A 143,137-nucleotide genomic window follows, 5' to 3' on the forward strand; every position below is an offset into this window, starting at 1 on the left:
CCTACACCCGTATATATGCGATACACATACTGTGCAACCAGTTACTGCAATTTCCATTACCTGCGGCCATTATTACCGTTTTTGTTCTTCATGTTACACCGCTTCCGCGGCCAGGAAAGTCTGCAATATATTTCCATATTTAACTGGGACCAGGAAGAAGGGTATAACAGGGCCGCAGAATAATTTTGATGACGTAAAATTGGCCAAAGAAAAGTGGTTGTAGCCTGATTAGGAAAATATTTTTTTTTCATTTTTTTTTCATCATGCTTACGTCTCTCTTTCTTAACACGAAAACGGTTCACACTGCATTATCCTGGCACCGAAAAAGAGGCTTCCCCAGATACTAGTGTGAGATAGCTGTGTGTAGGACAAAGCGAGGTTGGGCATTTTTGTTGCACTGCCTCGCACAAGAAATGCAACTTCCTCGTTGTCTTTTAATGGCCACTTGAGAAACATTTCAAGCGATACTCGTCGCGTGTCACAAGTGCGTTCTGAGGACCCGCGTCCTGCATCTTATCAATCGAAATTCTGCGAAGCAGGGTTTTCCATTGTCAGCTGTCTGTCTCACTCCTCTTCTTCCACTGGACTTCCCATAATTTTGCAGCAAAGGTAGACATGTGCACACGAAGTCAGAGTCAGACCTCATGCTGGCTTTTCCAACCGATAACTAATCTGTGGTAGATAACGCACATCCGGAGGAAACAATGAGTGTATTCCAAGGCATCGCTTTGTACTTCATTGACCTTCGTAATGCAGCTGCTATCATGTTACTGCATTGTGATAAAGGTCAAGTTGTCTTGGTATGGCTGTTGCGACCGGACCTTCGTCCCTCGCTAGACTGCCATGCCGGGAATACTTTTGTCGTTTCTAATTTTGAGCACCTATGGAAAATGTGATCCTTTACTTATTTGAGTTTGGCCGATTTTTTAGACTTTTTCTCACAGAAATGTATTGCTGTTTCCCGTTTTTGATGTTGTTTCCCCTAATTCTTGTAGAAAGGCGCAATAAAATTTCCTTGCTTGCATTTTTGACAAGGATACAAATTGGTCATTGTGGTATCGTTTCATTTCAGAGCTTTGAAAGCCATTTTGTATTCTCAAGCATAAGTAAACTATGTCGGTCATTGTACGAAAAAACATGTTTCGTTGCCTATATGTCCGACTGTTCTCGTCGGATATATAGATAACGAAACTAGTTTAGATATTGTGCACTTTGAAGCATGAAAACGCGTAGAGAATGGGAAAATTTATCTTCATTACTTGACGACTTCAGTTATGTGTGCAGGCCACTGTTCACTGAAAAAAAGCTAAAGGCAGCTGAGAAGATAAAAAAAAACAGCGCATACAAGTTATGACGCCTTATTGGTGACATATACACCACGTCATAAGGACAATGCTCAGGCATAGTCTTATGCAACAGCTGCACGTGATCCTTGCTTTATCGGCTAATAATAATAATTATTATTACCGTAGAATAATGCACATAACGAAAACATAGAAAAGCGAGGTTGTCTAGCTAGATATCATTGCATTTTCATTTCCTTGGTAAGACCTCCAACTTACTTTAATCACATTTCTTTCTACCACCAGCATGACTCCTAGCTGCATCCACACGGACCATACCGCTTTTCACCGTCAGCTCAGCCTCGACATATAGCATGCATCCTCCCGTTTACGCCCTTGCACAAGCAATGAGTGCGTGGCGTCCAGTCAAGGCCAACTTCTCGAAAACAGCGGACGAACCTGTTACCAAGCCATTTTTTGTTGTTGTTATGTTCACACGTAAAATAATTGGCACATTTTCTTTGGTTCTTCGTTTTCCTTGCACTCAAACCATATTTGCAGTCAGGGGAGTTCACTATCGTAGTATTTGGAAGTCACTCTACCATTTGGTCTACCGAAAGTGCCAATTCAGATCTACGCCATTCAATAGCGCAGGAGTAAGCAAAAAGCGAAAAATACATTACTTGGCGGAAATCGCCGTTCCATAAAAGACACTACGAAGTCTCCTTCGGCGATCACAGTGGCTGCTGCCTGCGCTCAATGGAGGCTGTCTGGCCGTGCAATTTATTAAAAGTGGCACCTAATGCCGATAAACGGCTGATATAGACAGTAATGATTTTAAAAAGCTTTATTCGAAAGAGGCGAGCGCCCGCTCGCTGTTAGATGGTGTTGAACGCAAGTCTCCCATGCGATCCCACGTCCCGCAGTATTTATAGCGACAGAATCTGGCTTGTAAAAAGCAGGTTCAAGCGCGATGACAATTAATTTCAACAAATGATGGTGTAGGCATCACGGTGCCAGGTTTCTTTTTCTCGTTGAGGTCGTGGAGCGTTCTTCTTTGGCGCAGAATGAATCTAAAACTGTCACAGGTTCACACGAGAGTCGATAATATGATTGTAGTATTTACACTATATAAGAGGACTGAAGCCCCATCAGCTTAAAAAGCAAATCGCTGGTTATATTTTATTACCAATAACGCTCTCCTTTACTTTTCGGTGCTTGCGAAGGACATTTATGTCGGTCGTATGTCGATGTTTATTGGAGACGTCCAGGGTCGTTTCCCTGATATGCTCGTGCGGGGACAATATTTGTTGCTAAATGAAATCAACCCTTTTAACCCATCCCGATGGCTCACTGGTTAGGGCAGTCGACTGCTGAGTCCAAGAATGCGGGATCGAATCTCGCTTTTCGATGTAGGCAAAATGCAAGTTGCCCGGATACCGTGCAATGTCAGTGCACGTTACAGAACCCCTGGAATATTTGGAGCCCTACACAGCGGCGTCTCTCATAGCATGAGTCGTTTGAGACGTCAAAAGCCGCCAACTAAACCAAACTGAAATAGTCCTTTGTGCTCTCTTACTTTCAAGGGGCCTTAGTGCTTCCTGGAAAAAAGCCGAAAATATTTAGTCGCGATGTCTACAAAAGTAGCAGCAGAATAGTCTTCTAGTTATATGACTTTCCTTGGAGGTTTATGCGACTTGTAATCTGCCTGCTATATTTCATAGTTAAAAAAAGGAACGTGACCTTTCTACTCTGCAGAAAATAAAGTTTAGGGATGCCCGGCATCATTTTATTTTATGTGAATTAATGAAGAGGGAGCAATTTACCCATAAATGTACGGTGGAAGGATACAGCTGCAGTATCTGCACTCACACGCAAATATTGTCTGGAGAAAAAAGACCAAGTAAAAAACCATTTAGAAACTTAGTACGTATTTAGCTTTAATGCGGGATGTTGCACACCGAAGGACACCAGTTTTCGTTCTTTCAACGCCCGCCTGCGAAGGATATAACGAAACTTGCACGCTAGACAATTCAAGGCGCGGCGGAGAGGCAGAGATTCGCGCGAGTGGTCCCACCGGGCAATCTGCCGTTGCAGGAGGCGCTGCAACTGGCGCCGGAGTCACATCTGCGGGGTGCCTATACTACCTACTTGCTGAAGCGGAGCTTGCTAAGCACGAAGTAGATGGGAGGGGAGCTACCGCAAAGCTTTAATTAGTTTTTTCTCGGCCAAAGTAGGATAATAAATATACGAGAGATGACATTCGAGAGTGCGGGGCTCTTCACATCGCCTTCAGTGCTTAAGCGGGCACTTCCATATCTGCAATATATACCGCACACAATACCATACGCTATCTGCCTCGTATCCGGTTGACTCAACTTACGCCGCAGCAATGGGACTGAGCAAACAAATCCGCCAAAGCCGCCTCTTACAGCATGCACAGACGCACACTTGCTGTTTTTTTATTTTTTGAAACTATAGAAGCTTTTAGCATCGTTTGGGTGCTTTTTCGCGCTCCAAATATTTTCATTCGACGTAAGGCAACATTATAGATTTCGCGAACAATTTCGAAATCCGAAATAGCGAGCGCTTATGGGAGGAAAAGAGTGGAATATGAATGAAAAAAGAGAAGGGCCTTACGCATTAGGGAAATGCTCAGCTATGACGTTGAAGCTGGCCATCACTATTTGAACTAAATCCAAGTTTCTAGAAAAAAGGGAGGTACTGTCTTGTTGGTTATTATCTGTTCAAGTCAACATTGCAAAGCATCACTGCATGTCGCGGGTGTCAACTCGGATTTCCTTCTGCAATAAGTTTGCTAGGGATGCAGCAATTCAAGAAGAACAAGTATATGTAAGATATCACTCGATATTGGCTTGTTTGTGTGTCACATAAGTGTTAAAGTCTCATGCTGCCTTTCAGTTGGTATTAGTCTGGTTAGAGAAACCGTCTATGAAGCATGCTGTGCTCACAGAAATAATATTTATTGTTGGTTGAGGTTTCTTGTCCTGACCAACGTACACTTAGCCTACGCTCGTTCTTTATTGATGATTCTGCAAATGGTCGGGGCACAGCCCACATGAAGCAGGCTCCTTGTACCGTAAACCATGCCTAAATTTAGCGGAGGCGCTTTGGTTCAACGTTTAGTGTGGACGATAAAAGGAGCTGCGAAAACAAGAATTGCGGTTGCATAAGGCGCTGGAAGCGAGAGGAGTGAGTCATGAAACAAATATGACTTGAAAGCACGGTAATGAAGAGGTTGGAACATGGTATGCGATGTCATGACTGTTTGTGGTTACTAATGTCAGAGGACTGAAATCCAAGCGAAGGAAAGAATACCACGGGGCGACAAAAATGATGCAGGCGGATTATTACAGTGTGAAGTTTGCTTCGATACGTTGGACGCTGTTGATATAGGGCAGGGTTAATTTGGAGTGATTTGGGAAGTCTTTGCCCAGCGTTTGGCACAGGTACAGTCCGGCTGCTAGTTACGCCAATCGGTAATGGTAACCGAAACGTCCTGAACACCAAAACATACTTATTTTATGCGGGGCCCAATTGCAGCATGGATATAACACGATGTTGCTTAACAACTATAGTTAGTTGACAGATCGTAAACACAAGTTTCAAACGCAGTTAAAACTGTGACGTCTATAGAAAAGCAAACTGTTGAATGTTGGTGTCAGGAAGAAAACGTCAAACAAGGGTTTGCAGATTGACACAGAAAGCAGCTGGCTAAAATGCATTTCCTCTTATGTACTTTATACGCAGCTTTATATAGCGATTTTTGGCCCATTTTCCTCGCCCAGCTCCGACGTAACACCATGGTGTGAAGAGTGCTCAGACAAATTCGGATTTTGCTCTCTGAGACGCTCTTTGGGACGCTTATAAAGAATGGCTGGGACGGGGAAACTGTGGTTTATCGCGAGCTTTTCAATGCGAGTAGGTAAATCATAACTTTGCGCAAGCATTTCGGACACCTTTTGAAGCGATTGAAATTTCCCTGCTGACACTTTATTTATTATACAGAAATTTTAAAACTTCATAAATCTGTCTTCATAATTAGCTTCTCAGAACAAATAATGGCAAACAAGGCTCAGCAAACCTTCACAGCATTGAATTTGAGGACACATGGTAGTTGAAAAAATATTCGTAGCCCTGCCGGGGTGGCGCAGTGGTTAGGGCGCCCGACTAGTGTACCCAAGGACGCGGGATCGAATCCCGGCCTCGGTGGCCGCTTTTCGCGGGAGGCGAAAAGCTAGGCGCCCATGTGCTGTGCGATGTCAGTGCACGTTAAAGAACCCCAGGTGGTCGACATTTCCGGAGTCTTCCACTACGGCGTCTCTCAAAGTCTGAGTCGCTTTGAGACGTTAAACCCCAAAACCAAACCAAAAAATATTCGTTACCTCCAGCCGCGAAACTGCTGCTGTTTGCCCAAGTTAAGAAGGAAAGAATTGGGTTGTAGCAATGCCATGGCAACTTCCCATCCGGTACCTTTTACTTCAGATATGTCGCGGTTACCCTATCATCGGCTGGTGTGGGTGCGGCGTCATCCTTGACCGCCTGCCAGGCAATGCGCAGTTGTTGACTTGGAACTTGCTCTTGTAACGTCCTTCTGCACGTACAATGCTATCGCCAGGAGCAAATACGACAACATAGCTGTCAACTTTGGGTAGGTATAAAACTTAGTCCCAGTCGGTGTACATGAGTGACTGACCCCCTCAATCAACTCATCGCCTCTCCGGCTAGCTTCGGCGATTGGTAAGCACGCATAACTACATGAAAGATGCAGGCTTGGTGGAGGCACTTTTTATGTAAAAATTGCAAGTCGAAGGAACATTATATGCATGCATGTGTCGCGCATCATGGCAATGCCACACGTATTCTGTAATCATTAAACGGGAGGAACAAGAGAAAGTGTTGACGTTACCCGCAGTGCTTTTATTAATGTATATTACAGTTGTCGAGCGTCTCCAACGCTGACTAGCCCATATAATGAAACAGCAGATTTTAGTGGCTAGTACCGGTAAAAAATGAGGTTTAGAATTCTGGAACTGTATTTTTTCGTGAACTAGCCTAGCACTAACGCTGACTTCTTTATTAGGGTGCCAACCAAGTGCAAAAAAAAAGAAAAAATAAAGCAGGCGGACGCCTGAAAGGCAACTGCTTAGTTTTTTCATTTCTCGAAAATGAAAGCGCCCCCCCCCCCCCCCCCCCCTCCTAGTTAAACTTTCCTTTATAAAAGACTGAACAAAACTAGAAAAATTCACGAGAGTTTCGATTTCAGTAGCTATAAACGACGAGAATAATCGTGCCACATATATGCTTCAGATATTTCCGATCAGTGACCTATCGAACCAGTATAACATAGCAACGGAAGACCTATCCGCTTGTGATTCCGTAAAATTAATTTGTCTTTCTTTCGGCGTTTTGAGATAATTTCGAAACACTTCAAATACACTCGCAGCCTGGTGTTTTCAGCATTTTCAGTCTCACCTGGAAATCGCTATGGTTGGCTCTGGCTCCAGTATTAAATGAGTTAAGAATTATCAGTTGATACCACTCTGCAGCGTTCTGTAGAAAAAATTACAAAGAGCAGGGCTGCGTTAATGATACGTAGCATTTTAATGCTGCAGTTGAGGTCAAAGTTCAGGATTGTACTACTTGATGGCGACCCTTTAGTTATGAACTATTAGTATTTATCCCTCTTAGTTGCTAATCTGGCAAAGGAATTATTTCAAGCGCGGTATGTGCGCACACATTTCCTCCTTGGGCCAGTAATGTTATACAACAGTTAACTAGAAATAATACTTTGATAGAGAAGAAAATACTGAAAACAAACAAATAGCACTAAGCTGGAGAATCATTTTATACTGAATGGACAGAATAATCTCAACCATAATGGCCGACTTGCCTGAAATATTACATAAAAAAGTCAAGCTCGATCTTGTTCAGTGCAAGAAAAAAAACATTTTTTGTATCGTTTAATAAAGTCGAGTTAATATCAAGTCCATTAAGGTAATGCGAAATTTCGCTCAACCAGTACCGTTACGCAAGCAGATAGGCTAGACTGGAACAATTTTTATCAGCCTGTACTTTTGCGGCCGTTTCTTTTGTCCAGTGCGAGTGTCTAAACAGTTTCCGAATTATTCCAATACGTACCGAGACAGACGAATGCTGGCATAACTGAAACAAGTATTGACAACACAAGTCGATGCCTTATCATCCGTTTTGAAGAGCTACAAATGCTTCCGATGTTAGTAACATAACCTTTTTTACTGTTCCTCCCTTCTGGTTTCGAAGAGTGTTACTTACAGCTTGGAAACATATACACACGTGAATGAAAGCGCGTAGCCATCTGCCCCTGAAAACGAATGGATAAGATTCTAGAAAGAATTCTTCAAATAGAAGTCTAGCATTTAGCAACAGATTTAAATTTTGAAGCAAAATTGGGATATTTGGAGATGCTCTTACGCATATGTTGATGAATATATAAGCTTATGACGCGTAGGGTAAATGCGGTTGTAAAAGTTTCGCTGTTCGCTTCCTGACTAGTTAAATCTTCAATACTAACACAATAGGTTTAGTGCATGAAAGGAATTTCGAGGCAGCATTGTGCGATGGTCTAAGCGTCCGGTGAGTATAAAAAGTTTGCTTTTAAAGTTTATCATGCGCTGGCACCGAGCAGTTTAGACTGCCATGCAAACCTACTAGGTAGCGAGTTTGAAAATGCATAGGCAAATAATAAAGAAATTCGGAGGGAGGACCACTATGTTTATTGATTGTTATACCTGCAATTTCCGAAGAAATTGCACTGAAAAATTTCACCCCATTTCGTCCAAACTTTCTCGGTTTATTCCTTCGAATATGCTCACATACAACGGTAAAACAGAATTTCAAGTTAAAAACCATGGGTTTACGTCGTTTGGGAAAATTACCATTTTTAGGATAATTACATTGGTTTGTTGCAGTTTGAGGAAATGGATTACAAATGGTGGGGAGTGAATAAGAGAAATTTAAAGGCCATGATTACCCTGGCGTCATAAAATTCTTGATCCTGGCATTATTCTGTATATCTAGGAAAGTATTCGTAAGAAAGGGTTGCAATTCTTTCTATGCAGTCAGAATGAAGCCCATTCTCGTCACTGTCTGTGCTTTGGCCTTCGTCGCCTGCAGCGGTAAGTTCAGTAAGCCGAATCGCTTATAACAAATAGAAAACTGTATATAATAAATTTCGTAAAATAAGACAGCCGGTTGTAAGCGCATGTGTAACCGAAATACAACGCTAAAAAGAAAGCGAAAATGTTTTTCTACAGATACGCTTCAGTAATGCTTTTTTTCTAAGAGATTCAGAAAGTAGCTTTTCACATTGCAGTCAAATAAGCTCGAGAAGCATTTCACAGAGCGTTAAATTTAAAATGCGCATCATTTCGCCGTGTCACTAAAGAGCCTTGGGAAGATTAGCATAGTCGACTCGATAGGATAGACAATAGTTTTACTCAAAAATTGTGCATTCTTGTAAGTTTTCGTGCACGATAAAAAAAAAGCCAGCTTCAGAAGTTGCATTGCTTTTTGAAAAAAATTGTCTCGGTCTCATAAGAGATGGCTAATTACCAAATATTTTCGGCATCAGTAACCTCACTAAAGTGTAGGCCACATTGCTGAAAGGTCGACACCTTAGTTAAGATTATGTAAACAACTTATTGAATAAACAATCCATTTTGTTCGCTGTCTATAAGAGGGCAGGCAAGCTTCATTGCTATTAGAGCTCATTTTTAGGCATTCGGTTCTCCAGCTGGCTGGCACAGCATTGAGCATGCCGCTTAAGTTGGAACAACAATTTTGTTTCTACAGCCTTGGCCTACACCGTTCCCAATGAAGAGGCGACGGCGTTGAACGCGGTCTTCGACAGCCACATGAAGGCGGCGGCTGCAGAAGCTGCCCTAGTGGGCGAGATCCTGCGCGAAGTGGCACGACAGCTGGAGGACGATGATATTGAAGCCGAGGTGAGAAAAGATGCAACGCAGCTCTGCAGCCGGATTTCATGGTGTCATGAACTTGGTGAATTGTATATGATGTCTATTCAATTAAATTATTTATAAGACGCCGAAGGTGGAGGGCATTTTAGCGTGATCGCTTTATTCACCGAAAACACCGGCGTCGCAAAAACTAAACTCTCTAAATCGTCCACGCAGAGAAGACATCGGAGATCGTGACGTCAAACAACCACATTTGAGAAGTTTTTATAGCGAAGGAAAAACATACTTACGGTAAGGAAAAAAGTCTTCAAGCCTCCTGAGTGGACAGCGACTGTTACATAAATTTTACAATGTATTCAAGGCATTGTTGCTCTAGAAAGCGGTGACCGGCAGGTTGCGGTTGACGTCTAGTGTGCAGCATATCGTCTAACGAAATGTTTGTGATTTCCTGAGCTACTCCAGTGTACAAACTATGAAGTTCCTGAACATCACGAACAGGTTTTGACATACAACTGTGTAATATTTGGAATTGTGCCCTAATTGGTGGCGGAACCGAAACTGAAACTGGCAGCAAAGTAAAAACAATCTCTTTGTACGGTTTCTTTCCCCTAAAAAGATTTGAACAATATTTGGTCCTGCTTAAAATAACAGTGATTATGCGATAGTCAAGCATCCTTCTTAGGTTAGAGAGCAAGAAATAATTTCGCTATAATTAGGCTAAAATAAGCATCTTAGGCTCTGCTAAGTGTGATGAAGCCCAATTAGGCATTGTGAAGTTTTTGTATTGCGGACAGGCATTCAAATTCTAATACACTGGTGTGTAATCTTAGAAGCATTTAGATTTAGCCAGGCTTTTTAGGCAAGCCTTAGCTAAGCCTTACACTTCAATTTAGCATGAAAGGCGTTTTGCACTCGTGTATGTTCAGGCGCGTTCAGACATCATTGCTTAAATTGTGCTTCGGCCGAATATATTAAGCATTTATTAGGCCTAATTAGTTTTGAGCTTGACGTTTGTCTGGTCATGGTGATAATGATCCGTCACAGCAAGTTGTAATAGTACAACCGTATATAACATAACGATGCGCTTGGCTGTTGCAAAAGCAGCATTCGATTAGGTGGACTTAAAGCTGGCGTAATTCATAGTGTTAGGCTAGAAGAGTTTTTGCACTAAAAGCTAGTTTTAGTTGAATTAGTCGTCAAGCTTCGAAAGCATAAAAATGCTGCTGTCTGTCGTGCTCTCATATATGGATGTGCTATAAAAAACGCAATATGAACGCGCTTCCATCCGCTAAGCCATCACAATATCCAAAGGGAAGTCCATGTTTCAACCGCACACCTGTACCACAAAAAAAAAAAAAAACCTAGTAAAATATGATTATCAAAATACCAGTGTACCGTGACAGGAATACTGCGGTTTCTACACGGCGCTCTTCTCTGGCCAAAATGACAAACATGTCTATCCAATGACAGCAATATTGGAGTGTTATTGATTTACCTTATTTCTTTAGCTTTCGCAGAACTTAGCAGGCATTTTATTGCACTTTGATTGACCTGGCGTCTAAAGCTAATGGCGGAGCATAAATATGACGTACATTGAATATCAAATCATAGTACATAACTGGCATGCAAGATATTAAAGAATAAGTGACACTAGCTGTAGCTTGTACATTGCGGTAAATAATGCGGTAAATACACTGAAATCAGTAAGCACTAACACCTCTTAAATCTTTTTATATCGCCCAGTGACGATACGATTAAGTAGTGAAAACAAAAGAAATATTTTCAAAAGAGCTAGCAGTCTCTTGCAACTGAAGCTAGAACTAAGCACTTGGGGAAAACAAGGATACAAATAGTATGAAAGAAAAGCTTGTTCTAAACAGTCTAGGAAGAGAACTTCAAGTTTGTGTAGCTGCGGTGCACAGCAGAATTAAAATGAATACACATAATTATGTAGGTAGTAATCTTTTGTTTCGTTTGTGTGATTGAATGTCCCAAAGCGACTCAGGCTATGAGAGACGCCGTAGTGGAGGACGCCGGAAATTTAGACCACCTGGGGTTCTTTAACGTGTACACACATCGCACAACACACGGGTGCCTTGCTTTTCGCCGGCATGGAAAAGCGGCCGCCGAGGCCGGGATTCGATCTCGCATCCTTGGGAACAGTAGCCGAGCGCCTTAACCACTGCGCCACCCCGGCGGGGTGGTAGTAATCTTTGATTCCGAAGAACGAAAGGGGAAAAATGAAATAGAATGAAGTGAAGAGGATTTGTCGGATAATCTCAGGTGATCATTACAGGGCTACCAATTCCCATCAAGAAACAAACGCAACCCTTTTACATTACCAATTACCAAAGTGAAATATGGAGGCTAGCTGAAATGGTTGAATTTTGATCAAAGTTGTGCGTAATTAATTACTACAAATCGATCACTTGCAACTCTACATTTTTGAGTAATTTTGTAATCAACTGACTACTTTTCAAAAAGAATCGCTATGTGTAATTCAGTTACTTTTCTCGGTAATCAAATAACAGTTATAATGTCTTCTAGCAGATAAACTACAGTGGCGAAGTGTCTGTCATCATGTGATTAAGTCAAGTTTCTCACGAGCGCGACGGTAAGCATGGCTGCCTCGAATGTTGCGCTCTCCGCTCTCTTTGTTCTTATGTAGGTTCTGCTGGAATCCGTGGCAATTTCCTGATTTGAAGCTAAATGGGTGGGCAGCGACGCCAAAGGCGGGTGGAGACACCTTGGAGACAAGGTGGAGACAAAACCAAACACACCTTGAGAGTGTTTGGTTTTGACATGTAGGGTTTCATTTGCCAAAGCAACTGAGGCCATGAGGAGTGCAGTAATGAAGAGCTTCGAAAATTTCCGCTCCCTCAAATTATTTAATGTGTCCTGAACAGGCACAATACATTGGCGCCTTGATTTTGCCTTTTTCGAAAAGCGGCTGCCACTGCCGAGATTCGATCTCTCTTCCCTAGGTTCAGCCGTCTAGCGCCCGTATCACTGAGCCACTGCGTCAGCTCATATAGGATTTAAAATGAGCCACCGAAGAATTACGTAACTACGAGTGGTTGAGCAAGGCCTTCGTACAGTTAACATTGCCCTTCGGGCCTTCTAGCGCTGAAATTTAGAAATTGCTTTGTCTAGCGGCTGATGTCTTCACGGTGAGACGTTGCCAAATCAGAGATGAGACGTTTGAAAAACAGTCTGAAAAATAACTTGGAGTAAAAAGAGTTGAAGCAGGCTGCACTAGGTTATAACTGTTTGATCGAGTTTGTGAAATGACACCAAAATTAAAAAAAAGTAACGCATTCGTAATAACTGCTAGTTTTTCGGGTGTAATTTACCGCGGCAATCACATACATTTCAAATGAATTAAATGTAGTTGTAAGGCGTTATTTTTGTAACGTTTGCAACACTGATTTTTAAGGGAGGATAACGGAGCGAGGTATAGAGAGGAAAATGGTGAGTATAACGTCAACAGAGTGGAGGCGAACAGATGAGGTAAAGTAAAAAAAAGAGGTTAACAAAAATTTTGTTTAAATTAAGAATAGCATATGCATGAGGAGGAACCACTGGAAGGCAAGAAGGCAAGTTGTCTCTTAGGATATAGAGTAACTTCCGAGAGAGGGAGAGTAACAGGAACCGAAAGAGAGCAAAATTGGTGGAATAGATTTGGAAGCTTGCTGGGTGACTTTGGCGAGAGCTGGTGCACTCTTGTCAGAGGACGCAGGTTGGAGAGGTGAATGATCGATGCATGAAAACGGAATATAATATAAAGTGTACCATTTCGGTAACCTATGCAAAGTCAAGTATCCGAGTATATTTTACAATGAAATTGCAAACCGTTTGGTGGCAGGGCCTGCTTTAGATCGTCCACGCTCCACGCCCCTGAAGGTATATATATATATATATATATATATATATATATATATATATATATATATATATATATATTTGGAGGTAGTGAGTTCGGTTCCCACCATCGGCACATTCCTTTCTTCTACTTTGTGTTTATTATCTTTTCCGTATACAGATTACATTACTATTTATGTGATTACCGAAGTAAAAATTAACAAAAAAAAGACAAAATATAATTCCCAGTGCTTTCCTTGGCCTCGCCGACTGTTGGCTTCTTTCCTTCATATATATGTATATATGTACACATGTACAAATAAACAAGCATTGTTCTCTTCTGAATTGAACATGATAATTTAAGGATGCCTAGAAGAGTCCTGCTATGGCAACCAATAATAGTTTGCTTTGTGTATGCATTTTTGGTAAAGGTCTATTTAGACAGGAAATACCTATATTTTAAAGGCACTATGAGCGTCCACATAGTGTGAAAAAGCTGCAAATCGTTCCGGAATCTTTGTCCGTGGTGTATCGACCATCGTTGGAACTTGGTTTAGCTAAAGAGTGAAAACATTAATTTCCGATAAAAACAAATTCTGTATTTCGTTTCACTTGCTTTAGTGGTGTGGCCCGCAGGTTAGGCTTTGTTGAGAGGAGTTCTCCTTCTAGAAATGTTACGAAATAGTCTCGCATCTGTACACGTGCAATTATTTCCTAGCCTGGCACAGCGTTAGGCAGCGTAAAATAAGAGCCCTCAAGTTTTTTTCTCGGTGAGGGTGGGGAGACCTATCTTATGCCCAAGACCTTAAATGAAATATCTCTCGATTTGTGGCTATGTGACTACAACCCTTACCGGAAAAAATAATTGCGGTGAAGTGCTTGCTTCGAGATGCTCTCTTCCTCTATTTTATTTTGAAACAAAAATATGTTATTACAGTTCCAAATTCTTTGGCAGTTTTCTTGGTAACATTTCCAATTTAGAGGGGCCAGTTTAAATGCTGATATTAAATACGTCGCCTCAAGTGCTGTTGCAAGTATTAGAGCCTATTATTCAGGCGAAATCATTCTTTGGCCTCTGTGTAGCGTGTACAGAGCCCGTGGACATACTGCGTCGGCAAAGCAGTCCGCTTGAAGAGTCAATCATTCGTTGTATGTAGTAGTACTAAATTTGGAATCCACATTCAAGTATGGCGGATTCGATTGTAACCTCCGAATCTAGGACGGGTCGACCCCACTATTTGGCCCCCTGAACCCCAAAAATTTCACCTCTTCAGAGTGGGACCCAAATTAATGTCTAACCTAAACCGAGTATTTCCATTGAGCAACGGAAAATAGAACTCATAGGAAAACTAGGCATCGAACTCGCGATTCTTTCACATTGTTGCTCGTAAGCACACTTAAGTGCTTCCCTGTAATTGTTTTATATTCGGCTGAAGCCAAAATATCTGCTTACTTCATCTAACACAAACAATGCTGTTTGTAAAAAGCTTCAGGTAAACACTTCGGTATGAAGGCAAGTCACGCTTTGCATCCGGGTAGATTTTAATATGTGCTTTAATATACTTTACACCAACAATTCGCTTCCGAATGAAATATTTAACTTGGTAAAGAGAGCATTTAAAGTAGCATATTAATAGAGCAGGGTATTTTAATACAATCATTTCTACATTTGACAGTTGCTTATACGAGTTTTTACAGAATTGGAAGTATACAAATCAGTACTATATCATGGGTGATATCTAATTAAAAGAGCGCAATTGATTGCTTGCAGTGCACCCAAGGCGTTGACGCAATATTTGCAATTACCGGTTTTAAAGCAACAAGATGCTGCAGAGACGGCTTCCAAATACAGAAAGTTGCATTTGCATCAGGCATTGCAGCAACACTTGTCTTATGCTGGCCAGTGGCGCGCAAAAGGCTCCGGGTTGCGTCTCCTCATAAAGAAACGATATATTTGAATACATAAACCTCACTTGTCTATCTAGGTGTCCGTAATCATACATATTTTTGTCTTTCTACAAATGTGCAATATTTTTCAGGGGGATGCGTACTTCTTCAAAGCGCTGTGGGAAAAGACAAAATCGGCCCTGACCAACGCAACGGTGAAAATTCAGGTAGCGGCGAAAGGTGCTTACAAAGAGGCCGCGCACCATATCAACTCTGCTGCGAAGGACGCTATCAAAATAGCCACCGAGAAGGCGCAGGAGATTCTCGCAGGGATACTCAGCAAACTTGGGGAAAATTACGCGCTAGATGATTCCGCAAACACCGTGGACGTCGTGAAGAACGCCTGCGCCTACATTGCACGAGTAGGACATAGGTTGGCGGAGCAGGGAGAATCTTTGCTGGAAACTGCAAAGCCACTGGAATAAAGTATGTTGTAAAAGAAAAGCAGAATGACAGAATTGGAGCTTCGCTAACTATTCATTTCACACTGGTACACAAATCAAGAGAGAAAACTCAGGGTAATGGCCCTGCCGTGGTGATGAAGTGGTTAGGACTCTCGATTACTGTGGCCAAGGATGCAATATGAAATCCTGGCCGCGGCGGCTGCTTTTCGGTGGAGGCGAAATGCAAAGCGCCCATGTGCTGTGCGATGTCAGTGCCGGCTTAAGAGCAAGAGTTGGTCGAAAGTCCCAGAGCCCTCCACTACTGCATCTCTCACGGCCTGAGTCGTTTTGAGGAGGTAAACCTTCTTAAACCAAAGCAAATCCGGTTAGTAATGGCTACCCTGACCTAGAACACATTCTGCTGGCGGGAACTGGGTAATGTTTTTCGACAGGCAGTTACCATTTTTCAATGAATTGCAATGTGAGCGGTTATGGCATCCATGTTGAAAGCTGACGTTTAAAGCATGCAGTAAGCGAGAACGAATTGTCTGCATCCTTAAAAACTTATATTACCAACATACTTACTGACTTCGACAAAGTAAGCTAGGAGCGATGTTCACTATGCCGGAGTGCTTTCAGATAAATAAGGGCTACGGTCCATAAAAAGGCCATCCGTTCGTCGTGGGAAATACAATCGCCGCAGACATCATGTTTTTCGCCACCTATAAAAAATCGCCCGTGGACCGCGGCGCCTTGTGGGCTCGGCGGCTGTGCCACTGCGCGGACAAGTAACCCTCTTGTCTTCGCCATGCAGGTTAGAAAATCATACTCTCTTTTTGCAAACAAATCGAGCAACTACTTCTTGATTCAGCTGCCGAGCCCGCAGTGTTGTACTTGTATTGTCGTTGAATGCTTTGCTGTTGTCCATTCATTGCTTATGCAATCCGGTGACATAGAAACTAACCCTGGTCCTGACACTGCCGCCATACTTGCAGAACTACAGAAACTAACATCGGGCCAAAGCACGTTAATCAGCGAAGTAAAAGACCTCAGCAGCAGGTTAGTAGCGACGGACAAATCGATCACCGAATTAAGTAAGCGCATTACCGAATTAGAAACCCACTATCAGGACCTCGCATCACTTAAAACAGAAGTTGAATCCATTAAGACTGATGCCGCCACGTCGGCGAGCCAAATCAGTAACCTCGAATCCGGAGTAGACGATGCCGAAAACCGGTCGCGCCGTAACAACCTGCTATTTTATGGCTTACCTGATACTAGCTCAAAGGAAGCGTCCTCTGAGTCTTAAGAACTGGTCACCCGTCTTTGCAGTGAAAATTTGGACATCACCATAGACCCAAAAGAAATAGAAAGAGCACATCGTCTTGGCCGTCACTCAAGAGAACGATGTCAACCCATTATCGTTAAATTCACTTTCCATAAGACAAAAGAATCCATCCTAAAAAACGCCCGAAACTAAAAGACACCGACTACAGCATAGGAGAAGACTTTTCACATTCTGTCCGTAAGGCACGCAAACATTTACTACGTTTCGCGAAAGAAACATCTGATAAGTACGCACTGCGCTTTAAAACACTGTACATAGGCCCCAAGCAGTATATATTCGACGACTTGACGGAAACGGTAAAAGAAGTGCCATAGCAATCACACTCTGCTCGCTCTAAAGCAACTCCCCGACAGCACACCCCCCGAACTAATCTTACCTTATCTGCAGTATTTACTAACATACGAAGGTTTTTACCGAAACGGGAAATCGTATCTAGTCTTGTCTTATCAACCAACAGCACCCTTCTCATTCTTACAGAAACATTGTTAACAGACAATATCAGTGATACCGAAATTTTAGCTGCGCTGCCCAACTTTAAAGTTTACCGTAAAGACCGGGAAATAGCCCGTGGCGGTGGCGTGCTCATAGCCGTACATCAGCAGTTTTCAGCATCCTTAATCAATGCAGATTCTAGGTTAGAGCTGCTATGGCTGCTCTCCCTATTGCAAAAACCAGCGCCACTGGGTGCCAGCGTCCCAGCGCCATACCTGATTATGGTCCCAGTATGACGCTGGAAACTGGGCGCACTGGGACGCGGCATACTGGGACGCTCCGCACTGGCGGCACTGTTCGCCCGGAGAAAAAAAGGCGTGGGATAAAAATTAAAAAAGTAAAAAGTAACGAAGCAAGTTAGGTACATAAAAAAACGAAAAGTAAAAAAAAAGAAAAAAATTGTGCTGGTACCAAGCGCGTCTCGAACCAAGTCCCTAGGCACATATCAATCACAAGCTAAGTACGCTAAGCACTCAGCCACGCCGAGAACTGGGTTTTCTTGAAACATTTTTGCATTATATGTCATGACCCGCATTTATAAGGTTGGGACTTCGTGTTTTGCAGTGTACAGGCCATTGCTATCGCTCTAACAATTGCAACTTCTTGATTATTTTAGCTTGCTGTCTGCTATCACGACTTGCAACTAATGTTCTGGGTGCCTATGCGCGCTATTTTGTGCACTGGAATCATTTTAACATGTGGAGTTTGACATCGCTGGCAAATTTACCAACGCCGGCTCTTGGGTGGTGCTTTGCTACCATGGGCGTAATTTTCGCTGAACACGGAGCTTTAGTAGAAGCCTTCAAGGAAAAAAGTGCGACTAAGCTTCAATACCGGCAAGCGCCGCAGCGATGACCCTAATTGCGTGTAACTAAACCTTATTTGTATGTAAACATTGCGGGAAGCGTTCCTATGACCGAGGGCTCGGCTGCTTGATACGCAGAGTAAGAAGGAGCGCAAAAGCTTGAGAAACACGTCAAATATTATGTATTATAAGCACTGTATGTTGTTGCTTTTTTTCTCATGGGCCCATCGCTCGGTTAAGTACTCTCTTCCTGGTTTTAGTTTTTTCTTTCTGCTGTTTATACTGGGCCGTGGTGCAGGCTACGCTCGCTTGCGATTGAGCCCGCATTGAACATTTTGGCAGTAATCATTGTGTTAGAGTGCCCTTAAGATCAGCTGTGAAGTTGGTTATGCATAGTAGCCCACATTATTCAATTCCAGCTTTAGTTGTGCGTTAATCGTCAGTGTGTCATGAGATCGAGGCGCGGCGGTCGTTGTCTCTCTCGAAACGCTCGAAACGACCTATCGAAACATGGAAACTCTGGAAAAAAGATACTGTCTTTGTTTTCTTACAAATGCGCAACGACTTCACAGCAAAAAGCGCTTGCTTGAACCATATTTTTCATATGCCCCCCGATGGTCGATTGAAAGTACGCTGTTGCCCTGTTGGCCCCTAAGGGATGCTACTCCGGCTGACGCCGCAGGCCGCACCGGCTATACTGGGGCACTGGAAACAGTGCGGCCCAGCGCACATACAGCGCTTCTCCCAGTGCATCGCGGATGTCAGCGACACACCCAGCGTCAAAAGTCTAATCCCAGCGTTTTTCTCCCATCGCACCAGTGCAGCCAGTGTCTTCCCGTTACTGCTCCAGTGAATATCGCAGAACTCAAGCGTGCCCAGAAGATCCAGTGCAAAACCAGCGCGAAAATCTTACTGGTTTCGCACTGGAGACGATGGTTTTTGCAATAGGGCTGCCACGCTGCCCCCCGAACTGTGCTGGTAGGAGTCTGTTACAGGCCACCGCAAAATGATCCGGACTTTTCCTACAAACTAAACAATGTGCTGAGTGAACTGACATCATCGTATCCTAACGCAGATATTGCTCGTTTTGGTGATTTCAATTTTCCCACTATTGACCGGCGTAACTACACCTCCATGACATATTCTTCAGAAGCAAAAAATTTTGTCGAGGTCTGTCTTAACTTCAACCTTACCCAGCTAATATTAGAGCCAACGCGCATTGCGCAGAATTCCGCCAACACTCTAGATCTGATATTAACCAACAGCCCTGACAGCGCAACAAGTATTACATACCTAAGGGAAATAAGTGATCATAAAGTCATTCATGCTACCTTCAGTTTTACACCCATGCTTCGTCAAGTTTCCAGGAAAACAATTCGTCTTTATGAAAGAGGTGATTTTCAAGCAATAAATTAAGAACTAACTGCTTTTTTTACAACTTATGGAACGGATTTCCACACAAAGACTCTTAACAAAAATTGGACGATTTTCAGGGACAAAGTTCACGAACTAACAAACAAGTACATTCCGGCAGCTAGTTTCCGTGCTAACCAGCAAAAACCGTGGTTTACTACGGCCCTGAAACGCCTGGAAAACAAGAAAAAGCGTCACTATCGGGCAGCAAAGCGGAACCCAAGCCAAGCATCATGGGAAAAGTACTACACTGCCGAATCTGATTACCTTGCTGCTATCCGCAACGCAAAACACGCCTTTTTCCACTCTGACTTGCCAAAAATGCTAATACACAACCCTAAAAAATTCTGGCACGTAGTAAACCCGAAGGATACACGTACAATTATTCTTACTAACGATATGGGTCAAACCACCAGCGATTGTGAATGTGCTGACATTTTCAATAGAGCCTTTTCAACTGATTTTGCGAAAGAGTGTGATTTACCTGCTAACACCCTTCATAAATTCCTTCACAGCGTCAACCATGGATCCAGTTTCTTTCTTCGCAGATGGTATATCATCTCGTATCGAAAACATCAAGCTAACGTCATCAGCCGGGATCGATGAAATTAACTCGAAATTTCTGAAAAATACTAAGCACATTTCCGCGGCCTACTTATCACTATTGTACTCTCAGTCTCACTCTTCAGGTAACATACCGCATGACTGGAAAGTGGGAAAGGTCGTCCCAATCTTCGAGTCCGGTAACAAAAACTCGCCCTTAAATTATCGACCCATTTCCCTAACAAGCATTCCTTGTAAAATCATGGAGCATGTAATTTATTCTCAAGTCATGAACTTTCTCGATTCCAACAATTTCTTTCATTCATCACAACATGGCTTCCGTAAAAACCTTTCCTGTGAGACACAACTGGCTACATTTGTTCATGACTTACATGCCAACCTTGACTGCAACCAACAGATTGATGCTATTTTTTTAGATTACGCAAAAGCCTTTGACAAAGTACCCCACCAGAGATTACTACTTAAGCTCTCTTACCTAAAAATTCACCCTAGCATTCTAAACTGGATTAAGGAATTTTTAACAAATCGAACCCAATTAGTCATAGTTAATAACGAATTTTCTGATTACATTCCAGTAACCTCAGGCGTCCCCCAAGGATCAGTGCTCGGACCGTTATTATTCTTAATATACATTAATGACTTGCCCCTTCACGTATCATGTCACATTCGTATGTTCGCAGATGATTGCGTCATTTATCGTACTATTAATAACTCTTCCCACCAAGAAGCCCTCCAGACTGACCTAACTAACGTTCAGAAATGGAGCGACCTGTGGATGATGACACTTAACCCTCAGAAATGCAAGATTGTATCCTTCACCCGTCGCACTAAACCATTTATTTTTTCGTACAATATAGCTCAAATCTCAATAGAAGCAGTTAACTCATTTAAGTACTTAGGAGTCACGCTATCTCATGATTTATCTTGGCGCACACATATTTCTAATGTAATATCATCCGCGAATAAAACACTAGGCTTTTTGAAACGCCACTTACGTCACGCTCCCCAACAAGTTAAACTCCTGGCTTACCAATCGCGAATCAGACCGAAACTAGAATATGCATCCCCCATATGGAATCCACATCAAATATACCTCATAAATGCCCTCGAATCCGTCCAGAACCATGCCACTAGATTCATCCACAATACCTATTCATAGCAAGTCAGCGTGTCGTCTTTAAAAGCAGAATCCGCCTTATCAACCCTTGTTATTCGTCGCCGCATTGCCAGCCTAAACCTGTTTCATAAGTTCTTTTACAGCACCCACGGTTACGCAGGCTATATCACAACACCAGCTCGCATATCGCATCGCACTGGTCACATTCTTCAAGTTGCCCGGCCTCGGACCCATACGACCACGTTCGCTGCCTCCTTCTTCCCCCGAGCAGCATTAGATTGGAACGGCCTTTCCCACAGCATCGCCGCTATCACCTGCCCATCCAACTTTTCCAAAGCACTAACAGATCATATTGTATGTTGAACCCACATGGCAACCATTGTACTTATTTTTTTTTGTATAATCTACCCCTTATGTAATACCCCCACGGGGGTCCTTAAGGTAATAAACTGAACTGAACTGAACTGAACTGAAGGGCAACTATATTAGATCACTGCGAAGGGCTGTCATTTACCACAAAGCCCGAGTTTGGCCCACAATAGCTAAGAATGAGTGGAGTGCAACGTTTTTCTCCCGCTTTTGGTGCGACAATTATCAGTGGCGGGCTCGTGGCATTCTGAGAATTGCGCAATTACGAACATAGGCAATGTTGAGGCTACCACACTAAAATGTTGCGTGTATCGACTTGATTTTAAGGGGGATGTTCGGGGCAATTAAGCACCGTTGAGATCTGCCATGAAAATTGAGATTCGTTGAAAAAGTCATGATGTCGCCGCCACGTGACCTCGCGCGGATAATATATACCCTGCAACGATCAAACCCCTCACTCAAAACCTTAACTCGCGGCAAAAAGCTTTGCTTGAAGGGGTAGATCAATGCAGAATGGCTTTCAGCATTAGCCTTTGCAATTGTCGCGTTTCAGAGCATATAGCTGATTGAGAATATTGCATAAGCGTGTGTTCATTTGATTCTTTTAAGCACTCCGCATATATATTGTTACGGGGGCAGTTCAGCTTGAGGTTGCAGAGAGCGGAGACGGGAGACACGGCTTTTGCACAACAGGCTTCTCCGGCAGACACCAGCCTACACTGCTAGAACGTCGTCGTCGTCTTCGCCAAAACTCCCGAGATTGTTCGTTCTCCTTCTTATGCGCATATTAGTGCATGCACCGCCTAACGTAACACTACCCCGCCGGCTGCAAAGCACCGTCCCGGTACTCACTACCGTCCAAATCAGGGTCCGTGTAGTGCGGTTTTAGGCGTGCAACATGGATCTTCTTAGTGCGTGGTGTAGAGGTATGGCGTGCGGGATGCAAGGGTGCAATTTCGTGTGTCACTAGAGTCACTTGTCGTAAAATACGGCAGATCCTGTATAACGGGGCAAAATGTTTTCCGAGATGCCAACGCGGCGAGCTTGGGTCCAAAGGAGCACGAGAGACCCGCAAGAATACTGGGTGTTGCAATGAAAGGAATCATAGCGACGTTTCTGGGAGTGCAGGGAGGCTACAAGTGTGTTGCGAGCAACAACGCGGGCAGCATCAGCTCGGGCTACGGCGTCATGAGCATATGAGCTGGCAGTGGCGACAGAAGGAAGCTGGCTGTCAAAAGAAAGCAGAGGTTCACGGCCGTATAGAATATAGAAGGGGGAGTAGCCGGTAGTGTCATGACGCGACGAATTGTATGCAAACGTCACAAACGGCAGCGTTATGTCCCAGTCGCGGTGGTCATCAGAAACGTACATAGACAGCATGCCAGTCAGTGTCCGGTTAAGGCGTTCGGTAAGCCAGTTCGTCTGTGGATGGTAGGCAGTCATGCAAAGATGACAAAAGTTGCACAACCGTAGGATTTCGTCCACTATACGCACAAGAAAGCAACGGCCACGGTCGGAGAGCAGTTGGCGGGGAGCTCCATGACGAGTACAACGTCTTTGAGGAGAAAAGCAGACATCAGTTGCACAACTGGTTGGTACCGCTCGTGTGACCGCGTAGCGTGTGGTGTAATTAGTGGCCACCGCAATCCATTCGTCCCCCTATGCGGACAGTGGAAAAGGCCCTAAAAGATCCAGACCCACTCGAGAAAATGGGTCTATGGGGATGTCGATCGGCTGCAGAAGTCCAGCTGGTAAACCTCATGGCTATTTCCGGCGTTGGCAGCGGTCACAAGCAGCCACGTAGCGGCGGACTGCGAGATATAGGCCTGGCCAAAAGAATCGACGGCGCACACTGTCGCATTTGCAAGAGACGCCTAGTTGACCTCCTATGGGCACGTCGTGAAGCTGTTCAAAGACGGCTGTGCATAGGGGCTGGGGGACTGGCGTGGAAATACAAGGAGCTGTGGTGAGAGGATTGAAAGCACCTCCACCAAGATGTTACGGGGGTTGTTCAGCTTGAGGTTGCAGAGAGCGGAGACGGGAGACGAGGCTTTCACACAACATGCCTTTCCTGCAGGCACCAGCCGACACTGCTGGAACGTCGTCGTCACCTTCGCCAAAACTTCCGAGATTCTTCTTTTTCCATCTTATGCGCATATTAGTACTTGCACCGCCTAACGTAACCATATTCTTTATTTACTTTACCATAAGGGCGGAAGCCTTAAGAGATAAGGTTGGGTTTGGGGGGTTAACGTCCTAAAGCGACCGAGGCTATCAGAGACGCCGTAGTGAAGAGCTCCGGAAACTTTGACTCCCTGGGGTTCGTTAACGTACACTGACATAACACTGCACACGGACTCTTTGATCTTCGCCTCCACCGAAAAGTGGCCGCAGAGGTAAGGATTAGACCTTATAGAGAAACCTGAGAAACCTGAGAAGCTGTGACAGATTTTCTGTTCTTGGGCTCCAAGATTATCTCGGAAGGAGACTGCAGCCATGAAATTAGGAGACGCCTCCTTCTGGGAAAGAGAGCAATGGTTAGCCTTGACCGCTTAGTAAAGAGCAGAGACATTAGTCTGCCAACCAAGATCCGTATAACTCGTGCTATGGTCTTTCCAGTTGTGATGTATGGATGCGAGAGTTGGACTGTGAAAAAGGCTGACCGCCGAAGAATTGACGCGTTTGAATTGTGGTGCTGGCGAAGACTCTTGAGAGTTCCTTGGACTGCCAGAAGATCAAATCAGGCAATATTGTCGACCATAAACCCTGACTGCTCATTGGAGGGTCAAATTCTGAAGTTAAAGCTCAGCTACTTTGGTCATCTGATGAGAAGAGAGGAGTCGCTGGAGAAAGATTTGATGTTGGGAAAGGTTGAGGGTCGCCGGAGAAGGGGTAGGCAGCGAACGCGTTGGTTAGATGGCATCCTCGAGGCACTGCAGATGAAGTTATGTGATGTTAGGAAGATAGTGAGCGACCGGAAAGCGTGGCGTGACATGGTCCATAGGGTCACGAAGAGTCGGACACGACTGAACGACTAAACTGAAACTGAACTGAACTATAAGCAATATAGCAAAATTTAACATAACAAACCAACCTCGACAAAGTATCGCAATTAATAATTATACCACATTAGATGAAGTAGGATTTTCATAACTGCAGGATTCTGGGATGTAATTGTTTTACTTTTAAGAAGCTACGGGTATTACAAGGTATTATTATGAACATGATAACAGCGATAGCCTAGGCTTACTATGCGTTGCCCAAAATTTGGCATTAAAGGTATATGAACACGTTGACGGGAATAATCGAGGCTACCGAAGCGGAGCAAAAACTTTTCTTCAGAGGCTTGTACTGAGCGATAAAACGATATTTTAAAAATCATCCAAAAGTAATTGTCTAATGCAGCTGTGATCAAAGTAGATTGCAGATACAAAAGCTACATCTTTCAACAATTTGTGTTTCTTGATTAACGTAAACGGTTAGGCTCTCATCGTCATAAACAATCGTTCCAAGGCACGCAGAATCTAACTTAAACGGAGGGCTTTTTCAACTTCACACTTCACATAGTTTTCAAAGGTTGCGTCCAGGACTGACTGTTCCTCAGATAGCACACTCGTAAAATCTAGGTAATAAGAGTTCACAGGTCACTCCAAACGGTGGAAGAATCAGGAGTATTCTGGAAATTTATCCGGACGCCTACTAATACTACCTCATTTTAGTAAGGCAGTTGCACTATCGATTTCGTGAAACGCGTCACTCTTGCAGTAGCAATTCAACACAATTATTTTAGAGAAACGCAATTATAACTATGCACCCGCTACCTCAATTTCTTCTTGTGCATTTTTTTTTCTGTGCGCTGTATTGTTTGGGATACTTTTTGACTGCGAAATTTCATTTTCTGAGATATAATTGTTTTTTGTATGTGATTTAATATTAATAGAACAGAGAGAAACGTTTCCTCTGAATTATACATTCAATCGATGAAAGCGGGTAACTAAGGTTAAGTAAAGTATCAATGGTAGTAAAAATTCCTAGAGCCCTCTACTATGGCGTCCTTGATAAACTGAGTCGACTTGGAACGGCAAACTCTATAAACCAAGTTAACCCAGACAACATCATCATCAACATCCCCAGCCCCACTATACCCACTGCAGGACAAAGACCTCTCCCAAATTCCTCCATTTAACCCGGTCTTGTGCGAACTGCATCCACTTGACCCCTGCACATTTCTTAATCTCATCCGCCCGCCTAATTTTCTGCCTTCCCCTGCTATGCTTTCTTCCCTTGGAATCCAGTTCGTTGCCCTAAGCGACCATTTTTTATCCTTTCTTCGCGCTACATGTCCTGCCCATACCCATTTCTTCTTATTGATTTCCATTAGAATGTCAGTGACTTGATTTATTTCTCTTACCCACTCTGTACGTTTCCTATCTCTTAACGTTATCCCTACCATTTTTCTTTCCATAGCCCTCTGCGCTGTTTTCAACTTTATTAGAACCCTCTTTTTGTTAGCTTCCACGTTTCAGCCCCATAGGTAAGTACAGGTAAGATACAACTTTTGTATACTTTCCTCTTGAGCGATACCGGTAAGCTGGTAGTCATAATCTGGGAGTTTTTGCCAAATGCGCTCCATCCTAGTCTTATTCTCCTTGTTATATCCCTTTCATGGTCCGGATCTGCGGTTACTACCTGTCCTAAATTTATATATTCGCTTACAACTTCCAGTGCTTCGCTACCTAACCTATACTGCGGTACGGTGTACGGGGATCGATACCCAGCACCTCCACCAGAACGTGTAACGAGTACAAGGCAGCGAACACTGAACCGATCAGTTCCACACACTGCACTGTTTCGTTCTCTTCTTTCTCGGTTCCGCGAGGCACGCGGCAATATATGGATATATATATATATATATATATATATATATATATATATATATATATATATATATATATATATATATATATATATATATACAAGTTATTGACAATACTCTTACAACAATAATGAGACGACTATAATTTGAAATGTCTCAAAGATCTCTGCGTTCTGAGGGAGGCTATGCAAATATATATATATATATCTTTTTCTTAATATATGTATATATATATATTTGCATAGCCTCCCTCAGAACGCGGAGATCTTGAGACACTATAATTTGAAATGTCTCAAAGACCTCAAAGATATATGTATATATATATATATATATATATATATATATATATATATATATATATATATATATTTGCATAGCCTCCCTCAGAACGCAGAGATCTTTGAGACATTTCAAATTATAGTCGTCTCATTATTGTTGTAAGAGTATTGTCAAAAACTTGTCAGGCGCTCGTTGTTGCAGTCTTAGGCACTCATATAAGCGTAGGACAAATTAAAAGCGAACCGGAATGCTAGGCTGGTATCGTCTATATGATCGTAACAGCAGCGGGCAATATTGCAGAGCTGCCTTGAAATGAGCTGTTATGTCATAGAAACCTGTACATTACCTATAAGGAGAACAATCGATGGCTTTTCCTGCAGCGTAATCGAACTGAGAGCAGCCCATTGAGAAGTGATGTAACACAGATATGCTATTAGAGAGGAAAAAGTGGACATCACGACGTCAGACCATGTATGATGACGCCACTTCAGAATCGGCCAATTTTTATCATGGCATTGAGAATAAGCAGTCATTTCGTTTCGGTATCACTTTTGCGACTGCTTTCTGTAATATCACCTTATCATCGGCAACACAGGAATGTAGATATCTAAACCTGCTGTATATAAATGGTGCATTCATTGCGGAGAGCAGGCAAGAATAATTCTAGCAAGCTCTTTACAATCCTTGGAATCTTCTGTAACTGGTAAGTACACATTGTGGATAGCTGGCGTGTTCGTGGTGCGTACAACTGTGCCAGATGTAACTACCCACCACCACAGGTTAATTGTAAGGGCACTTGTGGATTAAGCTTGAGATCATAAGCCGGACGCAGACAATGGCAGCGACGGCTATACAGGCGAAACGTAGTGCATTTCTCGGAGATGGAATGTCAACATTCATTAAAGAACCCTATGGTATATAATTCAATCCGGACGTCTATGGCGACCCTCAAAACTCATGTCCCTCCCTTACGGCGTTAAACCCCATATACGACATTCATTAGTTGAGGCTTAGAACTGTATAAAAGAAAATCAATAAAGTATACCCACATTGCGTTACGGGAAGTCAAGACTTCGGTTATCTTAAACGGGGTCGAAACGTAAGCGAAAATATTTTACGCGCCTTTATATTTCAATCTGAACAGGTTTTTCAACAAAATTTGGTTTGAATTTTCTCAAAACAGCAGGTACTATTGCTATTGTGATTGTGGTTGTGCAAACGAATACCACGATATTTTAAAAAATAATAGTTAACGCGCAATTTTTTATAATATACATGAATATACGTGACAATATGCGTGAATGCTGATTTGAGTGTTTATCGTGTAAATTTGGATTTCGTTTTCTCTCAGTAGCCATAAATGTGAGAAATTGATGAGGTGCGCCTGGTATGTATAACGTTGCTGTGTGTACCGCAATGTGAAAGAGATCGTAGCTAGTTGTCTATCACAGAAGCAGTGCAATGACATCGGACGGTGCTTGGGTTCTGAAACGCGGTGAAGAACGTATGCAAGCTCTTTTGCACTTTTTAGTCCACGGCGAGTTCAGCAGAGCGACTTTCAGGGGACGAAATCCTTTTGTAATTTTTTAAGACGAAAACTATTCTTCCTATAAAGCAGTTTAAAAAAAAAAACACAAAATGAAAGGGAGATATGCCTCGTTACTATAGCAAAGCTAAACATAAGTGTCATTGCCAACTGGTCCAGAGTGGTCCAGTCCCTGCGATGACACTTTACTCTCTGGAAGCCGCGGCGCATGATAAATATTTAATATGCCGACCATTCCTTTATGGAAAAATTGCAATGACCAGCGCCGATGCTATAATTATTTTCATGAACTGCAGCCCGCTTGTTTAGTTAATCCTCCTTGCAGGTCGTTTCTAAATTATGCCAATCTTTCCTGCAGGGGTAGATATTATAAAATTAGCTCAGCCAGATATGCAATCTCGGCATTCTACAGTACAATGTACTGCGTTGGCCTCAATAGTTTTATTAGCCTGTGGAAATATTTCAGTTTTATTTATTTGGAACCTTTCAACCGTTCAGGTGGGTGGGTAGGTTTCAGAGCAGAGGAAGGGAAATTCTCATTTTCTCATTTGGGGTAGATGCAGTAGAGGGAAGTGTGAGAGGGAAAAGAGGATGGGATGGGACGGGAGTGTCAGTGGCTGGGATCCAATGCCTAGAGCACAGGGAAGTGAGGCCAAAGGGTGGCCCGAAGCGGAAGAATCCACGTGTTGGCTGCTGTGGAAAAAATATACGACGAGAACAAAGAAAACTGCCATTTGAGGGTGGTTTACCAGCAGAGTGCAGGGCTAAGTAAAACCCCGAGGCAATAACGTCTTTAGGATGCATGTTTGAAGCCAGTAAATTCAGTTCTATCATTTTCCTACAGTTCATAGTATACTTAAAATTTCTTCGTGCCAATTTCATTCATATATCACAATCGGTCACTAACACGAATTCAACTTTCTTTTCCCGCAGTCAGCATGAAGCAATATCTTGCGACCATTTGTATTTTTGGCTTCTTGGCGGTTGCAGGTGAGTGTAATGCAAGAGCTTTTGATTCCCTTCGCAATGAATTTTATGATGGCTGAAAAACGCCAGGGAAGGCATCATATATGCAATTTTAGTACGAATACTTGTGTATCGAATATGGGGCTAAATGGTGATAGAGACGTTTGGTGCATGTCCCAAGTTTTTACTACCCGCTCAAACAATTCAAGATATAAATCAGGGGATCGAATTTTAAATGAAATAGATATCTGATACGATATACTGAGCAATGACAGCAAAATAATACACCTTTCTTCTATTGTTAAGTAGTAGACGAGGCAACATATGCGCCGAAAAATAAAGCACATAAAAAATGGTGATGGTTGGCGCTGAGTTAGAAAACTGTTGATAAATGACCTTGTGGAACTGCCACAGATGAATAAGACATCTTTTGAAAAACCGATATCCAAAGCGTTTTTTTCGAAACGCGTGCTTGTGCTGAGTCTCATCACGTTAGAATTCTCTCTCACTTGCGGTTGGTGCGCTATCAGGGTCCAGTTGAACATATTTTCTTGCAGCCACCGCTCCAGCCGTCGAGGAGGAGGCGACATCCGTGAACGCTGTTTTTGAAGACCAAGTCAAGCAGGCTGCTGAAGAGGCTCTACTTGTAGGCGAGATTCTACGTCTCCTTCCAGAAGGACTGCTCGATCACGATGTGGGCCTCTCTGAGGTAAGCTACAAGGACCATGTATTAACAAGGTTATATCTTTAGCTTAGTACAGACAATCAGGTGAGTATCATCTTAATGCCCTGAATAAAATTTTGTAGTGCATTTCGCTACAGAGATAAATATGAAAGACGTTACCATTGAGTAAAAAGAGTTTCAGTCACTGACCAAGTCAATATGAAAAAAGAAGACGTTCTTCTTTTTCATATTGACAATATGAAAAAGAAGACGTCTTCTTTTTCATATTGACTTGGTCAGTGACTGAAACTCTTTTTACTCAACTGCCATGCCTGACCAGACGAACTTTCGTCGAACCCTTGACTACGTTACCATTACTTGTCTACTACATCTTTTACAGGGTAGAACAAGGATCCGGTTTAACAGAAAACTAGGCATCGCCGTTGCTTTGTCGTCTGGCAGTGAAAAGTCCTGATAGGTTGGGAGGGTCATGACTTCAAGCAGGGATATCAAACAGCCGACATAGCCCGAAAACCTTCTTGAGTACCCGACATCATTCATGTTAAAGGGCTCGGTACGCGTGGAAGGGGGGTAATTAAAGCCACACATGTAGCAAGATTGAGGGCCGCAGGCCGGTATCTATATATATATATATCGACCTCCGACCCCCCCCCCCCGCACAAACATATATATATATATACCTCCGACCCCCCTCGCCTCCCCCATACACAGACATATATATATATATATATATATATATATATATATATATATATATATATATATATATATATATATATATATATATATATATATATGTCATGCGAGAAGTGGTCAAAGTGAGAGGAGGGCTGAGGGGGCGCACGGAGAGGGGACGGCGGCTGCGCGTAGTTGACCGGGCTCTGATCGAAAGCGTACGATGCCGAGCGGCGGCGGCACAGGCGTGCAACATGGCCAGGGAGGCCACATGCAAAGCAAATCGGCCGATTGTCAGCTGTGCGCCAAGGGCGTAGAATAGGTGGCGCACGACGCTGAGTGAAAAATGCCTGCTGAGGCGAACCGTACGATGGAAAAGGCGCAGGAGGGGGTGGTCTTGCGGCAACCTCGGCATAAGACAGTGGACTGGTTCCGGGCGTCGGGACAGCGTCGGCATGAATGAGCGGAGCTGTCAGTGGAGCGGCATGAAGAGGTGGTTGTCGAGGGGGCGGAAGTGCTTCGGCAACTTGTTCCTGAATAACCTGGCGTATGTTCGAAGCGAGGTGTGAGCTGGATTGCGGAACGTTTGAAATTAATGATAATTGTCGGGCAACTTCTTCCCGTACGAAGCCTTTGATTTCCTGGATAAGTGCAGAGCTGACAGTGCCATCAGACATAGCCGCGATCGTGCCTTCAGGTTGTCGAGGGACGATGCGTTGGCGACGAAGTTCGTCGTAGCTTTGACACATCGTGACAACATCACTTACAGTGCGGGGCTCTTTGGCCATGAGGATGTTGAATACGCCTTCATGGATGCCCAACATGATGTGGCGAATCTTCTGAGCTTCAGTCATCGATGCATTTACACGATGGCACAAATCTAAAACGTCTTCGATGTAACTTGTGAAGGTTTCGCCTGTCTGCTGCACCCGCTCGCGCAAACGGTGTTCAGCGCGAAGCTTGCGGACCGCAGGGCGACCGAAAACATCCACAAAGCGAGATTTGAACGAGGCCCAAGTTGGAATGTCAGCCTCGTGATTTGTGAACCACAGCTTTGCGACTTGCGTGAGGTAGAATATCACGTTGTTAAGCTTCAAGATGTCATCCCACTTATTGTGGGTGCTTACGCTTTCATACGACGAAAGCCAGCCCTCGACGTCCTGGTAGTCGGTACCGCTGAAGACCGGCGGGTCCCCCTGGCGAAGCACCCCGGAGCATGGAATAGAAGGGGCCGAGGTAGCGGGGCCGGTGGTGTTAGTGCTGGAGTCTGTCACTGAGGTAGGAATTCGGCGGCTGCGGAGCTCCAGGGCGAGGAAATGGAAGAAAAATCTCGCGACCTCCACCAAGTGTTAAGCGGGGATCCAGGCACTGGTAGCGGGCACTGGTAGCGAACAGGACCGGAGCGGCCTAGCTTGCAGTCAGCTGGTACTCAAAATCACTTCCTCTTCCTCTTTCTCGGCGATATGTCCACCTAATCTGAACTTCTTCTTTACAATATATATATATATATATATATATATATATATATATATATATATATATATATATATATATATATATATATATATATATATATATATATATATATATACTGCAATGAAACGGTTTAAGTTGGTTGGTTGGTTGGTTTGTTGGGTTTAACATCCCAAAGTGGATGACGCCGCACCCACACCAGCCGATGATAGGGTAACCGCGACATATCTGAAGTAAAAGGTACCGGATGGGAAGTTGCCATGGAATTGCTACAACACAATTCTTTCCTTCTTAACTTGGGCAAACAGCAGCAGTTTCGCGGCTGCAGGTAACGAATATTTTTTGGTTTGGTTTTGGGGTTTAACGTCTCAAAGCGACTCAGACTTTGAGAGACGCCGTAGTGTAGGACTCCGGAAATTTCGACCACCTGGGGTTCTTTAACATGCACTGACATCGCACAGCACACGGGCACCTTACTTTTCGCCTCCATCGAAAAGCGGCCGCCGAGGGCGGGATTAAGTAGTTTGCACAGCAATAATGTATCTTATAGTAGCAGCTGCGAAGGCCAGCGTTCACAGCGACAGCTCAAGCTTCGTCCTCTTTGTCATCTTCCCAGCTTCATCGTCTGCGGCACGCGACGTGTCTCTGTTCCTCTTCTTTCTGCTTTTTCACAGGCCAAGCATCTTTCTTAAAATACTCCCGCTGTGAAAAGACGCCATCCAGGTGGATTAAGCGGAGGCCACGATGGCAGATAGTACGGTTTGAGGCTGTCAATGTGGAGAATTTCATGTCCTCGTCAGCGGTGGTCTGTTGACGGCATGAAGAGCTCGATAAAGTAGTTAAGCGCGGAAGTTTGCTTTAGCACACGATAGGGTCCCTGGTATCGACTCAGAAACTTGGGCGACCAGCCTGAAGTACAAAAGGGCACCCATAGCCACACCAACGAGTCTGGACGAGAAGCAGGCGGCAGGCATAAGAAACTAGAACGGTTGTTTTTCTGGTGGTACTGGTTTCGAGCTCTGATTTGACGTACGTTCTGACGGCACTCTTCTGCATAGGCAGTGGCTTGAAAAATGAGCGTCACTTCGGAGACGTCGGGACGGCAGGGTAGGATCATGCCCATTGTGCAAGAATGTTCCCAGCCATATAGAAGACAATAAGACGAGAAACCGGTAGTTGCTTGCGTAGCAGAATTTTAGGCGTATATTATAAGGGGTAAGTACCATACATGAAAATGAAGACCCTGATTATTCTGTTGTTAAGCTTCTAATAGAAGTATGTTTGTTCCTTCATAGCAATCTTGATTGATTCTTTTGATCCTATAATGCTGGGCTTTATACGGTTTAGTGTAATAAGGCTTTGGTGTTATTAAAGGATATTGAGTATCGTAGCAAACTTCGTTCGTTTCTCGCGACCAAAGTTGCCAGTTATGAAAACATTTATTCAATAATTGAATGCCCAGTGAGTGTTTATTTTCTTTTTTTTTTCAGACCGACCAGTACTTCGTCCGCTCTCTTGTTGAAAAAGTGAAGTCAGCAGCAAAGAACGCCACCTCGAAGATCAAGGAAGCGGCGAAGGATGCCTTCGCTGAGGCCAAAGAGCATGTCAAAGCTGCTGCGAAAGAAGCGAAGGAAAAGGCTACCGCAAAGGTCCTTGAGATTATCAGCAAGATCTTCAGCAAATTTATGGATAAAAATGAGTCTGATGGCTCGGACATCAGCGAATACATTGTGATGGATACGGGCATTGAGTACAGGCGATATTTAGAAAGGCTAATCAGAGAGAGGATGTCTCAGCCGAAAAAGTGAGATGAAACGTTAATAAACTTTTACGTTGACGAAAGAAAACGTTTTCTCTCATAAAGTATTATTGAAAACTTTAAAACAAGAACCTGACGTTCTCTAACTTAGGAAAATATTTTAAAAAGTGATTACATTCAGTTGATTCTGGTTTCGCAAAATATAGTCGTGGTTATAGTCAAAAAAAGAACGGCCCTTTCTGTAGCGGACATCCTAATTCAGTTACCAGCAATAACTCCTCACGACAGTTGTCTCTGAAAAAATAACTTTGAAGACGCTTATACTACTCCTGAGAGGGGAAGGAATAGCGAAGGCTTTTTTTATTTTATAGCTACTTTTAATTTTTCGAATATTTTGTGTTGGTAATTTTCAATTTTCTTTTTTCTAATTGTACCCATCGGAACACTTTCACGAGATACGTTCAGATTCCAAGTACCAACAACCGCTTGAGGTCTAGGAATCCGTTGCCTGCCGACATTTTTCCACTTTACGACATTATTTGGGTGCACTCAACTTCGTTAACTTTATCTGAATGGGGCGCATGTGAAATTATTGAATGAAGCCATGTGGCTATGACGTCATGATGCTGTCGACCAATCACGAATTTTTCTGATACATTTGGCAGCTGTTGGCGTGTTGTCGGGGTACAGAGATGACGTTTCGGCACGGCAGACATAACACACCGTCGCGGCGAATGTATTTTCCATGAATCAAATCGCTCCATACGTCGAAAGCTGTCCATAAGGCGTAATTTTTTTGCTTTTTAAACATGTGTATAAAATTAGCGTCTAGTATAAGACCCTTAGTCTAACAGCTGTGAATGGCTTTTCTTGTAGGGATGGGCGGGTCAGACAGAAACGTTATTCGGGCAGGGGCAACGTAGGGCTGCGCGGTAGGGCAGAATGGTGTGGTATAAGACCAACGCAGTACTGTCTGTGAGTGGTTGCATAAACATGAGAGTGGGGCAAATGGGCTGTGCAGCTAGAGTGTGCGCTAGCGGTGGAAATGTGGTGGGCGCAAGCTCCTGGAAATGGAGGACACCCCACGATTTCGAAACCCTTTCATGGCACGTCGCTGCCCTTCTCCGGGTAGGAGCATTGACCGAAAATACAAATGCCCCCACCCCCCCCCACCGCCCCTCCCTCAACTCGGGGGAGAAGGCTTTGCATGGGACGCCGGATGGATGTTGATAGGTTCCTAGGTTACGTGTAAGCTTGGGGCGCGGCAATTTCGGGTACCTTGTATGTTTCCTATACTGCAACGGCAAGTATAGCGCCTGTCTGTGGACAGCGGTATGTGGACTCCACGGTGGTTAGCGCCTAAGGAAAAGCGGTGAAATGGGAATTATATGCGGTTTTAGTGTTACAAGAAGAGCACAATGAAGCAATGTCGGCCGTAATGAAACTATGAGCCTCCCAGCTTTTATAAACGTGGCTAAGACTCTGGCCCATTTAAGCAATTTTATAAAATGACCTAAAGCATCTATATATATGCATTCTTTTGACTGAGGTCTCTAGGGTGCCCTGGAGCGGGTCTCCATTGCTTCCATTCAGCTGCATCGAAAAAAGGCCGCCGCGAACGGGATTCCATGCCGCATCCATGGGCAAAGTAGCCGAGCGCCTAGACCACTGCACCACCGCGGCTGGGTTGTTATATGTCTTGTTCTTTTTGAAAACTTTAGGAATAGACTAAGTGCATGGTGATAGAAACTACACCGAATATCCGCAAAGCGCAAAAGGGGCCTCTATCTTTTTCAGTGCCACAACCTGCAGCTAACAATATATCTAATCTTCATTAAAAATTCCCTGGCTCTCTCACATGAGTACCACAACCGTTGCTGAAGATTGGGCAGCGGTGAAGCAAAAAATTCCGAGAGCACTGCAGAGTCTGCTATTAGAGGAATGCGAAAGCATTAACGCCGCCTCGACACTTGTTGCCCCTCTTTGCGTCTCTTCCGCCTCTTTGCCTAACTATGCCTCTCTTTTATTTTCTCTCCTTAACTCGGTTCATTTTATTTCGCCCTCCTTTTCCGGCGCTCTGTGCTACGTTCTCCACACCCCAAAACATCCCCACAGCATACAATGTAGCATCGCGTCATCCGGCACCGTTGCCGAGAGAGTGACCGGCGTAGGAGAAAGGCGCCACCGGAAATCATGCCGTCACGCGTTCCGACATGACGTTACGGGGTCAGTCAACGTCCTTCTCCTGGCGTAGGAAGGGACGCTGCAGGGCATCGATGAAGTCACGTGTGATACGCTGAGCCATGGCGTCACCAGTGGCGGTCACAATGAAAAACACATTACTGGGGCGTCACTGCATATTTGTAGCCATTTTGCGTATTTGTGTAGTTTTTTTCTTCTCTTTTACGCCCTAACTACATTTTTATTCGATTAACTGATACCCCATTGCACTTTTGCAATCACTATAAAATATTTATTTGGCACACTATGTCAGACACATCCGCTGCCGGTTGGCGTGAGGTCACATCCATTAGACGTCGACACTAGTCGTAAGCCTATTTCGACATCTGATTGATTGTATTATTATATTTCGCTCTAATTAATTATCTAATCCTTTCAGTTCAGTTCAGTCGTTCAATCGTGTCCGACTCTTCGTGACCCTATGGACCATATCACGCCAAGCTTTCCGGTCTCTCACTATCATCCTAAGATCACATAACTTCATCTGCAGCGCCTCGAGGATGCCATCTAACTATCGCGTTCGCTGCCTTCCCCTTCTCCGGTGACTCTCAACCTTTCCCAACATCAAATCTTTCTCCAGCGACTCCTTTCTTCTCATCAGATGACCAAAGTATCTGAGCTTTAACTTTACAATTTGTCCCTCCAATGAGCAGGCAGGGTTTATGGTTGACAATATCAACTGATTTGATCTTCTGGCAGTCCAAGGAATTCTCATAAGTCTGCGGCAACACCACAATTGAAGCGCGTCAATTCTTCGAAGGTCGGCCTTCTTCAGTCCAACTATCGCATCCATACATCACAACTGGAAATACCATAGCACGACTTATACGGATCTTGGTTTGCAGTCTAATGTCTCTGCTCTTTACTAGGCGGTCAAGGCTAGCCATGGCTCTCTTTCCCAGAAGCTGGCGTCTCCTAATTTCATGGCTACAGTCTCCTTCCGGGGTAATCTTGGATCCCAAGAAGAGAAAATCTGTCACAGCTTCCACTTCTTGTCACTTGATGCCCCAGGACTTGATAGTGCAAGACGCCATGATCTTTGTCTTTTTAATGTTCAGTTTAAGCCCAAAATTCTCACTCTCTTCCTGTACTCGTATCAGAAGTCTCTTGAACTCCACTTCACTTTCTGCCATTGAGTGGTGTCATCCGCATATCTAACGTTGCCAATACGTTTTCCAGCAATCTTCACTCCAGCTGAAGACTCTTCCAGGCCGGCCTTCCTCGTGATGCACTCAGCATGTAGGTTAAATAGGCAGGGCGACAGTATGCAGCCTTGTCTCAGTCCTTTCTCAATCGGAACCCAATCAGTAAGACAATGCCTAGTTCTAACTGTGGCCTCTTGCCTTTGATACAGGTTCCTGAGGAGGCAGATGAGGTAAATTGGAGCTCCCATCGCTCGGAGAGCTTGTCACAATCTGCTGTGATATACGCAGTCAGACGCATTCGCATAGTAAATAAAGCAGAAGTAGATGGGGTTTCTGGAACTCTCTTGCTTTTTCCATAATCCAGTGAAGGTTGGCAATCTAGTCTCTAGTTCCTCGGCCCTTGCGAGACCAGGTTGCACATCCTGAAGCTCCCGATCCACATACTGCTGCAGCCTACCTTTTAGGATTTTCAACATCACCTCGCTAGCATGCGAAATAAACACGATCGTGCGGTAGTTGGTACAATCTTAGGCACTGTTTTTCTTTGGAATGGGGATGTAAACTGACCTTCTCCAATCTTGTGGTCAGTGCAGGGTTGTCCAAATGTGCTTACATAATGCATACAGAACGTTAACAGCGTCATGGTTGAGGTTTTGAAGCAACTCTGCTGGAATGCCATCAATTCCGCTAGCTTTGTTCTTAGCAAGGTTGGCTAAGGCCCAATCAACTTCACTCTTCAGGATGCCCGGCTTGAGATCAGTAATCACAACTGTCTTATGTTAGGTTTGCACTCCGGGGTCTTGTACAGTTCTTCTGTGTATTACTGCCACCTCTTCTTTATGACTGAGGCTTTAGTAAGGTGCCTGCCTCGTAATCCTTTTATTGAAATACGTTTTGGTTTAGTATCGTCAGTCTATCTTCTTTCGAGAGCAGCCACTCGTTTCATCCTAACTATTATGGGAACAACGCAAGACAGCACAGAAGTTTTGTGCACACTACTTTGCCGACATAGCCTAGTAATGCTTTCGCATAGACATTACTTGGGAAAATCAGACAAAAGTATGCGCTCCAAGAATCTCATTACCATGTTGTCGTCGCAAACCCGTCCATAATTCAATAGTGACACGCTAGCACTGAGCTTTCACCAGGGTTACGCTCAAAGATAACAAATGTTATGCACTCCGCAAGTAGCATGCAAAAAGGAAAGCTGCATTTCATGAAATAGGCAAAGAGCTAGAACAAGAGAAATTTTGTGCTCATTCCACAGTGTCGCGGGTCATTTGCCTATATCCTACCAATTCGACGAGGGCGGTCAGTTTGCGTTGCACTCACAAGTAAGGTTTTATAATAATCCTACCCATATATTGTTTGATCAGCTGGAGGGGGATAAAGTAAAGTAGGGAAGGAGTAAGAGGGCAGATGGGAGGGAGAGAGTAATGAGCTATCTCCAGCATACATAGAGGACGTATTCAAAAAGATGGAATGGGTGTAGATAGGCATCAGGGTTGGTGGTGAACATCTCAGTAATATCCGATTCGCTAATGGCATTGCCTTGTTCAGTAACTGAGGAAACCAACTGCAACTACTCCATACTGATCTAGACAGAATAAGCAGAAAAAAATAATATGCAGAAGGGTAAGGTAATGTTGAACAGCCTGGGAAAGGAACAGCATTTTAAAAAAGGTAGCGAAGCGCTAAAATTTGTAGGCAAATATGTCTACTTTGGACAGGTAGTTACCGCACATCAGGACCCCGAAAGAGAAATAACTAGGAGAATAAGATCGGGATGGAGCGCATTTGCCAAGAACTCGCAGATTATGACTAGCAGCTTACCGGTATCACTCAAGAGGAAAGTCAACATCAGTCACATCATACCGGTACTAAATTATGGGGCTGAAACGTGGGGGTTAATCAAATGGGATATACTTAAGTTGAGTACAATGCAGAGGGTTATGTAACGTTTAGAGATTGGAAGCATGCTGAGTAGGTCAAAGAAATAACTCGTTGCTGACGTTCTAGTCGAAATCAAGACGAAGACGACATGTGCACGGGCAGGATTGTATTGCGAAGAGAGGATAACCGATGGTCTCTAAGAGTAACCAACTAGATTACAAGTATAATAGTGAGAGACGGCTAGTTGGTGGCTAGTATTAGAAATCAAGGGAAGGAAAGCCTAGCAAGGGGCGTAGAAAATTAGGTTGGTGGATCAGGTTAAGAAGTTCGCACGGGTAAAGTGAATGCAGGTATGATCGGGTTAGGTATTATCCAGCTGCTGCTGCTGCTGCTGCTGCTGCTGCTGCTGATGATGATGATGATGATGAAAATGATGAATGAGCATTTATTGCTCTTACTCAGTTTTGGGGCATACTTGTGCCTGGTTGTCTAGGCAGAGTTGGTTTCCACTCAATCTGCGGCAACCTGCCGGGAAGTACGCAGTCGGTACTACATTTACCCTCCCTAATTGTCGAGTCATGTACGCTGCTTCCAAGCTGCCTCGATTCATTCTAAAGTACTCCAGGTCAGAGCACGGACCTTGTACCTCCGTGGGCTTGACACTAAGTTTGTCTGTCTCACTCATGTAAGACACGCGTACGCTATTGAAAAGGCGATATGTCATGTTCAGGCCCAAGTATCACGCCTGTGAGCACCGTGCAACGAAAAAGCATGCAAAGCGATGCCAGTAAATTTAAAAGACGGGTGTTTGCATGCCTTGTTTTCCTAAAATCCGCTCTTCTCCGTTTTTTTGACGCATTGGCGAAATCCACGGATTGTATTCAGCAATATTGGAGCCCTGTAAACAATATATTGCTAATGCATTGCATAAGGCACGCTTTCATCACCAACAAACCCGCCCTAAACTCGGAAGCAGATATACGCCGTGGGCGTTTCTGTGGGGCTGCCGATCCCCACTATTGGAGCGACGGTGGCGCCATCTCTAGGTCGATCTTGCGGCGAATAATATGAGTATATCTTCAGATCAAGGATATATGTATAGGTGGAGATTATTAAGGGCTAACAGCCTTGGAAACGTGTGTTTGCAGTTGCCTCGACACAACCAACTGCCCACCATTAGTTTGGCAGCGGGACTACAAAATGACTGAGGTTTAACACTGCTTAACCAAGATGAAGTAGAAGCTTCGTCAGACGTGGTTATATTTCTTGTTACTCATCCTGATCATCCCTTTTGCTACTTTCATCATTATCAACAAAATGCACAATAATTGACATCCCTACTACCATCACTATCATTACTACTAACTGCAGCGTTATTTCATCGTTACTGTTATAGTCAAGCCAGTGAAGGATTTTTGCCATCTGTTTCACACGAGCCAGAAGTGGAGTAATGGTGTGCCCAACGCTATCGCATGGAAGTAGGATGGCGGTGCGTCACGCAGATCTTAACGCACGGTCAGTGAAAGAACATTTTAGGGAAGCCACTGTGAAATATTGCGAAATTATAAAATTTTTGAATTCACGCCCTGACTGGCTCCCGCATAATGAAACGTAAAATTTATTGAAATAATTTAGGTCATTTTCCTCAGTAAATAGCGGCTGCGGGTGCTTGTGTAAATAATGTATATTTTGAGTGAAAAAAAAGTGAAGCATGGTTTGCGCTCTCGACTTGGGATCGGAGGGATACCGGTTCGATTTCCTTTGAAGACAGTTTTTATTCCGTAACTGCCAGTGTGGTCTTTCCTTATAACAATACTTTCCCCCCTGGCTAGGTCAAGTTACGACACATATGGGTGGGGCGTGACCTTTTCTTATTATCGTACTTTGTCCTCCGGCTAACTGAATGTCAAATGTGAGCCTTAGCTTGCCTCGGCTCGAGGTGGGGCTTTCAATCTTTCACTTCAAAATTATTCCTGGCGCCCCTGATGTGTTTAAGTTTGTTGTTATACGTTTGCGTCACCAGAGTGGTTTCCATATGGTTCATCGCTGAACGATTAGTAAATTCGCGAAGGTACCATTGGAGAAAATGTTTCAGGCTAGTTTGGCGTAGCCTGAAGCCCATTAATTGCGTATTTTGGTGCCGGTGTCTCATGCAGCAATATGTTGGAAGGTCGCCTGCTCAGGCGAAACCTTGTATCATACTACAAGCTGTCTGAAAGTCTATTAGTAGTCTGAAGTGCCTGTGCTGTCTGTGCTCGTCTGAAGTTTCGGAACCCTGTTCTACGGTGTCCGCCATAGCCTGAGCGGATTTGCGATGTCAAACTTTGTATACTAAACGAACTCATGAGAAAGTGAAATTCAAATTTATTTTTTGCATTCGATGTCTACCGACCAGAAGTGATTTTGCGTGGGAAGCAAAAAGAAAAACAAGAGCCGGATAAGGTCTGCACCTCACAGAGATGGTACAGTTATGCGGAGCCGAGTGAAACATTTGAATTTAAATCGGAAAACAAGTGATGCAGCCAACCAAAGCAACCAACGTAACGCAACCAACAACAAACCAACCAACCGACCGACCGACCGACCGACCGACCGACCGACCGACCAGCCAGCCAACCGGCCTACCGGCCAACCAGCCAACCAGCCAACCAGCCAGCCAGCCGACTGACCGACCGACTGACCGACCAGAACTTAGCTTAGCTTAGTGAAGATACATATAGAACGTTGAAACCACTCAAAAATGTTAAAAAAATAAAATGTCTCTACGTGTGCCACAAAATATATTAGGCTGTGTATAGATAATTAAAAAGATATTAATAAACCAACTGCAGTAAATGCAAGTGGTCATGGAAGCTTTGATGATAATAAATCATAGACTTCTTTCCCATTGCAAGGGGTTTTCTGACTGCTGCTAGATGAGAGGAGGGAGAGCAGAGCCATAAGTCGATATAAGGCTTAAGTTAACGAGGATACAGTCCGTTCAGTACTCTTTGCGGCAGCCTTGTCACTCCATGTGAGTTGCGGCTCATATTGTCAAGAAAGCCAGCTTGCCACGAATACAGATATTACATAGTAAAAGTTTCGTTTTACTCACCCCTGCTCATTATCATGCATCGTAATATTCAAAGGCTAAATGTAACAGGCAATTAGTGCAGCAATTATTGCAGATATATCATCCGCATTTTTTATAAACAAATTTATACAGCAATGCCTGCTACGGTGCAAAAACCTTTCTTAGATTTTGCCGAGGTGGCTATGAGGTCCATCTCGGACAACCACTCGAGGAACATAAAGAAAAAAAAGGCTGCAATTTGGTATTGATCCCAGCCCAGTCAGATAGGTTCGTTTGGCTTGCCTCTTCAGCGCCGCCTCCCTTATCTTACAGACCAGAGGGAATTGCGAAATTATGTGGCAATAATATGGGCGACAGGCGTGTAATTGCGTCACGCAGGAGTGAGGCTTTCGCAGAAATAAAGTTATAGAGAAGGATGACATTTAAAAAAAAATCAACATGCGCAAACGACTACCCCCATTTCGTGTTATCCCATGTGCATGTCTCAGCAGGAAAAATAAATTGGTGCTATAGTGCAGTGCACGAATTAACGAGACAAATTAGTACCTTTCGCGGTTTTTAAGTGATATTTCTCTCTAGGAAGTTTTTTATGTATAAAGGAAAAGTTAAAGAATGGAAAATTTTTGTCAAGAAGAAACCGAGTGTGAAGACCATGATTGTTGGCGGTCCCTCAGCGCAGACCTAATATGCATCTTCTTGAAAGCACGTACCCGTTTGACAGTGAAGCCGTGGCACCGCCGGTGCAGTTGACGCCGTAATCGACCGAGTCTTGAGCAAAGAACCACATAGTGTCACGAGCTAATGACAATTTCTGATAAGAAAAAAAAAAAAAGAAGAGTCACGAACTCTGCGCCGCTCCCTCATCGTACACTCGACACAGCTTGCGAGGCAGAGTGCAGGCCTCACCCAGACCGGCATTAACGAGCGCCTCGGATTCTATCTCTCTCTCTGACTTCCTGCCGCCGCGCCCACCCTTTGCATTCACTTTCGCTGTGTGAAAAAAACTTTCGTATTAGAGATTAAAGCAATCGCCCGCAGTATTTTTTCTGCGTAGCAAGAAGGGTGCAGTCGTTGCTAGCAGTTGCGCAATACTCGCGATGAATGCCGCTTCCCATTAAGGAAAAACCCAATTTCCTACCTTTCCTAATTATATTACTTCTAATACCGGGCTGTTATCTTTTATTACACTTGCTCTAGTTATTCCGCGTCTTCAGTGTCAATCAAACACATCAATTGAGCAAATTTGCTTCGGCACATCTGCTTTGGGCAGTTCTCGCCTGCAGGAAAAAACCTTGAGGGAAAACGTTTCCGCCTGGAAAACGTAACCCTTTTGCAATGTTGGGATGCCGTTGCTAGCTACACTTGTACGACGCGGTGAAAAGCCAGCTCTGATGACCTCAGCGATTATAAGTATGAATCTATGAAGTGACCTATTACATATATGAGCAAGGCAATTGGGGCACGAAGGAGGGATTATACAAAGATCAAGTAGTAAATGATATGCTCCAATCAGGATACGCTAGAGAAGCAGCACAAGTGCGCAAATATGAAACGGCGTCGTATTTTTAAATGGTGAAAATTAAGGTCTCCCATCCATGTTTTCGACAAGAATAGATAAAAACATAGACGATTTAGTTAGTCCCCGAATCTTTATTCTAGCCTCTTTAACCTCGTGGAGGCACTGATCACCCCTCGTGTCCAACAAATTCTCTAAAGGGGTAGCACAGTAACCATCCAATCTTTCACATCAACTTCTTGCTTACCGCCCTCCTTGGCGCAAAGGTTATTGAACAGCTTTAGTTGCCGGCATGGGCCTAAACTTGGGGTTTATGAATTAAGTAGAGATTTTTTGAAAGTTTTCATTTTTTTTAAGAAATAAAGTTGTTCTGCCCAACTAACCGATTACGTCTGCAAAGCATGGCTTTTGAAGTGGCCTAATATAAGGAGAGAAGCGAGAAATGTCGAATGACGACTTTTGGAGCTTAATAGTAAAGTAAGCAGGCAGGTGAAAAACACTTTACAGTCAACAGTAAAAAAAAGAACAAATTTCTAGCATTTTTGTATTTAGCAGGAATCCACGCGGAATGCAGTCATGCGCTACCTCCATCAATACACCGTATCTGAGGGCTGCGAGGGTACCCCAGGAATGCTTATCAGTGGCCTGACGATACGCTACCACTGGCTTTTTGTGATTTTCTTTTGAGCGCGCATCAATTGTTTCCTTATCATACGCTGGATAAAAGAAGCCTCGGCTTAGAACCTAATTGCATATAAAAGTCCCACTGAAGTCAGAGTGAGTGCGTGACGGTCTCCAGAAAGGTCCTCATACTGTTGGTGGAAAGATTTCATGCTCAGTAAGTAGACTCATGCTACGTTCAGTCTTGCCGGCTGTTTATCTACCGTTTTGTAATGCAGAACTTATAACAAATAGAAATGGAATACTAAGTTAAAAATTCAGATTGTTTGAACTGCTGTGAGCGAAAGGGTGAAAAGCTTTTTTAAATTACATTCGGGCTAAAAAGGGGAACTTCACTATAAGGAACGAACAAATTCTACATCAGATATATGCATAGTTTTACTCTAAACGCTCATTGATGACTATGGGTAAAATGCTACAATCGTGCAACATAGTTCGTAAAAAAAATGTGCAAAGGTATATGGATATTACAACGTTCACGCACAGTGGTTAGCATATAACCTTATCAGGCTGATATACCCCGTAAGGTTAAAGAAATACTTTTCTTTGCTGGCTAATGATACTCGATATTAGCAGGACGGTGTGCATAGTGGCCATTAACCCCGCAAGAAAACGTATTATGTCTGTTCTTTTCTTGCCGCAACCAGTTACAAAAACATTTGAATTTTTTTTCTCTACAGCAACCATGAAGCAAATCATTCTAGGTGCTTGCATTTTCGGCTTCTTGGCGTTCACTGGTGAGTTTTGTATCTCTACGTTCTATTGAACCAAAAACAAGTTACATATGCTGAACAAGGAATCTATGTGCAAAACAAAAAGGAAGGACAAGTTAGAAGCGCATATGGGGCCCTGCTATACAAACGTTCCTGTTTACTATTTTGTGGTTTGGTGTCATTTTTTTTTTGCCAAGGCTCTTCTGAAACTGAGAGCAGGAATCGAATTTATGCCAATGCTAAGGGGGGATTCATTGTTGTTGAAATTATTTCGCCGCAAAGGTTCATGTATAAAAAAAATATTCCGAAAATTAAATTGCATCGATGTTTCGTTCCCTAACACATGGCGTTGAGGTGCCTAGTACAAAGGCGGAGAGAGCATTTCGTTCTAGAACTCATGCAAGTATGCTGAGAATGCTGCTTCCTATCTCAAAAACACATTAGTACTGCACAATTAGGCGCAAAGGGCAGGCCTTTGCCGTAGTTAAAAATTTTGTTTGGCAACCAGATGAAAACCATTGCCTGTAGAGGTCATTACTACTAGATACAAAATGCGCATTTGGGACTTGGCGACAAAGCCTAACGTCTCGCCACCATTTCCGCGCCATGTCTGAGCCATTACACAGCTTGCAATAGCAATTTTGCGACCACTAAGTAACTCTAGCATTCAAATGCTAGGATGCTGCCGCATTACGGAATCGATGCCTAGTAACGTGGCTGGGCCAAATGCGAATTAGGCACACTGGAGCTGCGGTTGCGATACGAGGTGACGTAAACTCATTCGGTCAGAGGCGTTATCAACATTTCGTGAAAAAGCGCCTCACATAGGTTTATATCCCATATTGACCAGGCGCACAAATGTGTCTATAGAAATGGTGTGTCTAAATCAGGACCCAAGGTCCCGGTAACTCCTTTTAATGTGTTTGGAGAACATGCCAATTTATATTGATCATCTGGTCTCACGATCTCATACACATTGCCCACCAGTCAGCGGCCGCCTATGTCACCTTCCCGCTTTCACCTGCCAGACACTTGCTCTTGAAAACCGATCATATATTTATGAAATGTGGAAGCTGGAGATTAGTGCAAGCTCAGAGAATATTCATACGATAACGAAGTACCTTTCGTTATCTCTGAACATTTCGGATTGGGACGTCATCACAGTTCAATATAAAATCTTACCTTTACAGCATCGGCTTCAGTGCTCCCAAAGCAAGAGTCAGCCATTGACGCAGCCTTCGACGACCAACTGAAATCTGTGGCCCAAGATGCAATTCGTGTGGGTGAGATCCTGCGTGACGTGGCCGGGCAGCTTGAAGATGAAGACTTAAGTGCTGAGGTAAGATAGAGGAAAAGAGGGTGTAGGTAAAACCGCCACAGGAAGATAGGGCCTCTTAGAAAGCGGTGGCTTGGAAAATATGTCAAGGTAAAAAATTTCATCAGAAAAAAATCTTTCCATAACTCACTTTCACAAAAACCACGCCTTTTATTGACTATATTTCTTGGCTTTGAAAAATCAAGTAGCTGTTGCTTGGGATAAGGGTTCTCTGGATGCCTCCTATATTAGAGGCATCAGAAAAAGCGTGAGCGTGCGAGAATGCATGGCTAAGAATTCAATAAAACATGCTATCAGGCAAGTTATCTACTGGGAGATGCTGCTCATATACTGCGTCAGGCGCATGTGGCAGCGCCTTCGTGCTGTATTCTGTGTTTTTAACAAAATTGTGAGAACGTCATTAGCCCGGAGGTGCTGCGCTTGCGAAGACTGAGAAGGGAAGACATTGCTGGAGCGAAAGGTAGCCCACCATTCCTACCGCTGAAGGCAAAATCACCTAGCAGACTGTTAGTGCAAATGGGAAGGAACCCCTCCCTTTTATCGTCTACTATACAGCAGAGCCTCAATGTGCTCCTACTAACTGCTTTATTGAAGTATGGTGCGTTTGATACCGAAGCTAGTGTGCATCTGGGACGAAGATGCTGACACGACCAAGAAATGAGTTGCCGTAGATAATTGCGTCAAACGAATTTTACAGATCTCCTGGTATCAGCGCTGCACATTTTATAAAAAAGAATGACTACTCTTTGAAATGCAGAAGGATGCAAAAGCGTGCGCGCCATGACGGGACGCAGGTCTGAGAGGAATGCAAGAGAAGCAGCTCTTCCGAGCGCTCCCCGAATGTGTATACATCCACCCGCAAAGGGGGGAAGCGCCTCAAGCTAACGCCGTAGAAGAGAGCTATAGCATAGCTGTAGACGGCTTTCAAAATAGCTGAACGCGCTTCGAACAGCAGATGTCTGGACCGTTGGCGTCGGGCGGTGTTCTTTTTGTGAGTGTAGAACCATGACGCCATCCCTTAAGAGGGCTCGGAAGTATTAGACAGCGGAGAACTCGATTTATTAGATCTCTTTCGGCACCCGGATGTTCACATTTCGATGCGTGGATGAAGGGGAAAAAGAGGCCTGATGTTGGCCCTCCGTTGCTGGCTGGACAATCCCACAAGTTTACCAACAACGGGAGTTCACGACATATCATGCTTAATAGCTTAAGCCCTGTGTATTATCTTTTTATAGCAACAAGGTTCCCTTCGCGCGAAACTACCCTTAGTAACGGAGACGCAGAGATGTTTTCAGGAAGTTCATATTGTACTATGTTCTTTGCTCCCCATGTCTGGTAGATCGCAGTTCTCAGTCCAGTATCCGCTTTGAGCGGCGACAGCAAAGCCATCTCATTCGACGTAGGCATCAAAGCGAACGAGAAAGATGACAAAGAAGAGCGCGGCGCCCAGAGGCAGATGAACAGCGGGCCAATAGGAACGCGTAAAAGCATGGCTGAAGGGTCGCGTGAGGACAGGTCGCGCCGCTGTGATCAGCGGCCCTGGAGTAGCATGTGCAGTTGTCCCCTCGCTGATTACCTCATCGCTGTTAAGCATGATATAATAATGGCTCCCGTTGTCGCCGGATTTCCGAGGACGTTGAAACAAAACCGGGAGCCGCCTCCGAGCACCCAGAGAAGTGTGAAGAGACCTAAAAGAAACAATGTGTCTCCCTTTTTACTACAAGGTCTGTGTACAAAGGCTAGATGCTGCGCCAAACAAGCTATAAGAATCATTGTTAACAACTCTTTCTCAATGCTCGGGGAGATATCCCCCAAGTTATACATATTTAAGCAACGCTTAATTTTAATTTGTCATAACGCAGCTACATGACTCCATCGACGTCATCATAATCAGTCTACTGTCAGGAGGCGAGGAGAGAGGGCGGCTCCTGGGCAACAGGGGCGCTGAGAGAAGAAACGACATCCGCGCCGTACCGAAGGATGACACCATGGTGCCATGCTTTTAAAAATTCCAAGCGTTCATCTACTCTGTATAACACATCTAACGATTACTGCTCATAATTCACACTTGGTAGGATTGTAACCGCTACTTATCTTTTTCTCAATTTACAGACGGACGAGTATTTCATCCGCGCCCTGTGGGCTAAGACTAAGTCTGCCGTACAGAACGCCACCGCCAAGGTAGCGGGAGCGGTAAAGGATGCCTACAACGACGCCAAAGAGCACTTCAAGGCGGCTAGCGATGAAGTCAAGCGAAAGGCTACAGAAAAGGCTATGGAGATCATGGCAAAGATATTCAGCAAGTTTGCGGAAGCTTATGCATTGGAGGATTCTAACAGCCGCGTGGACTTCGTGAAGGCCGTGGCCGGAGACATTGAGCGTGTTGGACTGAGGCTTCAAAAACAAGGCATGGCTCTGCTTGAAAGTTAGAAACATGGGAATAAATTATAATGTATGAAATACTTTTGTGGCGCAAGATTCATTTTTTCTACCTCACTCACATGAAAAATGAATAGGAGATGCACTCGCTTCTCGACATAGTATTCTGTTATACTGTAGTTCAGAATCTCTCAATACTGTCACTAAATATGACAGCGCTAGAGCGGGCGGAAGAACAAAAATAGGATAGCCTAATATAGGCTTTGGTAATGTGGTAATAGGCGGTCATGTCAAGTTACCTGAAAGCTGAAAATGCTCCACTGAGACAGTACACAAAGCTCAGAGATCGAATCCGGGCAGAAGAGTATGAAAAAGACGCGCTTCTTTTTCTTTTATATAGTTGCGAGGTAAATGAACAGAACCATTTATAACGCATTTTTAACTGCTTGCAGCTTATTGTTTAAGCCCTTTAAGAGATGCTTAACTGCGGTCTGTGCAGATGGATTATAAAGCAAGGCGGATCATATATACGTGATAGAACTCAGTAGTTAGTAGTTAAAAAAAATAATTACCTAAGCTTAGCTAATGAACTTTTTATCTTCGATTTTAGGGGCCAGCAGTTTGTTGCGAAATTAAAGCCATCAACATAAAAGCTAGGTAAAGTTTTAGGTTTCCTTTACAGACAATGCATTTCGAAATGTTTAACGTCAAAATACAATTTTTTTAATTTCAGAAAGCCGGCTTCACGCAATGCACATTTTAAAAATGATGTTGCTTTTTACTTTTCACGTCGTAGAATCAGTGAGCGAAATTTCCGCTACAGAACCAGGCCCTGCGACGCCGTTTTAAAATGTGCAGTGTCGGACAGTAAATATTTCGAACTGCGTTGCCTATAAATGAATTCAAAAACTTAACTCAGCCTTTGTATTGACGTTCTTCATTTTATTAATAAAAATTAGGCCCTTAACAATAAATAAAAACCTTGATTAAATAATGTTACCTAATTAATGGCCTATATATATGTAAAAGTGTGGGCCTTGCAGGCTGCTGCACAGTCAGCCTGCACACACTACACTAACGCAACTCTCAAATGGCTTAAAAATAACGATCTGTTAACAGTTGAAAAGAAGATCCGGTATAATGTCGCCAAATGTGCGGCTCCCTTTCCTGAATGATCGCATACGTTGACTCCTTGAAAGCGCTTCAGGCGCACTCGTTGATGCTGAGATATTTATGGGAACGTACAAAATATGCCTTTAATTAAATCGTTGACGTAAGAAATTATAGAAGCTTTCACGCTGTACGTTAGCCGTTTATAGCTAGCGTGTTTCTATCTTTTAAGCTGTATTTCATCTGTCTGATGTTGTTTTGTTTCGCACCCTTCATATCTTTTTACAAGATTAAAGATTAAGAGGGATACGATGCTGAGGAGCCAGGACAAACTAATCTCACTGTTTTTTGGACAATCGCATTACTTTACTTATGCAAGCATGTCTTCCTGAGAACATATTTATGAATACTATCAAACGGAATTACAAAATATAAAAAATGGCCGGATCATAGGATCTCTTTTTTTTTTTTTCTGTGGCTGAATAATTAAGGAAGCAACGGCATGAATGTTGTTGCGCCAGATTTGTCTGTTGCTGAGTAACACCACTCAATTCTTTTCACACACACCTTAGAAAATAAAAGAATTGAAGCTCAGCCTTTAAAATAAAGATGTGACGGCGATGTTGGCTCTCGTCTTTGTCTCCTCTCAACACGACTTCCCTCTAATACTGCACCCATTTATTGGCATACAATCGTAAGCTAACGGGCTATGTGAACGGCCCCCGGCGTAAAAGACAATGGCCGCTTTAATGATCCGCGTGCGTATGCTTCTGTGGTCTAGGAAAAGCGTGTCTCACTCGGGATCCAAAGAAGGGTCCAGTAGAATGCGATTCTGATCTCACCCTCTCGTTTCGAAGGACCTTCCCGATTGCGCAGTTTGTAATTTCCATCTGAGCCATGTCATACTTTCTTCACACAACCAGCCGTCCAATGAGTGCCCGACCACGTAACCTATCTGCAGCAACTGATCAGGGTCGTGATCGGGAATTTTCGCTCACAAAGCCAATGCCAACGACACTGACTGGATATTCCAGTGAACGCGTCCATTACTGCTAAGCTTTGAATGTCCGACTAAATTATAGGTAGATCACCGTAAGAACGTGCGCGATGCATTAGCCTCGCATGTCTTTACAAGAACTTTCAATTAGTCATCGAACAGGTCAAACAAGTCCAAGAGTCATCAGCAGCGCTGCTTTGTAGCTCCTTTAGGAGCGCTTTATCGGTGCATGATACTGCTGCCTTATCTTTATTGAGAACATATCGGCGACTCTCTCGCCATCGAAGCACACTGCAGCTGCGCCAGCAAACCGTCAACGGAGATGTTGAGCGGCAGATTCATGCTGTGTGAGGCTGGCGCTGCGTAGGGTTTCAGATTTTCTCCCGAGTGGCGTTGTGACAAAAACAAAGCTCAGTATAATTGCCCTGTAAAACAACAAAGTAGAGCAGCCGCGAGATGGTATTCTACAACTTTCTCGTCAGTATTCACAGAAAATGGCAGCTTTGGCTACAGGAACTGCGGATGAGCTAGTTTGTCCCAATTTTGACGCCCATATGCTCATTGTATTTTCAGACAGGGGACGTATTTCGCAGAAGGGAGCAACTGGTGGTAATACAAGTTTCTTCCCTTTAAGCTCATCGTGGCTAGATGATTCGTTTGATCCAGCCATCAAATTGACACTGCAAATGTTATATAGGCCGTTTCCAACTTTCAGTATGTTTGTTCTTTCTTGCAGATGTTTGCACCTTAACACTGGTCTTGTTTTTACTAAACAAATGTGACCACTTTCAGAGAAATAAATGATGAAAGAAAAGGGACCGCAGCGAAGGCATTCAAAAACGTACGAAGAAACCAGTGAGAGTAGAGTAAATAAAGCAGCAGGGTACGTTGAGTTGCTTCGTAAGTGAAAGGCTAGTTTACATACTAGGTGCAATAGGTAATGTTCAAGTCACAAATTTCAAGCCTAACAAATAATTTGCCAACGAGTAAAAACAAGAACTGGAGCCCGCGTCCACTACTTCAACCGCCATGCCTCTGAGGGCGCACCCTGAGTACCTGTCGCAATGCACAGAAGTAAACAAGCCTTTCTCTAAGCTCTAAAAACTCCTGTGAAAGCAAAAAAAGCAACGTTGTACTTCAGGTGCTAAGATTCCCAGTATGCGCTCATGTAGAAGCGATGCGTGATACAAATACTACGTGGAAGCAAAGAGAACATTGCCCTAAACACAGACTTTCCTGACGTGCACGGGACAGTTAGTTATGAGCCATAAAATCTCGGTAACTAACTAACCAACGTACCCGAAACAAAATGCTGGCGATCTTAATAAATCTAACAGCTCCCTGGACGCGGGCGGCGACCGTGTGCGTTTTTGCTCACACAGTGCATGTCTGTAGACACAGGGCGACACTCTGCAGCATTCCTTGGAGGCTTCCGTAAATGGCAAGTCGACTTGAGTATGACCGGCTTAATTTTCACGTCCGCAACAATTAGCGCTGTAAGGTCCCGCCACTGTGCGTCAGTGGCAAATGTCCAAGAGAGCAGGTCGGGCTACCATAGTGGTTCAAACCACAAAAACTCTCCATATTTTAAGCCCGTTCAAAAGCTACGTAATCGGTTCGTTCAGCAGAACTTTATTTCTTACAAATATCAAAAACCTTCATAGAGGGGCTACTTAATCCATAGGCTCTTTCGTCTTTAAGTTTAGGCCCATGCCGCTCCACCTTAGCTCTTCACTAACTTATGCACCCAGAAGGGCGGTAAGCGTAATTCCGTCTTCTCAACGGTAGGGTCCCGCAACTTCTTTGTCGTCACTGGTCGCCTCTGAGCGGGTTAAACGGCGATTGTTACTGAGAAATGTGTCTGAACGTAACCTCAAGGTATTATACACTCACTAAAGGCAGGAAATGATTACGTTGAAAATTATTAAATAGTGTAAGCGTTGTCATTCTGCTGTCTCGCGGCTGTGTTCAAGGCAGGTTTTGTGACTAAGAATTGAAAACATCACAATTGATGCAACCTAAAGGGGAACACCTTTCAGAAAGATATTAGTAGCTTATTTTAATGTTGCAATTTGAAAAACAAAATTCAAAAAAATTTAGAAATGCAGGATTCGAATATACATTTTATTCGCCAAGTGCTTAGGTAAGTAATGTTTATCCATTGCGCCACTTTTTTTTTTCTTTATTTCCTGGCTTTGGTTCATACCATTTCACAAGAACACAACACGAATAAAACAAAACAAAGTACATATTGGAAGGTCATCATCAGCCAATGTCAGGCTGGCTTCGTCTCAGTACATTAAAACTCCCGCAACGACAGCAAAGGCTCTACCCTTGAGAGCCATTCGGGAGGGTCAGCAGCCACTTTCTGTATGGCAATAAACCAATTCACACTTTCTCGAAAGTATATTCTAGCGGGTCGAGCGTCCCTGTCGCAGTGATAGCCCGCCATTCTGGAGCGCCATATAGAGTGGAGGCCCATGAGCATGATTAAATCATACGGAACGCCATCTTCATTATCAATGCTTAAATACCGGATGCCGTGGGAGTCTAGTGGAAATTCTTTCTTTATCGTACGTTGCAAAACATCCCAGAAATAAACCCCTTCCCAACAATGCAAAAAAACATGGTCTATTGTTTCCGGCTGCTTGCAGATTAAACAGTGCGCCCCCCACGGTAAAAAAAAAAATCCCTTTCCTCCAAAAACTTCTTTACTGATAATGTTCCGGTGTGTAATTTAAAGAAAAATGTCTTAGCTCCTGGCGACACCTGCATTTTCTTTACTCTCTTCAAGACATCTCTGCCCGGACCTCCACTGTATAAGGTTCTGTACAAGGGTTGTGGCAAAACAATGTCACATAAATCGCGATACAGCTTTTTTCGTTTTACAGTGGACAAATATTCATTAGAAAAACGCACTGAAAGAAGTCTTACACTAGCGACGACCTCCCTGTAATAACCAAAAATCCTACCCGTAGCTTCTTCGGTGGAGACAACAAACTCCGGCAGTAGGCGCCGTAGCCTAACTTGGCAGACGGTGCGTAAGAAAGGGTCCGAAGCATCCCGAAAAAACAAAAACCGGTTGACCACCTGCCGTAAAAACAGATGGCCGAGTCCCAAACCGCCGTCTTTTACCCGACGGAACAAATTCGTCCTGCTGCAGCGTTCCCATTTACCTGCCCAAACAAAAACGGCGAAAATCCTGTGTAACTTCTGTACGTTTACGCGCGAACAACTCAAAACTTGCATTGCGTACCAAAGTTTGCTGATAAAAAAAAGATTGCATACAGTAGCTCTGGCAAAAATCGACATGTTTGCGCCTTTCCACTTCTCGGCTCTCTCCCGTAGTTCGGTCATTTGCCCTTTCCAATAATGCTCGCTTTCGCGGTAGGCACCCAGCTCGACGCCCAAGTACTTGGTCGGTGTGTCTGTCCACGTAACATTGGCAAAGCGATCTGGTTTCGACGGCCACTGTCCATGCCAGAGCCCAAGGCACTTGGCCCAGTTCACCCCGCTACCGGTAACTTGAGAGAACTCACGGATACATTTGACAGCCTCGGTGATACTCTCCTGGTCAACCGTAAAAATAACGATGTCGTCTGCATACTCGAGCAGCTTCACTTCGGCTGCTTGTAACCTAAACGCACTAATGTTGACATTATTCATAAGTTTCATGCACAATGTTTCAATATAAATGCAAAACAAAAGAGGACTGAGGGGACAGCCCTGTCGCACCGAACGCTGCAGTCGAATGGGGGCTCCCAGACTCTTATTAATAATCACTCTCGTCGTGCAGTTACGGTACGCCAGGGCCACACCCTTACATATAACTGAACCAACATTCACATGTTCTAAAAGGGAAAACAAAATTTCGTGATCGACGCAGTCGAATGCTTTTTCGAGGTCGATCTGAAGCATGGCGACCCGACCATCCCAGTCATCACAACACTCAAGGACACTTCGCGCCTTTTGAATGTTGGTCACTATTGACCTCCCTTTTATCCCACACGTTTGGTGTGGTCCTACTATATCCTTAATAACCGTTTGCAACCTTCGGGCCAAAACCTTCATAAAAATTTTATATTCAACGTTTGTAAGTGCTATGGGTCTGTAAGATGTTACCAGGCGTAATTTGTCTGTTTCATCAGTTTTAGGAATGAGTACGGTGTGGGATGACCCATATGACGGAGGCAGGGCATTTAATGTGTAGGCATCGTTATAAATTGCGTTCAAAATAGGTGTGATTTCGTACTTAAATTCTTTGTAAAAACCTGCGCTGAACCCATCCGGTCCCGGCGATTTACCGGCATTTAAACTGTCGATAGCGTGCTCCACTTCTGTTTCAGTTATCTTTAGTTCTAATCTCTCTTTCACTTCATCGTCCAGACGCGGTATCGTCGCCAGAAACTTATTCTTAAAAGTGTTAGCGTCTACCGTGTGGGATGCGAAGAGGGTTTGGTAATGGGCGTTGAACGCTGCTTTGATGTGGTCGTTGTCCGCCGCCAAGATACCGCCCCAATCTATTTGGTCGATGTGGTTCCGTTGAGCGTTTGCTTTTTCTAACCCCAGCGCTCGTTTTGATGGCGCCTCCCCTGCAGCTGTGTCTTCTGCCCTTGCCCTCACTAACGCACCTCGATAACGATCTTCGTCTATCAATTCTAGTTTTTGCTTTGTTTTCCGTATATCTTCAATCCATTTCCCCGGCGCTCGAGCTTCCTGTTTAAGTAACGTACGGAGCAGTGTCCTTAACTCCGTCTCTTTCTGCTTTTCCTCAAACCGTATACAGGTTGCCCTCTCTATTGCTTTAATTTTTATAGTTTCTTTACACAGCTCCCACTGTTGCCAAAGGTGCATATTTTTACTTGGGTTTATTTTTTCAATTTCTTCTTTTACTATGCGGGTAAAATGTTCATCCTGCAAGAGTTTATTACTGAATTTCCACATTTCCCACGAAAAAGAATTCCCTCTCTTTACCCATCCAAAAGAACATTTAACTAAACAATGGTCTGAAAACGATACCGGCTCTACTTCATAACTATTGCATTCAGGTAAGATGTCGAGGGATGCATAAATGCGGGCCAGCCTTGCATGGCTCGAACCCTGGAAATGCGTGAGCTTTACGGTGCGGGCTCCCTCGAGACACTCTGCCACATCCTCGAGGTTACACTCCTCAACAATTCGCGACAGCACTTCAGTGCTTGCGTCTCGGTATGGCCGCCGGCTTGTCTTGTCTCGCGCACTAAGGACGCAATTAAAATCACCTAGGACGATCAGTTGTCTATCGGTGCAGAGCCGCTGCTGGATGCCTTGGAAAAACTGCGCCCTTTCATCTGCTACATTAGGCGCGTAGAGACAGACAATCCGCCAATCCGTGCTATTCAGCGAAAAATCTAGAAGTGCACACCGGCCCGACTCACAAGAAAAATGACCAAGCACTTCAAGCCCCGGCAACTTCTTCACAAAAAGAACACAGCCAGCCGATGTGCCTACAGCGTGGCTAACCACAGCAAAAAACCTAGGCGTGAAACGTTGCACCATGCTCTCGGTCTCTTCCTCACCGTCAACTTTCGTCTCCTGCACAGCTAATACATCAATATCATGCTCCGTTAAAAGTCGGCACACCTGGCCTTGTTTTCTCTTTCCTGCCAGACCTCTAACATTTAGCGTGGCGACCTTCAACGGTGATGCAGGAGCCATTTTTTAAATAAGAAGAGACCGAAAGCACGGTGCTTACCTCTCGCGCCTAGCACAAGGCTAGACGCCTCCGTCCTCCTCGAGCTTCTGGCCGTGCTCGAGAGGCGCCGTGTCGCCGGCCCGCCTCTCGCTCGCAAGGTTTGAGCGAAGCTTCAACGTGGCCCTCCTTGTTTGAGGCGCCTTTGCTGGTGGTTCCTCGGAAGTGGGCGTTTCCTCCTTGTCTCTGCCGGTGCTGGTGTCGGCATGTGGGCGTTTCCCAGGGGTAGCGGCCGTGGTCGTCCGACCACCGCAGTTGTGCCGGTGAACCTCGCTCACTTCCTTTGCTTCTGCGTCCTTGGGAGCCGGCAGGCTCTCCGCGTCCGCTGAGGTCTCCTCGCTTGGCTGTGGCAAATTCACCGTGGCCGGCGCGAGCTCTGGCTTATCGGCAAGGGGGGCGTCGCCACTCGGAGTCACCGAGGTGCCCTGCGACACGGGAACCTTGTCCAGCACGTCGGCACCCTTTGCTGCTTCCTCAGCCTCGGCGACGTCCATCAGCTCCCTGTTGTCGTCCTTCGCACCGAGCCCGGTCGCTGACGCGTAGGTGCGGACGCAGTCCGCGTCCGCGTGTCCATAGCGCCTGCACTTGGAGCACCTGGGCACCTTGCAGTCACGGCGAACGTGGCCTGTGCCGTGACACCGCAGGCACTGCATCGGCCGCCCGGGAACCACCACGAGAGCCAACTCGCTGGCGACGCGAAGCTGGTGGGGCAGGTCGTCCATCTTCATACCTGGCTTCAACTTGAGCAGCACTGTTCTCGTGGTGGATCCCTTTTCCTTCATTCCAACGACGCGCCAACGCTCCCGCGTCACCTCGGTCACGTTTCCGAACGCCGCGAAAGCAGTCCGGATGTCCTCGTCTTGGACACCGTGTAGCATCCAGTGCAGGCGTAGCTTCACCTGCTGGTCTTCAGGGTCGAATATGAGGCAGCGGCGTCCCTTGACTTCCAGCTCCTTTAAGGCGGCCAGCTTCTTCGCGGCTTCCGTGCTGTTCATGGTTACCGCCCACACATGGTTGATTTGGTACGCCCCCAACGCCACGACGTCGGGGAGCGCACCGACGTTAGCGAGGGCATCCCTGAAGTCCTCGACCCTGTAGGGCCTCATACGCACGTCGCCGTGCAAAAACATCGTGTTTAACACAACACGTCCGGTGGGCAGGGTAGGCAAAACGATCTCGTAGTCCTTATCTTCTTCGGCGCTAAACCTGTTTCCGCGGCCAGCAACGGCCGCTATCGCCGCTCCGACGGAGCTCATGATTCCGCGTCCGTACACTGCGGTGGCCGGAAGTTGCGCCACTTATTTTTTTCTTTGTTGCCGGTCATCACCAGCACACAACAAAACCAACAAAAACGCGCTACAATCAAATGCTCACAGCAGAGCAGTTACCACAAGCATGACACTTAATACAGAAGCCGGCAGGCTCATACGAGGCGGTAAGCAAGCGCCACTGAGGCAACGAGTACGGCAGGCTTTAAATGTGCTCTTATTCATTTTTACAATATTTCCGCTATCTGTCGCCAGGTGACGCTGCTCAGAGGACCCTACCTGAATCACGCGGGCGGTAAGCAAGATGTTGATGTGAAAGATTGGATGATTACTGTGCTGCCCCTGTCGAGAATTTGTTGGTCACTGAATGTGAGTACCTCCACGAGGTTAAAAAGGCTGGAATAAGGATTCTCGGAATAACTAAATTCTCTATGCATTTATTTATTCTTGTCGAAAAAATATATGGGGAGACCTGAATCTCCGCCTTTGAGAGTTTGACGCCTTTTCATATTTGCGTATGTCTGGTGCTTTTCTAGTGTATCATTGTTGGAGCATGTCACTTGCTACTTGATCAGTGTAAATTCCCTCATTTTTCTGCCATAATAGTCTCGCTCGTATATTCAATAGGCCACCGTCATAAATTCATAGTTGTGCAACCTGAGGCCTTCAGAGCTGGCTTTTCACCGCATCGTACAAGTGTAGCTAGCAACGGCATGCCAACATTGCAAAATGTTTACGTTTTCCAGGCGCAAACATTTCACCTCAAGTTTTTTTTCCTCCATGAGAGAACTACCCAGAGCAGATTTGTGGAAGCAAATTTACTCAATGTGTATATTTGATTGGACCTGAAGACGCGAAACAACCAGCAGCAAGAGTATTAAAGATCGAGATCCATTATTAGATTGGTTTGGTTTGGTTTGTGGGGTTGAACGTCCCCAAAACAACTCAGGCTATGAGAGACGCCGTAGAGAAGGACTCCGGAAATTTTGACCACCTGGGGTTCTTTAACTTGCACTGACAACGGACAGCACACGGGCGCCTTGCTTTTCACCTTCACCCAAAAGCGGCCGCCGAGGCCGGGATTCGATCCCACGTCCTTGAGCACAGTAGTCTAGCGCCGTAACCACTGCGCCGCCCCGGCGGGGCAGATCTAGTATTAGAAGTAATATAATTGGGAAAAGTAGGAAATGGAGTTTTTCATTTATGGGAATTCATTGCGAGTATAGCGCAAATGCTGGAAACGACTGCATACGTCTTACTAAGCAGAAAAAATTCTGCGGACGTTTGCGCCATTCCAAATTACGAAATGATTTTTCACAAAGCGAAAGTGAACGCGAAGGGAAGGAGCGGCGGCGGGGAGCCGGAGAGAGAGATAGAGTCTGAGGCACTCGTTAATGCCGGTCTGGGTGAGGCCTCCACTCTGCCTGGAGGGTGTCCCATGAGCTAGCGGCGCAGATCTCGTGGCTCTTATTTTTCTTCTCATCAGAAGTTGTCCTTTGCGCATGACTATTGTGGTTCATGGCTCAAGATTCGCTCGATTATGTACGGCTTCACTGCCAAAATGGCAAATATTTCCAACACGATGCATATTAGGTGTACGCTGAGGGACCAGCAACATTTATGGTCTTCACACTCGGTCCCTCCTTGACAAAAATACTACTTTATTTAGGTATATATATATATATATATATATATATATATATATATATATATATATATATATATATATATATATATATATATATATATATATATATGTAAAAAACTTCCTAGAGAAAACTATCAGTTACAAACCGCAAAAGGGACTAAAATGTCTTCCAATTTTGTTTCCTGTTGAGACATGTACAAGGAATAACACGAAATATTGAAGGTCGTTTGCAGCTGTTGATTTTTCTTAAAATATATTTCTCTATGACATTTTGTTTCTGCGGAAGCCTCACTCCTGCATGGCGCATTGCCACACCTGTTGCCTATATTATTTCCTCATATCTTCCCAATTCCCTCTGGGCTCTAACATAAAGGAGGCGACGCTGAGTAGGCAAGCGAAGCGTACTTAATTGAATGGGCTGGGATCGAAGCTAACTTGCAGCGTTCTTGCTTTCTTTATTTTCCTCGAGCAGTTGTTCGAGAGAGACTTCATAGCAACTTCGGCAAAATCCAAGAGTGCTTTTTGGGCAATAACAGGCAATGGTGCATAAATTTGTAAAAAAGTCAGATAATAATATATCTGCAATAATTGCTACATTAATTACATTCAAGCCCTTCAATATTACGGCTTATGATAATGGGCAGGGCTGAGTAAAACCAAACGTTCACCATGATCATATCTGTATTTGTGGCCGGCTGACTTTCGTGACAATGTGAGACGCAACTCACATGTAGCGACAAGGATGCCGCAGAGAGTAGTGAACGGACTGTATTTTCGTTAACTTATAACTTGTAGTGACTTATAGCTCTGCTCTCCCTCCTCTCTTCTAGCAGGAGTGAGAAAACCTGTAGCCATGGGAAAGAAGTCCATAATTTATTCTCAACAAGCTTGCTTAACCGCTTGCATTTACTGCAGTTGGTTTAATAATATTTCTTTATTATCTCTACACTGCCACTTATATTTTGTGGCACGGGCAGAGGCATTTTATCTTTTATTATTTTGGTTGGTCTCATCGTTATGTATGTATCTCTACTCAGCTAAGCTAAGTTCTGGCTGGCTGGCTGGCTGCCCGGTCGGTTGGTTGGTTGGTTGGTTGGTTGGTTGGTTGGTTGGTTGGTTGGTTGGTTGGTGGGTTGGTTGGTTGGTTGGTCGGTCGGTCGGTCGGTCGGTCGGTCGTTCGATCGTTCGTCCGTCCGTCCGTCCGTTCGTTCGTTCGTTCGTTCGTTCGTTCGTTCGTTCGTTCGTTCGTTCGTTCGTTCGTTCGTTCGTTCGTTCGTTCGTTCTTTCGTTCGTTCGCTCGTTCGTTCGTTCGTTCGTTCGTTCGTTCGTTCGTTCGTTCGTTCGTTCGTTCGTTCGTTCGTTCGTTCGTTCGTTCGGTCTCTCGTTCGTTTCTTTGGTTGGTTGTCGATTCCGTTGCGTTGCGTTAGTTGCTTTGGTTGGTTGCGTTGATTGGTTGTTTGGTTTGGTTGGCTGGCAGTTGTTTTTTGTTATTTTGTTTTTGGTTGTGTTGCGTCGGGTTGGTTGCTTTGGTTGTTTGTTTAGTTTCCCAATCTAAATGCAAATCTTTACCTTGGCTTCGCACAACAGTGCCTCTTCACGATGTGAAACCTTGTCAAGACCTTCATTTTCTCTTTGCTTCCACGCAAAATCACTTTTTTCCAGTAGATTTCGAATGCAAAAACACAAATTTGAATTTCACTTTGACTTGCATTCGTTTTGTTCATAAGGTTTCATATCCCAAATCCACTCAGGCTATGACGGCCACCGTAGCGCAGGGTACCTACTCTTTAGACGGGCACAGTCAGCACAGACACTTGAGACTACTAATAGACTGTCAGACAGGTTGTCGTAATGATACATGTTTTCACCTCAGCAGACCACCTTTCAACATATTGGTGCAATGACGCAATGACGGCACCCAAATACATACTAAATGGGTTTCAAGCCACGCCAAACTCACTTGAAACAATGTCTCTAATGGTACATTCGTGAATTTACTAATCGTTCAGCGATCAACCATATGAAAACCATTCTGGTGTCACAAAAGTACAAAGACAAAGTTGAGCACTGCAGGGGCGCCAGGAAGAATTTTGAAGTAAAAGATTCAATGCCCTGCCTTCGGCGAATGTCAGCTACGAATCACGTTTGACCTTCAGTAAACCGGAGGACAAAGTGCGATAATAGGGGAAGATCACGCACCCCCTTATTTGTCGTAACTTGACTAACGAGGGGTCCAAGTATTGCTGTAAGGAAAGACCATACTGGCACTTTAGGAATAAAAACTGGCTTCACTGGGAATCGAACCATTGTCCCTCCTATCCCAAGTTGAGAAGGAAGACCACTGCTGAACGTTTTTTGTTGCACTCAAAATATGCATTATTTACACAACCACCCTCAGCCGTATTTAATTGAGGAACATAGCTAAATTTCTTTCAATATATTTTACGTTTCATTGTGCGGGAGCCAGTCAGATGGTGGATCAAAAAAAAATTTTATAATTTCAGAATGTCTCACTGTGGCTTACTTAAAATATTCTTTCACTGACCGTGCGTCAAGATCTGCGTGACACACCGCCATCCTACTTGTGTACCATAGCGTTGGGCAAACCACTACTCATATTTGAGCTTGTGTGAAACAGGTGGTAATAATCCTTCTCTAGCATGAGTATAATATGAGCGATGAAAATAACGCTGCAGTTAGTAGTAATGATAGTGATTGCAGTATAGATGGCATGCACTGGGCAGTGTGTTGATAATAATGAACGTAGCGATAGGGATGATGAGGATGAGTAACAGGAAATATAACCACGACTGACGAAGCTTCCGCTTCGTCCTGATTTAGCAGCGTTAAACCTCAGCAAGATTTGTGGTTCCAGTGCCAAACTAATGCTGGACAGCTGGTTCTGCCGGAGCAACTGCAAACGCATATGTTTCTAAATCTGTTAGCCCTGAACAATATCCACTTATACACATATCCTCGGTCTCAAGCCAGACTCATACTATACGACAGAATGGGGCTGTCAGAGCATAACACCTGCAACTCACATTCAGTGTCTAATACTGAGCATTGGAAAGCTGCACGTGCAGGAAAAAACTGGACACCTAAGCTCATATGGTCGACTGGGCATGAGTGTAGCCATGGCTGCTTGAGCCCTGGACAAAGGTACCCACTGCTGATCACAACGTCAAACTCTTTTGCCAGCCAATAATGTTTTTCTTCTTTTTGTCTTTTCTCTAAATCTTAAAAACGTTTTATCTTGGTAGATTACTAACAGTGCTAAATAGAAATAGCTTGCTTTTGGAATCCCACACCCTTAGAAATGATTAACTGAAATGACCGCATTCGGGCAGTGAGTATGGGCAAGAATAGCACCTGGTTGCATTTAATATTTCAAAAGGCAACAGGCCCGTTTGACCCAGAACGGAAAAGAATGAAACTCAGACAGTAAAATATCATGCATATAAACCTTTCCTCACGGTACATGAAGCCGAGTAAAATATTACGGTACCACAAGAGGTAACTAAACAACAAAAACAGAGTACAAAAGCCTCGTCTTAAGCCAGTGTAGTAAGTATTTTGGCATTTCTTTCACGTTTATCCTATGCATATAATAATGCTGACGCTCAGAAACATAGTTAAGAGCATAAAGTTCTCTTAGTGAAGAGACATTCATTGATAGCACCAGTATCCTTAGCATACATGCTTTTCATACTGCACTAGCTCGGCGTGTTTCTCGCATGCCTAGAGAATTCCTGTGAACTGAAACTTTACAAAGTGGGCTTACAAATAAGTGAAAAAACCTTTAACGTAAAACGTCTCCAGTTATAAAGAAAGCAAGTTTTTATAGCTGGCCTTGGCTATAAACTAAGTGCTAAACTATGCAGCCAACTGGCCGCAGCTTCCACAGATAAAGTACTGCTTCAATATTTAATTTATTTCAAACCCGGGGGAATCAAGGTAAATTATATTACAATATATTACATAAGAGGAGTATTGACAATACATGTTTCTTGGTTTTAAGTGTGTGTTGGTCTTAAATGTAGGCGAAACTTCAGCGCGCTAAAGATACGTCCTATCCCACCGGGGTGGCGCAGTGGTTAGGGCGCTCTACTAATGTGGACAAGGATGCGGGATCGAATTCTGACCTCGGCGGCCGCTTTTCGGTGGTGGCGAAAGGCAAAGCGCCCGTGTGCTGTGCGTTGTCAGTGCACATTAAAGAACCCTAGGTTGTTGAAATTTGCGGTGCCCTCCTCTGCAGCTTCTCCCATAGCCAGAGTCGCTTTGGGGTGTTAAGCTTCCCCCCAAAAAAACTAAACGTAAGGATGCGTCCTCGCATATTTCAGTGATACGCAGACTAGGCTTCGCAAATTCAAGTCCCGCTTTGTAACGAATAAATGTATCAAATGTATGAAAGTTACTGGTAAAGTGTTCTGTCAGTCATGCGCAAGGTGGCCTCTTGAAGCACAAGTAATGAAATGTTACAAAATTCTCTTGGTTCAAGGACGAACTAGACGCCGCCTGATCGAGCTGCTGAGAATACGTGCAGGCCCGTCATCATTTAAGAGTATTTGAGAACAATCACCGATACACTGTGGTACGTTTTCAGGTCATTTTAAAACGTTTTAAAGAGAGATGCTAGGCCCGGAGCACCACACATTGCAACCGGAATGTTGACAAGTGCCACTCGATGTAGTTCTCAATCTGCTGATGAGTGTTATCTGGTGTTTGAGCTAAAGTAAAACATTATATTTCTTTTCAGGGCTTTAGTGCTACTTCTGCTGAAAGGTACCCCGATATGAAACCTAAGAGGCAAAATTCCTGAAGGGTAAAAAATAATGAGTCATATATTTACGTACTCATGAATCATTAAACTACTAACAACCAACCGTGCTGTGCTAGTCGCAGTCATTGGCGCCAAAAGGCAGAGGCACAACAAATAACTTTACAAAAACAACTAAATTTTGCGCGCTTGCACTATTGCCCGTGCTGTCATGTATTTTATTTTCTGTTTTATTCTGCAGAGCACGGATGACCGGTTTTGAAATGCGCGTTTGTTTTTCGGCCCAGGATATATTTGTGACGAGGAGGAAGGTGAGGAGGAGGAACGGAGCAACGGACCGAGGTCAACAGGTCCGACAGCTGGTTAGCGGTTAGCCAAGAACGACATTCTAGGAGAGAAGGGTGATTAAATTAACGGTGTTGAATTGCAACTAAGCAGGAGAAACTACCGCGTTCTAATCTAGCACAAAAGTTAAGAATAATTTTAGCAAAGAGAAGAGTGTTATATACAGTACAGAAAAAATCGAGAAGGAGTAAGGAGCGCATTTGGGTGTATACGTCGAAGAATGCGTACTTGCATGGAATTGTGTAAGATCTCCGGCACATGAAGTGTGAGATGTTTCTGTAATGTTGTCATGGCGAAGTTTGATTTCTTATTTGTAGTAATGGCTAGTGTCCCACGTGGTTAGCTGAGACCAGGGAATCCCAGGCGCCTGGTGCTGATGTTCTCGGGCGAGGCGACGCAATAGGTCACTGCCTGATATTTCAGCATGACAAGGAATCCACATTAGTTTGACACCTGTGGGGCTTAGTTTGGTAAATGTTCGTGTAAATCACCCTGTAGTTCTACAGCAATATGACCCTTATTATTGGTGCGTATAAGTTGTATTGAATCCGAGAACACTATTTCGATCCTTCGAAGTTCGCAACTAAGGTTCAATTTCTTTTTTACAGAATATAATTCCACTCAAAATAAACAATTATACAAAGAAAACATAACGACGAAGGCGAAGCAAAGTTCGATGAGAGCTAGAACACAACTTATCTGATCTAAGAACGTCAGCGCGCTTGAAGCTTAATCCAAAGTTTTAGCATGCCAGAAATGCAAGCAGGATTGCGAAGCCATCATTCTCTTCATATTCTGGTTATTTTACATCTGTATTTTTTTCCCTTGATACCGCGGGAGAAAGTGGGAGCCTCCCGTATATAATTTTACATTATCATTTTAAGAAGGCGCCACTGTCCTCAGGTGCGTGCTAAAGTTGAAATTATCCTCCTCTCCGACTGCTCGAGTTCTCGTTGTCCTGACATCACTGCGCGATGGAAACGCATAAACAGATGATATCCAATTCGAAGCAGACACATGGCTGCAAAACTGCTCTTGGCGTTCGTGTGGCGTTGGCGGATAAGTAGCATGTTTGGACTTAAATGAGAGTAGTCACAATACTCCCCTGGGGAAAACTGCCTATGACTTGAAGAGCCGTCCTGGCTCTTTCCCAACCTCCACGTCCACGCAAACTATGTTACCACGGGTGAGGGGTCATACGCGATCGAAAAGCGTTCTCCCTTCATGGGCCTAGCGAAGCAGTTGGATTGGCAGCCTTGATTTTTATTATGAAATTGAGCTGTCTCCAGAAAGAGCCTGAATTCAATGAATAGCAAGAGCTTCGCCTGTTTGATTTATGCAGCGTAGTGTAGCGAATAATCACCAACAGAGACCCCAATCGACGTTTTCCTTTTCGAGAGCGCAGACCGGTCACAATCATGTTTTCTGATTTCTACTAACGCAGAAGCGCTTCGTTCGCGAATTTAAAGCGATCTATGCCCCCTGCTGAACTGTGAAGGAATTTCTTTCCGACCTCCCAACTAAAAAAAGTGGTCTAAAAAAAAGAAAAAGAAAGGACATGTTTGCCTCACCGCCGCTGAAATCTTAAAACACAATCATTTTAGTATAAAGAAGAAATCTGCTGAGCAGTCAACGACTTCCGATATATATGAGACTTCCGATATATATGAAACCTCCTCCTTTTCCCGTCGCCACCCTTATTTTCAGCAGCGCCCCTAACGCCTGTACACACACGCATGGAAGGTTTTTCTCTTATTTTATATAAGTATAGAACGCATGCTCGCTCCCTGGTGCACACGCTGCTCACATTCCGTATCGTCCGCCGCCAGAGTAAAATCAATGAATTTTCATGCATTATCATCATCAGCCTGACTATACCCACAGCAGGGCGAAGGCCTCTCCCACATTCCTCCAATTAATCTGGTCATGTGCTATTTCAGCGTCAACTTGACACCTCCGAACTTCCATCCACCTAATTTTCTGACACCCCCTGCTATGCTTTCCTTCTCTTGAAATCCAATTGGTTATACTTAGAGACCATCGGTTATCCTCTCTTCTCACTACTTGTACTGCCCGTGCTCATTTCTTTTTAATTTTGACTAGAATGTCAGTAACTTGGGTTATTTCTTCGATCCACTCTGCACGCTTCCCATCTCTTAACGTTACACCAACCATTTTCCCTTCCATGGCCCTCTGCGTTGTTCTCAAATTAAGTAGAACTCTTTTCGTTAAAATCCAAGTTTCAGCGCCACAGATGAGTACCGGTGGAACGTCACTGTTGTACACTTTCCTCTTGAGTGATACCGGTACGCTGCTAGTGATATTAGGTGAGTACCTACTAAATGCGCTTCATCCCAATCTTATTCCCCTAGTAATTTCCCTTTCGTGGTCCGGGTCTCCGGTTACTATCTGTAGTAAGTAGATATAATCACCTACCACTTCCAGTGCTTCGCTACCTATATTAAACTGCTGTTCCTTTCCCAGGCTGTTCAACCATTGTAAGATTGCCTTACTCTTCTGCATAGTTGCATAAAGTAACTACACTAAAAGATAAGCAGTTGCATTTATTCTGCCCGGCATCGCTTCTGATGGCTTTGTCGACAGTCTAGCTGTAGGATATTTAGTGCTAAGGTAACTGTGATGTTTGCTTCAATATCCACAAGGCTCAAGCTCATCATCACCTGCCATGTCGAGGTGGTTTTTGACAAGCTCAGTTGAGCCATTAGAAGTATTTCTTTCCGTTCCTTCGCCAACCCTAGCTCGCACACACTTTGTAAGACAAGCGATGAAATAATGTAACCAAATTTACAACGCAAAATAACCAAGAGAGGTCATCTCTTCACCTCATATTCATTTTTCGCTTGAGTGTCGCACAAAACGAGAATACCATTTGTCTCACACAAGCTTTGCATACCTCATAATTTATTCCCACCATTTCTATCCCTCCAGCACAGCCATTCCTTGTTTTTGAAGCCTTTGTCCTATACGTTCAATATCTGCTGTCACAGCCTTCATGAAGTCCATGCGGCTGTTGGAATCCTCCATCGCATAAGATTGCATAAATTTGATGAAGAGCTTTGCCATAATCTTAATGGCCTTTTCTGTGACCTTTCGCTTGGCTTCCTTTTTAGCCGCATTGATGCGCTCCTGGGCCTTATTGTAGGCATCATTTACCGATCCTTTGACTTTAGCGGTAGCGGTCGTCACTGCAGACTTCGTTTTCGACCATAGAACGTCGATGAAATACTCTTCCGCCTGAAAACGAACAAATAAATACAAGAATTACTTTACTTCACCTAATATGGACATGCATCTTCAATTGTTTAGATTCTAAGTTAAATTTAATGCAAGAAATCTCGATGGCTTCATAGCTGAGTACAAAACGTGATGGCGACACGGACGCCGTGGGTCGCAGCGGCGCAACCTGTCTTCGAGCTACTCTCCTACTCCCGGTCTCCGCTTTCTTTTCATGCTGTGTGGTCAGCCTCTCTGCTCTATGTTTTAACTTCCATCCTTTTCGTTCGCCATACTAGTTACGCCACCAGCTGACGTCGACTTTATCGCTGCCACTAAATGGGGGACAGGTGCCTATCAGTTGTGCCATACAACCACTTGAATTGCCACTGTTAACATATAACGAACTTTGCGTGCAAGCAGAAGTCTCTGCTTTACAGATGTTCAATCCACGCGGAGAGAAACTTGCTTATTCAAACTTCAGAATGCATTGTTATTAACTTTATTTTTGGTATAATCTTGCATTGTTATTCTATAACTTGCATTTTTATTTATTTTCGGTATACGTGTGCTTTGAAAAGGAGCTCTTATTCGAGATTTTATTAAGCCATTCACGTGATATAAATTAGCGGGAAAACTTGTTTAAGAACGAGTTTTTAAAACGCAGTCCCTTCAACGCAAAATACCCCAAAGAACATTAGCATTCTACGAAGTATTTCGAAAACAGTCGGAAGTTTAAGAAGAACGGCGCGGGCGTTCAAAAATCGCTGTTCTTTCAGGGATTCCTGCGATTTAAATGCAAAAAATGACTGGGTTCCGCCGAAAAGCAAAAGCTTTCTCACGTGTATACCTTGGAAAGGGCTATATTCGAATATTGTATCCGCCAACACTTATCTCTCATAATACTCTCGCTTACCTCAGCACTCAGGTCTTCATCTTCAGAAAGTTGCGCAGCTACGTCGCACAGGATCTCACCCACTTGGATTGCATTTACAGCCTCAGACTTCAACTGATTGTGGAAGGCCGCGTCAAGAGCTGATTCTGGCTCGGGGACCACATACGCCGACGCTGAAATTATATATTTTTTCAATCAACGCATGACAGCGTCCTAATTTGGGGAATGTAAAAAGTAACGACAGATTGTGTCAACTAAATGGAGATCGAAAGAGATGTTCGATGCCAAGTGCAGCTCAAAAGCATTGTTATAACAAGTGATAATCGAGAGGTGACAACTTTCAGGTACCTTGAGTAGCGTGATGTATTTCAACTCATGGCCGATTGGGCTGCAGCTGGCAACATAGTAATCGAGCCCACCGATACCCTTAGTGCCCTTGTCAGACACGCTACTCCTAGGCTATAAAGGCACTTTTTGTACTACCCGGTTAAAATGGTGCTTTAAAAATACTTAGATTGTTCATTACGGCTGTATCCTAAGCAGGCTGTATCATATGGGCACGTGCGACCCAAGGCCGAAACCGAACATAAAACAGGTGTGCTAACTCATCGCATTCGTATTTTGCCCAACCACGGTGAATCAGCAACCACGTTCTTACTTCGGCGACATATGCGGTCACATTAACCTTCCGATAAATGTTAGCTCTAAGTTAACCATTACTCTCCGAGGAAAGGCGTCGACTTGCTGAACAAAACAGACTGCATGCTATACTTTCCCTCTATGTCGTGAATGCTCCTTTTTCTCCGATAGTAGCCGTTATTACAGAAAATCATTGCCACCGTGTAGCGCGAAAAGAACCTTAAACGACCACACAGACCTTCCGTTTGCGCAACATTTTAATACAACAAGATTTTTCTGAGGTAGGCCTCTTGTTCCCGATTATGGTTAGCTGAATTCGAATCACAGTTTTTTTATCCGCCCTTGTACTAGCTGTCTTTTCACTTCGCGTTCTTAGGAACGATGCGTCCTTGAAGTTTTATGTTTGAACTGTTCTTGTAGATTTGAACATTTGTAGAGAAAAAGGTGCCAGCAAAAATCTGTTTACCTGGATATGCTAGTGGCAGAAATTCGATACATGTTCTAAATTTTAAAAGAAGGTGATGTGTTAATAAAGTAATGTGACTGAGGCCACAGAATAGCGAATAAGAAGGCCTCTTCGAAAGAATGCCATATATGTTTACAACTGAAACTTTCCCGTCGTTTCGCACAAATTCATTTTTCAGCGTGTGACTTGCGTTTAAATCAATCAAACTAACTGGCCGCAAACTCACCAGCGAGTGCCAGGAAGCCGAAAAGACAAGTAGCAGGAATAACTTGCTTCATGGTGACTGAGGAAAACATTTAGAATTTTGTTAATCACTGAGTATAGAATTGAATAGAATAGGGAAGCCATATTTTGTTTGTTCTTTATTTCAGGGGGGAGGGGGAGGGATTGAGTCTGCATTAAATTAATACCAAAGTACAACTTTCGCCACACCTAATATTAGCCACCAAAAAGAAAATTGAATGCCTGTAGTAGTCACAAATATTCGCAATGACTGTTTTTCAATTCATAGTATATCGCAGCAGGTTTTTCTATAATACCCTTATTGCCCACTTTCTCCACAGTAATAAATGCCCGTTATAAATGCGCCGAGAAATCTGGTTTCGCAATCATGTGCTAACGTGAACTTCCTTTTCCAGCACGAATAAACGTTACAATCGTTTCCTGACTCTTCTTCAAACCATTTGTAACAAAAATGAATTCTTGTAGCCACATCGCACGTTTTCATCTGCACCGCAAATGGACAAATGACCAGCAGGCATACCTGGACGTAGCAAAGTATACTTACTGAGCACAGAATCTTCCTTGGAGCTAGATGAGAAGCTCGTGGAAGGGAGTCACACTCCCACGGATCGCAGATGGGCTTTTATATGAAACGAATAGTTATCGCTAAGGTTTTTTCTTGCACAAACTAGTGCTATAATAAATGAGCACGCGAACAAAAAGGTTAGTTGAAGTTAAGGACAGCCAATTATCAGACAACCGATAACCACCGCTGGCTGTCCTCACAAGCCAGCGATACGGCATAAATGTCTGAAATTACATAACGTGTGCATTCTTCATAACCACACAAGCAGCATTCATTTGTTCCTGGCTCGTGCACTGACCTCAGTATTGTTACGTGACCACTGAATGTGGTTGTACTCGTTTGTCACAGGTGAAGCCCTCAGCTTGGACTTCTTCTCAGCACAAAACTGGTGTCTGCCCGCGCTGCCACTGTTGTGGTGTCAACAAGCAAAGTGGCATAAAGCCTTAGGTGCCGGTTCCTAAATGTAGGAACCGAGCACCTAAAACGTCGCAAGATGGCTTTCAGTATCCCTCTTATACCCGCGAAAAAACTTAATGTACCAATAATCGCAAGCTAACGCCTCGAGCGATAATTGCTATTAATCCCCACAAGGTTCCAGTGGAGCACATATCAAGTTTTTGACGAGTGCAATAGACTAACTCTCAATAGCCTTGTATTTCCAAGAGAAGGCCAAATGCATACAAATAGCGGCGCTGGGGGACGTTATGTTTGTCCATCGGGAATTGTCGACGCCGCCGTGGCGGCTTCAGCTACCTCCCTTAGCTAATCAAATGCACATAAACCTTTGTTCGAACTTCTTCACATATACTTCCGCGTAACACAGATCAGTAGGTCAGTTAAACTGGCGCAGAGCGTATGTTTGACATAATAACACTATGGCAGGAATGAAAACTTTCGAGGGAAGGCTGCTTAGTCTAAGCGCCTTGCGGTCTTCCCTTCTCTACTTGCCGCTACGATCCAGATTAGGCTCTATTCTCACTTCTTCGCCAGAAGTTTACTATGCAAGAAAGTGGGGTGTAGGTCCATCATCCTCCTTCCAGGAACGTGCTTGTCAAACGATGAGTGTTTCCTCGCAGTTGAAACATCCTTCACTAAAGCTTGTCCGACTAGCTATACCATTGCCTTGCGTCGTTTCGACTATGTTGCAAGAGACGTGCACGTAGAACTCAAGAACCATACCAGGTTGCGGAAATAACAACGAAATAAAGTCCTTGCTGGCTTTATTATTTATATTCTCTAGCTTGGTATACTGCGTGTTGCTTGCTTTGTCCTAGGCATTTTGCCCGAAATGCTGGTACATAACTCCTCTCATCTTAGCAGCGTAAAGCGTATGACCAGACGAGCAATTTCAGGGTCTCGCCGTGACACTTTCTGGGTGATATTGACACCTCACTACATCGCAGGGTGGATAAAATCATCGGTAATCTGACTACGACTGATGTGACTCAGACATCTTGCGACACATTGGACCCATTATTCTGTGCTGTCTGGCCCCCGAAATTTCCTTTTTCTCTTGGTTCTTTGCAGATCTCTTTTATACATTGTATCCTGGGCATTTTGAAAACGGTATACTTTATTACGAAAACGGCCTTTCCAAATTTTGTTGTTTCGTTCTAGTCACAAATCAAACGCCGCGTCTTACAACTGAGATATAGTTCAGCACTGACTTAGGAATATGGATTCAGTCTAATCGGAGGACGGATGGCACGATCAGGTTGCTGTCTCTATCTGCAACCCAGGTAACGCGAAGATTACACGAGTGACGTATAGTGTAAGGGAGATGAAGGACGGCACGCTCAAGTCAGTTCGAGCACTTGTGGTAAGCAGGGACACCGTCAGTCTTCCCTATCAACACATGAACCAAACGGAGAAAGATGAAATAGAAACAATACTCAGGGACACGTATGAGATAACGCTTGGGCTGAGAATAACAACGGCAACCTTTAATTTCTTGGTTAATTTGATGAGGTGTGTACCTTCTTTTTGTGTTTGTGCTTAATCGCTGCCGCTATGAATCAACAATCTTTTTATTTTTTTTATTATAATCAGAGATCGTCTCTAATACGGATAATATATTAGACATAAGCTATTTGCAGACGTTTCGTCCTACAGGGAGTACGGTTTTTGTTCTGGATAACCGAAATTTTACATTTGTTCTGCCTGGACGTTCATTGTTCGGCTAAAGACGGAACAGGTTTAGTTTAATAGAAATATGACCCTACCTATTGCTTTCGTTGTTCACCTACCACACATTAAAGGCATATATTATATCGTACAAATATAAATGGGCCTTTTGTAGCACAATATGCAAATGATGAGAGCGCGTCTTTTATAATATCATTATAAATATTTAAATTTGAAGACCCTCTGTCTTGATAGCCTGAGCCGCATTGGGATGTGGACCGCTATAGAATAAAACTTCACTATTCCTTTTCTCCTACCTGTTATACCTTTTAGCGACAATAAGCTGCGTTAATACGAATTCTAAGCCGCCAAAAATGTTCTTGCCATTATCTCCCCAACAGCTTAGTTATCTCATTCACCTTGATATCCTATGTCAGCACAATAGAATTTTCGCGCCAATGCCGCCCTCCCTATCTGATAAATATTTGCATGAAATTTGCCGTAGAATGCGCCCAACGTTCTCCGCAATCATTGAACATGTCGTTGTTCAATGCTCCCAGGTTTGGTGTAAACCATTTAGATACTCTTCAACAAAAGAAACCAGACACCGGCGAGATTAGTTAATTTGGTAAATTGTAGCATGATACATGAGAAGGTGGTTGTTGGATCCTAAAAGTTTCCTCTCTTTGTTATCAAAACCATAAAGTGCTTATATCCGCGGAAACGTCGCAAGCAAATATGATGCCACTTCTGAACGGGGAAGAAAAAGACCGATTACAGTCAAGCTCATTCAGCAAGGCCATGTAGAGAGAGAAAGAGGGAAAGCGAAAAAGCTTCATATCTCTAAATACATTTGGAGCTCTTGTCATTGGGTGCTCATTCCAGGACTCCAGCATTCTTTGCTTCCCGGACGACCCGTTAAACTAGCCAAAGCTTGACTTCGGATTTTCTGCTGCACAGCGCAGCCTAGCTTCCACTGTTCCAGCGTGACGTTAGGGATTATTGTCATTGTATTGATTTTCCGACAGGCCCTTGTTTTGTTATATAGTTTGGGCTCTCTCCCAACCAAAGACACGTGTCCCTGTGTATGGTCGGTGTTGCATATACAAAGCTTTCGATAAGATTTTGCTTCTAGCTGCCCCCATGAGACTGACTTCTCCTTGTTTACAATCTTGTGTGGCGCGAGATACTGATTCCTGGTCCCCAGGAATAGCGCCAAAATATCTCCGTAAGTACAGGTTACTATCTCGGTCTCTTTGGCCAGTGACCGCAGTTGGTTTGCACAACTTCGAACTACGGGAACGGGCTGGATGTTCCCGGCAATGCCGTCGTGACCCGGAGCTTAAATTATGTATTGTTTTTCAGTGCTGTCCCAGGCGGCCTTTAAGATCGGAGCCACTTTTGTGCCTTGTAAGCCGTTGGTGAAACCTCGGAAAGCGTCTTATGAATCAGTCAGAATAAGCAGAGAGCACCAGGAGCTGTTGCTCTAAGCGATTGCTAGAGCAAAAATCCCTTCCTCAGCGTCAGACTCGGTGCTACTTTGTAAGAGGCGCTAATCTTCTCTTTTAGCGAAGAATCGATCACTGCCACCAAATAATCTCTTCTGTTTGAATTCATTGCCGCATCTACATAGACCGTGTTCGTCATGTGGTGGTGGGTCTTGTGATAGGTTGTGATGGGCTTGTGCCCTGGCTCGGCGCATACCCTGATGAGTGAGAGGATGCATGTTCATAAGAATTAGCGCTAATGCAAGCGTAGACTGGAAAGCGCCTGGGATGTCTGCCATCCGTGAAACCTCCTATATGTTGTCACGATAGCCCAGTCTCCGAAGCAGAGCTCATCTGTCGTAGTGCGTTGTAGCCCCTTCTTGTGAGAGAGAAATTGCACTTGCACGTGCTATTCGTATGTGTTTGCTAAGTCGAGGGCCATCATAGTAATGGTTGCCGTTCTTATTGGCAGCCCCAGCGTCACCCTATACGCGTCCCTGAGTACTGTTTCTACTTTATTTTTCTCCGGCTGGTTCAGATGTGGATAGGGAAAACTGCAGGTGTCTCTGCTTACCACAAGTGCTCGAACTCACTTGAGCGTGCCGTCCTTCATCCCCTTTCTTGTATGCGTCACTGGTGTAATCATTCGCATTATCTGGGTCGCAGATCGAAACAGCGACCTGATCGTGTGGTCCCTACCCCGATTTAACTGAATTCACATTCCTAAATCATTGCTGAACTATATTTCAGTTGTAAGAAGCGGCGTTTGATCTGTGACTAGAACCAAACAACAAAAATTGTAAAGGCCGCTTTCGTAATAAAGTATACCATTTTCAAAATGCGCAGGATACATTGTATAAAACAGATCTGGAAGGAACCATGAGAAAAAGAAATTGTGGAGGTCCTACAGCACGGAATAGTGGAACCTGTGTGTCACAGGATCATTGAGTTGCATCAGGCGTAGTTACATTACCGATGTCGTTAAGCCATCCTGCAATGTAGTGACGTGTCGATATCGCCCAGAAAGTGTCACGGACAGGCCTTGAAATTGCTCGCCTGGTCATATGCTTTAAGCTGTTAAGATGAGAGGAGTTAAGTACCTGTATGCAGCGCAAAATACCTAGGACAAAGTAAGCAACATGCAGTATACCAATCCAGAGTAAATAAATAATAAAGCCAGCAAGAAGGAGTTTATTTCGCTGCTATTTCCGCAACCTGTTACGTTCTTGCGTTCTACGTGCACGTCTCTTGCAGCCCAGTCGGAAGTACGCAAGGAAATGGTTTAGCTAGTCCGACAAGCCTCAGTGAAGGATATTTCAACTGCGAGGAGGCACTCATCGTTTGCATTGTTATCATAAATAGTTTTATTATGTCACACACGCTCTGAGCTTTTGAAGCTGACCTACATATTTTTCTTACGTGAAAGTACATGTGAACATGGTGGAACGAAGCCTTGTGTGCATTGCATTAAGTAAGGAGGTGGCTGAAGCTGTCGTTATTGTATCGACGTCTAATCAGTGATATAAAGAAATAATTCAGCCAGCGCCACTATTACGTGGGTGGGGAAATAGCTCGCATTTGACCTTCACATGGAAATAAAAGACTATTGACAGCTAGTCCATTGCACTTGTCAGCAACATGAAATGGGCTACACTGGAACCTTGAGTTGATGCATAGCAATTGTCGCTCGGGGCGTCAATTTGCGATTGTTGGTACATTATTTTTCCCGTCAAGACGGATACTGAACGCCATCATACGACTTTTTAGGTGCTCGGTTCCTACATTCAGGAACCAGAACCTAAGGCATTATTCATTGTTTCTAGTTCCCACCAAAACAGTGGCAGCGGGGGCAGACAACAGTGGGCTGTCGAGAAGAAATCCAAGCTGAGGACTTGAGCTGTGACAAATGGCTCACATAATAATCAGCGGTCCTGTAGCAATACTGAGGTCAACACACGACCATAGAAGAAATGAATGCTTCTTTCGCGGTTACGAGGAATCTACACGGCACGCTATTTCAAACATTTTGCGCATATCTATGGCGTGCGAACGCACCCCAGCCGCGGTAATCGATTGTCTGATAATTGGCTGCCGTTGGCTTCAAGTGACCTTTTTGATCGTGTGCTCATTTATCATAGCGCTAGCTTATGCACGAAAAAAAGCCTAGCGATAACAGTTCGTTGCATATAAAAGCTCTCCTGCGACCGGAGTGGGAGCGTGACTTACTCCCACAAGCTCCTAATCACGTCTCAGGGAGGATTCTGAGCACAGTAAGTAGAATTTGTTACGTCCAGGCACATCTTCTGGTTATTGGTTCATTTCTGATGAAGATGAAAAAGTGCTAAACGAATACAAGAATGCGTTTATTTTTAACTGGTGTGAAGTAGTGTCAGGAAAGGCTTCTGACGTTTAATTCATGCTTAAAAAGGAACTTTACGCTAAAAAATAATTATGAAAGCAGGTATCTCGCCGTGTTTAAAACGTGCATTTACTTTGGGGAAAGAGGGCAACAAGCCTATTGCAGAAAATGGCGGTGTGATTGATTTTTGTGACTGATAAGAAATTCAATTTTTCGATTTGATGGGTAGTGCTAAGTACAGTGAGATCTTCACTTTGTTCTACTAACGCGATAGTATGTATATCATGTATACGCCCTTATGCCGCTACCCTTCCTCCCCTTTTAAAAAAATGTAAAATCAAATATGGTTTGCGTATTCTAGTAATGCTGCAGTCAGTGATTAACAAACTGGTAAATTTTCTCCGCAGTCACCATGAAGCAAATTCTTGCAGCTGCTTGTATTTTCGGCTTCCTGGCGCTTGCTGGTGAGTTTGCTACCTGTCTATATGCTGAGACAAGCCATATGCGGAAAAATGAATTCTAGCAAAACGATGGGCAAGGATAAGTTGGAAACACATATAGGGATCTGTCGAACTGACATTCCTGTCCGCGGTTCTGTGGCCTCAGTCGCACTCCTCTACCAACATATGACACTCTTTTAAAATTTATAACATGTTTTGAATTTCTACAAATTGCATAGCTGGGTAATCAGATGGTTTTTGGGACGTTTTCTTCTACAAAGGTTGCGGCTACCAAACATGTTTCAAAAAATTAAACTTCCAGTAAGTTTCATTTTTAACAACGCGAAGTCCAAAGTCCTCTAGTACTCGGGCGGGCGAAAAAACTTTACCTCAGGAAACTAGATTGAAAGGTAATAGTCCCAGGTCAAAAATGTTATGTTGTTTTATTATACATTTCTATTTCCAATGCCTCAACGACCCCAAGAGTGCTGGGTTTTACATTAGGCGTGAGAGGATTATCGCGAATGAAAGAAATAATTGTTCAATGACGATATTGAAATGGCTTGGATTAGAATGAACGACGCTGTCTGCGGGACGATCGTTGCAGTCGACCGTTGTCCTTACAAAAAAATGAGTTGAGGTGCGTCGTCGCTCGGGCATGTGGCGGATAAACGGCCAAGGTGTGGATGATGCCACTGGATGTCAGGTGAATCGGCGTGGTGACTGCTGTGCTAGATGATAAGGCATGATAAAATGTATGAAATAAACAGAGTCTAGATATTTTACGGGCGAGCTTGTAAGCTTTGAAGACCAGTATTAGATTTAAGATTACTGACGTCAGTATTGCGAGAATACGAAACCGCGCAGCTAGATCCATCTTGTCTGCCCATTCGTATCATGAAAGTGTCACCAAACTAAAATGCAATGCTCATCTATCAAATTTAGCTAACCGGCGTAGCATCGCAAGACTATCTCTATTTCATAAATTCTATTATCATCTTTCGCACGAATCTCTTATCATCCCTGCATACCGCACCTCCAGCCACACGAACCACGAAAAGACAACCCATCCTCCGCAAGCCCGTACATCTGGGCCGGCTTGCACGATAAAGTCCGAGCTAAGTCCAGACTTAAATGGTGTCTTTAGAAAGACCAAGCTTATTTAAGACGGCTCGTGTTCTGAACGTCGAACGCTTCGGGTTCAAGTTCACCAGAGTGGCTTCCCAGAACGGCCTCAGCAACCACTGGGGCATTTTTCCTCGTAACACAATCTTAAGCCGCAAAAAGCAATGGCACGGATTTTACACAACGCAAAATTGACGGAATGTGTACATCTTACAGCAGGGACAGTGTCAGCGCATCCCTGTATTTCCCTAATTTCTCAACTTAGACACCTGGCGTCCTTGTGTCTTAACCAAGACAGCACTACAGTCGTAATAATACAAGCGACTTATTCAAGTCAGGACTGAAGCCCTGTCTTGACTCCAGTCTTAGGCGTCCATGCTAGTGGCCTATTCTTTAGACTCCAGTTAAGTCTAGACTTAGCTAAGACAGTCTTAAGATTGTTTTGTGCAAGCGGGCCCTGCTCATCTATATTCGTTTTTCGTGCGCACAGCAAAAGATTGGAATGACTTGCCTGCCGACGTAGTGCTCCATAAAAACCCATCACTGTTCAAATCATCACTTGAAGCAATATTATGCCCTGAAACAATACCCCTTCAATGGGGCCTTTGAGGTTGTAATAAATAAATAAATAAATAAATAAATGAATTAATGAATAAATAAATAAATAAATAAACAAATAAATAAATAAATATATAAATAAATAAATAAATAAATAAATAAATAAATAAATAAATAAATAAATAAATAAATAAACTGTCAGAGAAGACAATTATAGCTGCACTAGTTTGGGTTAATTCAATGGTGTATATCAGGTTTTGAAGATGCGGGTCCCACAATGGGCAGGCGTACTCCGATTCTGGCCTTACAAGAGTTACATAAGCTAGATGTTTTATGGAAGAATGTGCGTGAGCTAGGCTACGTCGAAGGAACCCAAGTGTACGGCTATCATTATTAAAGGATGTAATTTGAGAATGCCATGTAAGATCGCTGGAAATTGTGACACCTAAAGAAGATACCGAGGAATTAGTATTTTTGTTAAGAAAGTAGTTGTATGAAGGGTATTGCTGGCATCCGTGGAAAGTAATTTGTGCCTTTTGTTAGCACTAGGGGTCAATAACCAATTTCGACACCATTCCTTTTACGTTTTTTAGATCGGCCTGGGGAGCCAAAGTATCTGTAGGGTTTTGTTTGGGACGATAAATACCACAATCGTGAGAAGAGATGCAGCTGGGTAGGTCATTATTATATATAGACCGTTTTATCATGGGCGCTGCCATTTTGTGTATGTGGCGCCATCTAGCGGCCGAGTTGTGAACAACCGCCATGCTGGTATGTGGGATCCCATCCGCGGAACAGGCGACAAGTAGCGCAAATCGGCATTTTGGAGATTTCGCATGCAATGTTTTGCTTTCTGAAAGTACCTAGCTGAAAGAAGGAAAAAATTTCAGCAGCAGCGAAGCTATTCGGTCAGAAATGACAAAAAATTATGCTCCTGATCAGGCCGGCTTAAGGCTACAAGCCTGATTACAATGAGTGTGTAACTTTTATGTGGCACAGAGAGGCGGCGGCGCACCACTGGCCACGAGGGTAGCTTTCGATCTACTTTTTATTCTTAAAGGATTTCTAGAGACGGTTTACCGTAACAATTTGAGGAAAGAAAGCAAGCGCATGTAGCCATTTCATGTCACGTTTAGGAGCAATGCTAATCGCGCTACATTTGTTGGGTCAACTGATCATTCATATACTCTTTACTGCTTGAGCGGCTATTGCGGAAGTTCCCACACCTCCACTGGGGTTCTATTCTTAAGTATTCATTATCCATTTCGGGTCCATTTAATCTACCCTGGCTACTTTTGTTGGGTGACAATCAGGCAGGATGTTCAAGAGTCCTCTACCAGGCAATCGGATTTCAGCATTGCCTACTTGACTCAACCACCTGTTTGCCGGTATGTGCGGGGAGTGGCGATGACTTGTCAATATCGGGAGCTGCTATCCTGCAATTTTTCTGACTGGGCGTTAGTTGCGTTTTTCTGACGATGCCGTCATGCTGACATCCAAATACAAGATAAAATGGACAATTGATACCTATTTAATAGTGACCTTAAATTATGTCCCATAATGACCTCATCAAAAGTTGATTTTGTCAACAATTATATAGTCCATTTTTCGTCGCAAGGTTTTCTTACTGCAAGCAATTACTGCTGTTCCTATGATCATATTCCCCTTTATTATATCAGACCCCGCCGGGGTGGCGCAGTGGTTACGGCGCTCGACTACTGTTCCCAAGGACACGGGATCGAATCCTGGCCTCGGCGGCCGCTTTTCGATGGAGGCGAAAAGCAAAGCGCCCGTGTGCTGTGCGATGTCAGTGCACGTTAAACAATCCCAGGTGGTCGAAATTTCCGGAGTCCTCCACTACGGCGTCTCTCATAGCCTGAGTCGCTTTGGGACGTTAAACCCCACAAACCAAACCAAACCTTTATTATCGGCAGCAAAATCTTACCAGATGCGTGTTTTCAAAAAAAAAAAAAATGTTGTAGCGCTGTTTCACTAAATAAATTGACAACTAATTTATCAGTATATTGTTGTCTTCAAGTGGGACAGGTTCTTTCATACTTGCATTAACCTCAGGTGACTGAATCGAAATAGTTCTTTACATGGCAGCAGCTCGTAAATATTTGCCGAAGGAATATCATCCACTTGTTACCCAAAGACTGCCGTTGTTGCACGGGTATTCAGTGTTTCCGGCCCGTACTTGACAAACACAGTGTTCGGAACTCGCACGAAAGGCTGCCAAAGCTAAACATTTCCGCTTGGGGCTTGAAATCCAGAAGCTGCTCGTCTTAGCCCAATTGAGTGAGTTGCAAGTGGAACAGTGTAGAGCGGCACACGCGCATACCACCGCTGTTAATCTTTTATCTTCTGTTAATCATCTCCTTTTGGTTGTTATTTTTTTGTTAATGCAAACAACTGAGTAAAAGGAAAAAGACTGTGCTAACCGCGGCAGCTCTTAGCAGTTAAACTGCGGCCGGCCGAAATGGAACGATCAGGGAAATGAAGGAAAGAAAGGGACGAAAGAAGAAAGAACAGGGAATGAAAGCACATCGCTCACATCAGCTAATCCGCTTAGATACTTTGCGGCTATTCAAGACACTCTGTGTGCAAGAGACTGCAACGTGTGCCCTTTCTCCGTAGAATGCCTTGCCGCCCCCGCTGCTATCCGCGCGTCCCCACATACCAGGCAGGAGGAGCCGCGCAGCGCGTTCCGGTTCGAGGCTATTTTCCTCCTCGCCGCGAAAACGGTCTATAAGAAAAAGAAGGGCAAATAAGGTACCTTCGGTTACACCATACAGAACAGGGGTGAAGCTGGAAGAGTAATCTTTAGCGAGAACAAACAGGAAAAGTTAGTAAGAAAATCTTTGATTCAAATAAATACAGATGCGTTTAAATTAATTCTTGACAGTTTTAGTAAAAATCGCTTGTGGGGAACCGTATCAAACACCTTTAGAAATCTAAGAAGAGTGCATCAATAGGAATATTTAGATATAAGTTGGAACTCATGCCTTTTAGAAGCAATCCAAGTTGTGTGTCACACGCAAGGCCTTTCTGAAAACCGTGATGATTGGGATAGAAAACTTCAATGGATGGTAGGAAGTGGACATGAGAGTAAATAACCTTTACCATGACTTTTGAACACACGCTTTTGAGATAAATGGGGTGAAAAGTCTTACTAGAACCCTTCTTAAGAACTAGAACAATCTTGCCCACTTCGTCGCCTTGAGGGAATATACCAGACGATAAAGTCTGCTGAAAAATGTGCGTTCAAATTGGGCTAGTTATATGTTAGTGTTTTTAAAACTTTTCGTTGATGTCCTTAACGCCTGAAGATGATAGCTTCAAGGCGTCAATCATTTTTGCTGTGCCATGAGGTGTAAACATGATGTCCGTCATGTTCGGATGCGATAAAATGGGAAAGGAAGGAAGGATTGTGTTAGCCTCTCCAGTGAATACTTCACTGAATGTATGGTTGAAGGCCTCTACATTTTCGCAGTCAGATATAGGAATGCCTGACTCGTTTGTTAAGGGCACGCGCGTATTTGAAGGTTCTAGATTTATATTCCTCCAGAACTGCTTAGGGTTGTTGCAGTTTGATAATGGTAGTGCCGATGAAAAGAATAACGTTTATACTTTACTAGCAGCAAGCGAAAATTTCGATGTGTACTGATACTTCTGCGTGCATGCGAGAAGTTAGTAGATCTTGCAGCTCTAAAGTGTAGCTTTCTTTGTTTCTTATTCGTTGTAGACGTAACGTAAACCATGGTGATATAGGATGATCGCGAATTTTCTTCACAGAGATGTACTTTAGTTAGGTACTGCATTTCGATTTTAAACACTGACCACTTTACTTCACCTGAACGTTCTTTAAACTCAAATAGCAATATGTCGCAGAATTCTCTGAGCTCAGTATTCATAGATCTGTAATCATCTTTACTGTATAAAAAGTTTGCTTTAGTGCTCGGCTTCGGACGTTTGCGCATGCAGGTAAATGGTTTGGTTTGTGGGGTTTAACGTCCCGAAACGACTCAGGCTATGATAGACGCCGTAGTGGAGGACTCCGGAAATTTCGACCACCTGGGGTTCTTTAACGTGCGCTTACGTCGCACAGCACAGGGGCGCCTTGCTTTTCGCCCCCTTTTTTTTGAAAAGCGGCCGCAGAGGCCGGGATTCGATCCGGCATCCTTGGGAACAGTAGTCGAGCGCCGTAACTACTGCGCCACACCGGCGGGGTGCATGCAAGTAAATGTTTCATGGATTACCATGTGGTCACTGATGGCGTCAATATAGGTGAGGTAGAAGAGAGCATCGGGATGCGATGTTAATACGGGATGAAGTATGTTAAAAACGCGTGCGGAGTTTCTAGTTGGCGAACCGACCATTTGTGATGATCCAAATTGGGAACACGTGTGAACGAAACGACTTTCAATGATTTGCTTCGAATCTGTAGCTTCGAGGTCGGACCAGGTAATTGACGGAACATTGAAGTCAAAAAGCATGAGGATGGGTGCGTTTGGAAACTGAGACACACAGCATGCAGGGCATCATAGAACTCGGAAACAAAAGTATTAGTTCTGTTTGAGGGTGGATGCGTGGCATCGCATCTGATGAAAAGAATTTCCAGAGGAGAATTTATTAGAACATGAGGGCACTGCAGAGTGTGATGAGCACCTATGAGGATGCCACTGCCTCTACGGTCAAAGCGGTCGCATCTAAAAATGTCGCAATCAGCAAAGCAGGATCTAAATTCGGAGTCGTTAATAGATGTGTTCAACTTGGTTTCTGCTAGTGCTATTAAATTTGCGTCGGATGTGCTGATAAGGCGTTTTAGGATATCATTCTTCGGCGGCACGCTTCCGAAGTTAGTAAGAAGGAATGAGAGGTGGCCCCAGTTCTGAAGCTGAGGTAATGCGGGTCGCTATAGCTAACTTTGTAACACTTTCTGGCTTTTATGATCAAACTTATAGTGTTTGTGCCAATTTTTAGGACATCGGATAAGGTTTGTAGGTAGCATTTTTTGATTTTTCAAATCCTAGATGTTTTCGGGCGGAGCGAGTTCGCGGACAGAGACCTTTAGAGATGCTAAAGCCAGATCCTTTGTAGTTGTTGGCAACACCAAGAACTTAATAGGTATCTTTAAAGTGGGAAAATCGAACTATTACGGGCCCTTTGCTGACGTCTTTAGTCTGTGCGATCCTGTGTGCACGTTCGATATCGCATAGCTGGATGACATTTTCAGTTGAGTGGAGCAAAACTCGATAACCTTTTTCTCCGACTTCGCCCATTTTTTGCCTTTGGTGTAGTTGAGCATAAAAAAATACTGGATTTAGGTCGGCGCGCTCATCTTTGGCATCTTTGGCATCTTCAAGTCGACTTGTCAAAGCGGCGTTCTGCTCTGAGTTTCTCTAAGAGAGCTGCTGGACAGTGTTGACACTTTCCTTGATTTGATTGAATGCGTTACATTTTTTTTTAATTTTTGTTGACCTTGTTTGTATTTTTGTCATTTTTTTCATCCTCAACAAGTTGTAGTTTTATGGATCTTATTTCCTTTAACAAAACTGACTGACCCGATTTTAGCTCATCATGGGCTCCGATTAGTTCGCGGCACCTTTGAGAAAGCGATGGTTGTGCAGGAGATGCCTCGTCAACAGTATTAGATATTTTAGTGGCACTGGGGTTTTCTTCAAAAGCGCCAGATTGCTTCAGTAAAATGAAAAGAATGCCACCGCAATCCAAAATAATTGCTCAACAAGATGGGCTTGGCAGCACTAGCAATGTACGCTGGCTGGTCGGCCGTGCAAATAGAGTGTAACGCGTTTTTACCTGCTCGAAAAGAAGGGGTCCCAGTAAAGACATGCCATAGCTGGTGTGTTGCCGAGCCCACTGGTAGGGATGGCCGAAGGAGAGCAGTTTTTATGCGGCGCATGGAGTGCCACTGGAGACGATATGACAAAACGCCGCTGTGGAGACATTCTCACATTGGAGGTCAGTGAAGGCTCCTAAGGCACGGGGCACTGACGTTGCAGCAAGTACGATTCCTTGAAAAGGCTTGATCCGCTGGACACTTTGTCCACATTGACACATTCATCATCATCATAAGCCTGACTATACCCACTGCAGGGCAATGGTCTGTCCAATTTACTTCCACTTAACAAGTTCCTGTGCTAGCTGCATCTACTTGACCCCTACGAACATCCTAACCCCAACCGCCCACTTAGCTTTCTGTCGCCCTATGCTACACCTTTATTCCCTTGGAATACAGATTGTTACCACTGACGTTGCAGCAAGTACGATTCCTTGAAAAGGCTTGATCCGCTGGTCACTTGGCATTAGATGTCCGCGAAACTTTCCTTCTGCCGTAGCAAGCTTTCTTCTATACGTTCAGTTCACTGACGGCGCAGGATGTCCGGACGTTCATAGGGGGTTCGGTAGCCAGAAAAACATGATCAGCACGAAAAAGACGTGGTCCCATACAAGACATGCCATAACTGGTGTGCGGCCGAGCCCACTCCCAGTGTTGCGCAAATGGAAGGTTTGCGTGGTCTTTAAAGATTTTTAGTGCTACTAGATGGCATTTTTTTTTGTATAAAGACCCGCTTTATTCAGGTCATACGGACGTGCTTTCATGGCCTAGGAGTAGCGTATGTGACTCGAGATCTAAGGGCTTTGGTGGACTTGAGTACAGTAGTGACGACTCCAGCCTTTAGGCCATGACATAGTGCGTCACGACGTCAGACGAACCTTCGAACAGTCAGTTCCCGGTGATATTACCTCCCTAATCAAAGGTGACTTGGCCGGGCATTGACGCGTGGGGCATGGCCTGGAGGTGACAGCCCAACTGCCAAAAGCGTACTCTTGAGCACTATTGGACTCCAACCTCGACGATGTGTGGAAGAGGGGGCTTAGCACAAGCGCAATAATCTTCCCTATCTTTATCTCAGGCTACCTTCTGTTATTCTTTATATTTCAATATTTTTACGTCACCGGTGTTCATTTGCAAAATTTATAATTTCAGCGACGGCATACGTGCTTCCCGAGCAAGAATCAGCCCTTGATGCGGTCTTCGACAACAAGATGAAATCTATTGCCGAAGACGCAGTCTATGTGGGCGAGATCTTGTGTGACGTAGCTGGGCAACTGGCTGAAGATGAAGATTTGAGTGATGAGGTAAGCGAGTACTATGGCAGATGGGAGGTGGTGGATATGCTATATCAATATATTGCTCTTTTTAAGCATTCGAAAATAGGTGGCTTTTTTTAATTGTCTGCTCAAAACAACCTTTCTTTTGTATCCATGTGGCAGGAGACTGCTGGAATAATGACCACTCGAATGAAAGCATCACTGTTTGCTTTGTTGATTGATTTCAAAACGTTGCCATGGATTGCTAAACTTCTGTTTTGGTACTTTGCGCACCAGATACTGCTTTCTAGGAACTTTGTCTCAAACAAGGTTTCCAAAACACGTTTTCGATCGCTTTCTAATATACAATTTTCTATTAAATATTTAATAGGAGCTTTACCTATATGTCTTATGTAATGAGCATGGTAGGTGTAACGCCCCTTAAAGTTATACCGAAAATAAAGTAGAATAACAACGGACGCTCACAAAATATTGCAATAAATAATCTTTGTTATTGCAATTGTTATTGTTTATTGCAATAAATAGTCTAAGAAACAGTGGTGCTTGCATGTAAATTTCATTATACTATCATTGGCGGCAATCCGAGTGCTTCCCATAGCAAAACTCAGGCACGTATCACCGCGTTGAACGGCGTCATCCAAGTCGCCGTCAGCGTTGACGTAATTTCTAGACCGAACAATGAGTACAAAAGATAAAACGCTATGTACAGAGGCTGACGAAAGAGTATGCGAATAAGAAAGCGGAGGAGGAAGGTAGGACGGTAGCGCGAAGCCAGGTTGTGTGCGGGATGCGTCCTTGCCATCTGCCCTGCCACACTTCGCCAAGGAAGGCCACGGGACAGGAACGCTTGTGTACCATCTAAACTCACACTTGCCGGAGAAAGTGTGATAGATACTGCACCTTTCCTTTCCTGCAAAAAAAAATTATAATCATATGTAGCACTGCAACGAATGTCGACAAGAGGCTAACGATAAGAGGCAAATTATAGGATTGGACGGGTAGGCTTTCGCCGTTCTCCTCTTAATAGACATTTAAGGGACATTAAAATTTCTGAGAATAGAAACACGTGAGCAAGTGCGGCTTAATTTCTATTTAAAAAGTAGAGTAATCATTTGTGTTCATCTGTTTATTTTCAGGCGGACGAATATTTCATCGGCGTTCTCTGGTCGAAAGCTAAGTCTGCAGTGAGGAACGCCACCGCTAAGGTCTCGGGAGCGGTGAAAAATGCCTACAACGAAACCAAAGAGCACTTGAAGGCGGCGAAAGAGGAAGCCAAGCGAAAAGTCACAGAAAAGGCGATGGAAATTATGGCAAAGATTTTCAGCAAATTCATGGACTCTTATGCGCTGGATGATTCCAACAGCCGCATGAGCATTTCGAAGGCAGTATCCACAATTATTGAACGTGTAGGACTAAGGCTTAAAGAACAAGGAATGCATCTGCTAGAAAGTTGAAAAAGATGGGAATAAATTGTGACTTATGCAATACTTGCGTGACGGAAATGTTATCTTTATGTCTAATATTTACGTGATAAATGAATATGAGTTGAAGAGAGGACTTCTCCTCGAAATATTTTTTCTACAAATTAATATAGTACTTCATCGCTCATATTACCTAGTATTTGCAAGCCAGGGCTAGTGAAGGAACAGAAAAAAGATTGCTAATGGGTAAATCCAGCTTGTCAAAAAATACCTCGACATGGCAGCCGATGAGAGCCTTGCACATTGTAGAAATTGAAGGTAATATCAGAGAGACCTCAAGACTAAATACAGTAGGAATTTCGACAAAAGAGTCAGAAGCGAAGCCGGCCAGGATGAACGCAGTAGCTGCGGTTGTTTTAGTGTAGCTCTTTTATGGAGCTGTGATAGAAATCTGCGCTACCATGCCAAAAGTGTGGATGCCTTCGATTGAGCCAAAAGGTGGGAAAGCAGGTGCTTTAAAACAGCTGCGTGTATTCTTGCGCTTCAACGCGGTAGAGCAGGAGAAAAATATCAACCGATGGGCGTCGCCTGTGGTTCTTATAGAAAAGAGGGTGGTACCTAAGGTTGTGCATACACTACAGGTGGCTAAGTAAAGTCATGAGAAGGATATGTGTTTTGCATCTCTTGTAGCGCATTTATGACTCCTTACACCATCGAAAGTACTGTAATTCTCATCCCGCAATCATCCCCGTGGTTACCGGGAAATACATGTCGATGGAACCAATAGCAGGCCACATTTTTTAATTGTGATGGTTAGTGTGAATTTAACGTGCCCCTTGTTTGCCTGCTTTCGACCCCTGCAACATTGAAACGAAAGATGAACTCCTAGCGTCATGACCTGAAAGGGAGGGGCTCCTCGAATATTTGGATGTTCTCGTTCTTTCTTCCGACGCCTTCTACATGAGAACGGCTGAAACGATTGCGTGTTGTTTTCGAGGCATTCTGTTCTTCTGGTCGCTCACACAAGCCCGAAAAAATGTAAGTTTGCCTTTAAAAACTAGTCTGACCGCCACATTGTGAGCGCCCGGAGCGTTGGTCCTGGCCACGTAATGACGGCCGCTGTGGCTGCATTTCCCAAAGCGAATAAACGTAAACTACGTTCTTTCCGAGTTTTATGTGGTTATTACTAGCTTTTTTTCAAACCTCCTGTTAACCACCTTAGCCACTAACCTTTCTGAGGAAAAGCACCGAACCGTTCTCGTTCCTGCAGGAACGAGGAAAACGCTTTATTGAGCTTACGACCAGTCTCCAATGTACACCTGCACATGAAGAGCTGACGAATAGGCCGAAACGTAATTGCACACAGATGTCAGCAATGTTGTCATCGGTGCATTCCTTTTTTTTTATTCATTTATTCATCTAGCGACATTGCGCCCAGAGGGCATTACAGCAGGTGGGCATATTATAGAAAGTGACATGTAAAAACAAGACACTGTCGTACAATCAAGAGCGGTAAGTCTTCAACGTAGAAGTGAAACAATAAAGTGAGGGTAAGGTGAGCAAGTAAACGGACCCAACACTTAGAACTTGCCAGCAACATATTAAGCTAAAAAAAAATAAAAGCAGAAAAGGAGGAATACAAAAGTGATAAGTAAAATGAAGCATTATGGTCAAACAATCAGCCAGAACGGCAAACCGTCACGGTATGAAGGAAGCAGTCAACTGAAAAGACAGTAAGTAGGCATAGCAGACTCAACTCAAACTGGTCAGCAGCATACTAAAAGCAGAAAAGCAGGATATACATCTTTACACGGAGACAAGGAGGTGCTGCAACAGTAGAATTGGAAAAGTGTCGTCAGCCGCCGAGAATACATATTATGATAGTTTGTTTTATTGTTTTATTGTTCGTGGGAAAAGAGACGATTGGTACACAGTTTGAGACAGGCTATTTCACGAATTTTGCAACTGTGGTCTTTCCTGGAGGAAATAAACTTAGGCGGTTTTAGATAAACATCGCGATTAACTGAAACCTTTCCCCGCGCTATTTGCTTCAAAAGGGTCAGCCTAGATACGGAACTACGTGTTTCGAGAAAGTGCCATGAAAGGGCTTTCTTCAGTGCGGTAAAGCTAATGTTCTACATGTAGGCTCGTCACGAAACGCTCGGCCCTATTTTGAATAGCTTCTAATTTATTTATACGTGTAATGGAACTGGAATCCCAGACTGCGGCGGCATACTCTACAATGTAGCGCACGTACGTAAAATACAAAGTATACTTAACATCACAAGGGGCAGCCCTGAAATTGCGCTTGATGAAATTAGGTGCACGGCCAGCTTTCATAGTTATATATTCTACGTGTTTATTCCATGTAAGGTTTGCGTAAAAAATAATTTCAAGTTATTTTACATCATCAACCAAAACTAAATTTTCTGTACCCAAGTAATACATTGCCTCCACACTTGTGCACTTTCTGCTGAACCAGATGTAATTACATTTTGAATAAATAAGTTTCATATTCCGTTTGTGACGCCATATCGTGATACGATTAATATCTGTTTGGAGCTTAGCAGCATCGACCTGCGTGGACACATTTCTGTTTATAACACAATCGTCAGCATACAATCGGATATGAGAGGTGATGTTAGTACCTATGTCATTTATGTAGATTAGAAATAATAAGGATCCTAGGACTGAGCCTTGAGGTACCCCAGACGTTACAGGTGACATGTAAGATACAGAGCCATTGATTAAATCCTTCTGAGAGCGATCAGATAGGTGTTGTTCGATCTATCTCATAACTGAGTCAGGTGGACCGAGGTATGGAAGTTTAAAAAGGAGGAGAGAGTGTGGTACGGTGTAAAAAGCTTTTTTAAAGTCTAATAAAACACAGTCGATTTGCGCGCCAGAGTGAAATGCAGCAAAAATGTCGTCGGTGAATTCCAGGAGTTCAGTGACGCAGAAACATTCTGCCCTGAACCCTTGTTAAGTATTACTAAAGATTTTGTTGGCCTGCAAGGGATCAATTGCTTTGTAGTAGATGATGTGTTCTAAGGCTTTGCAACCCACACTGGTACGACAAATTGGTCTATAATTCGAGACAACACGACGACCTGCCTTGTGTACCGGAACTACGTTGGCCGTTTTCCGTTCTAAAGGTAGCTCACTTGTTTCCAGAGACTTGTTAAATATGATGACCAGGGGTCTGGCTACACTTGCCGCACAGGCCTTTAAAACTGCACATGGGTTGAAATCTGGACCAGATGCTGAGTTGGGATTTAGATCAGAGAGCAGTTTCGTCGCTACTTCACAGGTCGCAAAGAACAGAGACATTGGGGGGTAGATTATGATTCGGTGGTACTTGGTTGGCTAAAGATGGGGGAGTAGAAAAAACGCATTGAAAGTAACAGTTGGTTGTTCAGAGGGTATGGGTGGAATAGAAGATTCGTCTTTCCGGCTGGACCTAACAAATCCCCATAGCTCCTTTATGTTTTGTTTGATCTCATGGCTTAGCGAGGCCTAAAATTTCAGCTTTGCGTCTTTTATTTTTATTTCCTGTCGTAATTTTCTGACGTAAGTGCAAGTAATAACTTTACCAGGTCATCGGTTTTCATTCTTTGATATCTAGAATAAAGACGAGATCGTTTACTAATTAACTGTTTAAATTCATTGTTGAACCATAGCTAAGACAAAAGATTTTCTTCGCTCATAGGTGGCGTGATCAGAACTTGTGCGCATAAAGTGTCGGCACCAGTGACACTGAAGTGTCACAGCAGGTGCGTGAACAGAGTCCATCATAGTTTAGGGTCTCGTTGATAATTTGTCGCCTTCGGTAGCTTTCCACTGGCTTTATTTCCTCTGGAGAATGAAGACTGCGCAACTAGCAGGTTCTGGTGTTTTCTGCGCTCGAATGGTGTAGACATGAACGATGATACGAAATATTTTACTTCGATCTGTCGGGAAGTGAATATAACTGGCCAGCTGCAATACAGCGTCACACCGCGGTATCTCTAACTCGACGAGAGGACACAAGGACACAGCTCACTATTGCGCCCTTCATCCTGAATAGACGAAAGAAGGGAGGATTGAAGCAAGCATGGTCAAGGCGTGGTTAGAGAGCGCGCTATCCCTAAACCTGTATCACGCACAGAACGGTATGAAGAGAAATGAGGTCGCTCTGCCATAGCAGCATTCCGAAGTGTGAGTCCGATCACTTTCCAGATTGATAAAAATTGTGAGGACTCTTAAGCTCCGCCTTCAAAAAAATGACGCTATAGTGTAGGCTACTATCCTAAGGGCAAAGCTCCGCTCCACACAAGCCGAATGAACGTGCCTGCTTAATATATGGGTGACAGGTCTGACTCAGAATGCAAGGCCCCTGCCTGACTGATTCTGATATCTCCCTCCAACCCTGCCAAATGAAACCTCATTCAACACAATCAGAGTGCAGTCCCGTCAGTTAAATAGATATGTACAGTTAATTTCACGGTTTCTCAAAACATGGGGAGGCGAAAGAAAAAGCTTCGGAACCGCAGCTCGACAAGCTCTCACCCCCGTATTTACACAGAAAGGAGGAGCGCATAAAAGCGACGTGTACATACACATCAGCTATACAGAAATAATGCAGTGATAAATTTATGCAGAACGAAAGCAACGCGAAATTACTACAACTTCCATAAGCCCCACACTCAAATACATAGAGTCACGCTCATCATGACTGTATATTTCAAAGCCCAAAACAGCAACAAAAACACAAAAATATCTGAGTAGAATTAATTACACGTACTTTCGATACAAAATCACAGCAGACAAAGGAAAACGTTTTTGAAATGTAATGAACATATATCACGACAATGAACAATTCCAGACATGTTTACTGAGGGAATGAATCTCTGACCACTAATTTCGAAGCATTCATTAATCAGCATCTTTCGGGCCTACATAATTTAATATACTTAGTACTGTCTGTCGTAGCAGTTGGTCGCCGTGTTAGATCGGTTGGAATGCACTACTCAGCGTTCATAATGCGAAGTTATAAAATAATGCCTATTTGTTCACACGACTGCCAGAGCAATGTTAGGATTAACATTTTGTTTCTTTTCATCTCTTAGCATTTTACACAGGCGATAGTTATAAAATTTCTTTGTGTCAAATATTTATCTTCTTGAGGAAAGTATCTGGGGAACAGTTTGGTTTATAATTTGTAAAAATACACACTACCCTATTTTGCATTACTGCCAGTTTGCTAACGGTGATGGCTGTTATTTTGCCCCATACAAAAAAAGAGAAGATTATTTTTGATAACACTATTGTATGGTAAATAACTAGTCTTGTGCTAAGCGCAAACTAATCTCAATCTCAATTTCTAGTTAATAGTTCTATAATGCGAGCGAAACTCATTATGATGTAAATTGTATGAGCGTCCTATAGCATGTATTCTCAAAAATTTACTTCAAAAGTTCTAAAGTTTGTAACGTTTTAAATAGGTTGCTAGTTTAGATGCAGAATATTATTCGATTCAATGACTTTGATTTCAGCTCTAAAGACAATCTTTTTTTTGTGTGCATGAACAAAGAATCCATTGTAGGCAAAGCAAGCGCTAAATTGGCTTAAATGACTATTAGCGCGATTGACAATCATTTCGTATTCGCTTCCCTCAAAAAAAAGAACAAGCTGGTGTCGTTGGCAAAATTTATTAATTTCAATTTCGTGTTATAATTGATGTTACAAAGATCTATTTATATAAATATTTATAAGACATGCTCCCAAAATTCTGCCCTGGGGGACTCTAAAAAACGCTAGGTTCAAAACGGAGGAGCTATTGATTATTATAACAGATGCATACGATTACCAATATATGATTGAATTTGTTTCAAAGCAACACAGCGTAAACCAAGAAATTCTAATTTCATCAGTAAAATGCTACGGTTAAGGGAATCAAATGCTTCTGGGAAGTATACGAAAACCTCCAGTGCGTGACGTGTCTCTTGAGTTTTTCTAGATTGAAGTCGTTTTGAGGATGCAGGGATGTTCAGTGGAACGATTTTTGTGAATCCATATTCAGATTAAGTCATAATGCTACGTTTAACAGTCAATTACACTAGTTGACAGTGAACTGCGTTTTCGAGAATTATACAAAAAAATAGGTAATATGTAAATTGGTCGGTAATCTTCATTTTTTTTGTCACCTTTTCTGTGGAGAGCGCAAACTTTCTCGCATTATAGCTTTGTTGGAAATATTCCTTTTGTCAAACATTGAAAGTATGGGTAAGGGCAATAGCAATATTTCCGGGAATGAATTTGATTGCGCGGACTTGAAGGTCTAAGATGTCAGTGGAGATAGTATTTTTTTAATTTCAATATAACAGAAAAAAAAACTTCTGCTTCTGGAACAAGACTCATAAAAACTGTCACAGGAAAACTGTCTCTCAAGATATACTCCAGTCCCTTGATGTTGTAGGAAACGTCAATTTTACTATATGGTCTTTGAAGACTTGACCTAGATCCATACCTTAAAGTTTTATGCCATTTGAAACAATAGCATGAATTCTTTTTCACGCTTGTACATTTTAGATTTTTCCTCATCACGGTCGCTATAAATGATTCTAAAAAAATTAAAATAGGTATCTCTGGCATGCTTTACCTATCTAGTTTGTTTATTACAATATTTCTTAAAACTTCCAGTAGTTCAGGATCGCGTTGTTTTAGGAATGCATTATGCACTTCATACTTAGTTTTTCTTTCCCATGTAAATCGCAGTTCACTAATTGTTCTCGCATCTTCTTGGATTGGGAAGTATGCCGGAGAGAAAAGCTTGATCCAAAAATGTTCTAAATATGTCAAAAAATTCATCAAATAATGTGTTTGCATTATTAGATGAAAACACGTTCTCCCGAAATACACATGCATTTGTTGACAAAAAGTGTGTAGGTTTCCGGCTGAAAAATGTCCTATAAGAATCGGGAGCGTATTTTCTTTTTGATGATGCGGAATGCGTACTTTCTCAGGTAAGTGATCACTAAAGCTGGATGTTGTTACTCCAGACATAAAATCTGTGATGGCAGAGGTTAAAAGGAAAAGCATCTGTAAGTGTTGAGGAGGTAGTGGGAATTCTAGTTGCTGAACAAATAACATTCTTAATATCAAAACTCTCATACGACCATGTCATTTCTCTCGATGCGCGAGTATCGGACGTTACGTCGATGTTAAAATCCCCTCCACATATCTGTTTGAGCTCATTACTGATACAGCATTGAAACGAAGACTCCACTAAAGAAAAGAACGTAGCATGGTCACCATGTGGTGGTTGGTATACGGTACAGAAATTACATAGTTACTCATTGTAACAGTCAACATTTCGCAATCATTGTTCGAGAAGAGATCAGACAAGAGATTACATCTGAGATTCTTTTTTTGCTAGCTAAGCAACACCGCTACCACGGTGTAATGTGTGATTTAGGCAGAAAACATGATATCCGAGTATTGAAAAAACGTTGTTTTCTCCAGTTTACCCTGCCTCTGAAAGCATAATGACATCAAAAGGAGAACAAATATTGCTGAAAAATAAATCCGGATAGCCAGGCCTGTTAATGTCTAACAGACTGGATGGACGTTAAATAAAAAATTCAAATTTTTCAGATAAGGTTTACCAGGGAGTGATTTCAGCTCTTCTTTGCAATGTGCATGAAATGTTTAAGAACATTTAATAAAACACCTTTACACGTGCCACCAGGTAATTTATAGACTTCACAACAACGGCTGTGTCGCTGCCTTTCCTTCTGACGAGTTCTTCGCAGGCATTCTGCCAATCATCGCGATAATTCATGTCGCGTGCCCAGTGCTTCGCCTCCCAGAGGAACTTTCGTGTTTGCTTTGCCAGATTGTCTTGGAAGCATACATTTTCATTTCCACCTAAGGCCTTCAGTTTACTTCGGTTTCCGAATCGGTTATCACGGACAGCTTGTGAGCGAAGCGTACAATGATTCCAGGTGTTTTTTTAGGTTTAGATTTGAATTGGTGTATTGCAGCGACGCTTCCAGCTTCTGTGGAAGCTCAAGATATGCTGCACAAGCGTTCACTTTGAAAGATCTTCATGATCTGTTTTCTTTATGCCGTGGATTTCAAGATTTAGCTTGCTGTTATGTCTTTATAGCTGATTTTTTCTTTCTTGATGGCCTCTATCAGTCCCCTGCTTTGATTATTCTCAAGTTCTACGATCTACGTCTTCATGTTTGTCAGAATATTATGTTGACAAAGTTCGGCAAGTGCTTTGTCAAACTTATCGAGCTTCACGTGAACACTTTCATAACAGTGGCTGAGAGTAGCAGTGTCTTTGCTTGAATTTCGGCTATAATAGCAATCTTGACTTTTCGACAGGCTGGACAGCGCCACTGTTTTTTAGTGGATTCTTCTGTTGTTATGAAAGTTCTTCTGCTAGAACCAGCTGCAGCCTACCACCGCTATGATCCTGGTGTTTCGCTCGCAACATCTAAGACGACACAGACGCCGACAATGCCGGCGCAGTGCTTTCATGTGAACGCCGCCTTTACCTCTATCGCTTTAATGGACAAGTCCCTTCGTGGCTCATGATTTTAACTTGTTAGATTTAGAACGCATATTGTGAGAAAAAATGAAAGAGAAAAAAATTCTGAACACATTTTCTACAATTCCTATGAACATTTGAGCGCAGCTCTATAGATTTTTTTTTTCAACGTGAAAGAAAAACATGAGGGCAGAACACATTAGCGGAGGCCCATACAGAGAGAGCGCAGGGTGTTTGTTGATGCCGGCCTCGGTGAGGCTCACACGTTTCCTGTCAGGCCATCCCGGGTGTCAGATTGGAGAGCAGCACAGAGCTCGTGCCTCGTCATTCTTTTCTTCTGTGAAATTCTCTTTGGCTTGTGACACAATTGGCTCTCGGCTCGCGACTCTTTTTAGCTCAATTGTGCAGAAGTCGACGAATACACGGCTTAGCCGCCAACCGGACTCATGAGAGCTGCGTTCTAAAGGTCCATTTGGTGCACAGAAGTTTGGGTATTTTCTAGACAATGTGCGCCGCTCCATTCCCTGCGATTAAAGAACGAAATAGAGCGAAATTTAGAAGCGTTCTTGGTTTCAATTTCTCTATATAGACGAAGAACACAGCCACTTCGTTTTCACCCGGCCGAAGCGAAGGACAGTAGTAAGGTGAATTGCCCTAGATCCTTTGTTCATGCATATTTTAGTTCGAAAAGACTCTTATCTTCAACGTCACAAACGCGACTAAGGAATAAACGGACCCGCAACAATATGAAGCAAGAAAATGCTTAACAGTATATTCAGGCTTTGCCTTTAAGAGTATGAGTCGACAGCGTTAATCGCTTCCGTCCTCGGATTCCCTACGGAATTTTCGCCGCGTACATGGATGTCATGCGTTTTTAATCATCAGTCACTTAGTTCGTGCGTGTAATGTCTCACACATGCTCATGAACATAGTCATCATCTAAGACTTTATGTCCAAGGCTACCGGAAATAGATATATAGCCCATCTTTAACCAAGCTGCTCCAAAGTGCATGCGTGTCCTAATGGTAGCGTATCTAACTTGCAATCGAAGTATCGAATAGGTTTCGATCCCCATCTTGAGCTTGGTTTGGCAGATGCTGCCAATCTGGTCCAGTTACGCGGTCTCGAGACGTCGCACTATGCGCCAATTATTCAGCGCTGGACGATGTCCCCTGCAATTTAAAACCTGCTAGAAATGTGCCGTGTGTTTGAGCTCAAGTCACGCAAAATGCCGGCGCAGGAATTTCTGGAGCGCAGGCTCTTTAATGCTGTCACAGTAATAGCCATTTACTAGCTCAGCGTTGTTGCAGTCCGCACGGGACCACGTACCGGAGAAAAAAGGCATCGACTGAATCAGGCTTGAGTGGAAGCCCAGATGACGGTCGCGTTAAGGAGGCCCATGAGGGTTCTATTTGGCTGACCTTTGGGTTTTTTTTCCTCTCACACACTCTGTACGCCAGAAAAGCTGGGACGGTAGAAACAGTTTAAGAGACCTACGCTGTGAAACAGCCAAATTAATGCTGTGGTGTTTATTGCAGGTTTTGAGGGTAAGTGAAGCCGAACTTTGATGCAAAAGTATCACTCCACCCAACACTAATCATGAGCTTGAGATGGGAGACATACGTTGCGCGTATTTTACACTCTCTAGATAATCTACCAGAGGATGTCAGTTAAACCACCTGAGCTACGTTTATCAGTAACTTCAAGTACCTTCCACGGGTGACATCTTAGAATAGGTGTATAGCAAATAGCTCTCGGAGTGCCAGCTAGACCCTTTTCGAATTATGCAATATTTTTCGTAGGCAAACACGATAACAATCGTTATCTTTCGTACTTTGCGCTGATCGTTTACAATGTTAGATATCGAAGACATTACACCATAGCCAAGTAAGCGAATTTTGTTTCTTTTTTTTTACGTTGGTACTTGAAACCTTGGCTAGCTGGCAGATATCACAAAAATTCTGAGGACGCTAGCCTGTACTGTCAGAAGCACGCGCCGTAACATTAAGAGGCCAAGTAGCGATATTGAGGTCAGCAGATAAGTTAAACGCATTCCTCCTTTGCTTTTGTTACCTAGATTGCACACTGTGTGAAATATCATACAATCGACATTCATGCTATATAGAAAGGTGAAGAGGTTACCCAGACAGGTTTTATCTATGGCTTCCAACGGATTCATTAGAAACGTTTTGTGCACTCATATAATCTTACCTTATCGCATTCTCGAAACCATCCTACCTATTAACTGGCTGCCTATAAAATACCTTGTGAAGTCTGCGTTGGAACCTGACTGACTCCCAAGAGTGCCTTATTCAGTTGCTGAAAGGATTCTACCCTCAGTAAGTATATTTTTCTTGCTACACCAGTCGCGTATGCGGATTGTGTAACGATATCTGGGGCAGGAATAATAATAATTTCTGAAAGGATTCTGCACTAACTAAATTGATTTTGCATGCTACACCAGTCGCATATGCGGATTGTGTAACGATATCTGGGGCAAGAATAATAATAATTGCTGAAAGGATTCTGCACTAAGTAAATTGATTTTGCATGCTACACCAGTCGCGTATGCGGATTGTGCAACGATATCTGGAGCAGGAATAATAATAATTGCTGAAAGGATTCTGCACTAACTAAATTGATTTTGCATGCTACACCAGTCGCGTATCCGGATTGTGTAACGATATCTGGGGCAGGAATAATAATAATTGCTGAAAGGATTCTGCACTAAGTAAATTGATTTTGCATGCTACGCTAGTCGCGTGTGCGTATTGTGTAACGATATCTGGGGCAGGATTAATAGTAATTGCTGAACGGATTCTGCACTAACTAAATTGATTTTGCATGCTACGCCAGTCGCGTGTGCGGATTGTGTAACGATATCTGGGGCAGGAATAATAATAATTGCTGAAAGGATTCTGCACTAAGTAAATTGATTCTGCACGCTACAGCAGTCGCGTATGCGGATTGTGCAACGATATCTGGGGCAGGAATAATAATATTTGCTGAAAGGATTCTGCACTAACTAAATTGATTTTGCATGTTACGCCAGTCGCGTGTGCGGAGTGTGTAACGATATCTGGGGCAGAAATAATAATAATTGCTGAAAGGATTCTGCACTAAGTAAATTGATTTTGCATGCTACGCCAGTCGCGTATGCGGATTGTGTAACGATATCTGGGGCAGACGATATCTGGGGCAGGAATGTGCAAAAGCGAGAAATACATCATGTATAGAAAGTTTCCTTATTTTCAAACTTTGCACACAGTAGGTGTGCAAAAGTTTTCTTCGCTTTATTCATTTTCAAAACAAAGCCGACATTGATGCAATTGGTGTTTCTTGAAATATATAAATTATTTTATAGCAACGATTTATAACCACGGCTAAAGCATCGTGAACGAAGGCAACGGTGCAAAATACAAAGTTAACATTAAAATAACTATTCCACGCAACTCTACGAAAGTGCCACTGTAGTTTGGGTGTTCAATTGGCTTGCTAATAGGAATATGCCTAAGTGGTGCTCTTCTGTCAGCCCGATACTGTGCTTATCGTGTATAATGAGTGCGCGCTTCTTATATTTGCGGCCGATTCGATGACAAACTTAACTCCTAATTCTTTTCTTCGCAGTCACCATGAAGGAGATTTTTGCTGTTTGCATTTTCGGGTTCTTGGCTATCACTGGTAAGACATGGTTCTGTGTACAAAACCTAATTTTAGTTAGTGAACAAATCATTCATGCAAGACAAAGAAAAAAGATGAAATGGAAAGGGATGGTGTGGTCTCTCATCGATTTAATGGATTGCACAGTGCTAAATGGCGGTATTATATTGTATTAAGAATAAAAAAAATGCACCAGGTTTCTAAAACTCATGGAAGTATTCTAAGAATTGTTGGCCACAGTGTTTTTGTAAAACATGAATCATCCAGATACATGCCACATGAAGGCGGTTACTTTGGTAACCATACGTCGTCATAAAATAATCAACAAAAGGCGAATAAAAACGTTTGGACCTAGAATTACCGCCCGATTATATGTAGGCAATTTACTTCTTCCCCCAAAAAATCTGCGTTACTAAGAAGCTTAGAAATCAAAAGGCATGAAGAATCGTACAATATTTTATTTGGAGTAGTTGCTAAGGATTTCTAGTACCAATAATTGCTGCCGTGTAAAAATACACATTAAGGACATAGAGGCTAAAGAGGCGTTTTAACTGTCATTTTGTACGATACCTACTGTTTATTTTACTGGTAGGAACGGTTATATTAAGATGTATATGAAGCGTAAAAAAGTCACAGAAAAAGGTGGCGTCCCTGGCTAGTGCTATTTTGCATCATTACCGAACTTGCCAAATAATTTTGCACAAATCTTTATTACAAACCATCTCATTGCAGCCTCGGCCCAGGCAATCTCTGAAGAAGAGTCATCCCTTTATGCGGCGTTCGACAGCCAAGTGAAATCTGCTGCCGAAGAGGCAATCCTCGTGGGCGAGATCCTGTGTGAAGTGGCTGGACAGATTGAAGATGATGACCTAAGTGCAGAGGTAGGCATGAATAATAACTGTGACCGATTAAAAGATCTGAAAAAAAAAAGATGTGGTTTAGCTTGTGGTTAAACCTTGACTTACGCGAAAGCAATCTGCATGGCTAAGCTTAGGTTAGGCTTCATAGCAAAACCATGGCGTTTGCGTATAGTAGTTTACTTTATGATTTCAGCTTTATTATCACTTCACGTATAATCACCCTTTAACTCTCGATATTGCCCATTCTCATTCGAGTGTTGAAGACTTCAAGGGGTATGACATCGTTTCTATGTCAAACTCCGGGGCACACCGCCGTCACAACGTTCGAGCGAACTTTCTGTCCTAGCAACTCGCTATTGTCGTTCGCCTCTGCCAACTATTCAGTTATTGGTCCTCTTCGTTTTTTTCTTCTTTTCCTCCTTCATTTATTCTTTGTTTTTTCTCTTATTTTTATAGTTCGTTTTCTTCATCCTCGTTTTCCTCTTCGGGCACTCTTGGTCTAAAACAGGTGACAGTTTTTAGGCGACGGCGCGACGCGCCGCGGAGCATACGCCGTACGGCAATCCGTGCCACGGTGCCACGCCGACGGCTTGAAAACCTAGCTCAGTGTAGCTTTCGCTAAAACGTTTTACGAAACGATATTAGGAGCTTTGTTATCTAGGAAACCATATGAGCAAGAATCATAATTAGCATGGCATGAAACAAATTTGTGTTGAAAAGGTAGCTATTCCGCAATGATCACGTTCAAATGAGTCCTTAGTATATTAATGAGCATGTCATATTCCTTGCTGTTGCTGACAACATATGTGGTTTGACCAAGTTCAGGGTAAAGAAGCAAGGCTGTGGTTATCCATAGCCGTAGTTGCACTGGATAGCCAATCACTGTGTGTGAAGGCCATTGGTTGGGTGCCTTAGCTGTCCTTAGCGAAAATATATGCATTACTTTCTAATAATAGAAAACTTGCAGTCTGTGCATAGCCATTTTTCTCCTTTTTGAAGGTAGATGAAAGCGTGACTTCACTGTATAATGCTTTGAGAAAAGCGCTTGAGTTCATTAATGCCGCTGCGTAATTGTTAAAAAAAAATAATGAGGCACTCATTTCTGAAACGATGATGGCAGTGCATGCGAAAGGAGGAATAATGGCAGATTTTGCTGGCTTGTCAGTGATAAAATGTGAGGTGTGACATCTGCATAGCCTCCAGCCTGGTTTAGCGTGCATGAAGTTTTCGGGCAGGCACGAGCTTAACCTTTAAATAATGCTGACGAGAATGAGCCGGAAAATGAATAGCGAACAAAAAAGCACTTGAAGAAAAAAAGCCGAGGAACCTCTGGAACCACCTATGTAGCCACTTTAATATTTTAGATAGGTTCAGTACGTCATTACGTTCTTGAAATGTGCCTGCCTATGCTGCGTTTTTCAATGGGCCGTTTAACCTCCATAGCTGAATCTTTACTTCAAACCTCTTGCACGATGAAAGATGCACTATAAAATACACATCTTAACAGTGTAAAAATGTGGATTTCGGATGAGCTTATACAGTAGCTGCGTCACTGCAATATTATCGTATATAATGAACACGAATATTTACTCCACTAAACACAGAACAAAAGGCGTTATATGTTCCAGATTAGCATAGCTTTCTCACCACTCATATTTAAAAAAATTGGATACCTTACGCGTTCTTGACGAGTTTGCAAATGTACGGTAACCGGGGATCCACTCATGAATTATTAGATTATAATGGGCTCCACTCTGATTATCTTCTTTGTTTATCTCCAGACGGATGAGTACTTCGTCCGGGCGCTCTGGGAGAAGACCAAGTCAGCAGTAAAGAACGCCACAGCAAAGGTCAAGGGCGCAGTGAAGAATGCCTACAAGGAGGCGAAAGATCGCTTGAAGGCAGCAGCAAAAGAGGCCAAGCAAAAAGCAAACGAGAAGGCCCTTGAGATCATGACAAAGATCTTTGGCAAATCCATGGAAACTTATGCTTTCGAGGATTCCAACAGTCGTGTTGACTTCGTGAAGGCCGTGTCCGCAGACATTCAACGGGTCGGTATGAGGCTTCAAGCGCTGGGAAAGTCTCTGCAGGAAAGCTAAAAAAATGACGTAAATAAAGGACAACGTTATAAACACCTTCTGCAGCACGTGTGTTTTTCACTACTCTACTAGAGGAGAGTTCTACTTAAGTTCAGGACAACCCAGAGGGCTATGGAACGAAAAATGATAGGGGTAACATTATGAGATAGGAAGCGTGCAGAATGGGTCAGAGAAATAACTCAAGTTACTGGTATTCTAGCGGAAATTAAGAAGAAGAAATGGACATAGGCAGGTCATGTACTGCGAAGAGAGGATAGCCGATGGTCGCTTAGGGTAACAAACTGGATTCTAAGGGAAGGAAAGCGTAGCAGGGGACGGTAGAAAGTTAGGTAGGCGGATAAGGTTAAGAAGTTCGCAGGGGTCAAGTGGATGCAGCTAGCACAGAACCGGGCTAATTGGAGAAATATGGGAGAGGTCTTTGTCCTGCAGTGGGTATAGTCAGGCTGATGATGATGATGATTATGATGAAAGGCAATAGCAAATGAGATGAACAGACGATGCTTCCACTTATTACTTTGTTGTTAGCGAAATTCCTATATCTGAACTCCAGAGGAAAGAGAGAAGTTTGACTTTTGTTCAGAAAAGGTGAGATGTCTTCAAGCAAGGTGAGCACTTAGTCTACGAAGCCGTATCATCGAGGCATTTGCCGAGCCCGGTCGGCGGACAACACTAGTCATCAGGGCTTGGAAAGCTAGCTGTAACGTTTACCCTTTTGTGCCTTGGTTCTCACCGTAAAAATTACGAGACAGGCATTATTTGCAAATGAAACAGAGAAAAAGAAGTATTCATTGTAGTAGCGTTATGGAGGCTCTAGATTTAATTCCATGTGACAGTTTAGTTTGAAAGGTAGCCATGATAACAAAGTGCTGTACATAATCAGATGTAATGCCATTTATTAATCGGCAGTGAAATTCTTTTGACATATAAATCCAGACAGCGCACATAGACAAAGGATGCCAGAATGTTTTTAAGAGCCGTGCTCTATGTTAAGGTTTTCAGCGAGCTGTGATGTCGGATGAGCCAGTACAGATGCTTTACGGAAACAAAAGTTATTAATGATAAAAACGAAAGCGATCGCGCACGCTGACTTTTTTGGGCCCGCTCGTCTGCCTATGATAAACTAAAACGTCCCCTTCCGAACGTACGATGTAGATTAAAATCATTTGCATGAGTTTAAAATTTCCGATTGTGTGCCTCTATCAATGGCTATTGAGCCTGCAGAAAATGCAGAGATGCCAACAAACACTTGAAGCCTGCATAAAACGCGTCGTGATATAATTCTAAACAACTGGAATTCATGTAAAAATGCTAACTGGCATTCACGAAAGGTACAGAGGCTTCGGTACATCGCTGACATCTTGTTTTTGAATAAGGGTTGATACTCCTGCAGCGCATGTCCGACAATATCAAGTTATTGTGTAACCAAATATTTGCATGCCACTCTTGAAACCTTAGGAAAAGTATGTGCGGAGGCGTTGATTTGTAAATGACTGCAGTAGAAAAAGTTCACAAATTATTTCACGTATTGCCTTTTTCGACGGATGTGCGACTTTACGCGATTCACTACCGTTTTTGAAATTCTGCGTGACTATTGGACGACTTTCTGCTCGACGGTAATAGAAGGAGCGCACCGAAACACGAAGCCGTATTTTCCGCCTTGCGATGCATTTAACTGATGTGAAGAAATTCTCGTGATCAGAATTTTCGTATTAACCAGCTCGTTTTCAACTTTTTATCTACGTTCAACCTCGTCATCTGTTTGTTACTATACCTTTTCCACCCTTCTTATCTTTCCACTTGAGGTCCAGAAAGGCGAAGGCGCGAAACCTAGATTCATTTATTCCCCTGCCTCATTTTACTTATGACCTCAATTTCACGTATCTGTGTAAGTCTGTTTCCGAAGAAATATGTTCATAAGGAATTTATTTTAATACTAAAACACTTGAAGTTTTCGACTGGAAGCACACCATAGAATCGCTGTCTGGGCAATGCAACTTTTGGGACGAGTTTTTTGGCGACAAATTGTAATGTTGTGACAAAATGAAACAAGGTTTTGCCGCGCACCTAAGATAAACAGTTAATCTAAAACCATTCTTACTTTAACCCAATTCAAGTGTACATCACGCGCCAGCGCCACCCTGTTTTTGCAAGAAATATGTACCAGGTGACCTTACACTTCGCCACATATGTCTCGCCATTCGTTGTGGCCTTGCTTCCCGGCCTCCTGTCCAATGTTCTCAGCTATATTTGTCCTAAATCGGCATTATGCAGCTGGAGAGAAGGTAGTTCGGAGCATAAAAGTTTTGACGTGAGACCTTAATCGGCGGCATGAGGTGATTAAAGAGAATATAAGTATACACCTGTTGGAAGTTAACTTCTTTGCACTTAGTCTGAGGAGATGGCTGTAGCGCTGCATCGTCAGATTTCGGGGTAGTGGACGAACATATTGCTACGAAGATGACGAAGCGGGCAGTGGCGCGGGGCGGAGCTCTCGCGCTATGCCCGCTGGCCATTAAAGCATATTTCATCGTCATGTCATCACGTCGCTTTGTTTTTGCTGTGTCGCCGTGTTCCATCGCTTGTCATCCCACCACGTAACATTTGGTTGGAGGTGCGGTTCATCCCCATCCTCGCTTTGCCCCGTCGAAGCCAACCGTATGCCGGGTCCATCGGCCAAGAGCCCGTGGAGATCGCCATACAGCTTTACCCCAGCCCTTTGTACTCAGACCCGACCAGCCGCTCTCCCCAGCACCGTCCCCAGCCTTGACCACTACACATGACGACCAGGAAGAGCTCAAATCCGACCCGACCGACCCTACGACGAAGGCAGCACCCCCGCCCAAGCTGTTCGGCGTGTCCATGAGCCTTAGCCTTCGGCAAACGGTGAAGATTGGACCTGATGCTCCGGGGCAAGCCTTCATTACATCTTCGCATTCATTGTGGTGTCCAGCGTTTCATGTCCTGATCCTGTGTCTGTGTTAATCGTCCCTTCATGCACTGGATTTCTAGCAAACGATCGGGACGATCGCTCGGTGGCCCCGGGTAGTGCTACGAAGATGACGAAGCGGGCAGTGGCGCGGGGCGGAGCGCTCGCGCTAGGCCCGCTGGTCATTAAAGCATATTTCGTCGTCATGTCATCACGTCGTTCTGTTTTTGTTTTGTCGCCGTGTTCCATCGCTTGTCATCCCACCACGTAACAATATTACGAGAGGAGCCCGTGAATGAGGTTTACTCTATTCACAGTCCACGATGACCCAAAAGAGAAAGCGGCTTACGTAGAAATAAACACAAAATTTGGGTCAATAAAAGGAGATACGAAAGATGCACCTTACTCTGTTAGGTATTATATGATTTTACATCCCGTTGTCGAAGCGCCTCCGACGACCTTCGCACCAGAACGGGGGAGAACACGAGGGCGAGCTTAAAGTTTCGTGCGTTATACTATGGAGCTTACACTGTGCGCTGCCGCTGGAACAGTGTATTTTCCCTAGTGCCGTGATGTACAAAGACAGCGCTGGGCAGTCAATTCTCTGAACTGCAGCCGAGCTGTACATACGTATTTCCAGACGCACCTGAAAATATATGCTACAGTGCAGAATGGGATATCATTGCAGAAAGCGCGCGCCAGCCGATACGTGTAGTGTAGGGCTCGTAGGAGTATCCATCGGTATATGTCATCTGTAAAATTCATGTTCGTTGTTTGCTTTTCTCCTTCTGCACATCTCCAATGCGCTCGTCGATTTGGCGGACGACGTGCAGATTACACAAACATTGAGACGAAGGACGATGAACGTGAATTTGTAAGACGAACTTTAACTTTATAAAACACAAACGTGAGGTACAGAATCCTTATGTACAAAAGAGAGGCGATTACAATTCTCAAGTGAGACTGAACAATAACTAAGCGCAGCTCCACGAGCTGCACGCGAACTGCAACATGAGCTCGTAGCTCCCTTGACTACTTCGTCTAAGCCGGGGCCTGTCGCTGCTGATATCTCAGCTTCGCCAAGTAAAGATGGCCGCGCAGCGCGCTCTCAACCGCCGCCGAATGTTCGAGACGAGGAGTAGGAGCGGAAACAGCTTAGCGCTGCCAAAGCTATGCTCCCTTCTTCCGGCTTGTTAGAAAAACATGGAATTTAGTAGAAGCCATGGTCAGCACGCGTGGCCTTCTCAATGACACGAGGTGAGTAGGACCAGGTCCGCAATGCGTGGGCCAGCGTGCCTTTTCGGCAATGTCGATGAGGGCGAGGGCCAGCGCGGTGGCCGGGATTGCGCAATCGGCCGCGCCTCCGTCTGGTGGCTACTGAGCCCTTCAATCTGCGCCGCTTTCTCCGGCTTGCGCGCCGAGATGTTTGCAAATAGACCATCGCGGCCTTACATCCCCGTTTCATTGCACGACGAAAAGAAAACGCATTGGGAGATACGAATGCATATCATAGTCTAAAGCCCTATACGTCGGTAATAAAGCCATTTCATAGCCACGTCTTTTCTCGATTACGACAGAGTTGTTCTTCATTGTGGTGCAACAATGTTGACTACATGCTTAAATGTGCGCTAAAAAATGTTTCAGACGTTACACTTACCTGATGCCGTATTGGACTGTTTTGTTACTTGAATACGTGCAAAATTTGGTCTGTTCACACACTCATTCCTAAAAGAGAAAATGTTCGAACACAGAACTGAGCGTACAACCAAGAACTATCATCATGCATGCCAACCTTGGGCTTGGTGTAAACACTTCTTAGAAAATAAAGAACTGTGTTGTCCTCATATTTGCATGAACCCACTTTTTATTCCTAAATACTTAGTTCAGTACAGTTCAGTTCAGTCGTTCAGTCGTGTCCGACTGTTCGTGACCCTATGGACCATATCATGCCACGCTTTCCGGTCTCTCACTATCTTCTTAACATCACATAATGTCATCTGCAGCGCCTTGAGGATGCCATCTAATCATCGCGTTCGCTGCCTACTCCTTCTCCGGTGACCCTCAACCTTTCCCATTATCAAATTTGCATCATCAACATCAAAAATTGTGAGTATTGACTGGTGGTTCGGGTACTCGTCTCAATGTTTCATAAATATATATCACTGAGAGATTTCGACGGGGTTTGTTCTTACATTGCAGTTAAAGGAACTACGCATTCCAGGTACCAAATCTTGTGGGTGGTGCAAGTTCAATGACGAAAGCTTTCAATACTAGGAAGGTTGAGATTAAATGGTGACTCAATCAGAAAACATGCCGTGGGTGAAACGACTACAACTCAACAAACTGCCTTCGCGAAATGAATGGTGTCGAGCTCGAAAATCATATATTCTTGACATGTGATAATTTTGGGCAGAAAGTGAAATCCAGCCGCGAATGACTGCGAGTGATTTCAGCGCGATGTATATCAAATGACAACAAAGCTTGCATTTTTTAGGGACAATAGTTCATATTGGACGCTTGTTATCAGCTATCCAAACTACTATTTAACACAAAATGTCGCAACGAACGAAGCAAAACTATCACAGGTCCGCGCTGCAGGAAACAACTTCATTTTTTGAATGAAATATTGCAAATATCTCGCGGACTGCATTGTGTTCAATATGAAGTAGCGGAGGTGATCTTACAGTTAGGGCTCTCAACGATGTCAACTATCATAGCGTGGAAGCAGCTTTGGTGCAGTAGATACCGCCTACATATGCGAGTATACGAGCTAGTATTGCCTAATTGGTTCTGCGCAATCCGATTAGCAGAAATGAAGGCTATCATATCAAGTAAAGGTGACAAAAAAATTTACAAAGGGATGTTGAATGTGTTCTTTAGATACTTTACACTAGTAATATACCTATTGTCATATTCGAAAATTCTGCTTTGCTAGGCTTGTAGGTCTTGTTATATATTTCGAAAAAATTAAACCTACTCTTTGAGCTCCAAATTACCCATACGTGCCGGATTAACTTCAGGAGCGATATTGCGCTACAAATCGTAAGCGTAGAACTTCTATAATATATTTATTATGATCAGGAGTGTATTTTGCAATTTTCCAAACTTGTCTCGCAAATAATTTAAAATCTCCCCCGGATGGTTTCCTACGTAAGACTTACCGATGAGGAGCGAGCGCATGAAAAAATAAGACCTTTAAAATATTTTCACCTGCTAAGTTTCGGAATTGAAGAGGAGAAGAAATAGGTGAAAGAAAAAGGAAGAAGCGGAAGTTAGTGAGCCTTGGACTCTCGGTTTCCACAAGTGAAAATAAACGCCTTGTCACGTACTCACTACGCAGCAGTTTGGCGGAACGTGGGAGTTAGCCCAAGACGGACCCCTCCGACCTTCGACGCAGCCGCCGACTCGCTGGCTTACCACCGCTCTCTTGGATATGGCTCAATAAGGTAACGCCCAGAGAACGCCCCTAGCGGTGTGCAAATAGCAGCATCATCGCGAGCCCCGGACGCTCACTGGGAAATCTGACGAAGATATTGATGAGTTTGGTTTGGTTTGTGGGGTTTAACGTCCCAAAGCAACTCAGGCTATGAGAGACGCCGTAGTGGAGGACTCCGGAAATTTCGACCACCTGGGGTTCTTTAACGTGCACTGACAACGCACAGCACACGAGCGCCTTGCTTTTCGCCTCCATCGAAAAGCTGCCGCCGAGGCCGGGATTCGATCCCGCGTCCTTGGGAACAGTAGTCGAGCGCCGTAACCACTGCGCCACCCCGGCGGGCATATTGATGAGTGGCTCACACATTAAGAGTAGGTGAGGCTGTACAATGGATTTAAATTCAGTTCAGTTCAGTAGTTCAGTCGTGTCCGACTCTACGTGACCCTATGGAACATATCACGCCACGCTTTCCGGTCTCTCACTATCTTCCTAACACAACATAACTTCATCTGCTGCGCCTCGATGATGCCATCTAACCATCGCGTTCGCTGCCTACTTCTTCTCCGGTGACCCTCAACCTTTCCCAACATCAAAGCTTTCTCCAGCGACTGCTCAATTCTCATCAGATAACCAAAGTAGCTGAGCTTTAACTTTAGAATTTGACCCTCCAATGAGTATTCAGGGTTTATGGTCGACCACATCGACTGATTTGATCTTCTGGCAGTCCAAGGAACTCTTACGAATCTCCGCCAGCACCATAATTCAAACGCGTCAATTCTTCGGCGGTCATCCTTCTTCACAGTCCAACTCATGCATCCATACATTACAAATAGAAAGACCATAGCACGAGTTATACGGATCTTGGTTGGCAGACTAATGTCTCTGCTTTTTACTAGGCGGTCGAGGCTAGCCATGGCTGTCTTTCCCAGAAGCAGGCGTCTCCTAATTTCAAGGCTGCAATCTTCTTCCCGGGTAATCTTGGAGCCCAAGAAGAGAAAATCTGTCACAGCTTCCACTTCTTGTCCCTTACTGCTATAAGGCAAGACGCACTGTGAAACTAGGTAATGTTGTATTGTATTGGAAATCACCGCACTAATCAAGTTGGACAACCATGAAGACGCACTGACTATCTGGAATGTTTTATGGTAGAACTAAAGATGTGTGTGAGGTTATTTTCTGCAGACGTGCTTGCCACCTTCTTCTGTGGCTTATTTAAGGACACCAATCGAAATACATGGCCCGACCGACCAAGTTAGCGACAAATAATCTTATCTAGACACATGGACGGGACGGTTGTATAACAAACAAGTAGTGCGAAGACTAAACACAAATTGTCAAGAGTCACCAGGTTATTGGAAAAGTAGGAAAGTCGGTGCAGACGCTCCGGGTGGTCACAGCTTGGCAGGGTCGCTGACGTAGGGCCTCGGTAGGCCCAGCGGAAGGCTAGGCCATCGGACGGGGCCCACTGGAGGCACAAGGCCTCGTGTTGCCGTACCACAGCCGAGGCGTCAGGTCTCCCCGACGTGCCTGGGTCCAGCACGGCGCCGAACGCCCGTGCCAGTGAAGAGCTGCCGTTACAGCAGCAGCGATGAGCAGCAGCTACTGTACATCCAGGTCCGATTACCCGCGACAGGAGGAGGACCAGGACTAGATGGGCCAGGCAGACCTTAACACGCACCACCCGAGCTCCGTGGACAACCGAATAGCTCCGCTGCTCGCATGTTCTCTTCTCCTCGTGCCTCGCGCTCCTCGAGCCACTCTCCACGTTCTCTTCATTTTTCTTTCTCCACACGTGATTTCCTTCTTCGTCGTTCCTCAGTTTCTCTCCACTCACACAGGTTCTTCAGAAATATGCACCGCCATTGAGCAGTTTTTTTTCGAAGAAAAAAACTTGGGGACATGATACTGATGCACTGTTTTGGGGACCGCACAACACAACACTGCTGGACACATCACTGCTGCACACATCAGTAACCACAAAAGCACTTTTCCAGTGCATAATGGGCTTGGCATTAGATGCGGGTAGGAGAATCAGAGCTTGAACTCCCACCTTCAACTTTCTACATGACGTACGCCTATCATAGTACATCTTTTGTGACCTATTGGCCTGCATCAAATTCTGCTGTGCAAGCTGCAGCGTTTCTTCTAAAAGCTCCCTCAAGTCAAGGACATAACCATATGTTGTTCTGACGGTGACAGATAGCTTCTCAGCCGTCCAGAGCTCTTTTAAAATGGTAACTAGCCCTCGGACTTGACGGTCATATATTAGTTCAAATGGACAAAAGCCCAGACAAGCCTGTGGTGCTTCTCTGTACGCAAAAAGCAGCGAGGCCAGGTAACGATCCCCTGACATCGAATATTCTTGAAACAACTTTCGCAGCATATTCTTGAAAGTGTAAATAAACCGGTCTACCAACCCACTTCCTATAGGTTGGTACGGTGTTGAACTTAAGTGCTTGATAGCTAGCACATCGTTCACTTCCTGCACTAGGGTAGACGGGAAACATGAGGCCCGAATGCAAAGGACCTCCAGCGGGAATCCAATCCCGGAGAAGATTTCCAACGAACCCTCAGCCACAACGGCTTAGTCGATGGCGGGTAGGGCTACAGCATCAGGAAACCATGTGGCAAAGTCCACTAAAGTAAGGATGTACCGATTGCCTCTAGATGAGGTGGGTGTCAACGGCCCGATAATGTCCGCAGCCACCCGCTCAAGTGGTGGGGAGATAATAGGAATGCATCCTAATGAAGCGTTCTTCAGCTTTCTTTTCGGGGCAGTCCTCTGACATGCATCGCATGACCTCACAAACATCTTAATGACAGCTTGCACCCCTGGCCAGAAAAGTGACTAGGTACTCTCGCTGTAGTTTTCCTAACATCCTGGTGGCCGGCAAGTGCACTTTCTTGTGCCTGTGCGAGGACCTGATTGCGCAAAACCTTCGGAACGATCACTTCTTCGATTGTTTTTCCAGGACAATGTTGATGTGTCTGGTACAAAATGCCGTCAATGAGATGGAAGGTGTACACCGTCTGCCCTTTTCCGGGATAGGGTTTCTTCAATGTGCGACGACACACGTCTAAACTGGCGTCATCTTCTTGCTTCTTCCCCAAAACCGGCCGAGATATTTGGAGCGTGGTTTGAGTGGCAGCCAAACCAATCTCAGGAACTTTTGTTGCCAGATCTGGGAAAGAAGCACTGGACCCATCATCACTGTCATGTATGCTTCTCTGGAACGTCAAAACAGTTGGAACGCCGGCGAATGGGGCGCTTGCACCAGGAACGTTGCCTATAATTATGTCATACAAAGCCATAGGCAGGCACCTAGCAATTGCCTTGTCTGTGAAGTATGGGGACCTGATCATCTTCCGTCTCAGGCGCTTCGATGTTAGAATCATCCGCTAAACGTAAGGATCCTCGCCCACCCGTGTTGCCAGCCCCGGGCACCAGAGCCTGACGCACCATCATGCTATTAAATCCAGTGTCGCGATGCACTGACACTGCTTGTCCGAACACTTCTCCATGCTCCACCGGCATGCTGGTATTCATTGGATTTGGGCTATCAGCCGAATCTTCACCTCGAACATCCAGGCATGTTCTTTCCTGCTGTCGACCAGGGCAGGAATCTCAAGGGGACGTGCAGCAAGCATATATTTCCCAGTCGTTTAACTTCTGCGTCGACACAACTGAATTTCATGCCATTATTTGCGACATAATATGCAGTATGTATATGCACCTATGTGGGATCTTCTGGCAGATGAAGCAGTGAATTTGTGTCTTTGGTTTTAGTGCTGCGTCCTTAGATTTGCCTGAATTCTGCTCAACTCTATTTTTAAAAACCGCGAGGTTATTCTGTCGTTGAGCCTACAGAAAGTGATCGGCGGCCTCGGCAACCTCGTCCATCGTTTTGCAATCACGTTCCCGCAAAAAGAAAACTAAACGATTGTGGCAGCTGTTTAAAAACTGCTTAGCCACTATCATGTCCAGAACCACTTTAAATGTGCGGACTTGTCCTTGCATCAAAACCCAGTGGTCAAAAAAAAAACTTAACAGCCTTATGGCATACTGGGAAGCTGTCTCGCCATCTTACGGCTTGCTTCCACGAAACGTCTCTGTAGCCCTCAGCCGTGAAACGCAATCTTCGAAGTTAGACAAGTTACGCTACCTCGTAATTCACTGAGTCCTCAGGATACAGTCATCCAAAGACTCTGAGAGCGTCTCGCCGAGGCACAGGCTAAACTCCGTGGCCCAGTTCTCTTTCGGCCAGCCCAGGCCAACGGCGACTTGTTCAAAACGCTTCAAGTACGCGCCCAAATCGTCACTTGTGTCATTAAATTATGGAATCAATCCTTGAGGACTAAGTGGGCAAGCCGGAGCCGGTACAGTACCGTGCTGAGCACCCCCAGCATTATGAACGTTCCTTGCCAATTCCGGAAGTTGCACTCGTAGCTGCAAATTCTGGCTTTCTTGCCTAAGCGCTGCTTTGCTCTTTCATGTTCTGCAGCTTTCGCTTCACGTTCTGCAGCTCTCTCTTCGCATTCTGCAGCTCTCTCTTCCCTTGCCTTTTGCAATTCTTTCTCAACCCATTCGTGCACATCTACTCCCTGCAAACCTAAACATTCCCCTACCGCGAACAACTCTGCTGCACTCATTTTTCTCCGATTTCTAGTCGCGGGAAAATTCTGCTTGGCCGGCCTGGAGCTGTCGCCGACGATAAAATTGTGAGGTTCTGTCTTCAGATCTACTTTCCTACTCCTTCTGTGGCTTATTCAGAGACGCTAGTAGAAATACATGACCAAACCGATCAAGTTAGCGACGAATAATTTAATCTATACACATGGGCGGGACGAGAGTATAAGAAACAAGTAGGATGAAGACTAAACACAAATTGTCAAGAGTCACCAGATTGCTCGGAAACTAGGAAAGTCGGTGCAGACGCTCCGGGTGGTCCCAGCTTTGCAGGGTCGCTGACGTTGGGCCTCGATAGCCCCAAGCGGAAGGCTAGGCCGCCGGACGGGCCCCGGTGGAGGCACGAGGCCTCGGGTTGCCGTTCCAAGGTGGTGGTGAACTCTTTTATTGCGCCCCAAAACAGGGGACTAGTCAAAGGACCGGCTGCGCTGACTTAGAGGATGTCGGCGGGGATCCTTTTGGATGCCGCGGCCTCCACCGCGCGCTGGATAAGCCAGCGTTGGTCTGCTGGCTCGGAAGTACACAGGAGAGACTCCCACGTCTCTGGGGTGTTTGAGTTGTCCGTGTTGTAATGTGTACAAGTCCACACCATGTGTATGACTGTGGCCGGAGTTGAGCAGTGTTTGCACATGGGGACTATCTGATCCGGAAAGATCCTGCTGTATAAGAGGGGGTGGGGGAAGCTGCCAGTTTGTAGTTTGCGCCATTGGACGGCCTCACGTCTTGTTTGATCGCGGCATGCGGGGGGATATGTGCACCTTTGGAGTCGGTAGTGCTGGAGTATGTCCGTGTAAGTGGTGGGTAGAGAATAGCGTGAGATATTAGTGCCAAGGCCGATGCGTCAGGTCTCCCCGACGTGCATGGCTCCAGCACGGCGCCGAACGCCCGTGCCAGTGAAGAGCTGTCGTCGCAGCAGCGGCGATGAGCTGTAGCTACTGTACACCCAGGTCCTGTTAGCGGGGACAGGAGGAGGACCTGGACAGGATGCGGCAGGCAGGCCCCAGGTCTGGATACCCAGGTCAGGCCTGACAGAACATGCTTCGCTTTAGCTCCCTGGACAACCGACAAGCTCCGCTGCTCGCCTGTTCTCTTCTCATCCCTCGCGCTCCTCGAGTTACCCTCCACATTCTCCTCTTCTTCTTTCTGCAAACATAGTTTTCCATCTTCGTTTTTCCTCAGTTTCTCTCCACTCACAAAGGTTCTTCACAAAGTGATTCGGCGGTGGAGATGCAAAGTAGTAACGTGCAGAGCAAACGTTTCTCCTGCAAGCCCAAGTAAGACATATACCGCATACATGACGAAAGTTTTGAAAGTGTTGAACCTCCAAATGTCTGAAGAAAATAAAGGTGCGTGTGTGGTGAAAGGCATCGCTGAAGGTTTATATACATTCCTGATCAAAAACATCGTCTAAACTCTTCTTACTGTTGCCTGGCTGGTTAATCTAATTTCTGTGGCAAGTGTAGATGTTGGTGCTCCCGATTCAATGACTGACTGCATACGCTGGATCTCCGAGAAAAACTTCATCGAAACCAGGAATCTCTCTTCCGAGATGAAGGCCAATATGAAAGTTGCACTACAGTCAGAGACCCTGATCTCATCTGCTTCTTGGACTCTAACTGGCACTGCACCCAACTTCGACAACAACCGACAGTATGACACTCTCTTCCCAGCAGCGCTTGGGCCGAAGGACCACCGTCACAGGTGGAGGCGTTCACAGCAACTCAAACCTGACTACAATTCCCGACCTGATCAAGTTTGTACTCACTTTACTGCTGAACGGTGGCACCCGTCGCCTCTGTGCTACAACTGGAGAATGATCGAACATATCTCTCGCGACTGGCGTCGACGGGGCATGCGGCCGTAAGACTACCGCCCCTGGCCTAATGCTTTTTATTGGTTCGACACTGAAATTATTCCCCCAACGCCTTCATCTACTTGGGATGGCTACAAATACAACCCAACACAGTTGCACAATGCCTCGCCTGCTTCTGACTGCAGTATGGCGCCACCACCTTAGCGCCAGTGACGCTCACCATCATCTCAGCCCCATTCTCTACCTCCGGGAAAGTAGGCTGCGTGGCCGATGAAGGTGAGGCCACTGCAGAGTCAGACTTGTCAATATCTCTTCCTGTGTTTATGTTGAAGAACCGACTTGAAGTACTCAGTGATGCTTTTGTCACTATGGCGTAGCTGGATACTGGGGCAACCGTGTCTGTTATGAGCTTAGCTGTCAGTGATGTTCGGAGTGAATCAAGCGGTCGCAATTCGTAGTGTTGGCAGTGAATGTTTGGTGCCACTTGGATTGTGCTGTGCGAACGATGTTATGCGTGGTCAAGCGTTTCGCTCAGAATTAACAGTGTTGTCTCGTTCTACACATGATCTAATTCTTGGCTTAGACTTCTTGCAACATGTGGTGCAACTTTAGACTGCCGAACTGAGAACATTTCACTAGACACAATGTTGATGCCACTTCTTGCGGACGGTCCGTCCTCTGTTTTGGGAGCGTTTTCTGTATCGGAGGACACAGTTGTGCCTGTGATGTCTGCTGAGTTCAACCTGGTTGTATAATTTAGAAACTCAGGCGATGATCTTGAGGCCGTAGTTGAAACTACTGCGATCAACTGCTGAAAGACTGCCTTAGTTGCCCGTTGAATCAATTCAGTGACTAGATGCCAGGCCTCGTTGTAGACAGTGAAATATTCGGACGAGCCAACCGTATTACCCATTGCCATGAAACTCGCCCATTTTGAGGTCGTGTTGTCGATTTCTGTGGTAACATAGGTACCCGTGCTCATGAAAAGAATGCACACCCCCTTTCAGAGTCTCAAGTTCAGGCCATGAATAACCCGTTTCTGTCCACAACCTAGCGCCGAATTTTGATTGAGCTACTTTCCAAGCATGTATCCGCTTTCGTTTTTTCCCGTGACCAGCTGCCAGCGATTCCAACTTCACGTGTCCATCATGCGATTGACGCTGGACGTGCTTGCTCGATCAGACAGAAGCCTTACCGTGTCACACCAACCGAGAGTCTGCTAAGCGAAGAACAAGTTCGTGACATGCTTCAACGCGGCCTCATTCAGGAATCTTCAAATGCTTGGGCGGCTCCTGGTATCCTGGTTAAAAAGAAATACCATACATTGAGAGTCCGTTTTGAGTATTGTCGACTTAATATTGCGACAGAAAAAGACGTGTGCCATTTTACACGCATCGACGATGCCATCGACTGCCGTCACGCAGCTTCATACATCTGCTGGGTTGATTTGAGATCAGGCTACTGCAGGTACCAGTGCACCCGGCCGACAAAGAAAAGGCAGAATTTGTGCCACCCGACGGTATTTATGAGTTTAACGTAGTACCCTTTGGATTGTGCAATGCGCCTGCAACATTTGAACGTTTTATGGACACCATGCTGTCCAGACTAAAAGGGCAAACTTGTTTTTACTATTTGGAGGATGTGGTGATATTCGGCAAGACATCTCACGAGCATAACAGCTGCCTCGCATCGTTCTTGACTGCACTGAAAGAAGCGACCGCGTACTCAACTCGAAGAAATGCCATTTCGGCGAAAGTCAGACGCGTGTCCTTGGCCGCTTGGTTGATAACGATGGTATTCTGCCGGATCCTTAGATTGAGTCTTTTACAAGCTTCACAGCACCGAAATCAGTGAATAACTTCGGAGCTTTGAGGACTATGTTCTAATTTGCGCCGTTTTATCCCCAAGTGCGCTGACATCGCCTATCCTCTTATATGCCTTTAACACAAAGATACAGCAATAAACTTAACTGATGTCTGTAACTGCCCTCCCCCAACTGAAATTTCTTCGGACGTCGGGCCCTGCGCTGCGCCACAGCTTCCCTTGTGCTCCAATCGAATTTCTTACCAACCCTAATGGTGTCGGCATTCGTGCCGTGCTCATACAGCGCCACGCTGACTCTCAACATGTAATAGCTTATGCCAGACATTCCCTGAGAAAATCTGAAGGCAATTACACTGCGACTGAACAGGAGTGTCTTGCAGTTGTTTTTGCTGTACAAATATTTTGTTCCTTTCTCTATGGAAACTATTTTACCATCGTCATCGACCATCAATCACGGTGTTGGCATGTAAACCTTCGTGGTCCCTAAGGCCGTCTCGCGAAATAGGCATTGCGCCTCTAAGAGTTCAAATTCACTGTGAAGTAAAAGAGCGACCGTCAACACATCGACGCTGGCTGTCACTAGCGCTTGCCGCTCCCGAATACTGGTTGCGATGGCGAAATGTTTGAAGACTACCTCGTGCCTGTAACACTGACGTTTCCTTGCTTTCACCACTTTCGGAATGAACAGCAAAACTGTATGAGCTTGCGAAGGCTCTTCAAGGTGCTCCTTATTCACCGGATGTCAATTTATGTTTTCGTGATGGCGTACTTTACAAGCGGAAGATTCTCCTCGGACGGGCGCGTTTTCTTCTCGTCGTTCCTGAAAACCTCCGTATATCTTTTTTTCAAACGATGCGAGACGATGCCACTTCTGGCCACTTGGGTTTCGCCTGGACCCTTCACACGACACAGGAAAGATTTTTCTAAAAAAAATGCGTCAAGCCATTGAAAGCTATGTAGTTAGTTGTGTGCTGTGCCAGCGTTTCAAGCTCCCTAAATTACGTTTGCCGGGGCCGCTGCAACCTGTTTCACCTCTGACCGCACCTTTCGAGCAGGTGGGCATTGACCTCTTGGGTCCTTTTCCACGGTCTTTACATGGTAACCGATGGACCATTGCGTGTGTCGCCAACCTCACCGGATACCCTGAGATAGCTGCAGTGTCGTCTGCCACGGCTTCCAAGGTGTCCAAATTTCTTCTGTGGTTTCTTGTTCTTCGACATGGTCCCCCTCGAGTTCTAATCAGTGACTGTGGACAGAGGTTTACAGCTGATGTTATTGAAGAACTTCTTCACCTCTATGCGTGTGACCTTCGTCATTTCATCGCTGTACCATCCCCAAACGAACGCCCTCGTTGAATGCACCGACCGCACACTTACCACAATGTGAGAAATGTACGTAAATTCTCACCGTAACAACTGGGATGACATCCTCCCCTTCATCACATACGCTTATAATACCGTGCAACATGAGACCTCCACGTCTACCTCCTCAAGGCTTGCATTTTCCGCAGCTGTCTGGATACCCTCCTACCTTTCACTTTCTAACACACCCTTCTATCGCCGCTACTCTTTGTTAAGCTGTAGAAGTTCACCGCCTAGCTCGTCTCCGCATTATTGACACAGGCTCGCTCAAAGAACCGTTATGACAACCGACGCTCGCGTGTATGCTATGCACCTGGAGATTTAGTGTAGCTGTGAATGCTGCTGCGCAATCGTGGGTTATCTCAGAAGCTCCTGAACCACTATACTGGCCCTTTTGGTATCTTGGAGTGTAAGACTGACTTGAACTATCTGATATCACGCCGCACTCTAAACGGGCGATGCTCACGGAAGACGCAAATGGTCGATGTTGCTCGGCTCAAAACTTTTCATCCCAGGAAGCCTGTCTAACTCGCCCGGGGGGCTTCGTCAGCGAGTGGGGAAGTGTGACGTGCTAAGGTTCGGAAGCGAAGAGGGGGGAGAAAGCGATGGAAGGAAAAGGAAGAGTGGAAGCTGGTGAACCTTGGACTCTCAGTTAACCCTACTGAGAATAAACGCTTTGTCATGTACTAGGTAAGTAACAAATTTTATTGTACCTATATATTGTTATGACCTCTATGTATATATTTCATGTAAAAATTGTATGTATATATTGTTACGTACTAAGTACGCAACAATATATATTTTTTAACTCCACGGAAGCTTTGACCGTTCCCGCCACTGTGTGCACGACTGTATAGCAGAGCTGTTTGAGAACTAGAAGATACCAATGAATGTTTAAGGTGGCAATACCAAAAATAATATTGAGGAGGTTCATGGGATCAGTTGAGAAAACTTTTTTTCTTTTGGTAAGGAATCAAAGAATGAACTATGCTGAGGCAGCGAGCCGCCACCAATAGAAACCACACTACTCATACTCATTAAATACCCCGCAACAAACCGCAAAACAGCTGAAATGAAGGCTGAAATGACCCAGCGCAAGCGTACTTGTGAACTAACGCGTGCAACAAGAGACGAATTAAGGTATTCTGGTTAGTTTTAGTTTTGAGATTCAGTTAAAAAACAATTTATGAGCTGCTGACGTATATCTGTATATAAAACAACGGACGTATAAAATGGCTTTGCATTAGCAACGTCCTTTTTAAGCAAAATATCTTTTCTGTGCCTGCGAGAAAGCTCGTGAGTCATTTCATGATTACTCATAATAGCGGTATTTCGCAAACCATGCAGTTCTGGCAGATACTAAAAGTTAGAAATACTGCATGGCTTCTCGAATCGCCGTTTAGTGTGAACCCTTTTTGTTTGTTTGCCGAATTTAACGCATTGGTGTTCCCACTATATCAAGTACCAATACAAAACTAGAAAATAGTTACTGATATTGCTACCGTAAGTGTTTTGTACAAGCAGGCATAATTTTAAGGTGACGCATGTTCTTTTAAGAGTCGTGCCGTTAACAAAACGTGCGTCCCTTGTCAGATGTAATCTGTCCTAGGAGTTTTCTTTTATGATGTGTAGATTGCTACACGTGACAAGCTTCCTAAAGCGTAAAAAGGTGATGAACATCTCGTGCCCTACCTAAACTGTCATTTCTCCCTGTCGCTCACCTCTTTCATTTCTCCTACCTGTCTGCTTACTATTCCTTTATTTCCGCCTCGGAAAGCGGCCTGATCATTCTGATTCTGGCACGCGAATTAGGTTTCTTCATACTGGATATCGTGAGACGCACCTTTATCTGTTTCTTTGGTTGATTTGTAGAGGTTAACGTCCATTCTTTCTTTCTTCCTTTCTTTCTTTTTTTTCCTTTTGTTTATTTTTTTGTTTGTCGCGTAAGATGCGCCGAGAAGCTCCACTCGCGTATGTTTCTATAATGTTCCAGGTTGTGCTAGTAACAGTTCGTGGCTTTATCTAGATGTTTCTTAGCCGCCTTTAAATTGAGCATGGACGTGTGCGATAGACATTTTTTGTTCAACGACCAGCGAGCAGGTTTGCTGTTATTACCGCCGCCGAATCGCTTAATTCTTTTGCGGGCGGAAGTCAGCTCAATAAACAGTTTATTCCAGTGAATTTCAAGCCTCCCCATTTGTCGACAGCGACCTTGTCACCCCTACGTGACAGGATGAAGCGCGAAGGCACGAAGGTGGCATGGATGCTTGACTATTGCACTGCGCACCAAGCAGCTCAGAAGCTCTCGCATGTGGAAATTCTTTTCCTCCCAACTAATAGCACTACAGGCTTGGAGCCTATGAATGCCGGCATGATTGCTTGCTTCTAGAATCAGCACCGCCGACGAGTTGTGAGCAGGTTCGCATCAAACCTCGACCTTTCTGTCCGAGAATGCGACCGGCACCAGGCTTGATCTCGGTCCCGATGGCAGTGCAGCTCATTTCAGGACCAAGGGCAGAAGTAACCTCCTCCACCATCATTTGCTGTTTAAGGAAAGCCGGCTTCGCTGGAGATGCTCGCGACACGGGAGATCGCGAAGCTCCTGCCGACACAGCGACGACCGAACTTTGCTCTACAGTGAGCGGTAGTTACAGCGACACGTAGGGACTTCAGGAAGTTTTACATGCCGACGGTATAGTCGCGACAGATGAAGAGCTGGCAGACGAGGCTATCGTCGCAGCAGTCACTGACGCGGAAGACGGTTACAGTAGCGACGGCGACGATGAGCCAAAACTTGTGCAGGTTGCGTCTCACCAGGAGGCTTTGAGAATGATTGACTCCCTGCGGGACTTTATTTTTGCCAAGAACCTTCCATTGCTCTATGTTGAGCAGTTGAATGCTCGGCAGAAAGATGTCTGCCAGACTGCCGTTTCGTTCATTTCTTTCTTTCCGTTAAGAAATAAAAAGTATATGCTACCTCGTCGTCATCAATTTGGGAGTCTATAATGCTTTCTTTCTTTTTTCGGCCTAACAAGGTTATAACAATAATATTTCTAGGGCACATCAATATTGTTATAATTGGGTTTGGCTGTATAGCAAATAGCGCTCTGCGCGCCAGCTTCTCTTTTTCATATTCTGCAATATTTCCCAAAGCCCAACACGATATCATTCGGAATGTTGACCTTTACGATGGTCCTTTGTAATGCTAGGCTTAGGAGCCGTTACACAACAACCGTGTAAGCGCATTTTATCTTACCTTGGTACTTGAACCTTAGCAAAGCTGGCGGATATCAGAAAACTTTTGAGGACGCTAACCTCTACTGTCAGAACCACGCACATCCCATTAAGAGGCCAAGTAGCGATATTGAGGTCAGTAGACAAGTGAAACAATTTTCATTTACCTCTTTTTGCGTAGAATGCATAAGGCGTGAAATATCATACAACAGATATTTATGCCATATCGAAAGGTCAAGAGACCCAGACATGGTTTATCGAGGGCTTCAGTTGGATTCATCAGACGCTTTTTTGCGCACTCGTTCAATCTTGCCTTATCATATACTCTCGAAACAATTCTACCCATCCAAATTGGCTGCTTATAAAAGTCCGTGTGAAGTCGGCGTTAGTACGTGACTGATTCCCACGAGCGCATTATTCAGTTGCTGAAAGGATTCTAAATTGGGTAAGTATATTTCGCTTTCTACACCAGTAACGCATACAGGTTGCATAACGATATCTGAGGCAGGAATGTGCAAAACCGAGAAATAGGTCGTGCATTGCAAATTCTCGTCATTTTCAAACCGTGCACAGAGTATCTGGGTATTATTCATAATAAAAGCAAACCCAACATTGAAGCATATTTGCGTGTATTCAAATGTTTTTATTAGATTCCAGTCATGATTTATAATCCCGGGGAAAGCACTGGGAAGGAGGGCTATAGTGCCAAAATACAAGGTTAATACTGCCATAATTATTCCAAGCAACCTTAATAAAGTTAAATGTAGGCAGGGTGTTTCGTTTGCTTACTAATAGTAAAATACTTCAATTGTACTATCCTGTAGGTGAGATACAATGCACACCACCGAAGAAACAGTGCACACCTATTTATTTGTGGCCCATTCGATAATAAACTTAATTCCAAATTCTTTTCTCCGCAGTCACCATGAAGGAAATTCTTGCTGCTCTTTGCATTTTCGGCTTTTTGGCTATCACTGGTAAGACCTGTACCTGTGTAAAAAGATTTGATTTTAGTTAGTGAACAAAGAATTGATGAATGGGAAAGAAAAGGGATGCAATGCAAAGAGATAATGTGCTCTGTGGACAAGCATTTCTGTTCTAGATTTCATGGATTACACAGTGCTAAACGGCGGCATTATATTTTATTAGTCCTAAAATAAATGCATCAAGTTTTTACAACTCAGAGATATTCTAAGAATCATTTCCGATCGTGTTTATTTGTAAAAAAAAAACGGATGCCCCAAATAAATGCCACAAAAAAACTACAAGGCGGATACTTTCGCAACCGCACGTCGTCATAAAATGACCAGTGAAGGGCGAATAAAAATATTTTTAGCTGATATTACCGTACTACTATAAGTGGGCAACTTAGGTTGTCACCTCCCAAAAATTAGCTATAATAATATGCTGCAAAATCAAAATGCATGAGGATTTGCCGAATATTCTTGTTTGAGTAGTTTCCAATCATTTCTACTACTAATGATTGCTGTCGTTTAAAAATAGGCATTAGGAAAAAGCAGGTTAAAATGTGTATTAGCTCCTATTTTGTACGATAAAGACTCTTTTTCTTACTGCCAGTAACGTAAGTTTAGCATGTATAAGTATATAAACTTTGAAAAAAAGTCCTATCGAAGGGTAGGGCAGTTTGCTAACACTATTTTGCATCATTATCGATCCTGCCAAATTATTGTGCCACAAGTCTTTATTAAAGAACAATCTGATTGCAGCCTCGACCCATGCAATCCCTGAAGAAAAGTCCTCCCTTGATGTGGCGTTCGACAGCCAAGTGAAATCTGCTGCCGAAGAGGCAATCCTCGTCGGCGAGATCCTGTGTGAAGTGGCTGGAGAGCTTGAAGATGATGACCTAAGTGCAGAGGTAAGCACGAATAACAAGAGTGAGCAATTCCACAATTTGAAAATAATGTACTTTTTACGATACGCTATCAGGAATCTTTATTATCTAGAAAACGATACTAGGAAAATTCGTAATTAGCATGACATGAAACTAACACGTATTGAAAAGGAAGCTTCCCCAATAATTGCGTTAAAACTAGCCCTTAGTATATAATGAGCATGCAATATTGCCCGCGGTAGCTGAGATCAGATCTGGTGACCTAGTTGAGGGTAAAGAAGCTACGGCTGTGGTTATCCACAGCCGTAGTTGCATTGGATAACCAACCACGGTGTGCGAATAGCATTGGCTAGGAGTCTTAGATGTCTTTAGCGACACTATATGTATAACTCGCTAATAATAGAACTCTTGCAGTCTGTGCCTGCCCATGTTTGTCCTTCTTGAAGTTATAGGGAAGGCTGTCTGCACTGTATAGTGCTTTAAGATGAGCGCTTGAATTCATCAGTATCGCTACGCCTTTGGAGAAAATATTGAGGCACTCATTTCTAAAAAGATGATAGCCGTTCATGTGAAACGAGGTAAATTGCTGATTTTGCTGGTGTGTCAGTGGCAAACACACCCACACAAGAAATGAGCAGTGAAATCTTCATATCCTTCGGCCTGACTGAGCCCGCTGTAGGTTTTCCGGCAGGCGCGAGCTTAATCTGTAAATAATGCTGACGAGAAAGAGCCGGAAAATAAATAGCGAACAAAAAGGCACTAAAGAAAAAAAAGAAAAAGCAAGGCAACATGAAACTTACGAAGAAGCTCAGGAACCAGATGTGTAGCCACTTTATTATTTTAGATATGTTCAGTATATCATTACATCTTGAAATGTGCCTAATTTGCGTTTTTCAACGGTGGCGTTCCACCCCGAAATCTGCAGCCTCAAAATAATTTTCATAACGAGCGCCTCTCTATTTTAAATATGTTACTCATTTAAAGGTGGACTAGAGAATATACATCTTAAAGATTCTAACAATGTGTTTTTCGGATGAGCCTAAACAATGGCTGCGTTATTGTACAATATTATATATATATATTGGCACCAATAATTACACCGCTAAACACAGCAGAAGACGGTTTAAATGTTTCAGAAAAGCACATTTTATTCCTCAACGCTTTACACACGTTAAAATGTTGCGTGCTTCTTTATCGCGTGCTCCCAAATGTACGCAAACCCGTGATCCACTAAAGTAATTTTAGATTATAATGGGCTTCCTTTCGATTACCTTCTTTGTTTTTTTCCAGTCGGACGAGTACTTCGTCCGGGCTCTGTGGGAGAAGACCAAGTCAGCAGTAAAGAACGCCACAGCCAAGGTCAAGGGCGCAGTAAAGAATGCCTACAAGGAGGCCAAACATCACATGAAGGCAGCAGCAAAAGAGGCCAAACAAAAAGCAAACGAGAAGGCCCTTGAGATCATGGCAAAGATCTTCGGTAAATTCATGCAATCTTATGCTCTGGAGGAATCTAACAGACGTGTTGATTTTGTGAAGGCTGTGACCACAGACCTTGAACGGGTCGGTATGAGGCTTCAAGCGCTAGGAAAGTCTTTGCAGGAAAATTAAAATAAGTGACGGAAATAAAGGACAACGTTATAAACACCTTCTGCAGGACATGTTTTTTCCACTCCTCTCAAGGCAATAATGAATGAGACGAACAGACGATACTTCAGCTTATTACTTTGTTATTAGCGAAATTTCAATATCTGAACTCCAGAGGAAAGAGAGAAATTTGACTTTTGTTTAGAAAAGGTGAGATGCCTTCAAGCAAGGTGAGCACTCAGTCTACGTAGCCGTAGCATCGAGCCCTTTCCCGATCCCGGTCGGTGGACAACACTAGTCATCCGGGATAAGGCTTGGAAAGCTAGCTGTAACGTTTACCCTTTTGGGCCTTTGTTTGGACCTTAGAAATTACGAGACAGGCATTGTTTGCAAATGAAACGTAGAAAATAAGTATTCATTGTAGTACCGTTATGGAGGCTCTCGATTTAATTCCATGAGAAAGTTTAGTTACAAAATGCTTTTCATAATCAGGTTTAATGCTTTTATTAACCGGCACTTAAATTCTTTTGACATATAAATCCAGACAGCGCACAGAGACGAAGGATGCCAGAGTGTTGTTAAGAGCCGTGCTCTATGTTAAGCTTTTCAGCGAGCTGTGAGGTCGGATGAGCCCGAGCAAATGCTTTACCGAAACAAAAGTTATTAATGATAAGAACGAAAGCGATCGCGCACGCTGAGTTTTTTTGGCCCGCTCATATGCCTATGATAACGTAAAAAGTCCCCTTCCGAACGTACGATGTACATTAAAATCGTTTGCATGAGTTTAACATTTCCTGTAGTGTCCCTCTATCAATGACTATGGACCCTGCGGAAAATGCAGAGATGCCGACAAACACTTCAAGCCTGCCTAGAACGTGTCGTGATATCATTCTAAACAATTGACACTCATGTAAAAATGCGAACTGGTGTTCACGAAAGTTACAGAGGCTTGGGTACATCGCTAACATCTTGTTTTGAGTAAGGGATGATATTCCTGCAGCGCATGTCCGACAATATCAAATTATTGTGGAACCTAATATTTGCATGCCACTCTTGAAACTTTACTAGGAAAAGTATGTGCGGAGCGGCTAATTTGGAGTGGACTGCAGTAGAATAAGTTGACAAATTCTTTCACGTACTGGCTTTTTTGACGGATGCGCGACTTTACGCGATTCACTATCGTTTTTGAAATTCCGTGTGACTATTGGACGGCTTTCTGCTCGACGGTAATACAAGGAGCGCACCGAAACACGAAGCCATATTTTCCGCCTTGCGATGCGTTTAACTGATGTGAGGAAATGCTCGTGATCAGAATTTTCTTATTAACCAGCTCTGTTTTCAACTTTTTATCTACGTTCAACCTCGTCTTCTGTTTGTTACTATACCTTTTCCACCCTTCTTATCTTTCCACTTGAGGTCAAGAAAGGCGAAGGCGCGAAACCTAGATTCACTTATCCCCCTGCCTCATTTTACTTATGACCTCTATTTTACGTATCTGTGGAAGTCTATTCCCGAAGAAATATGCTGATAAGGAATTTATTTTAATATTGAAACACTTAAAATTTTCGATTGGAAGCGCAGGATAGAATCTCTGTCTGGGCAGGGTAACTGATGGAACGAGTTTTTTGGCGACAAATCGTAATATTGTGACAAAATGGAACGAGGTTTTGTCGCGCACCTAAGATAGACAGTTAATATACAACCATTCTTACTCTAACAGAATCCAAGCGTGCATCACGCGTCAGCGCCACCGTGTTTTTGCGAGAAATATGTACAGTCGTGAGCAAAAGTGGTGTACAACGCTCAGCCAAGGACAAAGCTCCAGAAAATTGCGTGCAAACTTTTTCTAGCAACAGCTATCTAAGATCGAGGCAATATTGGCAGTGCCCCATTTCATTCACATGCATATATCACTGTAGCTGCCCCTTACGCTATCGCTAGAGGGCATTTCAATGTTCGTTTCCCTAGGTATGTCACTGGCTGAGTGTTGCATACCACTTTTGTTCACGACTGTACCAGGTGACCTTCCACTTAGACAAATATGTCTCGCCATTCCTTGGGGCCTTGGTTCGCGGACTCCTGTCCAATGGTCTCAGCTATATTTGTCCTAAATCGGCATTATGCAGCTGAAGAGAAGGTAGTTCGGAGGATAAAAGTTTTGACGTGAGATCTTAATCGGTGGAATGAGGTGATTAAAGACACTACAAGTTTACACATTTTGAAGTTAGCCCGTTTGCGCTTAGTCGGAGGAGACGGCTGTAGCACTGCATGGTCAGATTTCGGGGTAGTGGACGAACATGTTACGAGAGCAGCCCGTGAGGTTTACTCTATTCACAGTCTACGATGATCAGAAAGGGAAAGCGGCGTACGTAGAAGTAAACACAAAATTTGGGTCAATAAACGAAAGATGCACCTTCCCTCTGAGTATTATATGACTTACATCCCGTTTTCGAAGCACCTCCGACGACCTTCGCACCAGAGCGGTGCGAAGGTTGGCTTACCACCGCTCTCTTGGATATGGCTCAAGAAGATAATGCCCAGAGAACGGCACTAGCGGTGTGCAACTAGCAGCATCATCGCGAGCCCCGGACGCTCACTGGGAAATCTGACGAAGATATTGATGAGTGGCTCACACATTAAGAGTAGGTGAGGCTGTACAATAGATTTAAGTTCAGTTCAGTTCAGTCGTTCAGTCGTGTCCGACTCTTCGTGACCCTATCGACCATATCACGCCACGCTTTCCGGTCTCTCACTTTCTTCCTAACATATAACATAACTTCATCTGCCGCGCCTCGAGGGTGCCACCTAACCATCGCGATCGCTGCCAACCTCTTCTCCGGTGACACTCAACCTTTCCCAACATCAAAGCTTTCTCCAGCGACTGCTCCCTTCTCATCAGATGACCGAAGTAGCTGAGCTTTAACTTTAGAATTTGACCCTCCAATAAGTAGTCAGGGTTTATGGTCGACAATATCGACTGATGTGATCTTCTGGCAGTCCAAGGAACTCTCAAGTGTCTCCGCCAGCACCACAATTCAAACGCTTCAATTCTTCGGCGGTCAGCCTTCTTCACAGTCCAACTCTCGCATCCATACATCACAACTAGAAAGACTACAGCACGAACTATACGGATCTTGGTTGGCAGTGTAATGTCTCTGCTTTTTATAGGCGGTCAAGGCTAGCCATGGCTCTCTTTCCCAGAAGCAGGTGTCTCCTAATTTCCTGGCTGCAGTCTCCTTCCGGGGTAATATTGGAGCCCAAGAAAAGAAAATCTGTCACAGCTTCCACTTCTTGTCCCTTAATGCTCCATGACCTGATAGGGCAAGACGCACTGTGAAACTGGGTAATGTTGTATTGTATTGGAAATCACCGCACAAATCAAGTTGTACAACCATGAAGACGCACTATCTGGGAACATTTCATGGTAGAAATAAAGAAGTGTGTGAGGTTATTTTCTTCAGATGTTCTTGCCACCTTCTTCTGTGGCTTATTTAGAGACACCAATCGAAATACATGACCAGACCGACCAAGTGAGCGACGAATAATTTTATCTAGACACATGGACGGGACGGGAGCATAACAAACAAGTAGTACGAAGACTAAACACAAATTGTCACGAGTCACCAGGTTATTGGGAAAATAGGAAAGTCGGTGCAGACGCTCGGGGTGGTCACAGCTTGGCACGGTCGCTGACGTAGGGCCTCGGTAGGCCCTGTGGAAGGCTAGGCCATCGGTCGGGGCCCACTGGAGGCACGAGGCCTCGGGCTGGCATACCATGGCCGAGGCGTCAGATCTTCCTGACGTGCCTGGGTCCAACACGGCGCCGAACGCCCGCGCCAGTGAAGAGCTCCCGTTACAGCAGCAGCGACGAGCTGCAGCTACTGTACATGCAGATCCGATTACCCGCGACAGGAGGAGGACCAGGACTGGATGCGCCAGGCAGGCCTTATCACGCCCCGTCCGAGCTCCGTGGACAACCGAACACCCCCGCTGCTCGCCTGTTCTTTTCTCCTCGTGCCTCGCACTCCACGAGACACCCTCCACGTCCTCTTCTTCTTTCTACCTTCGTCGTTCCTCAGTTTCTCTCCACTCAGACTCAGGTTCTTCAGAAATATGCACCCCCTTCTAGCAGTCTTTTTATCGAGGAAAAAACTTGGGGACACGACACTGATGCACTGTTTTGGCGACCGCACAACACAACACTGCTGCACATATCACTGCTGCGCACATCAGTAACCACAAAAGAACCTTTCCAGTGCATAATGGGCTTGTCAGCAGATGGTGTTAGGAGAATCAGAGCTCGATCTCCCACCTTCAACTTTCTACATGATGTACGCTTATCATAGTACATCTCTTGTGACCTCTTGGCCTGCATCAAATTCTGCTGTGCAAGCTGCAGCGTTTCTTCTAAATGCTCGCTCAAGTCCAGGATATAACCGCATGTTGTTCTGACGGTGTCAGATAGTTTCTCAGCCGTTCAGAGCTCTTTTAAAATGGTAACTAGCCCTCGGACTTGACGGCCATATATTAGTTCAAATGGAGAAAACCCAGACTAGCCTGTGGTGCCTCTTTGTACGCAAAAAGCTTCGGTTATTCTTGGAACAACTTTCGCAGCATACTCTTGAAAGCACCAATAAACCGCTCTACCAACCCACTGCCCATAGGATGGTACGGTGTTGAACCTAAGTGCTTGATAGCTAGCACATCGTTCACTTCCTGCACTAGGGTAGATGGGAAGCATGAGGCCTAGTTGCAAAGGACCTCCAGCGGGAATCTAATCCTGGAGAACATTTCCAGCGAACCCTCAGCCACGATGGCTTAGTCGATGGCGGGTATAGGGCTACAGAATCAGGAAACCTGGTGGCAAAATCCACTACAGTAAGGATGTATCGATTGCCTCTATATGAGGTGGGTGTCAACTGCCCGATAATGTCCACAGGCACCCGCTCAAACGGTGGGGAGATCATAGGCATGCATCTTAATGAAGCGTTCCTCAGATTTCCTTTCGGCACAGTCCTCTGACATGCATCGCACAACCTCACAAACATCTTAATGTCAGCTTGCACCCCTGGCCAGAAAAGTCACCAAGTACTCTCGCAGTAGTTTTCCTGACATCCTGGTGGCTGGCAAGCGCACTTTCATGTGCCTGTACGAGGACCTGATCGCGCAAAACCTTTGGAATGACCACTTGTTCGATTGTTTTTCCAGGACAAAGTTGATGTGTCTGGTACAAAATGCCGTCAGCAAGATGGAAGGTGTAGCCATCTGCCCTGTTCCGGGATAGGGGTTCTTCAATGTGTGACGACACACGTCTAAACTGGCGTCTTCTTGCTTCTTGCCAAAAACCGGCTGAGATCTTTGGAGCGTGGTTTGAGTGGCATCCAAACCAATCTCAGGAACTTTCGTTGCCAGATGCCGGAAAGAAGCATTGGACCCATCATCACTGGCATGCATGCTTCTCTGGCCCGTCAAGACAGTTGGAACGCCGGTGAATGAGGCGCTTGTACCAGGAACGTTGCCTATAATTACGTCATACAAAGGCATAGGCAGGCACCTAGCAATTGCCTTGCCTGTGAAGTATGGGGACCTGATCATAACTTCGCCTCAGGCGCTTCGATAAGAATCATCCTCTAAACGTAAGGATGCTCGTTCACCTTTGTAGGCAGCCCCGGGCACCAGAGCCTGACGCACCATCATGCTATTAAATCCAGTGTCGCGATGAACCGACATTGCTTGTCCGAACACTTCTCCATGCTCCACCGGCAAGCTGGAATTCATCGGAGTTGGGCTATGAGCCGAATCTTCACCTCGAACATCCAGGCATGTTCTTTCCTGCTGTCCACCAGGGCAGGAATCTCGAGGGGACATGCAGCAAGCAAATGTCTCCCGGTCACGTAACTTCTGCGTCGACACAACTGAGTTTCATGCCCTGATTTGCGGCATAATGTGCAGTATGGAGGCTTTGGTTTTTTTCGGCAGTCTGCCGACTTATGTCCGATCTTCTCGCAGATGAAGCACTGAATTTGAGTCTTTGGTTTTAGTGCTGCGTCCTAAAGTTTGGCTGAATTCTGGTCAACTGTATTTTTAAAAACCGCGAGGTTATTCTGTCGTTGAGCCTCCAGAAAGCGATCGGCGGCTTCAGCAATCTCGTCCATCGTTTTGCAATCACGTTCCCGCAAGAAGAGAACTAAACGATTGTGGCAGCTGTTTAAAAAATGCTTAGCCACCATCATGTCTAGAACCACTTTAAATGTGCGAACTTGTCCTCACATCTTAACCCAGCGGTCAAAAAAAAAACTTAACTGCCTTATGGCATATTGGGAAGCTGTCTCGCCGTCTTACGGCTTGCTTCCACGAAACTTCTCTGCAGCCCTCAGCCGTGAAACGCAATCTTCGAAGTTAGACAAGTTACCCTACCTCTTAATTCACTGAGTCCTCAGGATACAGTCGTCCAAAGACTCTGAGAGCTTCTCGCTGTGGCCCATTTCTCTTTCGGCCAGCCCCGGCCAACTGCGACGTGTTCAAAACGTTTCAAGTACGCCTCCAAATCGTCACTTGTCTCATTAAATTATGGAATCAATCCATGAGGACTAATTGGGTAAGCCGGAGTCGGTACGGTACCGTGCTCAGCACCCCCAGCATTATGAACGTTTTCTCCCAATTCCGGAAGTTGCACTCGTAGCTGCAAATTTTGGCTTTCTTGCCTAAGCGCTGCTTCGCTCTTTCATGTTCTGCAGCTTTCGCTTCACGTTCTGCAGCTGTCTCTTCGCATTCTGCAACTCTCTCTTCGCATTCTTCGCATTCTTCGCATTCGCACTCTCTTTCCTTGCCTTTTACAATTCTTTCTCAACCCCCTCGTGCAATTCTACTCCCTGCAAACATAAACATTCCCCTACCGCGAACAACTCTGCGGCACTCATTTTTCTCCGATTTCTAGTCGCGGGAAAATGCTGCTTGGCCGGCATGGAGCTTACGCGGACGATAAAATTGTGATGTTCTTTTCTTCAGATCTACTTTCCAACTTGTTCTGTGGTTATTCAGAGGCACTAATAGAAATACATGACCAAACCAATCAAGTTATCGACGAATAATTTTATCTATACACATGGAAGGGATGACAGTATAACGAACAAGTACAAATTGTCAAGAGTCACCAAATTGTTCGGAAACTAGGAAAGTCGGTGCAGACGCTCCGGGTGGTCACAGCTTTGCAGGGGTCGCTGACGTAGGGCCTCGGTAGCCCCAAGCGGAAAGCTAGGCCGCCGGACAGGCCCCAGTGGAGGCACGAGGCCTCGGGTCGCCGTTCCAAGGCCGATGCGTCAGGTCTCACCGACGTGCATGGGTCCAGCACGGCGCCGAACGCCCGTGCCAGTGAAGAGCTGTCGTCGCAGCAGCGGCGATGAGCTGTAGCTACTGTACACCCAGGTCTTGTTACCGGAGCCAGGAGAAGGACCAGGACAGGATGCGGCAGGCAGGCCCCAAGTCTGGATACCCAGGTCAGGCCTGACAGAACACGCTTCGCCTGAGCTCCGTGGACAACCGAAAAGCTCCGCTGCTCACCTGTTCTCTTCTCCTTGTGCGTCGCCCTCCTCGAATTACCCTCCACGTTCTCCTCTTCTTCTTTCTGCAAGTATAGTTTTCCTTCTTCGCTTTTCCTCAGTTTCTCTCCACTCACACACAGGTTTTTCACAAAGTGATTCGGCGGTGGAGCTGCAAAGTTGTAACGTGCCGAGCAAATGTTTCTCCAGCAAGCCCAAGTACATGGTGAGACTTGTACCGCACACATGAAAAAACTTTTGAAAGTGGTGAACCTCTAAATGTCTGAAGAAAATAAAGGTGGGTGGTTGGTGAAAGGCATCTTTGAAGGTTTATATACATTCCTGATGACAAATATCATCTAAGCTCTTCCTAATGTTGCCTGACTAGTAAATCTAACTACTGTGGCAAGTGTAGATGTTGGTGCTCCCGATTGAATGGCTGACTTCATAAGCTGGATCTTCGAGAAAAACTACTTCGAAACCAGGAATCTCTCTTCCGAGATCAAGGCCAATATGAAAGTTGCACTACAGCCAGAGACCTTGATCTCATCTGCTTCTTGGACTCTAGTTGGCACTGCACCCAACTTCGACAACCACCGACAGTATGACACTCTCTTCCCAGCAGCGCTTGGGACGAAGGACCACCGTCAATATCTCTTCCTGTGTTTATGTTGAAGAACCGACTTGAAGTATTCATTGATGCTTTTGGCACTATAGCGTAGCTGGATACTGAGGCGACCATGTCTGTTATAAGCTTAGCTTTCAGTGATGTTCGGAGTGAATCAAGCGGTCGTAATTCGTAGTGTTGGCGGTGAATGTTTGGTGCCACATGGATTGTGCTGTGCGAACGATGTTATGCGTGGTCAAGCATTTCACTCAGAATTAACAGTGCTGTCTCGTTCTACACATGATGTAATTCTTGGCTTAGACTTCTTGCAACAGTGTGGTGCAACTTTAGACTGCCGAAAATAACAAATTTCACTAGACACAACGTTGATGCCACTTCTTGCGGAGGGTCCGTCCTCTTATTTGGGAGCGTTTTCTGTATCGGATGACACAGTTGTGCTTGTGATGTCTGCTGAGTTCAACCTGGTTGTATCATTTAGAAACTCAGGCGATGATTTTGAGGCCGTTGAAACTACTGCGATCACCTGCGGAAAGACTGCCTTAGTTGCCCGTTGAATCAATTCAGTGACTAGATGCCAGACCTCGTTGTAGACAGGGAAATATTCGGACGAGCCAACCGTGTTACCCATTGGCATGAAACTCGCCCATTTTGAGGACGTGTTGTCGATTTCTGTGGGAACACTAGGTACCCGTGCTCATGAAAAGAATGCACACCCCCTGGCAGAGTCTCAAGTTCAGGCCACGGATAACCCGTTTCTGTCCACAACCTAGCGCCGAATTTTGATTGAGCTACTTTCCAGGCATGTATCCGCTTTCGTTTTTTCCCGTGACCAGCTGCCAGCGATTCCAACTTCACGTGTCCATCATGCGATTGACGCTGGACGCGCTTGCCCTATCAGACAGAAGTCTTACACAGTGTGTCACCAACGGAACGTCTGCTAAGCGAAGAACAAGTTCGTGACATGTTTCAACGCGGCCTCATTCAGGATACTTCATATGCTTGGGCGGCTCCTCGTATCCTGGTTAAAAAGAAATACCATACATTGAGAGTCCGTTTTGAGTGTTGTCGACTTATTGTTGTGACAGAAAAAGACGTGTGTCTTTTTACACGCATCAGCGATGCCATCGACTGTCGTCACTCAGCTTCATACATCTGCTGGGTTGATTTGAGATCAGGCTACTGCAGGTACCAGTGCACCCGGCCGACAAAGAAAAGGCAGAATTTGTGCCACCCGATGGTATTTATGAGTTTAACGTAGTACCCTTTGGATTGTGCAATGCGCCTGAAACATTTGAACGTTTTAACGACACCATGCTGTCCAGACTAAAAGGGCAAATTTGTTTATACTATTTGGAGGATGTTGTGATACTCGGCAAGAAGCATAACAGCTGCCTCGCATCGTTCTTGACTGCAGTGAAAGAAGCGGCCGCGTACTCAACTCGAAGAAATGCCATTTCGGCGAAAGTCAGACACGTGTCCTTGGCCACTTGGTTGATAAGGATGCTATTCGGCCGGATCCGCAGTTTGAGTCTTTAGCAAGCTTCACAGCAACGAAATCAGTGAATAATTTCGGAGCTTTGAGGACTGTGTTCCTATTTTCGCTGTTTCTCCCCAAGTGCGCTGACATTGCCTATCCTCTTACATGCCTTTAGCACAAGGATACAGCAATAAATTGAAGTGATGTATAACTACCTTCCGCCAACTAAAATTTCTTCTAACGTCGGGCCCTGAGCTGCGCCACATCTTCCCTTGTGCTGCAATCGAAGTTCTTACCGACCCTAATGGTGTCGGCATTGTTGCAGTGCTCATACAGCTCCACGCTGACTCTCAACGTGTAACACCTTATGCCAGCCGTTCCCTGAGAAAATCGGAATTCAATTAGACTGCGACTGAAAAAGAGTGTCTTGCAGTTGTTTTTGATGTACAAAGATTTTGTTCCTTTCTCTATGGAAACTATTTTACTATCGTCACCGATCATCATTCATTGTATTGACATGTAAACCTTCGGGGTCCCTAAAGCCGTCTCGCGCGATACGTTTCGCGCCTCCAAGAGTTCAAATTCACTGCGATGTAAAAGAGCGACGATCAACACACCGACGCTGACTGCCACAAGCGCTTGCCGCTCCCGACTACTGGTTGCGATGGCGACAGCTTTGAAGACTACCTCGTGCCTGTATCACCGCCGTTTCTTTGGTCTTCACCACTTCCGGAATGAACAGCGCAACGCCATGAGCTTACGAACGCTTTTCGCAGATGCTCTTAATTCACCGGATGCCAGTTTATGCTCTCGCGATGCCGTACTTTACAAGCGGAATTTTATCCTCGGGCGTGCGCGTTTTCTTCTAGTCGTTCCCAAAACACCTCCGTATTCTTATTTTTGAAACGATGCGAGACAATGCCTCTTCTGGCCACTTGGATTTCGCCCGCCTCCTCTGGACACTTGGATTTCGCCCGGACCCTTCCACGACACAGGCAAGGTTTTTCTGGAAAAAATGCGCCAAGCCATTGAAAGCTATGTAGTAAATTGTGTGCAGTGCCAGCGTTTCAAGCTCCTTACATCACGCCTGTCGGGGCCGCTGCAACCTGTCGCACCTCTGACCGTACCTTTGGAGTTAGTGGGCATCGACCTCTTGGGTCCTTTTCCATGGTCTTTACCCGGTAACCGATGGATCATTGTGTGTGTCGACCACCTCATCCGATACCCTGAGATAGCTGCAGTGCCGTCTGCCACTGCTTCCAAGGTGTCCAAATTTCTTCTGTGGTTTCGCGTTCTTCGACATGGTTCCCCTCGAGTTCTAATCAGTGACCGTGGAAGGAAGTTTACTGCTGATGTTATTGAAGAACTTCACCTCTGTGCGCGTGACCTTCGTCATTTCATCGCTGTACCATCCCCAAACGAATGGCCTCGTTGAACGCACCAACTGCACACTTACCGCTACGCGGGCAATGTACGTCGATTCTCACCGTAACAACTGGGATGACATCCTCCCCTTCATCACATACGCATATAATACCATGCAACATGAGACCTCCACCTCTACCTCCTTTAGGCTTGCGTTTCTCACAGCTGTCTGGATACCCTCCTACCTTACACTTTCTACCACGCCCTTCTATCGCCGCTACTCTCTTTTAGGCTGAAGAAGTTCGCCGCCTAGCTCTAAAAGCGTTAAAACTGAGGCCCGCGTGTCTGCTATGCACCTGGCAATTTAGTGTAGCTGTCGACACTGCTGCGCAAGCGTGGGTTCTCTCAGAAGCTCCTGTGCCACTATATTGGCCCTTTCGGTATCTTGGAGTGTAAGACTGACTTGAACTATCTCATATCATGCCGCACTCAAAACGGGCGATGCTCACGGAAGACACAAATGGTCGATGTCGCTCAGCTAAAAACGTTTCACCCCAGGCAGCTTGTCTAACTCGCCCAGGGACCTACGTCAGGGAGGGGGGAAGTGTCACGTGCTATGCTTCAGAAACGAAGAAGGGAAGAAAGAGGTGTAAAGAAAGGGAAGAGTAAAAGCTGGAGAACCTTGGACTGTCAGTTTCCCCTACTGAGAATAAACGCTTTGTCATGTACTAAGTACGTAACAAAATGTATTGTATGTATATATGTATGTATACATTGTAAGTATATATTGTTACGTACTAAGCACGTAACAATATATAATTTTTTAACTCCTCGGAAGCTTTGACCGTTCCCGCCATTGTGTGTACAACTGTACAGCAGAGCTGATTCAGAATTAGAGGATATCAATGAATGTTGAAGGTGGCAAATACCAAAAAGAAAATTTAGGAGGATCATAGGATCAGCTACGAACACTTATTTTCTTTTGGTAAGGAATCAAAGAAAGAACTATGCTGAGGTAGCGAGCCGCATCAACGGAAACCACACCACTCAGATTCATTAAATGTCCCGCCACAACCGCACAAGAGCTGAAATGGGGGCGCAAATGAGGCAACGGAAGCGTACTTGTGAACTACCGAGTGCTAAAAGAGACGAATCAAGGTATTGGGTTAGTTTTAGTTTTGATATTCAGTTAAAAACCTTTTATGAGCAGCTGACGCATAACTGTATATTGCCGCGTGCCTCTCTGAAAAGAGGACAAAGAGGAACAGAGGACAAATAGGACGAAACTGAGTGTAGTGCGTGGAACTGTTCCGATCAGTGATCGCTGCCTTGTATTCGTTACATTTTCTGGTGGAGGTGTGGGGCACGCTTTCCTTTTTGCTGAGTTCCACCCCTCATGGGCAACCGAGAGCCACCACGGATTTGACACCGGTCCATCGCAGTTGCAGCCGCCGTCTTCGAGGTCAGTCGCCAGAGTTCGGGCCTGTTTCCTACACGCCTGTCGCCAACATGCATAGATCTAACACGAAGATTGCGGCTAACGGAGAGTCTTCACCCCAGTTCGTTGTCCTCCAGCCTCGAACGCCACCGTCCTTCCATGGCGAGCTTTACGAGAACGCTGAAGACTGGCTGGACCCATTCGAACGGGTCGCCAATTACAACGGCTGGGATGAGCAAAGGAAGATTTATAATGTGTATTTTGCTCTCGAAGATTCAGCGCGGACGTAGTGTGAACCACGTAACGAAACTGTCATCATGGGACTTCTTTCGTCGCCAGCTGTTGGCTACCTACACCGCCAACTACCGAAGAGAGCGTGCGGAGTCGGCGCTGCAATCTCGCGTACAAGCCCCTAACGAAAGTTTTGGAATGTACTACGAGGACATGATCCGCCTTTTTAGGCGTGCTGATCCGAATATGTTAGAGGAGAAGAAAGTGCGCCACCTAATGCGCGGGGTGAAACAAGAACTATTTGCTGGGCTTGTGCGCAATGCCCTTGGCACAACATCAGATTTTCTGACGGAGGTCACCATGATAGAACAAACACTTCGACAGAGGGCTCAGAACTATAACTGTAACGTGTCCCCCATGTCACAGGTCGTCTATGGCTCCGGCTTAAACGGTTCTGATGATGCTTTAAGGGAGCTTATTCGATCTGTGGTCAGAGAAGAGCTGAGACACATTCAGCCACAGGGTCTAACGTCGTCGAGGCTTCCATCACTCGCGGAGGTCGTTCGCGAAGAAGTTCGGCAAGCCGTCCCGGAACCGTCTGTGAGCGGTACGCACCCACCGCCACCCAGTGTGCCAATGTACGCGTCCGTGCTTCAGCAGCATACCCTCTGTGATCCTCAAAGAGTGAACCCCACTGTGCCTCATTCCAACCAGCATCATAGTGGGTACGATTCTCCCAGAGCCAGAGTGGACACCCCTACTCGTGATCCAAGCCCGCGCCGTTCTCCTCTTCTAGCCGAGGCACGGTTTCGGAGGACTGACGTCTGGCGTGCCCCTGACAATCGGCCCCTTTGTTACCACTGTAGTGAGGCCGGTCACATGTTGAGGTTCTGTCCGTAACGCCGCGCCGGACTTCGTGGCTTCCATCCGCGTGCACGATGTCCTCGGAGTGATGAACGACCACCCGAAATCGAGGAGTACCTGGCGACGCATACGAATCCTCCAGACGTCCCACAATACGGGTCCCGCGTCATTACCCCTTCTCGTTATCGTTCTCCAAGTCCACGTCCATCTACTTACCGCACTGGCCGCTCGCCGAGCCCCCGCTCCCTGAGCAGTCGGGAAACCTAGGAACAGCGACCTGCGGAGGTGAGGCCGCTGACGAGCGAAGTGTCGAACATACTCCATGAAGTTTAGTACAAGATAACGGCTATCAGACGGCGTCATGTAACGATGAACCTGAGTGCGCAGCTTCGGACATACCGAGTTCTATCGATGATTTTCTCATTACAGCGTTAGTTGATACGGGGGTGGACTATTCAGTTATGAGCAGTGGGTTAGCCAGGAAATGGAAGAAAGTTTTGACCGAGAGGATTGGGCATCAGATCCGCACTGCAGGGGGCACCTTATTACCCCGGCTGGAAGAAGCGTTGCGAGAGTTGCAATTGACGAATTTGTTTATGTTAGCGACTTTCCACTGTTCGCGAGACGTCATACTCGGCTCTGACTTCTGACAGGCTGACGGTGCGATAATTAATTTGCGAGAATCACGTGTGACGTTTTCGCCGAGCCAAGCCATTGCGATATCTAGCGTCGATGGTTCATAAACGCCCGCCTTACGTATTACAGCTGCTGACGTTACGGTCCCGCCAAGGAGCAGCATTATGGGCTTGGTAGAAAGTGATTCACTATGCGACCGCGACGCACTGGCAGGGAGGAACGTGGGCCTGCTTCTTGAGAAAGGAATCTGCGCTGCAAGACGACTGGTTCGCTTGCAGACATTTGTGCGAAGCTGTGGATTACAAATTTCGGGAGCGAGTTTCAGCACATTGCGAAAGGAACGGCCATCGCGTATGTTGCCTACTTTATTGAGCCAGCGAACATCTGTACTCTGGCGCCGCTATCGCCAGCCGGATGCGATGTGCCGGACATTTTATAAACCGGGGACATTAATCTCAATCTGTGGGTGGAAGAGTGGCGGCGACTCTTAGAGCTCCTTCAGGATTTTGCTGGATGCTTTGCAACGTCTTCGAAAGTTGGGCGCACCCTAGTAGCCAAACACCGCATTACGGTTGACGCGGAGACCAAGCCGATTTCACAACACCCATACCGCGTGTCGCCAAAGAAACGAGAGGCTATTCGGAACCAGGGGCAAGAAATGCTTGCCGACGACGTGGTACAGCCGTCTACCACCCCCTGGGCTCCGCCTGTAGTGTTGGTGAAGGAAAAAGACAACAGCTTGCGTGTTTGCGTCGATTATCGTAAGTTAAATAAGTAACAAAACGGGACGTATATCCGCTCTCACGTATCGACTACGGATTGGACTGGTTACGCAATGACAAATATTTTTCGTCGCTCGAGCTCAAGAATGGCTACTGGCAGATAGAAGCGGACGAAAGGGACAGAGAGAAAACAGCGTTCGTCACCCCTGACGGTCTTTATGAATTTAAAATGCTTCCTTTCGGTCTCTGTTCTGCGCCAGCAACCTTCCAACGAATGATGAACACCGTTATCTCTGGACTGAAGTGGCAAGCGTGCCTAGTGTATCTTGACGATGTCGTCATTTTCGCGGCTAGTTTTGAGGAGCACCTCGAGCGTCTGCGAATGGTACTACAGGCGCTGCGTTCCGCCCAACTGACGATAAAACCACAAAAATGCCATTTCGGATTCCAGGAACTCCGCTTTCTTGGCCATGTTATCAGTGCTGAGGGCGTGACACCAGATCCGGACAAGACTGCTGCTATGGAAAACTTCCCGCACCCAACCGACAAGACGTTCGTTAGAAGGTTTTTGGGGCTTGGTGCCTATTACAGGCGTTTCGTCGAGAATATTTCAGTTATTGCCGACCCCCGTACATGAAAAAGCTGCTACGGATATCTATACCGATGCCAGTAATTTTGGACTCGGTGCCGTTCTGATTCAGTGGAAAAAAGGCACTAAGAAAGTTATCGCTTACGCCAGTCGCTCTCTTTCAAAAGCAGAAGAAAACTATTCAACCACGAAAAAGGGATGTCTCCAGGTAGTTTGGGCGATAACTAAGTTTCGACCCTATCTTTACGGCCGCCCTTTTAGGGCTGTGAGCGACCACCATTCGTTATGCTGGCTAGCCAACCTCAAAGACCCCTCGGACGGCTTGCAAGGTGGAGCCTCCGTCTCCAAGAATACGACATTACGGTTGTAAACAAGAGCGGCCGTAAGCACAGCGACGCCGATTGCTTGTCTCGTGCACCAATTGATGCTGCCCCTCCCGACCGAGAAGACTGTGACTTCCCGTTTCTTGCTGTCCTCACGACCACCGACATAGCCCAGCGTCATCGGGCTGACCCCGGTTTACGCCCGCTTATTGCGTATCTCGAAGGTCTTGATGTAGCTGTCCCACGTGCTTTCGCATGGGGTTTATCCTCCTACAGCATTCGCAATCGCGTCCTATATAAGAGAAACTTTCAGCACAACAAGGAAACCTTTCTTCTCGTTGTGCCCTCCGACCTCCGGCCCGAAATTTTGCACGCATGCCACGATGAGCCTTCAGCTGCTCATTTAGGAGTCACGCGAACATTAGCACGCACTCGGCAAAACTACTATTGGCCTAAGTTGCTGCCTTCAGTCCAGCACTACGTGAGAACATGCCGAAATTGCCAGCGGCGAAAGACACCTCCGCTGAAGCCTGCAGGGCTTCTTCAGCCGATCCCTCCGCCAACAGCGACTTTCCAGCAAGTGGGCATGGCTCTTCTGGGCCCTTTTCCAACGTCTGCATCAGGGAACAGATGGATAGTAGTGGCCACAGCCACAGACACAGCCACTTTCCCGTGCAGCTGCTGCTGAAGTAGCCCAGTTTTTTCTCAACGCCATCGTACTGCGCCACGGTGCCCCATCGGTTATTATTACTGACCACGGTACAGCCTTTACGGCCGAACTAATGCAGGCTCTCTTCAGTCTTACCCGCACAAGTCATCGTAGGACTACTGCTTACCATCCGCAAACAAACGGACTGACTGAACGCCTCAATAGAACGCTTGCAGACATGATTTCTATGTACGTCAACGTTGAGCATCGCACGTGGGATGAAGTCCTTCCGTATGCAACTTTTGCCTACAATACGGCTTAACATGCTTAACGCGTCTTGCGCCATTCCAGCTAGTTTACGGTCGTCCCGTCACCACAATGTTGGACGCTATGCTACCCATACGTCATGGCGACGATGTCACCAACGCCTATGCAGACGCCGACATATTTCTACAGCGAGCCGAAGAAGCGCGGCAGCTCGCACGATGCCGTATTCAACATCAACAACATCGCGATGCCAGTCGGTGCAACCTCCAACACCGAGGCGTTCTCTGCCAACCTGGCGATCTTTTATGGGTGTGGACACCAGTGCGCCGTCGAGGATTCTCCGAGACACTACTTCGCCGTTACTTTGGGCCGTACGAGGTCATTCGGCGTCTTAGTAACGTGACTTACGAAGTTGTTGCTCGGAAACAACGACCTTCAACACGGCGGCGCTCAAGTGCTGAAACTGTTCATGTAGTGCGGATGAAAACGTATTGTGAGACCGTAGTATCTTTTGCGCGTGTACAGCTCCTGTGTGCATAATTTGAGGACACTCCCAGTGTCGAGTCGCCGCTTTTAAAGAGGGGGGGGTAATGCCGCGTGCCCCTGTGAAAAGAGGACAAAGAGGAACAGAGGACAAAAAGGACGAAACTGAGAGTAGTGCGTGGAACTGTTCCGACCAGTGATCGCTGCCTTGTACTCATTACAATATAAAATAACTGACGTATAAAATAGCTTTGCATTAGCAATGTCTTTTTAAGAAAAATATTTGTTTTTTTCTTATTTCATGCTTTCTTCATGTTTACTCATAATAGCGGTACTTCCAAACCATGCAGTTCTGGCAGATACTAAAAGTTAGGAATACTGCATGCCTTCTCGAATCGCCGTTCAGAGCGAACGCTTCTTGTTTTTTAACGAATTTAACACATTGCTGCTGACAACTATATCTTGTACTGATACAAATGGAAAATAATTACTCATATTGCTATCATAAGTGTTTTCGACAAGCAGGGTAATTCTAAAGGGACTCATGCTCTTTCATGAGTCTTGGCTCTACACAAAGTGCGTCCCTTGTTAGATGTAATCTGTCCTAGGAGTTTACTTTTATTTTATTATGTGTAGCTTGCTGCACGTGACAAACTTCCTAAAGCCTAAAAAGGTGATGAACA

General features: G+C 44.6%; 8 protein-coding genes and 1 pseudogene across 8 annotated transcripts; 7 read left to right on the forward strand and 2 right to left on the reverse strand.

Moving 5' to 3' along the window:
- The first annotated feature begins 8,409 nt into the window (after nucleotides 1-8,409).
- LOC146200019 (uncharacterized) lies at nucleotides 8,410-15,495 on the forward strand. Its single transcript, XM_084592257.1, has 3 exons — nucleotides 8,410-8,461; nucleotides 9,138-9,289; nucleotides 15,163-15,495. Exons 1-3 carry the CDS (start codon nucleotides 8,410-8,412, stop codon nucleotides 15,493-15,495), a joined length of 537 nt encoding a protein of 178 aa, XP_084448383.1.
- A 766-nt stretch (nucleotides 15,496-16,261) lies between these two features.
- On the forward strand, nucleotides 16,262-17,138 carry LOC146200020 (uncharacterized; annotated as a pseudogene).
- Nucleotides 17,139-27,335: 10,197 nt separating this feature from the next.
- Nucleotides 27,336-33,908, forward strand: LOC146200021 (uncharacterized). Its single transcript, XM_084592843.1, has 4 exons — nucleotides 27,336-27,419; nucleotides 29,196-29,252; nucleotides 29,786-29,937; nucleotides 33,552-33,908. Exons 2-4 carry the CDS (start codon nucleotides 29,201-29,203, stop codon nucleotides 33,867-33,869), a joined length of 522 nt encoding a protein of 173 aa, XP_084448969.1. The 5' UTR covers nucleotides 27,336-27,419; nucleotides 29,196-29,200; the 3' UTR covers nucleotides 33,870-33,908.
- Nucleotides 33,909-44,442: 10,534 nt separating this feature from the next.
- On the forward strand, nucleotides 44,443-48,880 carry LOC146200022 (uncharacterized). Its single transcript, XM_084592844.1, has 4 exons — nucleotides 44,443-44,526; nucleotides 45,050-45,106; nucleotides 46,273-46,421; nucleotides 48,531-48,880. Exons 1-4 carry the CDS (start codon nucleotides 44,520-44,522, stop codon nucleotides 48,846-48,848), a joined length of 531 nt encoding a protein of 176 aa, XP_084448970.1. The 5' UTR covers nucleotides 44,443-44,519; the 3' UTR covers nucleotides 48,849-48,880.
- Nucleotides 48,881-51,924: 3,044 nt separating this feature from the next.
- LOC146200023 (uncharacterized) lies at nucleotides 51,925-57,910 on the reverse strand. The gene is made up of 2 exons (XM_084592258.1): nucleotides 56,734-57,910; nucleotides 51,925-51,960 (listed from the first exon to the last, which is right to left on the reverse strand). Exons 1-2 carry the CDS (start codon nucleotides 57,889-57,891, stop codon nucleotides 51,925-51,927), a joined length of 1,194 nt encoding a protein of 397 aa, XP_084448384.1. The 5' UTR covers nucleotides 57,892-57,910.
- Nucleotides 57,911-67,613: 9,703 nt separating this feature from the next.
- LOC146200024 (uncharacterized) lies at nucleotides 67,614-70,188 on the reverse strand. The gene is made up of 3 exons (XM_084592259.1): nucleotides 70,137-70,188; nucleotides 68,827-68,978; nucleotides 67,614-67,931 (listed from the first exon to the last, which is right to left on the reverse strand). Exons 1-3 carry the CDS (start codon nucleotides 70,186-70,188, stop codon nucleotides 67,614-67,616), a joined length of 522 nt encoding a protein of 173 aa, XP_084448385.1.
- A 6,311-nt stretch (nucleotides 70,189-76,499) lies between these two features.
- Nucleotides 76,500-87,435, forward strand: LOC146200025 (uncharacterized). The gene is made up of 4 exons (XM_084595321.1): nucleotides 76,500-76,599; nucleotides 77,096-77,152; nucleotides 85,824-85,975; nucleotides 87,085-87,435. Exons 2-4 carry the CDS (start codon nucleotides 77,101-77,103, stop codon nucleotides 87,400-87,402), a joined length of 522 nt encoding a protein of 173 aa, XP_084451447.1. The 5' UTR covers nucleotides 76,500-76,599; nucleotides 77,096-77,100; the 3' UTR covers nucleotides 87,403-87,435.
- A 10,714-nt stretch (nucleotides 87,436-98,149) lies between these two features.
- LOC146200026 (uncharacterized) lies at nucleotides 98,150-102,563 on the forward strand. The gene is made up of 4 exons (XM_084595322.1): nucleotides 98,150-98,247; nucleotides 99,536-99,589; nucleotides 100,301-100,449; nucleotides 102,210-102,563. The coding sequence occupies exons 2-4, from the start codon at nucleotides 99,541-99,543 to the stop codon at nucleotides 102,525-102,527; spliced, it is 516 nt and encodes a 171-aa protein (XP_084451448.1). The 5' UTR covers nucleotides 98,150-98,247; nucleotides 99,536-99,540; the 3' UTR covers nucleotides 102,528-102,563.
- A 19,595-nt stretch (nucleotides 102,564-122,158) lies between these two features.
- Nucleotides 122,159-125,309, forward strand: LOC146200027 (uncharacterized). Its single transcript, XM_084595323.1, has 4 exons — nucleotides 122,159-122,253; nucleotides 122,729-122,785; nucleotides 123,536-123,684; nucleotides 124,951-125,309. The coding sequence occupies exons 2-4, from the start codon at nucleotides 122,734-122,736 to the stop codon at nucleotides 125,266-125,268; spliced, it is 519 nt and encodes a 172-aa protein (XP_084451449.1). The 5' UTR covers nucleotides 122,159-122,253; nucleotides 122,729-122,733; the 3' UTR covers nucleotides 125,269-125,309.
- The last annotated feature ends 17,828 nt before the right edge of the window (nucleotides 125,310-143,137 follow it).

Source organism: Amblyomma maculatum, chromosome 2 (assembly GCF_055883805.1).
Source record: "Amblyomma maculatum isolate TAMU_Amacu chromosome 2, ASM5588380v1, whole genome shotgun sequence".
In the NCBI taxonomy this organism is placed as follows: domain Eukaryota; kingdom Metazoa; phylum Arthropoda; class Arachnida; order Ixodida; family Ixodidae; genus Amblyomma; species Amblyomma maculatum.

Coding starts and splice junctions, on each gene's coding strand:
- LOC146200019 (XM_084592257.1), top strand. CDS start 8,410: ATGAAGCCCATTCTCGTCACTGTCTGTGCTTTGGCCTTCGTCGCCTGC. Junction 8,462..9,137: donor GGCCTTCGTCGCCTGCAGCG/GTAAGTTCAGTA, acceptor TTGTTTCTACAG/CCTTGGCCTACACCGTTCCC. Junction 9,290..15,162: donor ACGATGATATTGAAGCCGAG/GTGAGAAAAGAT, acceptor AATATTTTTCAG/GGGGATGCGTACTTCTTCAA.
- LOC146200021 (XM_084592843.1), top strand. CDS start 29,201: ATGAAGCAATATCTTGCGACCATTTGTATTTTTGGCTTCTTGGCGGTT. Junction 29,253..29,785: donor TGGCTTCTTGGCGGTTGCAG/GTGAGTGTAATG, acceptor ATTTTCTTGCAG/CCACCGCTCCAGCCGTCGAG. Junction 29,938..33,551: donor ACGATGTGGGCCTCTCTGAG/GTAAGCTACAAG, acceptor TTTTTTTTTCAG/ACCGACCAGTACTTCGTCCG.
- LOC146200022 (XM_084592844.1), top strand. Junction 45,107..46,272: donor CGGCTTCTTGGCGTTCACTG/GTGAGTTTTGTA, acceptor TTACCTTTACAG/CATCGGCTTCAGTGCTCCCA. Junction 46,422..48,530: donor ATGAAGACTTAAGTGCTGAG/GTAAGATAGAGG, acceptor CTCAATTTACAG/ACGGACGAGTATTTCATCCG.
- LOC146200023 (XM_084592258.1), bottom strand. CDS start 57,891: ATGAGCTCCGTCGGAGCGGCGATAGCGGCCGTTGCTGGCCGCGGAAAC. Junction 51,961..56,733: donor TGAAGCTTCGCTCAAACCTT/GCGAGCGAGAGG, acceptor GCATTGCGACAG/GTACTCAGGGTGCGCCCTCA.
- LOC146200024 (XM_084592259.1), bottom strand. CDS start 70,188: ATGAAGCAAGTTATTCCTGCTACTTGTCTTTTCGGCTTCCTGGCACTC. Junction 68,979..70,136: donor CGGCTTCCTGGCACTCGCTG/GTGAGTTTGCGG, acceptor ATATAATTTCAG/CGTCGGCGTATGTGGTCCCC. Junction 67,932..68,826: donor ATGAAGACCTGAGTGCTGAG/GTAAGCGAGAGT, acceptor GTTCGTTTTCAG/GCGGAAGAGTATTTCATCGA.
- LOC146200025 (XM_084595321.1), top strand. CDS start 77,101: ATGAAGCAAATTCTTGCAGCTGCTTGTATTTTCGGCTTCCTGGCGCTT. Junction 77,153..85,823: donor CGGCTTCCTGGCGCTTGCTG/GTGAGTTTGCTA, acceptor TTATAATTTCAG/CGACGGCATACGTGCTTCCC. Junction 85,976..87,084: donor ATGAAGATTTGAGTGATGAG/GTAAGCGAGTAC, acceptor GTTTATTTTCAG/GCGGACGAATATTTCATCGG.
- LOC146200026 (XM_084595322.1), top strand. CDS start 99,541: ATGAAGGAGATTTTTGCTGTTTGCATTTTCGGGTTCTTGGCTATCACT. Junction 99,590..100,300: donor CGGGTTCTTGGCTATCACTG/GTAAGACATGGT, acceptor ATCTCATTGCAG/CCTCGGCCCAGGCAATCTCT. Junction 100,450..102,209: donor ATGATGACCTAAGTGCAGAG/GTAGGCATGAAT, acceptor GTTTATCTCCAG/ACGGATGAGTACTTCGTCCG.
- LOC146200027 (XM_084595323.1), top strand. CDS start 122,734: ATGAAGGAAATTCTTGCTGCTCTTTGCATTTTCGGCTTTTTGGCTATC. Junction 122,786..123,535: donor CGGCTTTTTGGCTATCACTG/GTAAGACCTGTA, acceptor ATCTGATTGCAG/CCTCGACCCATGCAATCCCT. Junction 123,685..124,950: donor ATGATGACCTAAGTGCAGAG/GTAAGCACGAAT, acceptor GTTTTTTTCCAG/TCGGACGAGTACTTCGTCCG.